At 56.3% G+C, this 118,762-nt stretch overlaps 3 protein-coding genes across 9 annotated transcripts; 1 reads left to right on the forward strand and 2 right to left on the reverse strand.

Annotated features, from left to right (window-relative positions):
* Positions 1-17,924: 17,924 nt before the first annotated feature.
* On the forward strand, positions 17,925-35,829 carry LOC311515666 (uncharacterized protein; the record flags this gene model as incomplete). Of its 3 annotated transcripts, XM_084618899.1 has the most annotated exons (7): positions 18,809-19,004; positions 19,985-20,061; positions 22,477-22,863; positions 28,957-29,080; positions 29,853-29,969; positions 30,464-30,577; positions 31,873-35,823. In XM_084618899.1, 5 exons carry the CDS (start codon positions 22,510-22,512, stop codon positions 33,270-33,272), a joined length of 2,109 nt encoding a protein of 702 aa, XP_084475025.1. In that variant the 3' UTR covers positions 33,273-35,823. The 3 variants fall into 3 exon arrangements, with proteins under 3 accessions (XP_084475023.1, XP_084475025.1, XP_084475024.1); XM_084618897.1 differs by lacking the exons at positions 18,809-19,004; positions 19,985-20,061 and adding an exon at positions 17,925-18,047 and having other exon boundaries at positions 29,856-29,969; positions 31,873-35,824; XM_084618898.1 differs by lacking the exons at positions 18,809-19,004; positions 19,985-20,061 and adding an exon at positions 20,093-22,384 and having other exon boundaries at positions 31,873-35,829.
* Positions 35,830-36,017: 188 nt separating this feature from the next.
* On the reverse strand, positions 36,018-61,207 carry LOC311515667 (zinc finger protein 212-like). 5 transcript variants are annotated; one of them, XM_084618904.1, is made up of 8 exons: positions 61,058-61,207; positions 55,953-56,354; positions 52,977-53,103; positions 49,994-50,107; positions 48,826-48,942; positions 48,155-48,268; positions 46,838-46,951; positions 40,346-46,307 (listed from the first exon to the last, which is right to left on the reverse strand). In XM_084618904.1, the coding sequence occupies exons 1-8, from the start codon at positions 61,079-61,081 to the stop codon at positions 45,757-45,759; spliced, it is 1,563 nt and encodes a 520-aa protein (XP_084475030.1). In that variant the 5' UTR covers positions 61,082-61,207; the 3' UTR covers positions 40,346-45,756. The 5 variants fall into 5 exon arrangements, with proteins under 5 accessions (XP_084475028.1, XP_084475026.1, XP_084475027.1 ...); XM_084618900.1 differs by lacking the exon at positions 46,838-46,951 and having other exon boundaries at positions 38,181-40,489; XM_084618901.1 differs by lacking the exons at positions 46,838-46,951; positions 48,155-48,268 and having other exon boundaries at positions 38,183-40,486.
* A 5,435-nt stretch (positions 61,208-66,642) lies between these two features.
* Positions 66,643-113,738, reverse strand: KRBA1 (KRAB-A domain containing 1). The gene is made up of 20 exons (XM_084621142.1): positions 113,504-113,738; positions 100,441-100,567; positions 95,122-95,241; positions 94,237-94,335; positions 93,310-93,468; positions 92,350-92,508; positions 91,460-91,630; positions 89,949-90,110; positions 89,262-89,423; positions 87,492-87,662; positions 86,769-86,942; positions 86,411-86,572; positions 84,531-84,704; positions 83,413-83,580; positions 82,277-82,453; positions 81,855-82,028; positions 81,333-81,506; positions 71,864-72,040; positions 70,594-70,767; positions 66,643-69,901 (listed from the first exon to the last, which is right to left on the reverse strand). The coding sequence occupies exons 1-20, from the start codon at positions 113,528-113,530 to the stop codon at positions 68,952-68,954; spliced, it is 3,861 nt and encodes a 1,286-aa protein (XP_084477268.1). The 5' UTR covers positions 113,531-113,738; the 3' UTR covers positions 66,643-68,951.
* Positions 113,739-118,762: the final 5,024 nt, after the last annotated feature.

The raw sequence follows: 118,762 nt of genomic DNA on the forward strand, positions 1-118,762 counted from the left end.
GGGGGCAGTGGGGTGGGGCAGGGGAATGAGGAGGATAGAGGTGGGGGTGGGGAGCAGGGTGGGGTGGGGGCAGGGAATGTGGGGGGCAGTGGGGTGGGGCAGGGGAATGAGGAGGATAGAGGTGGGGGTGGGGAGCAGGGTGGGGTGGGGGCAGGGAATGTGGGGGGCAGTGGGGTGGGGCAGGGGAATGAGGAGGATAGAGGTGGGGGTGGGGAGCAGGGTGGGGTGGGGGCAGGTAATGTGGGGGGCAGAGGAATGAGGAGGATAGAGGTGGGGGTGGGGAGCAGGATGGGGAGGGGGCAGGGAATGAGGAGGATAGAGGTGGGGGTGGAGAGCAGGATGGGGTGGGGGCAGGGAATGTGGGGGGTGGGAGTGGGGTGGGGCAGGGGAATGAGGATAGAGGTGGGGGTGGAGAGCAGGATGGGGTGGGGGCAGGGAATGAGGAGGATAGAGGTGGGGATGGGGAGCAGGATGGGGTGGGGGCAGGGAATGGGGGGGTGGGAGTGGGGTGGGGCAGGGGAATGAGGAGGATAGAGGTGGGGGTGGGGAGCAGGGTGGGGTGGGGGCAGGGAATGTGTGGGGCAGTGGGGTGGGGCAGGGGAATGAGGAGGATAGAGGTGGGGGTGGGGAGCAGGGTGGGATGGGGGCAGGGAATGGGGGGGCAGTGGGGTGGGGCAGGGGAATGAGGAGGATAGAGGTGGGGGTGGGGAGCAGGGTGGGGTGGGGGCAGGGAATGTGGGGGGCAGTGGGGTGGGGCAGGGGAATGAGGAGGATAGAGGTGGGGGTGGGGAGCAGGATGGGGTGAGGGCAGGGAATGTGGGGGGCAGTGGGGTGGGGCAGGGGAATGAGGAGGATAGAGGTGGGGGTGGGGAGCAGGATGGGGTGGGGGCAGGGAATGAGGAGGATAGAGGTGGGGATGGGGAGCAGGATGGGGTGGGGGCAGGGAATGGGGGGGTGGGAGTGGGATGGGGCAGGGGAATGAGGAGGATACAGGTGGGGGTGGGGAGCAGGGTGGGGTGGGGGCAGGGAATGTGGGGGGCAGTGGGGTGGGGCAGGGGAATGAGGATAGAGGTGGGGGTGGAGAGCAGGATGGGGTGGGGGCAGGGAATGAGGAGGATAGAGGTGGGGATGGGGAGCAGGGTGGGGTGGGGGCAGGGAATGTGGGGGGCAGTGGGGTGGGGCAGGGGAATGAGGAGGATAGAGGTGGGGGTGGGGAGCGGGGTGGGGTGGGGGCAGGGAATGGGGGGGCAGTGGGGTGGGGGCAGGGGAATGAGGAGGATAGAGTTGGGGGTGGGGTGGGGGCAGGGAATGGGGGGGCAGTGGGGTGGGGGCAGGGGAATGAGGAGGATAGAGGTGGGGGTGGGGAGCAGGGTGGGGTGGGGGCAGGGAATGTGGGGGGCAGAGGGGTGGGGCAGGGGAATGAGGAGGATAGAGGTGGGGGTGGGGAGGAGGGTGGGGTGAGGGCAGGGAATGGGGGGGCAGTGGGGTGGGGCAGGGGAATGAGGAGGGTGGGGGTGGGGAGCAGGGTGGGGTGGGGGCAGGGAATGGGGGGGGCAGTGGGGTGGGGGCAGGGGAATGAGGAGGATAGAGGTGGGGGTGGGGAGCAGGGTGGGATGGGGGCAGGGAATGGGGGGGCAGTGGGGTGGGGCAGGGGAATGAGGAGGATAGAGGTGGGGGTGGGGAGCAGGGTGGGGTGGAGGCAGGGAATGTGGGGGGCAGTGGGGTGGGGCAGGAGAATGAGGAGGATAGAGGTGGGGGTGGGGAGCAGGGTGGGGTGGGGGCAGGGAATGGGGGGGGCAGTGGGGTGGGGCAGGGGAATGAGGAGGATAGAGGTGGGGGTGGGGAGCAGGGTGGGGTGGAGGCAGGGAATGTGGGGGGCAGTGGGGTGGGGCAGGAGAATGAGGAGGATAGAGGTGGGGGTGGGGAGCAGGGTGGGGTGGGGGCAGGGAATGGGGGGGGCAGTGGGGTGGGGGCAGGGGAATGAGGAGGATAGAGGTGGGGGTGGGGAGCAGGGTGGGGTGGGGGCAGGGAATGTGGGGGGCAGTGGGGTGGGGCAGGGGAATGAGGAGGATAGAGGTGGGGGTGGGGAGCAGGGTGGGATGGGGGCAGGGAATGGGGGGGCAGTGGGGTGGGGCAGGGGAATGAGGAGGATAGAGGTGGGGGTGGGGAGCAGGGTGGGGTGGAGGCAGGGAATGTGGGGGGCAGTGGGGTGGGGCAGGGGAATGAGGAGGATAGAGGTGGGGGTGGGGAGCAGGGTGGGGTGGGGGCAGGGAATGTGGGGGGCAGTGGGGTGGGGCAGGGGAATGAGGAGGATAGAGGTGGGGATGGGGAGCAGGATGGGGTGGGGGCAGGGAATGGGGGGGTGGGAGTGGGATGGGGCAGGGGAATGAGGATAGAGGTGGGGATGGGGAGCAGGATGGGGTGGGGGCAGGGAATGAGGAGGATAGAGGTGGGGATGGGGAGCAGGGTGGGGTGGGGGCAGGGAATGGGGGGGTGGGAGTGGGATGGGGCAGGGGAATGAGGAGGATAGAGGTGGGGGTGGGGAGCAGGGTGGGGTGGGGGCAGGGAATGTGGGGTGCAGTGGGGTGGGGCAGGGGAATGAGGAGGATAGAGGTGGGGGTGGGGAGCAGGGTGGGGTGGGGGCAGGGAATGGGGGGTGGGGAGCAGGGTGGGGTGGGGGCAGGGAATGGGGGGTGGGAGTGGGGTGGGGCAGGGGAATGAGGAGGATAGAGGTGGGGATGGGGAGCAGGGTGGGGTGGGGGCAGGGAATGGGGGGGTGGGAGTGGGATGGGGCAGGGGAATGAGGATAGAGGTGGGGATGGGGAGCAGGATGGGGTGGGGGCAGGGAATGTGGGGGGCAGTGGGGTGGGGCAGGGGAATGAGGAGGATAGAGGTGGGGGTGGGGAGCAGGGTGGGGTGAGGGCAGGGAATGTGGGGGGCAGTGGGGTGGGGCAGGGGAATGAGGAGGATAGAGGTGGGGGTGGGGAGCAGGGTGGGGTGGGGGCAGGGAATGGGGGGGTGGGAGTGGGATGGGGCAGGGGAATGAGGATAGAGGTGGGGATGGGGAGCAGGATGGGGTGGGGGCAGGGAATGTGGGGGGCAGTGGGGTGGGGCAGGGGAATGAGGAGGATAGAGGTGGGGGTGGGGAGCAGGGTGGGGTGGGGGCAGGGAATGTGGGGGGCAGTGGGGTGGGGCAGGGGAATGAGGAGGATAGAGGTGGGGGTGGGGAGCAGGGTGGGGTGGGGGCAGGGAATGTGGGGGGCAGTGGGGTGGGGCAGGGGAATGAGGAGGATAGAGGTGGGGGTGGGGAGCAGGATGGGGTGGGGGCAGGGAATGGGGGGGTGGGAGTGGGGTGGGGCAGGGGAATGAGGATAGAGGTGGGGGTGGAGAGCAGGATGGGGTGGGGGCAGGGAATGGGGGGGTGGGAGTGGGATGGGGCAGGGGAATGAGGAGGATAGAGGTGGGGGTGGGGAGCAGGGTGGGGTGGGGGCAGGGAATGTGGGGGGCAGTGGGATGGGGCAGGGGAATGAGGATAGAGGTGGGGGTGGGGAGCAGGGTGGGGTGGGGGCAGGGAATGTGGGGGGCAGTGGGGTGGGGCAGGGGAATGAGGAGGATAGAGGTGGGGGTGGGGAGCAGGGTGGGGTGGGGGCAGGGAATGTGGGGGGCAGTGGGGTGGGGCAGGGGAATGAGGAGGATAGAGGTGGGGGTGGGGAGCAGGGTGGGGTGGGGGCAGGGAATGTGGGGGGCAGTGGGGTGGGGCAGGGGAATGAGGAGGGTGGGGGTGGGGAGCAGGGTGGGATGGGGGCAGGGAATGGGGGGGGCAGTGGGGTGGGGCAGGGGAATGAGGAGGATAGAGGTGGGGGTGGGGAGCAGGGTGGGGTGGAGGCAGGGAATGTGGGGGGCAGTGGGGTGGGGCAGGAGAATGAGGAGGATAGAGGTGGGGGTGGGGAGCAGGGTGGGGTGGGGGCAGGGAATGGGGGGGGCAGTGGGGTGGGGGCAGGGGAATGAGGAGGATAGAGGTGGGGGTGGGGAGCAGGGTGGGGTGGGGGCAGGGAATGTGGGGGGCAGTGGGGTGGGGCAGGGGAATGAGGAGGATAGAGGTGGGGGTGGGGAGCAGGGTGGGATGGGGGCAGGGAATGGGGGGGCAGTGGGGTGGGGCAGGGGAATGAGGAGGATAGAGGTGGGGGTGGGGAGCAGGGTGGGGTGGAGGCAGGGAATGTGGGGGGCAGTGGGGTGGGGCAGGGGAATGAGGAGGATAGAGGTGGGGGTGGGGAGCAGGGTGGGGTGGGGGCAGGGAATGTGGGGGGCAGTGGGGTGGGGCAGGGGAATGAGGAGGATAGAGGTGGGGATGGGGAGCAGGATGGGGTGGGGGCAGGGAATGGGGGGGTGGGAGTGGGATGGGGCAGGGGAATGAGGATAGAGGTGGGGATGGGGAGCAGGATGGGGTGGGGGCAGGGAATGGGGGGGTGGGAGTGGGATGGGGCAGGGGAATGAGGAGGATAGAGGTGGGGGTGGGGAGCAGGGTGGGGTGGGGGCAGGGAATGTGGGGGGCAGTGGGGTGGGGCAGGGGAATGAGGATAGAGGTGGGGGTGGAGAGCAGGATGGGGTGGGGGCAGGGAATGAGGAGGATAGAGGTGGGGATGGGGAGCAGGGTGGGGTGGGGGCAGGGAATGGGGGGGTGGGAGTGGGATGGGGCAGGGGAATGAGGAGGATAGAGGTGGGGGTGGGGAGCAGGGTGGGGTGGGGGCAGGGAATGTGGGGTGCAGTGGGGTGGGGCAGGGGAATGAGGAGGATAGAGGTGGGGGTGGGGAGCAGGGTGGGGTGGGGGCAGGGAATGTGGGGGGCAGTGGGGTGGGGCAGGGGAATGAGGAGGATAGAGGTGGGGGTGGGGAGCAGGGTGGGGTGGGGGCAGGGAATGTGGGGGGCAGTGGGGTGGGGCAGGGGAATGAGGAGGATAGAGGTGGGGGTGGGGAGCAGGGTGGGGTGGGGGCAGGGAATGGGGGGCAGTGGGGTGGGGCAGGGGAATGAGGAGGGTGGGGGTGGGGAGCAGGATGGGGTGGGGGCAGGGAATGGGGGGGCAGTGGGATGGGGCAGGGGAATGAGGAGGATAGAGGTGGGGGTGGGGAGCAGGGTGGGGTGGGGGCAGGGAATGTGGGGGGCAGTGGGGTGGGGCAAGGGAATGAGGAGGATAGAGGTGGGGGTGGGGAGCAGGGTGGGGTGAGGGCACGGAATGTGGGGGGCAGTGGGGTGGGGCAGGGGAATGAGGAGGATAGAGGTGGGGTGGGGAGCAGGGTGGGGTGGGGGCAGGGAATGGGGGGGTGGGAGTGGGATGGGGCAGGGGAATGAGGATAGAGGTGGGGATGGGGAGCAGGATGGGGTGGGGGCAGGGAATGTGGGGGGCAGTGGGGTGGGGCAGGGGAATGAGGAGGATAGAGGTGGGGGTGGGGAGCAGGGTGGGGTGGGGGCAGGGAATGTGGGGGGCAGTGGGGTGGGGCAGGGGAATGAGGAGGATAGAGGTGGGGGTGGGGAGCAGGGTGGGGTGGGGGCAGGGAATGTGGGGGGCAGTGGGGTGGGGCAGGGGAATGAGGAGGATAGAGGTGGGGGTGGGGAGCAGGGTGGGGTGGGGGCAGGGAATGTGGGGGGCAGTGGGGTGGGGCAGGGGAATGAGGAGGATAGAGGTGGGGGTGGGGAGCAGGATGGGGTGAGGGCAGGGAATGTGGGGGGCAGTGGGGTGGGGCAGGGGAATGAGGAGGATAGAGGTGGGGTGGGGAGCAGGGTGGGGTGGGGGCAGGGAATGTGGGGGGCAGTGGGGTGGGGCAGGGGAATGAGGAGGATAGAGGTGGGGGTGGGGAGCAGGGTGGGGTGGGGGCAGGGAATGGGGGGGCAGTGGGATGGGGCAGGGGAATGAGGAGGATAGAGGTGGGGGTGGGGAGCAGGGTGGGGTGGGGGCAGGGAATGTGGGGGGCAGTGGGGTGGGGCAGGGGAATGAGGAGGATAGAGGTGGGGGTGGGGAGCAGGGTGGGGTGGGGGCAGGGAATGTGGGGGGCAGTGGGGTGGGGCAGGGGAATGAGGAGGATAGAGGTGGGGGTGGGGAGCAGGGTGGGGTGGGGGCAGGGAATGTGGGGGGCAGTGGGGTGGGGCAGGGGAATGAGTAGGGTGGGGGTGGGGAGCAGGGTGGGATGGGGGCAGGGAATGGGGGGGGCAGTGGGGTGGGGCAGGGGAATGAGGAGGATAGAGGTGGGGGTGGGGAGCAGGGTGGGGTGAGGGCACGGAATGTGGGGGGCAGTGGGGTGGGGCAGGGGAATGAGGAGGATAGAGGTGGGGTGGGGAGCAGGGTGGGGTGGGGGCAGGGAATGGGGGGGTGGGAGTGGGATGGGGCAGGGGAATGAGGATAGAGGTGGGGATGGGGAGCAGGATGGGGTGGGGGCAGGGAATGTGGGGGGCAGTGGGGTGGGGCAGGGGAATGAGGAGGATAGAGGTGGGGGTGGGGAGCAGGGTGGGGTGAGGGCAGGGAATGTGGGGGGCAGTGGGGTTGGGCAGGGGAATGAGGAGGATAGAGGTGGGGGTGGGGAGCAGGGTGGGGTGGGGGCAGGGAATGTGGGGGGCAGTGGGGTGGGGCAGGGGAATGAGGAGGGTAGAGGTGGGGGTGGGGAGCAGGGTGGGGTGGGGGCAGGGAATGTGGGGGGCAGTGGGGTGGGGCAGGGGAATGAGGAGGATAGAGGTGGGGGTGGGGAGCAGGGTGGGGTGGGGGCAGGGAATGTGGGGGGCAGTGGTGTGGGGCAGGGGAATGAGGAGGATAGAGGTGGGGGTGGGGAGCAGGGTGGGGTGGGGGCAGGGAATGTGGGGGGCAGTGGGGTGGGGCAGGGGAATGAGGAGGATAGAGGTGGGGGTGGGGAGCAGGATGGGGTGAGGGCAGGGAATGTGGGGGGCAGTGGGGTGGGGCAGGGGAATGAGGAGGATAGAGGTGGGGTGGGGAGCAGGGTGGGGTGGGGGCAGGGAATGTGGGGGGCAGTGGGGTGGGGCAGGGGAATGAGGAGGATAGAGGTGGGGGTGGGGAGCAGGGTGGGGTGGGGGCAGGGAATGGGGGGGCAGTGGGATGGGGCAGGGGAATGAGGAGGATAGAGGTGGGGGTGGGGAGCAGGGTGGGGTGGGGGCAGGGAATGTGGGGGGCAGTGGGGTGGGGCAGGGGAATGAGGAGGATAGAGGTGGGGGTGGGGAGCAGGGTGGGGTGAGGGCAGGGAATGTGGGGGGCAGTGGGGTGGGGCAGGGGAATGAGGAGGATAGAGGTGGGGTGGGGAGCAGGGTGGGGTGGGGGCAGGGAATGTGGGGGGCAGTGGGGTGGGGCAGGGGAATGAGGAGGATAGAGGTGGGGGTGGGGAGCAGGGTGGGGTGGGGGCAGGGAATGGGGGGGCAGTGGGATGGGGCAGGGGAATGAGGAGGATAGAGGTGGGGGTGGGGAGCAGGGTGGGGTGGGGGCAGGGAATGTGGGGGGCAGTGGGGTGGGGCAGGGGAATGAGGAGGATAGAGGTGGGGGTGGGGAGCAGGGTGGGGTGGGGGCAGGGAATGTGGGGGGCAGTGGGGTGGGGCAGGGGAATGAGGAGGATAGAGGTGGGGGTGGGGAGCAGGGTGGGGTGGGGGCAGGGAATGTGGGGGGCAGTGGGGTGGGGCAGGGGAATGAGGATAGAGGTGGGGGTGGAGAGCAGGATGGGGTGGGGGCAGGGAATGAGGAGGATAGAGGTGGGGATGGGGAGCAGGGTGGGGTGGGGGCAGGGAATGGGGGGGTGGGAGTGGGATGGGGCAGGGGAATGAGGAGGATAGAGGTGGGGGTGGGGAGCAGGGTGGGGTGGGGGCAGGGAATGTGGGGTGCAGTGGGGTGGGGCAGGGGAATGAGGAGGATAGAGGTGGGGGTGGGGAGCAGGGTGGGGTGGGGGCAGGGAATGTGGGGGGCAGTGGGGTGGGGCAGGGGAATGAGGAGGATAGAGGTGGGGGTGGGGAGCAGGGTGGGGTGGGGGCAGGGAATGTGGGGGGCAGTGGGGTGGGGCAGGGGAATGAGGAGGATAGAGGTGGGGGTGGGGAGCAGGGTGGGGTGGGGGCAGGGAATGGGGGGCAGTGGGGTGGGGCAGGGGAATGAGGAGGGTGGGGGTGGGGAGCAGGATGGGGTGGGGGCAGGGAATGGGGGGGCAGTGGGATGGGGCAGGGGAATGAGGAGGATAGAGGTGGGGGTGGGGAGCAGGGTGGGGTGGGGGCAGGGAATGTGGGGGGCAGTGGGGTGGGGCAAGGGAATGAGGAGGATAGAGGTGGGGGTGGGGAGCAGGGTGGGGTGAGGGCACGGAATGTGGGGGGCAGTGGGGTGGGGCAGGGGAATGAGGAGGATAGAGGTGGGGTGGGGAGCAGGGTGGGGTGGGGGCAGGGAATGGGGGGGTGGGAGTGGGATGGGGCAGGGGAATGAGGATAGAGGTGGGGATGGGGAGCAGGATGGGGTGGGGGCAGGGAATGTGGGGGGCAGTGGGGTGGGGCAGGGGAATGAGGAGGATAGAGGTGGGGGTGGGGAGCAGGGTGGGGTGAGGGCAGGGAATGTGGGGGGCAGTGGGGTGGGGCAGGGGAATGAGGAGGATAGAGGTGGGGGTGGGGAGCAGGGTGGGGTGGGGGCAGGGAATGTGGGGGGCAGTGGGGTGGGGCAGGGGAATGAGGAGGATAGAGGTGGGGGTGGGGAGCAGGGTGGGGTGGGGGCAGGGAATGTGGGGGGCAGTGGGGTGGGGCAGGGGAATGAGGAGGATAGAGGTGGGGGTGGGGAGCAGGGTGGGGTGGGGGCAGGGAATGTGGGGGGCAGTGGTGTGGGGCAGGGGAATGAGGAGGATAGAGGTGGGGGTGGGGAGCAGGGTGGGGTGGGGGCAGGGAATGTGGGGGGCAGTGGGGTGGGGCAGGGGAATGAGGAGGATAGAGGTGGGGGTGGGGAGCAGGATGGGGTGAGGGCAGGGAATGTGGGGGGCAGTGGGGTGGGGCAGGGGAATGAGGAGGATAGAGGTGGGGTGGGGAGCAGGGTGGGGTGGGGGCAGGGAATGTGGGGGGCAGTGGGGTGGGGCAGGGGAATGAGGAGGATAGAGGTGGGGGTGGGGAGCAGGGTGGGGTGGGGGCAGGGAATGGGGGGGCAGTGGGATGGGGCAGGGGAATGAGGAGGATAGAGGTGGGGGTGGGGAGCAGGGTGGGGTGGGGGCAGGGAATGTGGGGGGCAGTGGGGTGGGGCAGGGGAATGAGGAGGATAGAGGTGGGGGTGGGGAGCAGGGTGGGGTGGGGGCAGGGAATGTGGGGGGCAGTGGGGTGGGGCAGGGGAATGAGGAGGATAGAGGTGGGGGTGGGGAGCAGGGTGGGGTGGGGGCAGGGAATGTGGGGGGCAGTGGGGTGGGGCAGGGGAATGAGTAGGGTGGGGGTGGGGAGCAGGGTGGGATGGGGGCAGGGAATGGGGGGGGCAGTGGGGTGGGGCAGGGGAATGAGGAGGATAGAGGTGGGGGTGGGGAGCAGGGTGGGGTGAGGGCACGGAATGTGGGGGGCAGTGGGGTGGGGCAGGGGAATGAGGAGGATAGAGGTGGGGGTGGGGAGCAGGGTGGGGTGGGGGCAGGGAATGGGGGGGCAGTGGGATGGGGCAGGGGAATGAGGAGGATAGAGGTGGGGGTGGGGAGCAGGGTGGGGTGGGGGCAGGGAATGTGGGGGGCAGTGGGGTGGGGCAGGGGAATGAGGAGGATAGAGGTGGGGGTGGGGAGCAGGGTGGGGTGGGGGCAGGGAATGTGGGGGGCAGTGGGGTGGGGCAGGGGAATGAGGAGGATAGAGGTGGGGGTGGGGAGCAGGGTGGGGTGGGGGCAGGGAATGTGGGGGGCAGTGGGGTGGGGCAGGGGAATGAGGAGGATAGAGGTGGGGGTGGGGAGCAGGATGGGGTGGGGGCAGGGAATGGGGGGGTGGGAGTGGGGTGGGGCAGGGGAATGAGGATAGAGGTGGGGGTGGAGAGCAGGATGGGGTGGGGGCAGGGAATGGGGGGGTGGGAGTGGGATGGGGCAGGGGAATGAGGATAGAGGTGGGGGTGGGGAGCAGGGTGGGGTGGGGGCAGGGAATGTGGGGGGCAGTGGGGTGGGGCAGGGGAATGAGGAGGATAGAGGTGGGGGTGGGGAGCAGGGTGGGGTGGGGGCAGGGAATGTGGGGGGCAGTGGGGTGGGGCAGGGGAATGAGGAGGATAGAGGTGGGGGTGGGGAGCAGGGTGGGGTGGGGGCAGGGAATGTGGGGGGCAGTGGGGTGGGGCAGGGGAATGAGGAGGATAGAGGTGGGGGTGGGGAGCAGGATGGGGTGGGGGCAGGGAATGGGGGGGGCAGTGGGGTGGGGCAGGGGAATGAGGAGGATAGAGGTGGGGTGGGGAGCAGGGTGGGGTGGGGGCAGGGAATGTGGGGGGCAGTGGGGTGGGGCAGGGGAATGAGGAGGATAGAGGTGGGGGTGGGGAGCAGGGTGGGGTGGGGGCAGGGAATGGGGGGGCAGTGGGATGGGGCAGGGGAATGAGGAGGATAGAGGTGGGGGTGGGGAGCAGGGTGGGGTGGGGGCAGGGAATGTGGGGGGCAGTGGGGTGGGGCAGGGGAATGAGGAGGATAGAGGTGGGGGTGGGGAGCAGGGTGGGGTGGGGGCAGGGAATGTGGGGGGCAGTGGGGTGGGGCAGGGGAATGAGGAGGATAGAGGTGGGGGTGGGGAGCAGGGTGGGGTGGGGGCAGGGAATGTGGGGGGCAGTGGGGTGGGGCAGGGGAATGAGTAGGGTGGGGGTGGGGAGCAGGGTGGGATGGGGGCAGGGAATGGGGGGGCAGTGGGGTGGGGCAGGGGAATGAGGAGGATAGAGGTGGGGGTGGGGAGCAGGGTGGGGTGAGGGCACGGAATGTGGGGGGCAGTGGGGTGGGGCAGGGGAATGAGGAGGATAGAGGTGGGGTGGGGAGCAGGGTGGGGTGGGGGCAGGGAATGGGGGGGTGGGAGTGGGATGGGGCAGGGGAATGAGGATAGAGGTGGGGATGGGGAGCAGGATGGGGTGGGGGCAGGGAATGTGGGGGGCAGTGGGGTGGGGCAGGGGAATGAGGAGGATAGAGGTGGGGGTGGGGAGCAGGGTGGGGTGGGGGCAGGGAATGTGGGGGGCAGTGGGGTGGGGCAGGGGAATGAGTAGGGTGGGGGTGGGGAGCAGGGTGGGATGGGGGCAGGGAATGGGGGGGGCAGTGGGGTGGGGCAGGGGAATGAGGAGGATAGAGGTGGGGGTGGGGAGCAGGGTGGGGTGAGGGCACGGAATGTGGGGGGCAGTGGGGTGGGGCAGGGGAATGAGGAGGATAGAGGTGGGGTGGGGAGCAGGGTGGGGTGGGGGCAGGGAATGGGGGGGTGGGAGTGGGATGGGGCAGGGGAATGAGGATAGAGGTGGGGATGGGGAGCAGGATGGGGTGGGGGCAGGGAATGTGGGGGGCAGTGGGGTGGGGCAGGGGAATGAGGAGGATAGAGGTGGGGGTGGGGAGCAGGGTGGGGTGAGGGCAGGGAATGTGGGGGGCAGTGGGGTTGGGCAGGGGAATGAGGAGGATAGAGGTGGGGGTGGGGAGCAGGGTGGGGTGGGGGCAGGGAATGTGGGGGGCAGTGGGGTGGGGCAGGGGAATGAGGAGGGTAGAGGTGGGGGTGGGGAGCAGGGTGGGGTGGGGGCAGGGAATGTGGGGGGCAGTGGGGTGGGGCAGGGGAATGAGGAGGATAGAGGTGGGGGTGGGGAGCAGGGTGGGGTGGGGGCAGGGAATGTGGGGGGCAGTGGTGTGGGGCAGGGGAATGAGGAGGATAGAGGTGGGGGTGGGGAGCAGGGTGGGGTGGGGGCAGGGAATGTGGGGGGCAGTGGGGTGGGGCAGGGGAATGAGGAGGATAGAGGTGGGGGTGGGGAGCAGGATGGGGTGAGGGCAGGGAATGTGGGGGGCAGTGGGGTGGGGCAGGGGAATGAGGAGGATAGAGGTGGGGTGGGGAGCAGGGTGGGGTGGGGGCAGGGAATGTGGGGGGCAGTGGGGTGGGGCAGGGGAATGAGGAGGATAGAGGTGGGGGTGGGGAGCAGGGTGGGGTGGGGGCAGGGAATGGGGGGGCAGTGGGATGGGGCAGGGGAATGAGGAGGATAGAGGTGGGGGTGGGGAGCAGGGTGGGGTGGGGGCAGGGAATGTGGGGGGCAGTGGGGTGGGGCAAGGGAATGAGGAGGATAGAGGTGGGGGTGGGGAGCAGGGTGGGGTGAGGGCACGGAATGTGGGGGGCAGTGGGGTGGGGCAGGGGAATGAGGAGGATAGAGGTGGGGTGGGGAGCAGGGTGGGGTGGGGGCAGGGAATGTGGGGGGCAGTGGGGTGGGGCAGGGGAATGAGGAGGATAGAGGTGGGGGTGGGGAGCAGGATGGGGTGAGGGCAGGGAATGTGGGGGGCAGTGGGGTGGGGCAGGGGAATGAGGAGGATAGAGGTGGGGTGGGGAGCAGGGTGGGGTGGGGGCAGGGAATGTGGGGGGCAGTGGGGTGGGGCAGGGGAATGAGGAGGATAGAGGTGGGGGTGGGGAGCAGGATGGGGTGGGGGCAGGGAATGGGGGGGCAGTGGGATGGGGCAGGGGAATGAGGAGGATAGAGGTGGGGGTGGGGAGCAGGGTGGGGTGGGGGCAGGGAATGTGGGGGGCAGTGGGGTGGGGCAAGGGAATGAGGAGGATAGAGGTGGGGGTGGGGAGCAGGGTGGGGTGAGGGCACGGAATGTGGGGGGCAGTGGGGTGGGGCAGGGGAATGAGGAGGATAGAGGTGGGGTGGGGAGCAGGGTGGGGTGGGGGCAGGGAATGGGGGGGTGGGAGTGGGATGGGGCAGGGGAATGAGGATAGAGGTGGGGATGGGGAGCAGGATGGGGTGGGGGCAGGGAATGTGGGGGGCAGTGGGGTGGGGCAGGGGAATGAGGAGGATAGAGGTGGGGGTGGGGAGCAGGGTGGGGTGAGGGCAGGGAATGTGGGGGGCAGTGGGGTGGGGCAGGGGAATGAGGAGGATAGAGGTGGGGGTGGGGAGCAGGGTGGGGTGGGGGCAGGGAATGTGGGGGGCAGTGGGGTGGGGCAGGGGAATGAGGAGGATAGAGGTGGGGGTGGGGAGCAGGGTGGGGTGGGGGCAGGGAATGTGGGGGGCAGTGGGGTGGGGCAGGGGAATGAGGAGGATAGAGGTGGGGGTGGGGAGCAGGGTGGGGTGGGGGCAGGGAATGTGGGGGGCAGTGGTGTGGGGCAGGGGAATGAGGAGGATAGAGGTGGGGGTGGGGAGCAGGGTGGGGTGGGGGCAGGGAATGTGGGGGGCAGTGGGGTGGGGCAGGGGAATGAGGAGGATAGAGGTGGGGGTGGGGAGCAGGATGGGGTGAGGGCAGGGAATGTGGGGGGCAGTGGGGTGGGGCAGGGGAATGAGGAGGATAGAGGTGGGGTGGGGAGCAGGGTGGGGTGGGGGCAGGGAATGTGGGGGGCAGTGGGGTGGGGCAGGGGAATGAGGAGGATAGAGGTGGGGGTGGGGAGCAGGGTGGGGTGGGGGCAGGGAATGGGGGGGCAGTGGGATGGGGCAGGGGAATGAGGAGGATAGAGGTGGGGGTGGGGAGCAGGGTGGGGTGGGGGCAGGGAATGTGGGGGGCAGTGGGGTGGGGCAGGGGAATGAGGAGGATAGAGGTGGGGGTGGGGAGCAGGGTGGGGTGGGGGCAGGGAATGTGGGGGGCAGTGGGGTGGGGCAGGGGAATGAGGAGGATAGAGGTGGGGGTGGGGAGCAGGGTGGGGTGGGGGCAGGGAATGTGGGGGGCAGTGGGGTGGGGCAGGGGAATGAGTAGGGTGGGGGTGGGGGTGGGGAGCAGGGTGGGGTGGGGGCAGGGAATGGGGGGGCAGTGGGATGGGGCAGGGGAATGAGGAGGATAGAGGTGGGGGTGGGGAGCAGGGTGGGGTGGGGGCAGGGAATGTGGGGGGCAGTGGGGTGGGGCAGGGGAATGAGGAGGATAGAGGTGGGGGTGGGGAGCAGGGTGGGGTGAGGGCAGGGAATGTGGGGGGCAGTGGGGTGGGGCAGGGGAATGAGGAGGATAGAGGTGGGGTGGGGAGCAGGGTGGGGTGGGGGCAGGGAATGTGGGGGGCAGTGGGGTGGGGCAGGGGAATGAGGAGGATAGAGGTGGGGGTGGGGAGCAGGATGGGGTGGGGGCAGGGAATGGGGGGGCAGTGGGATGGGGCAGGGGAATGAGGATAGAGGTGGGGGTGGGGAGCAGGGTGGGGTGGGGGCAGGGAATGGGGGGGGCAGTGGGGTGGGGCAGGGGAATGAGGAGGATAGAGGTGGGGGTGGGGAGCAGGGTGGGGTGGGGGCAGGGAATGTGGGGGGCAGTGGGGTGGGGCAGGGGAATGAGGAGGATAGAGGTGGGGGTGGGGAGCAGGGTGGGGTGGGGGCAGGGAATGTGGGGGGCAGTGGGGTGGGGCAGGGGAATGAGGAGGGTGGGGGTGGGGAGCAGGGTGGGATGGGGGCAGGGAATGGGGGGGGCAGTGGGGTGGGGCAGGGGAATGAGGAGGATAGAGGTGGGGGTGGGGAGCAGGGTGGGGTGGGGGCAGGGAATGTGGGGGGCAGTGGGGTGGGGCAGGGGAATGAGGAGGATAGAGGTGGGGGTGGGGAGCAGGGTGGGGTGGGGGCAGGGAATGGGGGGGCAGTGGGGTGGGGCAGGGGAATGAGGAGGGTGGGGGTGGGGAGGAGGGTGGGATGGGGGCAGGGAATGGGGGGGTGGGAGTGGGGTGGGGCAGGGGAATGAGGAGGATAGAGGTGGGGGTGGGGAGCAGGGTGGGGTGGGGGCAGGGAATGTGGGGGGCAGTGGGGTGGGGCAGGGGAATGAGGAGGATAGAGGTGGGGGTGGGGAGCAGGGTGGGGTGGGGGCAGGGAATGTGGGGGGCAGTGGGGTGGGGCAGGGGAATGAGGAGGATAGAGGTGGGGGTGGGGAGCAGGGTGGGGTGGGGGCAGGGAATGTGGGGGGCAGTGGGGTGGGGGCAGGGAATGAGGAGGATAGAGGTGGGGGTGGGGAGCAGGGTGGGGTGGGGGCAGGGAATGTGGGGGGCAGTGGGGTGGGGCAGGGGAATGAGGAGGATAGAGGTGGGGGTGGGGAGCGGGGTGGGGTGGGGGCAGGGAATGGGGGGGCAGTGGGGTGGGGGCAGGGGAATGAGGAGGATAGAGGTGGGGGTGGGGAGCAGGGTGGGGTGGGGGCAGGGAATGGGGGGGGCAGTGGGGTGGGGGCAGGGGAATGAGGAGGATAGAGATGGGGGTGGGGAGCAGGGTCGGGTGGGGGCAGGGAATGTGGGGGGCAGTGGGGTGGGGCAGGGGAATGAGGAGGATAGAGGTGGGGGTGGGGAGCAGGGTGGGGTGAGGGCAGGGAATGGGGGGGCAGTGGGGTGGGGCAGGGGAATGAGGAGGGTGGGGGTGGGGAGCAGGGTGGGGTGGGGGCAGGGAATGGGGGGGGCAGTGGGGTGGGGGCAGGGGAATGAGGAGGATAGAGGTGGGGGTGGGGAGCAGGGTGGGATGGGGGCAGGGAATGGGGGGGCAGTGGGGTGGGGCAGGGGAATGAGGAGGGTGGGGGTGGGGAGCAGGGTGGGATGGGGGCAGGGAATGGGGGGGGCAGTGGGGTGGGGCAGGGGAATGAGGAGGATAGAGGTGGGGGTGGGGAGCAGGGTGGGATGGGGGCAGGGAATGGGGGGGCAGTGGGGTGGGGCAGGGGAATGAGGAGGATAGAGGTGGGGGTGGGGAGCAGGGTGGGGTGGAGGCAGGGAATGTGGGGGGCAGTGGGGTGGGGCAGGAGAATGAGGAGGATAGAGGTGGGGGTGGGGAGCAGGGTGGGGTGGGGGCAGGGAATGGGGGGGCAGTGGGGTGGGGCAGGGGAATGAGGAGGGTGGGGGTGGGGAGCAGGGTGGGATGGGGGCAGGGAATGGGGGGGGCAGTGGGGTGGGGCAGGGGAATGAGGAGGATAGAGGTGGGGGTGGGGAGCAGGGTGGGATGGGGGCAGGGAATGGGGGGGCAGTGGGGTGGGGCAGGGGAATGAGGAGGATAGAGGTGGGGGTGGGGAGCAGGGTGGGGTGGAGGCAGGGAATGTGGGGGGCAGTGGGGTGGGGCAGGGGAATGAGGAGGATAGAGGTGGGGGTGGGGAGCAGGGTGGGGTGGGGGCAGGGAATGTGGGGGGCAGTGGGGTGGGGCAGGGGAATGAGGAGGATAGAGGTGGGGGTGGGGAGCAGGGTGGGGTGGGGGCAGGGAATGTGGGGGGCAGTGGGGTGGGGGCAGGGGAATGAGGAGGATAGAGGTGGGGATGGGGAGCAGGGTGGGGTGGGGGCAGGGAATGGGGGGGCAGTGGGGTGGGGCAGGGGAATGAGGAGGATAGAGGTGGGGGTGGGGAGCAGGGTGGGGTGGGGGCAGGGAATGTGGGGGGCAGTGGGGTGGGGCAGGGGAATGAGGAGTATAGAGGTGGGGGTGGGGAGCAGGGTGGGGTGAGGGCAGGGAATGTGGGGGGCAGTGGGGTGGGGCAGGGGAATGAGGAGGATAGAGGTGGGGGTGGGGAGCAGGGTGGGGTGAGGGCAGGGAATGGGGGGGCAGTGGGGTGGGGCAGGGGAATGAGGAGGGTGGGGGTGGGGAGCAGGGTGGGATGGGGGCAGGGAATGGGGGGGGCAGTGGGGTGGGGCAGGGGAATGAGGAGGATAGAGGTGGGGGTGGGGAGCAGGGTGGGGTGGAGGCAGGGAATGTGGGGGGCAGTGGGGTGGGGCAGGAGAATGAGGAGGATAGAGGTGGGGGTGGGGAGCAGGGTGGGGTGGGGGCAGGGAATGGGGGGGGCAGTGGGGTGGGGGCAGGGGAATGAGGAGGATAGAGGTGGGGGTGGGGAGCAGGGTGGGGTGGGGGCAGGGAATGTGGGGGGCAGTGGGGTGGGGCAAGGGAATGAGGAGGATAGAGGTGGGGGTGGGGAGCAGGGTGGGATGGGGGTAGGGAATGTGGGGGGCAGTGGGGTGGGGCAGGGGAATGAGGAGGATAGAGGTGGGGGTGGGGAGCAGGGTGGGGTGGGGGCAGGGAATGTGGGGGGCAGTGGGGTGGGGCAGGGGAATGAGGAGGATAGAGGTGGGGGTGGGGAGCAGGGTGGGGTGGGGGCAGGGAATGTGGGGGGCAGTGGGGTGGGGCAGGGGAATGAGGAGGATAGAGGTGGGGGTGGGGAGCAGGGTGGGGTGGGGGCAGGGAATGGGGGGGGCAGTGGGGTGGGGGCAGGGGAATGAGGAGGATAGAGGTGGGGGTGGGGAGCAGGGTGGGGTGGGGGCAGGGAATGTGGGGGGCAGTGGGGTGGGGCAAGGGAATGAGGAGGATAGAGGTGGGGGTGGGGAGCAGGGTGGGATGGGGGCAGGGAATGTGGGGGGCAGTGGGGTGGGGCAGGAGAATGAGGAGGATAGAGGTGGGGGTGGGGAGCAGGGTGGGGTGGGGGCAGGGAATGGGGGGGCAGTGGGGTGGGGCAGGGGAATGAGGAGGATAGAGGTGGGGAGCAGGGTGGGATGGGGGCAGGGAATGTGGGGGGCAATGGGGTGGGGCAGGAGAATGAGGAGGATAGAGGTGGGGGTGGGGAGCAGGGTGGGGTGGGGGCAGGGAATGGGGGGGCAGTGGGGTGGGGCAGGGGAATGAGGAGGGTGGGGGTGGGGAGCAGGGTGGGGTGGGGGCAGGGAATGGGGGGGCAGTGGGGTGGGGCAGGGGAATGAGGAGGGTGGGGGTGGGGAGCAGGGTGGGGGCAGGCAATGTGGGAGGGGGGAGAGGAGTGGGGTGGGGGTTTTTGTGGGAGGGGGGCCCAGCTGCCCTGCGCCCCCCCCCAGCCTCGCCGCGCGAACGGGGCTGCTCCCCCCAGGGCCGCCAGGGGGCGCTGCCCGCGCCGGCTCCCGGCATGCACTGCGCGGCGCCCGGCAGCGGGGCCGGCCCGTGGCGAGGCGGCGCCGGGACTCTGCCCAGCCCGCGGCGGGAGCGGGGCCCGGCCGGGGGGGCCATGGCCGAGCGGGCCGCTGCCCAGGTAAGGGCCCGGCGGGGGGGGGCCTCGGGCCCGGCTCGGTAGCGGGGCCGTGACGTGGCTTTGTCTCGGGGGCCGGGCTGCGGCGTCGCTCCAGCCCCCCCCCGGTCCCGCCTCTTCCCGCCTGGATTCATGACTGTCCTCGAGCGCCCCCTCGCGGTGACTAAGGAGTGTGCAGCGCCCGGGCGGGGGCGGGAGTGGGGTGGGGGGAAAGGGGGAGCGGGAGTGGGGTGGGGGGAAAGGGGAGCGGGGGCGGGAGTGGGGTGGGGTGGGGGGAAAGGGGAGTGGGGTGGGGGGAAAGGGGGAGCGGGAGTGGAGTGGGGTGGGAGGAAGGGGGAGCGGGAGTGGAGTGGGGTGGGGGGAAAGGGGGAGCGGGAGTGGAGTGGGGTGGGAGGAAGGGGGAGCGGGAGTGGAGTGGGGTGGGGGGAAGGGGGAGCGGGGGCGGGAGTGGGGTGGGGGAAAGGGGGAGCGGGAGTGGGGTGGGGGGAAAGGGGGAGCGGGAGTGGGGTGGGGGGAAAGGGTAGTGGGAGTGGAGTGGGGTGGGGGGAAAGGGGAGCGGGGGCGGGAGTGGGGTGGGGGGAAAGGGGGAGCGGGGGCGGGAGTGGGGTGGGGGAAAGGGGGAGCGGGAGTGGGGTGGGGGGAAAGGGGAGCGGGGGTGGGGTGGGGGGAAAGGGGGAGCGGGGGTGGGGCCGCTGGATTTCGCCTGCCAAGCGTCCCGGTGTTCGCTGTTGTGGGGGTGGGGGGCGCTTTTCTCTCCTCCTTGATCGGTCTGGTCTGTTTAGGTCCTGGTCCTGGAAAGGCTTTCCGCCTTGCGCAACTTCTGCCGTGGAAGGAGCCCCCTCGCCTTCAGGGAGGCTGCTCGCCCCCCTGGGGGACTGCCTGGGCGGGTGTCGGCTGCACTGGTTCCTCCCAGCGTCAGCTCTTCCCAGCACGGACCGGCTCTCGCTACATCTTTGTACGGTGCGCAGTACACTGCCCGTCTCTCCTCCCTCTGCCCGTTATCTTTGGGCGGGTAATCTCGTCTGCAGACAGGAATCCGCTCTCCTCTCTCTGCTGATGGCGCACAGACCTGTCTCCCTGCTTCAGACCTGTCTCCGTCTGGCCAAACTGAACTCTCAGCCTGTCTCTCGGACATCTCCTTGTGGGTTTCTAGCTGTCTGCTTAAGCTCAACATGGCTAAATCAGAGCTCTTAACCTTTCTCCCTTCCCCTTAGTCTTACCTGCTATCATCTTCCTTGATCGTTGTGGACAGCACCATTGTTCTGCCTGTCCCTCAGGCCTGTAACCTGGGCCTTATCTTTGACTCAGATCAATTTCTACCTCCTCGCATCCAGGCTACGTCTAAATCTTGCTGATTCTTTTTGCATGACATTGCTAAGAGACGGCCTTCCCTGTCCAGCCACACAGCTGAAACGCTCATCCAAGTACTCATCTGCTCCCCTCTCAGGTATTGCAACCTCCTTCCCCTGGCCTTGGCAAATGCAGCCTTGCCCAGCTTGTGTCTGTTCAGAGAGCTGCTGCCCAGATCACTTCTATAGCTTGTTGCTTTGAACATGTCATTCCCCACTTTGAATCCTTCTGCTGGCTCATGAGAACGGCCACACTGGGTCAAACCAAGGGTCCATCTAGCCCAGTATCCTGTCTTCTGACAGTGGCCAAAGCCAGGTGCCCCAGAGGGAATGAACAGAACAGGTAACCATCAAGTGATCCAGCTTCTGGCAAACAGAGGCTAGGGACACCATCCCTGACCATCCTGGCTAATAGCCATTGATGGACCTATCCTCCATGAACTTGTCCAGTTCCATTTTGAACCCTGTTATAGTCTTGGCCTTCACAACATCCTCTGGCAAGGAGTTCCACAGGTTAGCTGTGCATTGTGTGAAAAAATACTTCCTTTTGTTTGTTTTAAATCTGCTGCCTATTCATTCCCTCTTCTCCAGCTCCGCAAACAGAAGCTATTTATCTTCACTTTCAAGGATCTTGACAGCCTAGCCCCATCCTCCCCATCCACTTCAAGGTCAGTGCCAGCCACTGTTGTCCAGTGGTTAGATTTGCAAACCTATCTGCTTTTCCCCCTGCTGCCCCTCATGCTTCGGATAGCTTCTCCCAAACATCCACTAAGCTACCAGGCCTACAAAAAACTTCACCGTGGTTAGGTGATCTTTACTGGTGTGCAGAACCCACGGCCTACCATGCTGACCAGTACTGTCCCATTGTCTCCTTGTACTCCCCCATGTCTCTGCCTGTCTCCATCTGTTGTCTCTTGGCTTATACTTCAGACTGTAAACTCTTTGAGGCATAGCACAACGGGGTCCAGGTCCATAACTGGGGCTCTACGACGCTACAGGAATATTACTAACAATGGGGCCTTGACTGTGGTTGGGACCTCTAGGCAGTTATTGGAATACTGATCCTGGCAGTGAACAAATATGTATGGAATATCCTGAGTAAACTATATGTGGGGGATGATGCATTGGGTTGGGCCGGTAGAAAACAAGCTCCAAGCTTCTGATGAGCTAAATTCTCCTTCAGTGTGTAGGATTTGGGTGTTAAGGACTCAGGTGGTCTACACGAGAGAGATTTTTTTTGTGTGTGTATAAGCCGCTAAGGTATGAATTTAAACCAGCCTAGTTATGTTGCTTGGGAAGGGGTTAATAGACTAGCGTCTTGTGGGCTGTATGACTTTGGTCCAATTTCACTTGCTGGGTTTAGTGTGAGGGTGCTGGCTGGGGTTGGTGGCCTGTGACAGACTAAATGGTTTGGTGGGCACTTCTGACCTTAAACGCTATGATTCTAAACTGAGAAAAGATACTGTTGCACCAGAATGAGTGTGTCCACATGGGGGCGGGGTGGGGGTGTAAGGTGTTATACCAGTATACCTATACCAGTATAACTGGTCAAACTTTCCCGTGTGGACAAGGCCTCATGCCTTTTTTTGCTGCTTACCTCTGAGCTGCATACAAAGATAATCTTTGTCTCACATTTGGCCGTTTTGTGTAAGGGTTATCAGTTTTGAAAAGGCAGCCTAGCTTCTGACCATCACTGATTCTTCATTTTAAAATAGATCCTTTTTGCTGTACGGTTTTGTCTCATTCCTCTAGTGTCTGACACTGTTTTAAAGATGACACCACCTCCATTGCTTGTACGTTATTCCTGTGGCTCTCTCATGAGAGGTCATGTCAGTGACAAAACTTTGTCAGGCATCATTGCCCTTTAGTAGCTTAAGCTATGAATGAAATGAACTAGAACTGCATGCCTGACTTGCAGTAAAGGATCATAGTCTGCAGGAATGAAAGTGACACTTATTCATGTGAGTAACTTTACACGTCTGAATCGTTCCTGCGAATTTGAGGGACCACTCAGTGCATAAGTGTCAAAAGTGTGCATAAATATATTCAGTGAAAAACGCAGAGCTTCTTACTCTGTGGTTCCCAGTACACCAGTCAGTATCTCCTGGTTGGCAGGAAAGCGCTGTAGATTCCTGTATGACCAGAATCCACTGCGTTGTGACTGCCAGTAGGAGAGCTACATTACACTAGCTTCTTCCAAATAAATGAACTTGGCATTTTGAATGGAAAATGATCAAGCCACCAGCATGCAGAGAGTTTGGCCGCCTCCAAAACTGCTTTTAAAACAACTTTTTATTTGTACAGTGTGTACACGCTTGCTTGTATTTCACAAAAACTATTTTTTGCATCTCTCATGCGGCAGCTATAGCAACATGAACTTACCCAACATGGCATCTGCAAACTTCAAGGGGACGTCAACTTAGAATCACTAATAGTGTTACAAGTAACAGCAAAAAAGACTATAACAGAAGGAAATTAGAGGAAAATGATAGGTTCTTTTCTTTGTTTGTTTACACTGGGCATTTGACATCCCTTCATGTAGGCATTTTCACTCTGTCTGGGTCTTTCACACAGCAACAGGGACGAGAAACATTTAACAGAAATTAGGAGTGTGTGATCATCGAAACTAGCAGGCTAATTAAAGGGCCGTTGTAAGAGCTGATGGTAGTCTTAACTCTCACTTTAGAAACTGACTCGATTGCAAGCTGGAGGCAGCCCTTAAACCTCCTCTGTGTGGGTATAAAGTTCTGTCTAGGGTGCGTGACGCTTTGTTGACAAAGTCCGCTTCAGATCTTCACAGCACTAATTTCAGAAGAAAATAGCTGGGTAGCTAATATTCATGTCACATGTCAGCCCAGGGCAGTTGAACCTTTTATGGGCCTCATTTCAAGTTTATAATTCTAATAAAGATGTCAGAAGATGTCATTTCTCGCATCAGGACAGCGGCGCTGTCGGAGTAAAGATTGCACAGTGCGGAGGAGTCTTCAGCATGTGAGCGGCTCTTGTGCGGTTTCTCTGTATCTAACTTTGCCAGATGGAAACCTGGCTCTAGCTCCATTTCCCGTCTCTCTCCTTGCAAACAGGCTCAGGAATGGGATGCAGAGTCACAGCGCCTGATGTCTTCCCAGCCCCCCGGTGTCCCTGAACGAATGTGTGTGCAGACAGCAGAGATTTCGATGTGGACCCTAGTGGCTGCCATCCAAGCTGTGGAGAGAAAGGTGGATTCGTTTGCCACACGGTTGCTGAGTCTGGAGGGGAGAACTGGGACGGCTGAGAAGAAAATATTCGAGTGTGAGAAAACAGAGTTGGAGTTTGGAAACCAGCTGGAGAGTAAGTGGACTGCGCTGGGAACTCTGATCCAGGAGTATGGGCTACTGCAGAGGAGACTGGAGAATATGGAGAACCTGCTGAAGAACAGGAACTTCTGGATCCTGAGGCTTCCTCCTGGTGTTAATGGAGAAGTCCCAAAGGTAATTGTACTCCAGTTAGTACAGGAAGTAAAGGCTGAGCCTGTATTGGGTAACAAAGGGATTTTTCTTGGGCTGTCAAACGGTTAAAAAAAATAATTGCGATTAATCGCACTTTTAAACAATAATAGAATACCACTTATTTAAATATTTTTGGATGTTTTCTACATTTTCAAATATACTGATTTCAGTTACAACACAGAATACAGTGTACACAGTTCTCACTTTATATTATTTTTATTACAAATATTAGCCCTGTAAAAAGAACACGAAAAGAAATAGTATTTTTCAGTTCACCTCATACAAGTACTGTAGTGCAGTCTATTGTGAAAGTGCAACTTACAGATGTAGAATATTTTTTAACATAACTGCACTCAAAAACAAAACAATGTAAAACTTTAGAGCCTACAAGTCCATGCAGTCCTCCTTGTTCAACCAGTAGCTAAACTGGTTTGTTTACATTTATGGGAGATAATCCTGCCTGCTTATTATTTACAGTGTCACCTGAAAGCGAGAACAGACATTTGCATGGCACTTTTATAGCTGGCATTGCAAGGAATTTACGTGCCAGATCTGCTAAATATTCATATACCCCTTCATGCTTCAGCCACCATTCCAGAGGACATGCTTCCATGGTGATGATGCTTGTTAAGAAAACAATGTGTTAATTAAATTTGTGACTGAACTCCTTGGGGGAGAATTGCACGTCTTCTGCTCTGTGGTTTTACCCACATTCTACCATATGTTCTGTGTTATGGCAATCTTAGATGACAGCTCAGCACATGTTGTTTGATTTAAGAACACTTTCACTGCAGATATGGCAAAATGCAAACAAGGTACTTGTCATAAATATAAAGGGAAGGGTAACCACCTTTCTGTATACAGTGCTATAAAATCCCTCCTAGCCAGAGGCAAAATCCTTTCACCTGTAAAGGGTTAAGAAGCTAAGGTAACCTCGCTGGCACCTGACCCAAAATGACCAATGGGGGGACAAGATACTTTCAAATCTGGAGGGGAGGGGAAAGAGTTTTGTCTGTGTGATACCTTTCATGGGAACAGATCAAGGATGCAAGCCCTTCAACTCCTGTAAAGTTAGTAAGTAATCTAGCTAGAAAATGCGTTAGGGTTTCTTTGTTTTGGCTTGTTAATTCGCTGTGCTGGAGGAAATGTGTTCTCCTGTTTTTGTGTCTTTTTGTAACTTATGGTTTTGCCTAGAGGGATTCTCTATGTTTTGAATCTGATTGCCTGTAAGATTATCTTCCATTCTGATCTTACAGAGTTGTTCTCTTATCGTTTTTTTTTTTTTTTTTTTTTTGTTCTTCTAATAAAGTTCTGATTTTTAAGAATCTGATGGGGTTTTTTGGGTCTTAAAAATCCAAGAGGTTTGTGCTCATCTTGTTTGTTCTCAAGCCTCCCCAGGAAAGGGGGTGTAGGGCTTGGGGGGGATATTTTGGGGAAATAGGAACTCCAAGTGGTCCTTTCCCTGTTCTTTGTCTAAAATACTTGGTGGTGGCAGCCTTTTACCTAATCCAAGGGCAAAGACTTTGTACCTTGGGGAAGTTTTAACCTAAGCTGGTAGAAATAAGTTTAGGGGGTCTTTCATGCGGGTCCCCACATCTGTGCCCTAGAGTTCAGAGTGGGGAAGGAACCTTGACATGGTGGCAGAGCGGTGGGATCATTTTGAACCAGAAGCACAGCAGGATTTTAAAAGGTTTTTAAAAAGGTGATTACAGCTGCAGGTTCTGTCTCTTTGCTTGGGGACAGAGCAGCTCCATAACAAAAGGATTTTTCTGTAGGCTGGGAACAGCTATCAGAGGCAAAGGTATCAGGCTACAGCACAGTAAATTTTACAAGCCAAGTTTTTTTTTTCTTTCTAACTCTCGGGTATAGGTAGGTTAAAAACAGAGAGGCTAAGATGACAGAAAGCAATGCCCAACAGAAACTGGAGATAGCCAGACTGGAAGCAGAAGAGGGAGAAAAGGAACACCAGAGACTGGTCGAATTAAAATTACTCAATAAGGAGGCTGCCCACCAGAGAGCTAAGGAGGCAGCGGAGGCTGCCCACCAGAGAGCTATGGAGGCAAAAGCAAAAGAAATAGAGACAAAAGAAAAAGAAATGGAGGAGAGGGAAAGAGAGAGGAAGCATGCACTGGAGATAGAGAAGGCAAGGGCTCAGCAGAATATACCGAATAACCCTAACAATCCTTACCCAACAAATCCACAAATGGGAGCGACTATGTCCACAGTATGATGAATCCAGTGATATTGCTGAATATTTTCTCACCTTTGAGAGACTGCACACTCCATAAAATTCCTGACGCTCCCAAGATGACCACATTGGTCGCAAAATTGACTGGAAGAGCTCTGGACATATTCAATAAGATGCCTATTGATGAGGCTTGTGACTATGATAAATTTAAGGATTTGGTTTTAAAACAATTTCAAGTTACACCTGAAACTTACAGAGTAAAATTTAGAGCCCTTAAGAGAGGGTCTGGACTAAGTAATGTGGTTTATGTAAACCAGATGACAGATCTGTTTGATAAATGGCTCAAAGGACGGGAAGTAACTAGCTGTGGAGGAATGCGGGATTTGATGATACAGGAGCAATTGCTGAATAGGTCCAGGATGATATAAAACAGTGTTTATGGGATAAGAAAATGGACTCAGCAGGAAGTCTCACTTCTTATGCTGATCAATACGAGCGGTCCAAGACCACCAGAGAGGCGGGGCAAACTGGAACAAAACGGGTGGAGGGAGGAGAGAGAAACAACCCTGGTCGCAGTTTGAGCGGATACCAGAAGGGACACTCTCAGACCACACCCTACTACCGGGGGCAACCCAAAGCCCCGACTACCCCCCAAGAAAAACCCCAGACACCTTATCGTCTCACCACACCGTTCTCCAGCAACCCACCTTGCCCCAGTGACCAGTCAGCTGGGCGATGTTTTAAATGTAACGAGTCAGGGCATGTAAAGGCCAACTGCCCCAAGAACCCCAACAGGTTACAGTTCATTGCACCGGGGTCCCACCAAGCGGAGGGAAACTGTGAGTGTGGGCGGGAAGAAGGTTACAGCGTGGAGGGACGCCAGAGCACAAGTGTCGGCTATCCACGCTTCCTTAGTGGACCCCAATTTAATCGACCCAGAGGTCCAAGTGACAATTCAACCCTTCAAGTCAAACTCTTTTGACTTGCCTACAGCCAAGTTGCCGGTCCAGTCTATGATGCTTATCCCATCCCCATGCTGTTGGGGGAAGACTTGGCCAATCATGTGAAGCTAGCCAAGAGGGTGGGAATGGTCACCCGCAGCCAGGCTAAACCAGCCATCCCGCCTAGCTCTGTTCCGGAGACTTCTACCAGGACTTGGTCAGAGGTGATGGAACCGGAAACTACAGAACCCGAACAACCAAAAAAGAAAATCAACCTTCTGCTGGTGGCATCTGACTCCGATGATGAAAATGAACATGAGTCAGTCTGCACTGCTTGGGATCGTTATTGAGCAGAACCCGTCATCGGCATAGAATCATAGAATATCAGGGTTGGAAGGGACCCCAGAAGGTCATCTAGTCCAACCCCCTGCTCAAAGCAGGACCAATTCCCAGTTAAATCATCAATTCCCAGTTAAATCATCAAATGGAAGCATGTCCTCTGGAATGGTGGCTGAAGCATGAAGGGGCATACGAAAGTTTAGCAGATCTGGCTCATAAATACCTTGCAATGCTGGCTACAAAAGTGCCATACAAATGCCTGTTCTCACTTTCAGGTGACATTGTAAATATGAAGCGAGCAGCATTATCTCCCGTAAATGTAAACAAATTGTTTAGTTTTAGCAATTCGCTGAACAAGAAGTAGTACTGAGTGGACTTGTAGGCTGTAAAGTTTTATATTGGTTTGTTTTTGAGTGCAGCTATGTAACAAAATAATTCTACATTTGTAAGTTGCACCTTCATGATAAAGTGATTGCACTACAGTACTTGTATGAGTTGAATTGAAAAATACTATTTCTTTTTTACCGTGCAAATATTTGTAATAAAATAGAAAGTGAGAACTCCACACTTTGTATTCTGAGTTGTAATTGAAATCAATGTATTTGAAAATGTAGAAAAACATCCAAAAATATATATAATAAATTTCAGTTGGTATTCTATTGCTGTTTAACAGTGTGATTGAAACTGATTAATTTTTTTAATCAAGTTAATTTGCCTTGAGTTAACTGCAATTAATTGATAGTCCTAGATTTTTCATATTTCTGATCCAGGGGCACTTTAATTCCCCGTTGCAAAATGGTTTGAATAGAGGTAGTGCATTGATTAGCCCTAGCGTTAGCTAGTCTCATTAGGTCTGGAGGGTTCATTGGATAGTTGCCTAGAACTTGTCCTGTAACATCCATCTGGGGCTCTTACCAGGAGAATCCCCAGTCCCACTGCAGCCCTCTTGTGCTGGCTATTTGGGCGAGTTTATCCTCTCTTGGGAGGAGAGGGGCCTTTGTTCTTGAACATGCTTCGGAAAGGAGAGGAGCTCTTACGCTCAGTCCTGTGCCCGGAGCTGTGCTGGTCCCAGGGAAGGGTAGGTTTCTAAGATCAGCCGTTGGTGGTAGAGTGCTGGTAGCAGTGCTTCAGGTCGTAGTTGTTCCTCCAGGAGACTGTCTTCTCTGCCCACGCTCCTCCCCCAGCCTATGATCCAGTCCCTTTATCCCTCCCAGTGACCCTGCCCTGAGTGCGTCTCGCTCTCGTAGCTTTGAAAGACGTCAATATGGGTACGTCCAGACTCAGTTTCCCTTGTTCCCTGTACTGAGGCCTGTCTGTACAGCCAGAGGCAGACATTTTGTGTTTTTCAGTTTATCTCTGAACTGTGATCCCCTAAAGGGTCTCTAGAAGACTTCCTGCAGATGATGATATACAGAGACTGACTTCTCAAATAAAGATATGTCAAAGGTGCCCTGTGTTGCACTGGTCAGACCTACGGTAGTCCTTCCTCATCCAAAGCAAGGGGAATTATTTTTGAATGAACATTAATAGTGAGTCCCTTTTCCTTACCATCCCTCTGACGCTGATGATGTCGTCTCTGGCTTCTCCTCCATTCATAATTCATTCCTACACCAAGCTAAATAATCCCTCTTCCGCTCCCAGTGTTACTGCTTGGATTGTTGTGATGTATAGCAGCATACCCAGGTTCTCATATTCGTGCCCATTGTGTAATGTCTGAATGCAATGTGCAGATGTTGTAGAAAAAGTGTTTCCAATACGTTTTTAATAACTCAGAACTCAGCACCTTGTTGTGCTGTAAAGCAGCTTTCACTACAAAAGTTTTTTTCTCCTGCTGATAATAGCTCATGTTAATTAATTAGCCTCTTACAGTTTGTATGGCAACTTCCACCTTCTGTGTATGTGTGTGTGTGTCTATATATATCTTCTTACTATATGTTCCATTCTATGCATCCGATGAAGTGGGCTGTAGCCCACAAAAGCTTATGCTCTGATAAATTTGTTCGTCTTTAAGGTGCCACAAATACTTCTGTTCTTTTTGTGGAATGCAACTGGAGACGAATTGGTTACTTTCCACAAAACAAGGCATATTTTTCCATTGCCTTGGAGTAAAGCTGGAGTAACTCAATGGTGTTGCTCTAGATTCACACCAGTGCAACAGATCTGAATCTGGCCCTGTATCTTTCTGACCATAAACTTCAAAATATTGAAGAAAAATGCTTGTTAAAGGGGAAGCAATATTGCTCCATGATTAGTGCAGCCGGAATCTTATCGCGTAATGGTATTAAATGGGACACTTCTGGCTTTTGTTAGTCTCATTGTAACTCAGCTTTCATTCTGTGGCATTGCAATACAAACTGTATTCCTTTGCTTCTCCCCGTCAATGAATACTGTCCCCTTTTGTTTTCATTTGTTGCATCATTTTACCATTGTTCTTTCAAATATAATAAACATTAAATTATAACATAAACAGTGTGTTTAAAAAATGCCCATCTTCTCCATTAAATCTAGTTGCCTTTTTTAGGCACTCCCTATCTATTTCATATATTAGTGACACAAGTGTAAGAGATGTGATTTAAAGCAAGGTGCTAAGTGAATGTTTGGTGTCAGGTGCCGGTGATATTTCATGACAGCGCCGTCTTCTCCCAAGAGGAGTGGGAGAACTTAGAAGACTGGCAGAAGGAGCTGTACAAGAATGTGATGAAGGGGAATTATGAATATATGATCTCACTGGGTAAGGAACGTTTTTCACTTATTTATTAGAAAATGCTTGACTTCTTGGCTGGACTCCTCCAGCTGAGGGCTGTTCTCAAACTCCTGTGAGTTCTGGTGGCTGTGCACACCTGCCTGCATGCATTCAGTTTTGTCATGACAGAAAGCCGATGCATAGCTTGGTGGCGGTGGTCCGTGTTCAGTGTTCTCGAGACGTGAATAGCAGTTGAATTTGCTCATAGGCTCAGCCCTCAAATGTGGAAAACTGTTTGTGTTCTGTGGGCCTGGTTTTGATCTGGCGCTGACTTGAACACTAGTATAACTCCTGTTGGCATCGATGCACTCACCTGCAACTTGCTAATTGGATGCTGTGTGTGGTGTGGTAAATTCTGCTGCATAAAGGGTGTGTCATAGAGAAGAGGTGCAAGTAACTGATGTCCCTACGTAAGGGGATGATGGTGGTGGGGCTAAATGCAGAACTGGAACTCGAGACCTGGATTCTGGTCCCAGCTGTGCCACAGACCCTGTGTGACCTTGGGCATGTCACTTGCCATCTCTTTCCTTCTTCATGGGGTGCTGTGGCAGTCCTCCTCTGGCTTCCAGGTGGCTGAGATGCATCCACTCTTTGTGAAGTGCTTCGACATCCCGCGTAGGAGGTGCTTTGCGGGGATTGCTTTTCACTCAGTCAGGTACAGATTGCCTCCAGGGATAGAAGGGGATTGATTTAAAATAACTTGTAGCAAAGAATTGTGATTTATCTGTTTATTAATTACCACTATGTCCTGTCCCATAAGCAGACTATGCAATTTCCAAACCTGACATCCTGTCCCGAATTGAGCGAGGAGAAGAGCCGTGTGCGAGGGGTCAGCAGGAGTCGGAGGAAAGAGAAACCACTGCAGATCCCAGCACAGGTGAGGGTTGGCTGAAATCGACTGAAAGAGCGGGTGAAGCGAGCAGCTGTAACTTCAACAAGCCTCCATCTGCCATTAGAGCTGCTTGCTTAAAAAACACTCAGTAGTTTTCTTATGCCAGATTTTGTCTCTACCAATCAAAACTATTTCTGGCTCTAGCTCCTCCTCTTTGAGTGTGCGGACTGGTCAGTGCCCTTGACCACTTGGTTTGGTTCCTCTATATCCTCTTTAGCATGTCTGGATTCTAGTCAATGACTGCCTGCTCCGGAGATGGAGGTTTTTGGGGCTTGGGATCATTTTGAAAGGTTTATGGAACAATTTCAAACGGAGTGAGGGCTGTATTAGCAATAAGACTTGGCTTGGATGCATATGTGGCAAGGGTTATTTAAGTCTTTGCTATCCAGTTACACCCGGGAGGCACAAGCTATTTATTTCATGTCGGGCAGTGATTGTTAGAAAATCCTCACTGAGCTCTCTCTCTTTTCAATGAACAGAGTCTGCGATTTCTACCCTCGCAATCTCCGCTCAGATTAAACAAGAGGAAGAGCCAATTGCTGAGGAGGAGCAGGATGCAGACAAAAGAGAAGCCCCTACAGAGCCCATGGCAGGTGTGTGGTAGGCTCAGGTGACTCTGAATCCTGGCAGTCTAGTTTAAAAGCAAGAACGTGAACAAAAGTTTTATACTTCTAAAACTCTTCTTCTGTAGTCCAGGGTGAGCAGCATTATCTTTGTGACAGGCCTCAGTTGCAATAGGAAGAAGGATGCTGCATACCCCACAGGGCAGTTTATCCCTTTGAACATTCGGATGGGACATGTTAGCAGGACTTCTTTGGGGGCGTGAGTGAGACCACCTGTAGGACTTTGATGTGCTGATAATCTCCTGGGATGCTCAGATGCTGTCCCGGAGGTGAGCATTGTAGAAATCCATGGATAGATTGACTGGAAGGGATCAGGGACAAGAAATGTTCTCCCTTAGGTTCTCTTGCCTGGTGACTCTCTGCTCCAAGTGGCACTGAGGTACTGAACCAAATTCTTCTCTCAGGTACATGCCCGTGTGATCAATGGGAGCTGTGTGGGCGCATTCGAGTGCAGAACTTGGCCTATTGTGGAGTTCCTGTTTCGTTTCTCCCTTTAGAGAGAAATCTCTCAGTAATGATTGCAGATAGAATCAGTCTTTACCTTACTTGCCTGTGTGGCAGGGAGGGTTTGTATCCAAAGACATACCAACATCCTTTGCATCTCGAACTATGGGTCTGTCTCTTGGTAGACCCATCCCTGTAGTATCTGAGTCCTGCAGGATCTTCGTTATTATTGTTGTTAATTATTTGTATTAATGTGGCACCTAAGTGCCTGGATTGGGACCCCCCTGTGCTAGGCGATGTACAGACATAGAACAAAAAGACGGTCCCTGCCCCGAGGGACTTACAATCTAAGTGTAAGACGAGACAACACGTGGGTACAGACAGATGGGGGAGGACAGGAAAACAAGGGGCAATATTGGTCCGTATGACAGGCCGTGCAGCCTAAGTGTCAGAGGTTGCGTGGTGTCATGGCGAAGGAGAGTTTTGCAGAGGAATTTGAAGATGGATGATGAGGAAGTTTTGGGGAAGTTTATGGAGAGCACCTCCCAAGCTTTGTCTTTATCCTCCCCATGCCGCTGGGAGGTAGGGCAGGATTGCTGTTCTCCACTAGCAGATAGGAAGTGAGGTGGAGAGAGGCTGTGTTCTGCCCTAGGCCTGTGGTAGAGAAGGACCCTAGTGCTGTAACCAGAGGCCCAGCCTTCCCCTCAGTTGGTCTCTGATGCATGGCCAGAGAGTTGATTTCCCCCACTGCTTTATGCAGCATAGTTTCATTTCTCCCAGTCTGTCCTGTGACTTACCTTTGCCTTCCCTCCTGGTTCCAGCTGAAGGCTGGAAGAACAACAAGCAGCAAGATTCACAGCAGCTGAAGCCTCATTGGACCTCGGCCCAAAGGCCGGAAGAGAATATTTACCATAGTGCCGAGCACAGCCTGCCCTGCGAGGGTCAGTACGGCTCCAATGGGCCAAACGTGACCCTGGCAGTACATATGCCAGAGAAACCCACCCAGCACGAGAGAGACTTCAGCCCCTTGAAAGCCAGCACCGTGTCCCCGGGGTCCCCCGCGACGGAGCGGCCCTATCTCTGCCCCGAGTGCGGGAAGTGCTTCAGCCGCAGGGAGCACTTCATGAAGCACCAGCGCACCCACACGGGCGAGCGCGCCTACGTGTGCCCCGAGTGCGGCAAGGGCTTCACGCAGCAGTCCAACCTCACCACCCACTGCCGCACCCACACGGGCGAGCGCGCCTACGTGTGCCCCGAGTGCGGCAAGGGCTTCACGCAGCAGTCCAACCTCGCCACCCACTGCCGCACCCACACCGGCGAGCGCGCCTACGTGTGCCCCGAGTGCGGCAAGGGCTTCACGCAGCAGTCCAACCTCACCACCCACCGCCGCACCCACACGGGCGAGCGCGCCTACGTGTGCCCCGAGTGCGGCAAGGGCTTCATCCACCAGTCCACGCTCACCACCCACCTCCGCACCCACACGGGCGAGAAGCCCTACAAGTGCAGCGTGTGCGCCAAGTGCTTCAGCCGCCTCTCCACCCTGCTGGAGCACCAGCGCACCCACACCGGCGAGAAGCCCTACAAGTGCCTGGAGTGCGAGAAGCACTTCAGCCGCCTCTCCACGCTGGTGGAGCACCGGCGCACGCACACCGGCGAGAAGCCCTACAAGTGCGCCCAGTGCGAGAAGAGCTTCACCCGCCTCACCAACCTGACCGTGCACCAGAGCACCCACGCCGGCGAGCGCGCCTACAAGTGCGCCCAGTGCGGCAAGAGCTTCGCCCAGAAGCCCTACTTCCTCAAGCACCTGCGCAACCACACCAAGGAGAAGCTCTACAAGTGCCTGGAGTGCGGCAAGAGCTTCGTCTGCCACTCCTGGCTGGTGCGCCACCAGATGATCCACACGGGCGAGCGGCCCTACCCGTGCGGCGAGTGCGGGAAGAGCTTTGTCCAGAAGGAGCACCTCTTGAAGCACCAGCGCATCCACACGGGCGAGCGGCCCTTTCAGTGCTCTGCCTGCGCCAAGAGCTTCCGCTGCCAGCAGTCCCTGAGACTGCACCAGTGCGCGCAGGCCGGCCAGCAGGGCGGCACGCCGGCTGCGCCGGGGGCAGAGTTCAAGAGCCCGCTGCTGTACCCGAAAATGGAAAATACAGGGGAGCAGGGGGGTGAGCCCTGCTTTGGGAGCTGCAATGGGAGAGCCACTCCATGTGAAACGCTGCGGTGAATCGCACGCCCTCTCTGCATGCCGGATGGGAGGGGAGCGCTGGACGCGAGGGATGGTGACGTAAGACTGTATTGAATGTGAGCTACAAGCAGCTGTTACGTGCCGGGCCCGGGGTAGAGACTCCACAACGGACTGAACGATGCGTTGGAAGCGTCTAAGCGGCCACAGCTGTTTTGTTTGTACGAACAGTCTCCTGACTGCTGACACCGCCAGCGGGAACGTCGCCAGCAGGCTCTGCTCTGCGGGGATGGTGCAGGGCAGGCCTACGAGCCGCTGTCGCAGAATGCTGCTGTAACGTGAACGACTTCCTACGTGACTGCAGAAGTGGCACACAGGCTGTTGGGAGTGAGCATCAGCACGTCGGCAGGTGTGCTGGGTTAACAGTACTTTGTCCCCCAGGTCCTCCAGTGCTACAGACCAATGCGGTCTGCTTGCCGGCGCTGGGCGGCTTCCTGCAGTCAGTACGGCTGGGGACTCGGAGGTGCGGCGAGGCTGAGATGGGCCTGCAAGCCAGAGGCAGAACCAGGTCTACAATACAGGCCGCCTATGCTCTTACCTCTCTGCTTCACCACCTTCAGCCCTCATGAAAGGGAAGCTGAGCTCCACCCTCGCGGGTGAGAGCAGGAATGCAGCATCTGGCTCGCTTGCCCGTCCGTGGAAGCGATTGGTAAACTTGAAGCAGTGATTTCTGTTCTATTTGTGACTGTTCTATTTGTGACACTCCTGCTTCCCACTGCAACTCGTGGTGGGGGTGTACCCTCAAATACCCTGGAGCAGCAGCAAAAAATAAAGTTAAGCTGGGGTGCAGGGTGGTCAAAGTGTGTCAGTAAGGTGTGATGACTCTGTCCCAGGTCCTGGAGCTGCCGCAGGAAGGCAGACTCTAGGAGTATTTCACTTTAAAGGTCAGACCACATAATTCAGCTGTTAAAAGGGCTGTGGAGGAATTGGGGCCAAGCTCAATTCCGATGAACATTGCCCGACCTAGGAGTAGCATGGGTGCTTGTGAGAACTCTCCAGAGCAGGCATTGCCTCCGTCACAGCAGCGCTAGTTACTGTGCAGCGTAAGGTTGGTGCTTCGGCCCTCCTCTGCTAATCACACTGCGGATCTGCTCTGGCTAGGAGCTATTTACCTTCCCAGTAGCCGCCTGCAGGCCTCCCTCAAATGAGACCTGCAGCTACAAGCTTCTGACGCTTTCAGGCCTGTCTACACAGCTGGGTTTTTGTTTGTTTGGGGGGGCCCTTGGCTCCCTGAAGAGATGACAGGTAACAGTTACCTGCAGAGCAGCTGGGATCATACCCATGTTTGCAGGTCTACCGCTGGGCCTGTCTGGGGTTGTATTGGTGCATTCTGGGCTGCTCTTCTGTAGTGCGTCAGCAGGAGCTGGAGTGCCCAAAGCACCGGATGGTAGGAGCTGTTTGGAAAGGGATAGATAAGGCAGAAAATATCAAAATGACCTGATATAAATCTATGGTGCGCCCACACCTTGAATACAGCGTGCAGTCCTGGTCACTGCATCTCAGAAAAGATGTATAGGAATGGGAAAAGATACAGAGAAGGGCAACAAAACTGCTGAGGGGTCTGGAAGGGCTTCCATATGAGGAGAGAGTAATAAGACTGGGACTTTACAGCTTGGAAAAGAGACGACTAAGGAGGGATATGACAGAGGTCTATAAAATTGTGAGTGGTGTGGAGAAAGTAAATACGGAAATGTTATTTACTTCTTCCCATAACAGAAGAACGAGGGGTCACGCAATGAAATTAATAGGCAGCAGGTTTAAAGCAAAAAAAATGAAGTTCTACTTCACACAACGCACAGTCAACCTGTGGAACTCTTTGCCAGAGGATGTTGTGAAGACCAAGACTGTAACGGGGTTCAAACAAGAACTAGACAGGTTCAGGGAGGGTAAGTCCATCAATTAGCCAGGATGGGCAGGGATGCAACCCTATGCTCTGTAGCCTCTGACAGTCAGACGACGGGATGGATCACTCCAAATTGCCCTGTTCTGTTAATTCCCTTTTGGCCACTGTCAGAAGACTGGATACTGGCCTAGATGGACCATCGGTCTGACTCAGTGTAGCTGTTCTGTTCACAGGGACTAGTGAACTCTGGCATATCCTTTTCCTTCAAGCCTGCTCATTGTAGAAGAGCCCAAACCAAACCCCGGGCATCACGAGGGGGTTCCCTATCTATGCTGCATAGGCAACAGTGTACTAACTTGGCTCTTGCACCACAGCTGTGTGCTTGCCTGGGTCTCCAGGGAAGGAGAAACACGGTTAGCTGCCTGTTGCTGGGTGTTCCCCTTGGGGGCTAACACAGGCCACGTCCTACTGGATCACAAGCTAAACAGCAGTCAACAGTGTCACTGTTGCAAACATCATTCTGGGAAATACAGGGCCATCGACCTGATGGGATGTTCTAGCTCAGGGGTTCTCAAACTGGGGGTCGGGACCCCTCAGGGCATCGGGAGGTAATTACTTGGGGGGACGTGAGCTGTCAGCCTCCACCACAAACCCTGCTTTGCCTTCAGCATTTATAATGGTGTTAAATATATGAAAAAGTGTTTTTAATTTATAAGGGGGGGTCGCACTCAGAGGCTTGCTATGTGAAAGGGGTCACCAGTACAAAAGTTTGAGAATCACTGTTCTGGCTTCACCCCCCAACAATTAAAAGGCAAGAGATATCTCACCCTGCTTTGAGCTTCACTTACTCCAAACTGGCTCTGCTTAAAAATTCCTCTGCTTGAAGACAGGAGGAGGGCAGGGACCTGCTTCCCTCTGCCCCATGCAGGTAGTGTAGACCACCAGAAGCTGGTACAGAAACACCATCCTGAATGCTGTTAGTTTCAGTAACAGAAGCCCCCTTTTGTCAGTCCAGCTGCATCTATGCTGGGTTTTGGCAGCAGAGCTAGGCTGGGCAGAGGGGTGTCGTTCACAGCTGTTCTGATACGTTTTAAGTGTAGATGGATTCCTTCGGCACCAGCACTCTGATGAATTAATCCAGGGTGGAAAGAACGTCTTAACGCTTCCCCCTTTCCCACTTACTGATGATCGAACCGCTGTGGGAGGAGATCTGCATTCCCCATCTGACACTCAGGCCTAGAATCACCCTGACGCTCCAATGGCTGGTGGCGGCTGGACACATTGGCAACTAGGGGCAGTGGTGGCTGGGGAGGGGGCAGTGTGCCCCAGGCAATACTCTCAGGGGAGGGGGAAGGTATAAACATGGCATGGTACATCAGCCCCCCGGGGCACACAGATGCACATTGCAGGCCTGCACCCCTAGGGTTAAATGGAGCCCATATGATATAAAATCATGAATGGTGTGGAGAAAGTGAATGAAGAAGTGTTTTATCCATTCACATAACACAAGCACCCAGGGTCACTCGATGAAATGAATTTGCAGCAGGTTTAAAACAAACATAAGGAAGTATTTCTTCACACTATACACAGTTAACCTGTGGAACTCATTGCCAGGGGGTGTTGTGAAAGCTAAAAGTATAATGGTTCAAAGAATAATTAGATAAGTTAATGGAAGATAGGTCCATGACTGGCTATTAGCCAGTGTGGTCAGGGATGCAACTCTGGGTGTCCCTAAACCTCTGACTGCCAGAAGCTGGGACTGGACGACAGGGGCTGGGTCCCTCAATTGTTGCCCTGTTCTGGTCATTCCCTGTGAAGCACCTGGCATTGGCCACTGTCAGAGACAGGCTATTGGGCTAGATGGGCCATTGATCTGCCCCAGTATGGTCATTCTTATGAGCAGCTCCCTGGTGCAACCCCCTCCATCTTCTGGAGGGCAGGAGGACATGGCTTTCTCTCTAGAAAACTCTTGTCTGCGGAGCCTTTGCCCTGAACAGGCGCCACACTCACTCGCTCGCTGATCTCTCTTTGGCCTGGGCCTGGGTTTCTCGGGGCAGCCCCACCTCTTCCTGGACAGCAAGGCTAGCAGCACCTCCTTGCTTGGAACCATCTGGCCCTAACACGCCCTCTGCCTCCCCGGGGGCGTTGCCCTAAGCGGCTCCTCCCCCTAAGAAGTCTTTTTAGCCGGCTTTGGTCCAGCTGAGACGCTCACTCAATGGAAGGTCCCACATTTACCCACAGAGCAGGTGTGGCAAAGCCTCCCCCACCCTGCCCAGTGCAGGCGTGACCCCCCTCCCCAAAGGGCACCGAGTCTGGCCTCTGCTGCAAGGTGTGAGGGCAGCTTTGGGAGGTGGCCCGTGGAGCCAGCTGGAGGTCACCCCTCACCCACAGCTGCCAGGGACGGCAAACAGCGTTGGACAAAAAAGTCCCATGGCCATGGCACAATTGCTCACCCACCTCCTGTCGTTTGTTTCCTCACTGGGGGGTCACCTGTTCGTTCGTGCTGGCAGAAGAGGCTGGCCTGGCAGCCCTTGCTGTGCCTACAGTAGGCTTTCCCCCCAAACGGGCTCGCTGTTGAAGCGACTCGCCAAGAGCCTTAGTGTAGACCAGGCTCTGGGCACGCGGCACTCAGGCCTCATGTGGCGCACCCTGCTCAGCGCAAGGCTAGCCAACCTGCTGGGGTCAATGGCTAGGGCAAGGCTACCCGCACGCACCCACCCTGGGGGCCGAAACCTCCTGTGGCTGAGGCCAGAGGACCCAAAATTCTTCATTTAGCTGGCCACCCGTCAAGTGACGTCACAAGGCACCCAGAACATAAGGGTCTGTGTGCCATGACAGACAGCACAAGCTAGCAGGTCCCCAAGCCTATTTCTCCTTTCCCCCATGTGTGCTGTACCCCTCTAGTTTCTGGCGCTCCAGATAGCGACCAGAATTGGCTAGATCCGTGAGGACTCACCCAGGCCTGGGTGAAAGGCCCCAAGGGGAGGTTTGTATTTATTGCAGGACTTCTGCAAGCAAGTTAGGAGAGCTTAGACTTTTTTCTGCACTCCCCCCCCCCCCCATTCCCTCACCTGTCAGCCTTCGCTGCTCCTGCTGTCTCTCCACCCTGTGTGCCTGGAAAGTCCTCCCTGTTACGAGTATGCTAGGTACCTCCTAGTCTGCCCTCAAACCCATTGCAAGCCCCTTTCTTTTCCCAAGGTGCATCCCTGCTAGCCACTCAGGGCAGGGCTTACATTCTTTTGTTTGCACACCAGACAAAAGCATGAAGTTGCCATGTGCATTTTTCTGCCTTCCCATTTCCTCCCACCCCTTCAAGGAGCTGCCTCCAACGCTTCTGCTCTCCTTTCTCCCACGTGCCCTTGTCCGCCCCATTCCATCTCTCCCCCCGTGGCTCAGCAAACACACTCTTTTGCCAGTAGAAGCTGTGCCTGCCATCAGCAGGGTTTGCTGGTCCAGCCCTACCGCAACAGCACTGTCAGCAAGCCCTTCCCCGTGTAGACAAGGCCTACAGCAGGAACATCCCCCTCCACTGACAGGGACTTTTACCAACCCCACCCAGAGCAGGACACGGGCTGGGAGGTGGCTCAGGGAAACCAGCGCCTGGCTCCATGTCCATGTGAACAACATGACGTAGGTGGGGCTGGAAGACACTGTCAGACCCCCCCCCCCATACCCCATGCCCCTCTGAGCTAGTTTGATTGTCCCAGCCCCATAACTAGACTTTCCAGCCTCCCCAATCCCTAACCCACTGATAGTCTTTCATGTACATTAAAAAAATAACTGGTCTCAAAACACATCAACCTTCAGGTAATGGTCTTTAATGTAGCATCTGCTATTTACCATTACATGTTAGTTACCAGGGTCAAGTCCCACTTCAGTTAAAGACGCTTTCCGAAAGCAGCGTGGCCTGGAGGAGTGAGTGCGCGACTGGGTGCTGCTCATGGCTCTGTCACTGATTCACTGCATGGTCTTTGCCAAGTCACTTTCCCTGCCTGTGAAGTAGGTAGGTCAGTCCTGACCCCCCGTCTTACAGGGGCGCTGGGAGGATTCATGAAGGACTGGCCCGTGCTTTGGACCAGTCTGGCACTCTGTAAACGCCAGCTGCTATTATAGAGCGTATGGGCCTGTCATGTAATGTGTTGCTGTATTTCTGGGGAGGGAACAGCCTGTAAATTGCCTCCTCCACACTGCCAGCCCACTGGGCTGCTGCCTGTTTTCAGTCTTTCCCCTGAGGGGGCTGTCTCCGTCCCCTGCCTGTGGCGGGGTGAAGCCCTGGAGGGAGAGTGGCTCTTCTGATGGTTGTTCAGCGACTGCCTGTGCCGGAAGCTTTTGTTGCACTTGGTGCATTGGAAGGGCCTCTCCTGGGTGTGTATTCGCTGGTGCTGCTCCAGGGTTGTCTTCTGGGTGAAGCTCTCCATGCATTCGATGCAGGGGTAGAGTCTCTCCCCTGCAGGGTTTGCCGGGGGAGCCGGGAAGCCATCCCCCCACCTCCCCCATTGCTGCGGTCTCGGCCCCCCGTGGACGCGCTGGTGCTTCTGGAGATGGTGTTTCTGGATGAAGCTCTTGCCGCACTGGGCGCAGGGGTAGGGCCGCTCACCCGTGTGGATCCGGTAGTGCTTGTTGAGGTTGGACTTCTCGTTGAAGGTCTTCTCGCAGGCCGGGCACGGAAAGGGCCGCTCCCCCGTGTGCAGCCGCGTGTGATCCGCAAGGTGCCGCTTCTGCAGGAAGCTCTTTGGGCACGCGGGGCACCTGTACCGGCGTTCCCCGCCATGCAGCCGCTGGTGCTGCGTGAGCGCCGGGTGGCAGCCGAAGTTCTTCCCGCAGGCGGGACAAATGAAGGGCCCGTTGCCCTCCCCCACGTGGGATCGCTGGTGTGCTAGAAGGCTCCTCTTCAGCCGAAAGCTTTGCCGACACTCGGCACAGACGTTAGCCCCCTGTCCGGCATGAGGCAGCTGGTGCTTCCGGAGGCTGGGCTGGAGGCAAGAGCTTTCCCTGCATTCAGCGCAGTTACAGGGTTTTCCTCCTGTCAGGATTCTCTGGGGCAGGGGAGGGAGCTGCTCGATTCTGACGCCTGGCCCATGGCCTGCAGGTGTAAATGGGCCTTGGTCTGCATGGGCTTCCTCCAGCGCTGCTCCTGGCTTGCATTCACCCAGATTGCTCCCGTGTGCGGTGGGCTCTTCCAGGCCCTCTCCAGCTCCCTGCTGCCCTTCTGAGCTGCACAGACTCTCTGCTGGCTGGCCTTGGCTCTGGAAAGCCTCGTCGTCTGCTCTTCCCAGTAATTTCGTCGTCAGCTCCAGGATTTCAGGCTTTTCCTCAACTTGCTGCTCCTCAGCTTTGATAACAATCCTGCCGGCTGCTGAAAGAAAGAGAGAATCCAGAGATTTATTCAGTTCATGCAACGGAGTCAGTACAGTAGCCTTGAGTCAGGAACGGAAACTCAGCTGGGATGCTCCTGGGAAGGGATCATGAGATTTGACCTAGTTTGGGGTTTTGAAACCATGGAGGGCATGGGGACGTGTAAGAGCGATCAAGGCTGCAAGAAAACTGCAGCCTCCCCTGTGTCAGGGCTGTTCTGCAGTTTTTTTATTCTTTTTTAGCACTAGAAATCCAGGAGCATCAACCATTGGGAAGGCAGCCTGCCTTCCCCACCCTGAACAAAGCTCTTCAGCTTAGCCGAGGCTTTACAAAGCCCTGCTTTGCCAAACAGCAGAGCAAAGAGGTTCACCACTCAGTGATGGCCCTATCCTGCAAGGTGCTATGGGGGCCCAAGGACCTTCCATGCAAAGCACAGCACTTCCCAGGCCTGGGCTCGTGCTGCCCCACACCACCCAGTGAACCAAGTGTCATCAGACACCGAGCTAGCACGACCTACAATGCAGAGATGATGGAGAGTCATGTATTCTAGTCTCAGTGCAGATGAAAACGTGTGTTCGGGATAGATAGGGCAGACCGCCTTCCTGATTTTCTTTTCGGGTGCGGCTGAGGGGCATAGTTAAGGTTGTTTGCCCATCTTAACTGAGTTTCCATAGAGGAAACCCAAGTGTTTGGGGTAAATGTAACTAACTCAAGCTCCTGGATTTCTGGTTTGTGTTTTATAAATGTCCCTGAAAGAACATGGCCAGAGTCCAGGGGCGCAGCTATGGCGCTGCAGGGAGGCCTTTCCCCCAGCGACAGAAGAGGTTTTCCCATCACTCTACTGAAGCCACCTCCCCACGAGGCCGTAGCTACGTCGAGCAGAATTCTTCCGTTGACTTAGCCGTGTCTACATCTACCTAACTTTTTAGTGCGGCCCAGGCCCCAGTGCAAAGCACTTTGAGACACCTGCCGCAACTCCCCCACACCGGGGTGCGCAGGGATTTCGCTCCCCTTTGCCTGAGCCACGACACGTGGCTCCCCCACACGCTCCATCTGGGCCAGCGGAGCAGGACTGGAAATGGCATTGCCCGGGCAGAGGAGGGAGGGGCAGGCAGCTCGGTCACTGTTCACGGAGTAGCTGCTACCAAGCAAATGAAATGGCTTTAAACCCGCCCCCTTCGTCACTGGAGGGACAGGCGCTGGCTGCTCGCACACCAACGGCTCTAGGAGGAATCGCACTGCATGGAGACTGCACCACCGCTCCCACCGCAGTCAGGCACCCGGTGGTGATACCAGAGCCCTGTCCAAGGGAATGTTCCTGCTGGTCCCCCAGCAACGCTCACCCTGGGGGAGCCGCATTGCAAAGAGCAGGATGCAGCTTTCCAGTGCATGTGTCCTGAGCCTGCAAACCCTGACTCACAGGTGACTTCCTACTGAGCCAGGGACCTGCAGTTCACACTGACAGGATGTGGCCCGTTGACTTCAAGGGGAACACTCATGGAAGTAATACATGGGCAAGGGTTTGCAGGACTGGGCCCACAGTCATCGCAACTAAATGGGCAGCTCCTGCAAGTGCCTGAACACCATCAGCTCTCGCTGGCTTCACTGCGTTAGCTGCATGCCTGGAACATGGGGTGTTTTCCGGCCGTGCAGGCAGGTGAACTACCCCTGGTATCCCCAGCTAGGGAGTGCGGAAGATTGCACAGCTTCCGGTCTCCTTCTCAGTGGCAGGGGGCTGGGAGGTGACTTGCTGCCACCAAGGCGCCTCAGTGCGCTGGTGAACGGTGCCAGAGCAACAGTCTTGGAGCCTACAGTCCGCGCTTTGTCCACAAAGCAGGCACAGTACGACACCCGTGCCAACTTCCCTCGCCTCGCAAGGGGGAATGGCGTTGTCTCCATGGCCTGTCTAGTCCGTGGCCGATTAGAATGGGCCATCTGTCCACCACTGCAGGAGACGGGTCGTAGGGACAGGCATGCAATGGAAAGAACTAAAGAGAGCTTAGTTTGGTTAAGAAAACAATGTCTGCTTTATGGTTTGGGGCTAGTAAGGGAAAGGCCCCCATCAGCAAATAAAAGATGTCATGAGAATATTAAGAAGTACTTGCAGTGTGGGCAGGGTGTATGGGTCAAAAAGTAACTAATAAAATAAAGAGCTGCCGTGACAAGACAAACTGTTTAAAAAGCAACAAGCCCAAACCCTCCTGCTGTTCTGCGGGCAGCAGGAAGGAGGGGAAGAGACCCGGGGAAAGGCCTGGGGAAGAAAGGAGGGGGTAGGTTGTATGCTTTGTTTGGTGAAGGGGATAAAGGGAGTTATGAATGTGAGGGTGTCACGGATCCACAGGTCTGGGGTTCTAGAGCAGTCCCTGGGAGGACCCCTTGAGTCAGCCCCCCCTCGGGGTCTCACTCTCTCACTAAGGTAAGCCCCTCAGCTTCCCCGCCTCATGGGACCACACCTCAGAGCCTTCAGCCCCCCTGCTTCCACCGTGAGCTCCCCTCAGCGAGTCCGCCTGGCTTGGATACATGGGGAAGCCCTACACAGCCTAAGGGAGCAATGCACCCCCGCCTCGTTTAAACTGGAGCAATGCAGCCAGCGCTGTAAAAGCAGAGGGGTTTTATTAGATGTCTGGACCACAGTGTAGGAAGTTCGGAGTTCTCAAAGCCGTACAGCACCGTCTGCCTGTCAGTCCTGAGCCCTCTCTGGCCCCCAGTCCAGCAGTGTCCTGCTACCAGCAGCCCAAGGACCCCTCCTCCATCCTTTGCTCTTCTTCTTGGGCAAACGGTGTCACCTGGCCTCCCCCGCAGGCCTTTTGTTCCCCTGCTGGTCACAATCTGCTGGCTTCCTGCAGAGGGTGGGCCTGGTTGTTAGTTGCTAGTTACCAAATCACCGGGCCATTGTCTGGGTCCAAGCCCCAGACAGCCAGGCATCAGTCCCACCGGGATCTCTGGGTCTTCTACAAGGGTCACCTTTCCCCACCACCTAGTTACCCATGCACCACAGAAGGGAAACTGAAGCACACACACTATTCAGACAAAATATTATGAAAAATTCCCACTTTGTCACAAAGGACTCATTGTCAGCCCCTACCTAATCAGACTGTGCATGCCAGGATCTGAGAGTTTTCCCTGGGTCTGGCCTGTTTGTAAATATATTGACCACATGCTTGTGAATACTTTGTCACTGTATTGGGTGTAGTGACCGCTTATCCTTGAGGCTGTTAGGCATATTGAGAACAATTGTATAAAATACCTTTTGGCCTGAATAAAGGGATTTATGGTTAAATTAGTGTTTGGTGGTCTCTCATATTAATTTCAAATACTGTTAATAATTCCAAGAGCAAGATCATCCCCGGACAGTACCTGGCTCCTATCTCCCCTTCCGCTCCATGGCTCCTTGTGGAACCCTTCCCCATCTGGAGCCAAGCCTGCAAACTGCTCCACTACCAAGCCACGGTCCAGCTGGCCCCTTCCCTTCTCCTCTCATCAATGTGGCCGGCCGCTGTACCAACAAGGAGTCCCTCGGTGCTCTCCATTCTCCTGCCACTACAGGACACAGCCTGCCCTCCATGACTGCAACTCAGGGCCTGTCCCCCCACAGCCTTGCACCCTCTGCTCTCATTTCCACTGGCCCAGGGGGAGAGGCTGCAGCAAGCTGATCCGGAAGCGTTCTGCACGCACTTTGCACGGGGGAAAAGACTGCAGAGGGTGCAGGGCAGTGGAGAACTACACCCGCTGGGTTCTCCCAGCGCCGAGAGTTAAATTCCTGAGCTGTTTCTGAGCCGGTAACAGCTGTGATATTTCTACCGTCAAACCAGAACGGCTGAGCGACCAGTCCTGTTCTGCTTTGGAACAGAGGGGCCCAGGTTTGATTCCCTGCTGCAGGCCCGGGGCCCGTCCCTGAGGAGGAGCTCGTCCTGCTGTGACTCTTGGCAGGTAACCGGGAGATGCTCATACCGGGAGCTTTTCCCACACTCGGTGCACGCACGCGGTTCCTCTCCACTGTGCGTGATCTTGTGCCTCAATGACTTCGGAGCAGCCAAGTGGCTGGGAGCAGGGAGGACTGGTCACAAGGGATGGCGCTTTACTCCTGTGACCTGGTCCCAGGTCAGTACCGACCAAGTTACCATCAGACATCGTTTGATGACCTGCCCGAGCCCGTTGGTCAGACTGTCCAGTTACCAACAGGCAGAGCGTGCGAGCCAGACCCCACTGGAGTCTCCGCAGTTAGGAACGGCCCATCCACCCCAGAACGGCAGGGCCTGGTGGGGACGCTCGCGTGGTCACTACACGTGCCAGGCCTGCTCTGGGGATGGAGACTGTCACTGTCCAGCCGTGCTTAACCTGGCATCTTCCACAAGCACCAAATCCCCTGCCTGGGGGATAGTCAGAGGTGTGGAGGGCTCACGGCGTTCAGGGCAAAGTGGGGAGAGCTGGGGCACTGGGCGCTTTGGCTGAGCCCCCAGTACAGGGCTGGGTGGGCCATGGTGGCACGGGAGTCGGTGCACAAGCTGAGAGCTCCCCCATGCCCGGAGATTCTCAGCTGGCCCAACCTGGCTGCTTTCCGGCCCCTTTGTGCTGCCCGAACACAGGGGTGCGCAAAGGGACCCGAATGCACCAGCCCAGCTGGCTCGTGGTGTATGACCAAGGATGTTCCCACAGCGAGCGACGCTCCTGCCTGGATTCTCAGTGTCCCTGTTTAACCTTCCCCGTGCTCAGGAGCAGTGCGGCTGCTCCTCCCAGCGGTGCTGGACCTCTTAGTGCTCCGACCCGACACGTTCCCCACCACGGAGCTGTGGGAAGCCCTGTCCCCGCACAGATGGTTTCTCTGCAGGGCTCGGGTGGGCAGCCACAGCCCAGCTGGCCCAAACCCTCCCCAGGGACTCTATTCCTGGAGGGTCTCTGCCTCGCCTGGCACGGGTGGGATGTAACACGTGTCACGTGGGCACAGTTGGGGGTTGGGTTGCCAAGCCCAGCTCAGGGGCCGGTGCAGCCCGAGAGGCCCTGGCTCCCCGCTGCCAGCCCCGCGGTGGCCTCGGCAGGCTCGTGCAGGAGACGAGTCCTCTGGTGCTGTGCCAGGCTGTCCTGGCGGGCAAAGCCCCGTCCACACTGAGTGCCCTTGGAGGGACCCACTGGTGCTTGGCCAGGAGGCACAGGTGGGCGAAGCTCCTCCCGCACTGGGGGGGCAGCCCCCCATGGCGGGCGCCCACTGGTGCTGCGTGTGCCCCTCGGCGACAAAGCCCTGGCCACAGGCAGCGCAACGGACTTGTGCTCTCAGAGGTGGGTCTGCTGGTGAGCCAGGAGCGTGTCCCGCCGGCCGAAGGCCTTGCCGCAGGCGGGGCAGGAGAAGGGCTGCTCGGCTGGGTGCGGCCCGGGGGGGAAGAGCAGGGGCCGCTTCTTGCGGAAGCGCTTCCGGCACTCGGCGCAGGTGAAGGGCAGCTTGCCCGGGGGCATGTGCTGGTCCTGGAGGCAGCGTTGAACCCGGCCGACGCTCTCACCGCACTCCCTGCACTTGGCGGGCTTCTCCGCCAGCTGGCTCCTCTTGGGGCTCAGCAGCGACTGCTTCTGCCCCAAGCACTTCCCACGCTCAGGCCACGGGCCGGGCCGCTCGCCCCCCACGGCTCTCTGCTGGCCCCCGGCCGCTCTGAGCTCCCCAATGCCCCTCTTGCCCTGAGCCGACCTCCCTAGGACGCTTCTCTGCCGAGCCGCAGGGCCCTCCCCGGGGCTCTGGACCCTGGTCCCTTTGGACGCCCCAGGGGGGCCTGGGCCCTCGCCCCCCTCCTCGGCACGAGGCTCCTCTGCAAGTTGGAGCGGGATCTCGTCACCTGCCGGGGCAGAAGAAAGCAGCCGTTATTCACGTCACCTGCCGGAGAGGGAGGGAATTCTGCGACTCAGGGGCTCCAGCTTTGGAGTCAAGTCCCAGGAAGTTGGCCGTGGGGAGCGAGCGGGGACACTCATCAAGGTGCTGGTTTACCGGACCTGGCTCCGCCTCGCTTCGGGGTCGATAAATCCTTTGTTCCCCCTAGAGAAGGGCAGAGGGGAAGTTTTCCCTGTCTCCCTGAGGTGCTGGGGTTGGCCCTGGGCCTTGAGATCACCAGCGATGAGGCTGCTTTGAGCGACTCTGGGCTTGCACAGCAGCCTTACGTGGCCTGCTGGGAATTCCCCAGGTGGAGTGACGCTGGAATGGCCAGGCCTACGCCACCCCCCTCCCTCCGGCAGAGGGGCCGTGCTGGAGGGGATGGGAGGGGCCTGATGATCCCGGCAGCCCGTTTGCAGTCGCAATGCGCTGGAAGTTGGATCTGACCAGCTCCTGTCGGCACTCACTGGTTCCGAGCGGTTTCTCTCCAACACGCACCTGCGCTGGGCTCTGCAGGGAGCCCCCTTTGCTCCAAAGCCGGCTGAGTCCCCACACACGGCTCTGGCTCCGGTTTAACCCAGGGGGAAAGGCCAGGTGCTGGAGCAGGAGATTCTGTTCACAGGGAAGAGCAGGCTGGGAATTAGCAGACGGGTTCTAACCATCAGGGGACAGACCTCCCGGAGGGGGCTCCCGACAGAAGCGGAGGCAAGAAAAAGGGGTTTGAAGGTGGAGCTTGTAGGTTTCTGAACGAGTCGGGTTAGTCTATTCAGGGATAGATGCACTTGACTACAGAGAATCTGGTTTTGCAGGCTCCGTACAGGGCAGGCACTTCCCAGCTGTGGGAAGGCGTGACAGGAGGGTTGAAGCAGCCGTGCCTGCACCAGGGTACGCTCTGCGGGAAATATTAAACCGGAACCGGAGCTGATGAAGTCAGAAGGAAAATTCCTTGGCCAACTGCTCCAGCATTTTTTAGCCAAAGCCAGAGAAAGGACAACTCCACACTGCCTAATCCCTGGCCGTTAGAGAAGACAATGGCAGGTGATCGGACATCACTCTTTTGTGAAAGGGTATAAAGGGGTGAGCTTCGTTCATTAGCGTGTCTGCCTGTCCTCATGGGAGCCAGCCAGCGTGGGTTTGAGCACCCCTGGGTTGACTCCTTTTTGTGCGTATCCTTGATCAACGTCTGTACAGGCTTATCAAGGTTCATCACTGTTTGGATGTAGCAACTCCTGACTAGTGGGGCTTTTAGGCATGTTTGGAGCAACCGTACAAATTCCGCTTGGATTTAATACTAATTTAGCCATAAATGCTTGTATCTGGTGCCACCCTGAAAAAACAGGGCTATAAACAAACTTCCAGCAACGAGTTCCATGCTGGGGTGGCCGGCGATAGCAGGGACTGGACTCCAGGTCCCAGGGGTCCCTTCCACTCCTGTGGGATTACGTTCCAGTTTGGTTTCTACTCCCACTTAAACCCTGAGTTAGGGGTTTAAAGCCAGCACTGGCTCTTTGCTGGAGGAGAGAAGACACCTCTTTTTAATGGATACAAAAGGCGTTTGTGAGGATCAAGAGGCAGCAGAAAACGAGGGGCTAAGACCATTGGTCAGACTGTCCAAAGAGGGAAAGGAGGAGAGGCTCAGCGATGGGACTGGGTGGTGGCAGGGCCAGGAGGGGGTGCGAGCGGCTGGCTTGCAGCCTGTAAACTAACAACATGTCAGAAGTTGAGAGCAGATGAGCAGAAACTGTAAAACGGTCCAGCTGGATTCCCCGCTCGTCCCCTCACGCCCTGTGCCCAGTGGTCTTGGCTGCTACTCACCAGGGCTGGGGCCTGCAGGGGTTCTTCTTTCTCCAGAGATCGGCCGATCCTGCGCACATGGCTCCTCTTCTCGTTTAACCCAGGACACGGCATCGGGGGGGACAATCTGAAACTCTGTTCAGGGCAAAGAGGATTACACCGCGTTCCCCCGCTCTCGGCCAGATCCGAACACCGAGCTCAGGCCCGACCACCTTTGCTTTGGACCCCTCCTCCGCCCAAAGACAAGTTTGGGCGGCTCCAAAGGAGGGGATTTGCTGAATGGCCAGCACACTAAGGGACACCCCCGCCCCGCTGGGTTTAACGAACGCAGAGCACGGACACTAACAGCCAGACGGGTCAGGCTCCCATGCTGGAGGCAAGGGAGTGAGACAGCATCCTGTGCACGCAGGGCAGGTCCCGTCCCAGCTCCTGAGCAGAGGGGCTGCTCTTTGCCAGCACCCGCAGGGCACTGCCAGCCCCACACGGGGCGAGGCGGAGGCAGGCTGTGTGCTATTGAAAGGCAGGGGGACAAGCCAGCAGAAGTCGGGTACAGCAATGCAGACGTCAGTGACAGTCTGCCCAGAGGGTGAGGAAACGGCTGCTGGTCCCTGGAGATGGCTGGGCGCAGAGAAAAGAGCTCCGGGGTGATTACTGCGTTCAGCAGCTCTGAGATGGTGAAATCCATTACTCACCTGAGCAGGGGCTTCCACTGATTTCATTTTCCCCAGAGTCCCCTTGGCCCCCACAGCCCGGATCCTCCTCCTCCTGGTTAATCCACAATGAAATGTCTGATGCAGAACCGGGGGGTTCTATTCACAGGAAAGAGAAAGGCTCAGATTTCAAAGGAGCCTAGGGGAGTTGGGCACCCAGTTCCCATGCACTGTAGGTGGGAGCCCGAAGTCGCTAGGCTGTTTACCAAATCCCAGCCAAGGGTATTAAGGGTACGTCGACTTTCGAGCTGGACGTGTAGCCGTGGCGGTGGGAGGGGCTGGCTGCCCCAAGTACGTCCGTAATGGCTCAGATGAGATCGTACGCGGGGCAGCTAGTCCCTCCCGCAGTGCACCCCCACGGCTACACGTCTGTTGTTTGAGCAGAACTCCCGCGGGTCCAGCTCCTTGGCTGGCACTTCCCCCTTCCAGCCTGAACGCAGACACACGCTGCGTGTTTCTCCTCCCCGCTGAGAGCTGGGCCAAGGAGCTTCAAACCCATCTCTGCCAGCATCGGTTTTCAGAGGGGGCTGCTCTGAACAGACACTAGTGCAGCTCCGGTGGGAGGGGAAATGGAGGGCTGCAGATGGGGTCGATGCCAGAATGGTCAGGAAGGGGGCAGGGGGCCGAGGTGGGATGAGGGGAGGGCTGCAGATGGCACTTGCTAGGGACAAGGACAACAGAAATCCACCTATGGGGAAGAGCTGCACGTTCTGAGAGCTTGCTAGAATTTCAGCTTCCCTTCGTTCTAGTGGTTCCCCCGGGGGCTGGACGAGCCTGTCCCGTCTCAGAGCCCGTTCAGGACACGGGACGTTCTGCAGCACGCAGGCTGCCAGGGTTAAATTGTGTAACTGCCCCTGGGTTGTTCCGGGCTTTGGGTTCTCAAAGGAGCCCTTTTCCCACTTGCTCCTTCCAGAGAGGTCTTCTCTCTTCTCTCCTGTCCCTGGCACAAGTGTCAGAAAAGTGCCCATTGAAACAGAGGGAATGAAAGAGCTCGTGAAGCTTTCACTGGACCGAGCCATTTGACTTCACTCCTTGTGCACGTTCGCCAGGCAGTCACACCTCCAGCTATGGCAGTCAGTGGAACGGGACCCCGGGGAACCCAGCTGAAGCGAGAGACCTCAGGGCTCATTTCTGAGCTGTTTCAGGGTACCTGGGCTGGGGTCTGCAGGGATCTCGCTCTCCTCTGAACGACCCTGATCCCCGACACACGGCTCCTCCCCTCGTTCAATCCGGGATAGAAGGTCAGGTTTGGAGATGGCGTAGTCTGCAGATGGAGAGAGACGCTCCAGGGTTTGATTCACACAGTAGGATACTCATTCCAGATCATTATCAATGCTCTGAAATACCCAACCCCCGAGTGCTGGGGGTGACAGGTGATGTGAAGAGAAGCTGCACCGGGCAGGGTGCTGTTCCTCCGATGGGTGGGACTCTCTGATTCCTCCTAAGGGAAGGGGCTGCCATGGGCACAGGAAGTATTAATCCACGTGCCTATTAAGCACCAAGAAGCCGTGCAGGGAGCCACCTGCAGAGGGGCAGACGGGTTAATTTGGACACTATTTATTCTACAATACAACGGCGCCAGGGAGCCTGGGGATGCCGGGGCTGTTCTCTGACACACAAAGTACAGTTATGTCCTGACATTTCAGGTGCAGGATCTTAGCCAAGGAAAACTTGGGGAGAGCTGGGCAGTGCATTTGGGGTATCGAATTTGCTGTCCACTGTCAACCCCCAGGATTATTTCTTTCCTTCCTACTAATTACATGATGTGTATTAGGGATGCAAATATTGGTTAAAAAGGTGAACTGGTTAAACGATTACAGTTATTTTGTTTATCTGGTTAACCAAGGTAGCTGGGTGGGCCTGGCATGGCGGGGCCTGGGGCCAGTCCGGCCGGGGTCCGGCGTGGCTGGGGCCAGGGGTCTGGCCAGCCAGCTAGGCATGGTGCAGCCAGGACCGTTCCTGCCCCTGCCGTCCCGACACGACGCGCGGCCGCTGCGGTTAACAGTTAACTGGTAAGCCTGGTTAACTGGTAAGCTTACCGGTTAACCTTTTACATCCCTAATGTGTATCAGGCTTTTCCCCTCTTCAGCTGCTTTCCGGATGCTCCGGCTTCCTGTCCGCTAGGAACCGTTAAGACTTGCGATTCCGCACTGGTGGGGCTGACTGTGGAGGCTGCAGAACTAAGAGGAACGAACCCATTTCGCTGGAGGATCCAGAAAGGGAATGGGGCCCAACCCCTGAACACGTGAACTCAGCCCGACTCTGCAGCAGCAGCCAGGGGGCAGAGGCGGCAGGAGACGGCTCAGAGGCCTGGGACAAGGGCGGCGAAGGTCGGGGCTACGGCAGCAGGGCTCGTGGGAGCCACGGCGCTGGCCAGTCTGAACTCAGCACTGCTGGTCTCAGCGCTACCCCAGGCGTGTTCCAGCCGGCTAATGAACCCGGCTCCCGTGCCTGGCGGCCCTGGCCACGCTCGCTGCCGTGCACTGGTCCTTGAGCAGGGGTCTCTCTCAGCTGGACTTGCTGGGCAGAGCTCACAGTGAGAAACAGGCGTCTCAGTCTTCGGGGCACTGAGGCCGCGTGGCCCCCCTTGTGGAAGAGTGGGACCCCTGGGGGTCTGGCACACTGAGCGGGTCCTTCCAGGGGCCGGTTAAAGGCCGGGGTATAGCACAGATCTTGTGGACCTGTGACACCATTTGCATCTGTTGCAATGCAGCTGGCAACTCAGAACCCACTGGGCAAAGGGGAGTGGACCTGCACATACCCGCAGTGAATTTGGTGCAGTATCTGGAGTTGGAACTGGCTGGTCCATACAATTAGTGACAGGCCACAGAATCTCTCTCCTAGGTGAAAAGAAACGGAGGACTTGTGGCACCTTCGAGACTAACCAGTTTATTTGAGCATGAGCTTTCGTGAGCTACAGCTCACTTCATGTAGCTCACAAAAGCTCATGCTCAAATAAATTGGTTAGTCTCTAAGGTGCCACAAGTCCTCCTTTTCTTTTTGCGAATACAGACTAACACGGCTGCTACTCTGAAACCTCTCCTAGGTGACTGGCTCAAATCCAGCTCAGGTCAGTGGGGAACACAAGCCATTGCCCTCTGGCGGCTGGTTGGGAAGTACCTGTGTGATGCGACTCGGGGTCTCCATGCGGCCCAGTCGCAGAACCCACCTTCTCAGTCAGAACGAGTAACTGGCCGCTCAAGCCGAGAGATCCCAGGAGTGAGGAACACGGGCGGAGCGGCGAGGCCTCCAGTGCTTCCAGCTACAGCAGGGCACCTTTCGGCAGCACGGTGTTCACTTGGGTCAGCAAACGTTTCCCTGAGGCTGACACAACCGCTGCGGTCAGCACGGGGGTTAGAGACGAACGCAACAGAGTCAACACAGCCCTTCTCTGGAGAGCATTGCCGGGGGGATTCGTCTACACCTAACACGCTGGAGCTGCAGCTGCGTCCCTCAGTACCACGACGGGAGGGGTTCTCCCATCACCGCACTTACTCCAACTCTCCGAGGGGGGGTAGCTACGTGGAGGGAAGAATTCTTCCATCCTCCTAGTGTCGTCTACACCAGGGGACAGGCCAGCGTAGCTTTGGCTCTCCGGGGTATGGATTTTTCACACCCCTAAAAGACATATTTCAGAGTAGCAGCCGTGTTAGTCTGTATTCGCAAAAAGAAAGAGACATAGTTATGCCAATGCACGTTTTAAGTGTAGACCAGCTCTGTGTCAGGCCTGGTCTACACTAGAAAACTAGGTCAGGTTAACTACATCGGTCAGGGTGTGAAATCCCCCCCCCCCCGAGCGCTGTAGTGAAGCCGACCTAAGCCCACATGTAGACAGCTCTAGGTCTTCTGTCGACCCAGTGACCACCCCTCAGGGAGGCGGATTACCTACGCTGGCAGGAGAATTCCTCCCGTCAGCACAGGTAGTGTCTACACAGAAGTGGTACAATGGCACAGCTGTGCTGCTGAAGTGTTTTAAGGGTAGACGAGCCCTTAATCCAAGACCCGCACTACAAGGGTTTTACCTACCGATCCACCCGGAACAAAAGGAATTGGAGAGTAAACTTGAGCTGGAGCCAACTCTACCTTCAGCGATCTCACGGCTTCTCGTAATCGAGCGAAGAAAAAAGAATTACCCAGGGAGATCAGGGCCTCATAATTCCCTTTCATCACGTTCTTGTAAAGCTCCTTCTGCCATTCCTCTAAGCTCCCCCATTCCTGCTCGTTGAAATAGACGGAGACGTCGTCGAATGTCACCGGCACCTGGAATCACAAGCGTTGCACACTCAGTACCTCCTGGGTCAATCCCACCTGTCGTATGAATCAGGAGAGATGGGGAGGAGCAATGTCGCCTGACTGTTATTGGGAAAATGACTAGAAATGGGTTTCATGTAAAAACACCCCAGACATCACAGCTAGAGCTGCAGGAGACTATGCTGCCCCACCCCTGCACCAGCAGAGCTGGAAAGGAAAATCTGAATTTGGTCAGGTGGAGGGGTAGGACAGAGACTGCTTCCCCCTCGCCATCCATGCAACACGTGGATCCCGTCCTCCAACTGCCAGGCTGCACAGCTCAAATGGAGCAGGCTGCTAGGGGACTCCACATTACCCACATACCCCTTGCACAGGGATTTCCCCACTCCTGGGCTGTGCAGGGCTCTGGGAAGACGCCATCGTGGAGGCAGCTGCCTCTCATGCTTTGTGTGTGGAAGTGGGCAGGGACATGGAGAAGGTCCTCTCTGCATGCTGATCCAAGGGAACATGCTGGCTGTAAGATTAAATAGATATGGAAAGGGTTAAATGAGCTTGGCTAAAGAAAATGTGTTTTGTAGTTTAAGTAAAATAAAGGGGCTTTTGTGGCCATGAACAGGCTTTGGAAAGAATAGGTTTAAAAGTTAGAAAGAACATGGCATGTAGGCAAGACCAATTCTGGGGAGGATGCTGAGCTTAGAAGGTGGCTAATGAGATGAAAAAGGAGATTTTTGGAAGAGGGGCCTCTGAATGATAAGCAATGCTTACACACTGGTTCTAACACAAAAAGAGAAGGTTGTTTTGTCATGTGATAAAAGAGCAGTAACCTTTAACGTCCCAGCACTATCTGACAACAAGGGCCTGCGGAAGAAGAGAAAAGGCCAGTGCAGGTAGCTTTAAGATCCATACATTTAAGACAATTAGAACGACAGAGGCCCCACTGCCATATCTTGCGGAAAGGTGCCCCATACTGGTACTTAGCTAAAGATAGAAATTGGTGATGACATCACTTGTCTGTTAGAGTATAAAGGGGTGAGCTCTTCAGGGGTTCGTTACCACTGCCTGCCTGCCTGCCTGGGGCTGGGTATTTTTTGTGAATATTCTGGTCAACTGCTTCTGAATGTGTGTCACTGGATCCGGGTAGCAACTGCTTATAGCTTAGCATTTTAGACACGGGTGGAGCAACTGCATAAATACCATTTGGCCTTTGGCTTGAATAAAGGAATTTATGGTTAAATTACTATCTGGTGGTATATCCTCCAGAAATAATGCAATCAAGCAATTTCCGGCACCGGCCCCAGCGATTAACTGAGCCAGGAGGTCCCTGTGGAGTGATTCTGTTCAGGTTTTGCCTACAGAATTTGTTCTCAGAGGCTGCAAATATGGAGCAACATTTGAACCTAAGCAAAGTACCTACATGGCCCCTGTCACCACTGTATCTCCACACTTCACAGTCGGATGTGTGTAGCCTCACAATAGGCCTGTGAGGCAGGCCAGTGCTGTTATGCCCGTTGTACAGATGGGGAACTGAGGCACACACCGGCTAAGTGACTTGCCCCAGGACACATAAGAAGCCTGGGACTGAGCCCAGGTCTCCTGAGTCCCAGCTCAGTGCCCGATGCCCTAGGCCGTCCTTCCTCCCCTGCAGACGTTTGAACCCTGTACTCTGATACGGAGCCTGAGCGCTGATGGCTGTGTGCTGACACCACGGAGTTGCAGCGGGGAGGGAATGGGCCCAGCGCAGCCACGGTGTTCCTAACCAGTGTGATTTTAGGCACCGTCACACAGGTTGGCAGCCAGATCACATCACTCCCTTCGTCCAAACCATTTTAGGCCAGTGAATAAGGAACAGCCAACACAGCGTCAGAGCAGCATGTCAACACAATTCGCCTGGGCGCTGTTGTAGCACGTTTCTGTAACTTGGTTAGAACATACTCTGGGGTCCTTCCAGAAGAGAGACGAGCAATCACGCTCCAGCGCGCAGCCCTGACTGGGGAAATCTTGCTGCGGGGATGGAATGTCAACGGGAAAAGAAATCTTTCAATAGACTGACCTGGGAAAGAGGCCACGAGTTTCAAAAGTGGATGTCAAAAGTTAAGCTCTTACATTCATCCTGTTATCCAAGAGGTGGCTGGGATATGGGTCACACATCTTTGAAACTGGGTGTGAACACATCTTTCAACTAGCATAACTATCAGGATAAATAAATCACAGCTGCCCCCAAGCCCCAACCTAAGACAAAAGGGATTGTGAACCCACCCAGGAGTTTTGGACCGAGTGGGGGGAGAAGTCTGTTTGGGTCAGGGCGTGCGTGTGTGCGAGGGGAGAGAGAACACGCAGAGATGAAGAGAGAGACCGAGGGAGAAAGCAAACCGAGCCACAGCCTGGTGTCTGACCCTGGAGAAAGCCAGAGAGTTCCTTTGGGTCTGGTGCTGCTACAGAGGCTGGAGGCTGTTGGCTAAGACACTGCTCCTTCTGCCTCCTGCGCTCAGAGACCATTTGTGCCTTCCTCGCAAATAAACAAGACTGCGTCCAAGAAAACCCCAGCCTGACAGACTCCATCATCAATACCTACCTTCCAGCGGGAACATCCCCAGGGCCCTGCACTTTGACTAGCCACGCAGGTCACAAAGGGACAATATTTAGGCAATGAATAAATACCCCAATTTTCCAGAGTGCTGAGCACACGGCAACACCCGTGGACTCCAATGGGAGCGGCGGGATGCTCAGCACTTGGGAGAATCAGGCCACTTATTCATTGCCTAAATATGAAGGTAGGAACCCAGTTTTAGGCCCCGACTCTTGAAAATCTCTGCACATGATTTAGTTCTGCCCCTCGGCACCAGCTGGGGTATCGTTACCTTGGGGACCTCCCCCTTAGTGCCTTGGGGGAGCCTCAGGATCCAGAAGTTCCTGTTCTTCAGCAGGTTCTCCATGTTCTCCAGCCTCCTCTGCAGCCGTCCATACCCCTGGATCAGAGTTCCTACCGCAGCCCACTTACTCTCCAGCTGGCTTTCAAATTGCATCACCGTTTTCTCACAATCGACTAATTTCTTCTCAGCTGTTCCCATTCTCCTCTCCAGAGTCAGCAACCGCGTGGCATGGGAATCCACAGTCCTGTCCACAGCTTGGATTGCAGCAACTGCAGGCCACATGGAAAGCTTTGCCGGCTGCAGCTGGCTCTCCCTCTCGGAAGTCTGTCTGGGGTCAGAGCGGGACTGTAAAGGCATTGGGCGCCTTGACTCCGGGTCCCATTCTGGAGCCTGTTTGCAAGGACAGAAACGTAAGTGGAGCTGGGGGACTCGTCATTCCACAAACGAAACTCCACTTAAAAGGGACTGAGGCTGAGCAAGTGCGAGATGCCCCAGAGAGCCAGCCCTGAAAAGCCAGGAAAGGCCAACGGCCCCCTCTGAATCTGCACTTCCGCTAAGCGCCCAGCCCTGCGTCAGCGGACAGAATTCCCTCGTGGAGACGCACAGCACGTTCCTCCCCCAGTACAACGCAAAACCCTTCCCCGCCACCTCCACCGATACTGCGACATGTACACGCAGGACCAGCAGGGAGGGGGTGTCCTGTCTCTACGGGGGACGCACAAGGTTGCCGTTAAGGACGTGCTAGGAATGGGGTGCACAAAGAGCATTTCCGGGTCACTGGCGGGAGCAAGTTCCTTGGCACAATGCCGAGTCTCTCACTGTCTGTGGAAAGCTGCAGTGTGGGGTACAGTGAAGGGGAGCCTCAAACACTGTCATTTCCTTGCTTCTTTTAATTTCCCTTGGGGGAGAGGGTCACACCTACCCAGCCAGACCCTGTTAGACAAAGGTTTGGTTTGTGGAATTTCCACAGGGTTTAATACATGAAGCGTAGGCGGCTTTTTGATGCGGTGGCTTGGAAAGGCAGAGCTGTCCTTCCCCCCATTTCTCGATGAACATGTGGGGATATGGAGGGAGTGGGGATGTTGTGACCCCAGGGCACCTGGGTACATATGGGCCACAGAGATCCCCTGGGTCTGCATCTGCCTACTCATCTGCCAAGAAACATCATGTAAGGTCTCTAACAAAAGCCAGCGCCAGAAGGGTCGCCATAACTATTGCAAGATGTATTTACGGAAAATAGGTGAAGAGTTCTGTTTTATACTAAAAACTCTGCTCTCTAGGGCGGTGAGTTAAGGCAAGTCACTGACAGGTGATCCACAAACTCCTGTCAAGTGGGGGGAAGAGACATTTATCTCACTCTGGCCGGTCACATGCAAGTTAAGTACTGTATGACTCACAATGGACGGCCATTTACAGTCTGAGCAAAATGCTAGTCACTAGGTTGTAGAGGTTGCTGGACAAAACAAGAACAGCCGGGGTTCTCCTGTTTACAGTAAGACAATGAACTCTTGAGACTAGATCTGGGTGCAGATAAACCTCCAGTTCTCCTTCTGTCTATGTGAACAAACCACTAGCGGGTTTGATCTTATGGGAAGGGGTCTCAGCCAAACCGGTTCAAAAGGCTGGGGAAAGGACGAGGAGGGTGGGGGGAGTCAGCTACTCGCAGGAGCCAGGGCCAGGCTTTGGGAGTCCTGTTTAGGAGCTAGGGAGCGTGTTCTGATTTTGTCTCATATGTAACCGTGTGTTTCCAACATTCTTTCTGCCCCTTGCTTGAATCTCGGTTCTCTGATTATAAACTTCTCCTCCTTGTCGCTCTACGTCTACCGGAGCTGCGTGACGCAGAGCGGGGACCCTGAGCGGGCGTGTTCTGCTCCTTTGGGAGCAGCGAATCCAAGAGCTCTGCGCTCAGCGGCTCAGGGCTGGGTGCTCCAGCAGGACGCTCCGAGGACTCGGCGGTTGGTGAGCGCCTATCGCTAACCTGTGCGGAGAGAGCGAGGCCTGTGGGGGCCTGGAGGGCAGTGCTCGGGCTGCCAGAGGCTGGTGGGTTCAGGGAGCTGATCCACAGCAAGCCCAGCTAAGGGCAGGTGCTCGCAAAGTGGCTCCCAACCCTGGGTACCCTGGGAAGCGTCACACATGTTTACAATGGGAGAGAAGGAGGCAGGAGGGTGAATGGAGCTGGGGGATCTAACTGGGTGGATGGGGAAGCCTAGGCCCCCTGACGGGGGTGGGGGAGGGTGGCAATTGCCCAGGTGGGCCGCAGGGCTCCTGGGCGCGCACGGGCTGGTACCGGTGGCAGCGAAGGCAGCTGGGCAGGCATGTGGAAGCCCTGGCCGTGCCCACTGACTGTTCTGCCCTGGGGCCCGGAATTGCTGTGGGCAGGCCTGGGGGAGCCTGACCGATCTGGCTGTTCTCTCCTTAACTCCAGCACAACTGGGCCGAATGCCAGGGGATCTGAAGCGGGGAGACCAGCCTGTCGAGTGCTGCGCCTGCTCCTTGGCCCTGGTGGCTGCGGGTTTGGCTGCCCCTGACTGCAGCTCCCTGGCTGGGGTTCTGCTGCCACCGCTCCGACCGTACAGCTCCTAGGGCCCGGGCTGCTGATCCCTGGGCACCGCCCCGAGCCCTTGTGCCAGGGAGAGACGGCCAGAGCAGCGCTTCCCAACCTCTTTGGCCCAGGACCCATTGGTAAAAGCTGATGTCCTGTCGCAGCCCAGTAAATAGGCCCGGGGGAGGGGTGCTGAGAACTGCCCCCGAAAGGGGGCTCAGGGCCTGTGGGTGGGTGCGCAGAGCCCACCGCACACTCACCCTGCAGCAGCAGCTGCAGTCCTGCAGGGCCGGCTGGGCTCAGCTCCCAGGGTCGCAGTGCCCTGCGAAAGGGGGCCAAATCTGTGCAAGTGGCCTTGTGACCTGGCGCATGGGTTGCCGCACCACTCACTCAGCTTCGGCTTGGCCGGCCCCCCATTGTCATGACGGAGGGGCAGCTGGGCCAAACCCGAGCGGCACTGTGCCCTGGATACCGCAGTGCCCAGAGCGGGGAGTCAAGCCCAGCCTGGCCCAGGAGACTGGACCTGCCCTGGGGCCCTTTCAGACATTCTGGCAGCTCCAACCTTGGCCCACGACCCACAGACTGAGAAACCCTGGGCTAGAGCATTGTCCGCTATCGCTGCAGCTCTGGCTTGTTTGGGGGGCTGCGCTCTAGGCCACTTCCCCCCGCTGGTCTCAGCTGTAGAGGACTTTCAGCCCCCAGCCCTGCATCCACTCACCAGTGCTGGCGGGGAGCTGGGTCCCCTGGAGGCGGAGAGACAGTAATGCTGCGAAGCCGGTGGAAAGCTGCGCCCCAGTTCCAGCTGCCTCTCCTGACTGAAACGGGCACCGCCAAGATTTCTACGCCTAAGCATAAGAACGGCCACCGTGGGTCAGACCAATGGTCCATGTAGCCCAGCACCCTGTCTTCCGACAGCAGCCATAGCAGATGCTTCCGAGGGAATGAACAGAACATGGCCATTATCAAACGATCGATTCCTAATCTCCAGTCCCAGCTTCTGGCAGTGGGAGGTTTAGGGACACCCGGAGCATGGGGTTGTGTCCTTGGCCATCCTGGCTAACAGCCATTGATGGACCTGTCCTCCATGAATTTACCTAATTCTTGTTTGTGGATACAGACTAACACGGCTGCTACTCTGAAATCTAATTCTTATGCGAACCCTGTTATACTTTTTGCCTTCAAAACATTCCCTGGCAACAAGTTCCCCAGGTTGACTGTGTGTTGTGTGAAGAAATACTTCCTTAGGTTTGTTTTAAACCTGCTGCCTGTTAATTTCATCAGGTGACCCCTGGCTCTTGTATTATGAGAAGGAGTAAATAACACTCCCCTATTCGCTTTCTCCACACCGGTCCTGATTTTATAGACCTCTGTCATATCCCCCCTTATCTAAACTGGACAGCCCTAGTCTTCTTAATCTCCCCTCAAACAGAAGCTGTTCCATATCCCTGATCATTTTTGTTGCCCTTCTCTGTTATCTTCTCCCATTCTAATGCATCTTATTGCTGCGGCCTGAAATCCAGCCCCACCCACACAGCCCCACAGACAGGCACGGGGCTGTGTGGGGCAGGCACAGCTAATACCCCTGACACAAAGAGCTTACAGCTAAAGGCTGGATCCTGGGAAGAGCTGAGCACCTTCTGGGAGAAGTGGAGGTTGTTCTGTGTTTCTCAGGAGATGCTCAGCATACCACCAGGTCTAGCATTAAGACATAGCACGATGAAAAGTGGTAACAGGTATTTGGAGTGGGGGTGAACAGGGAGGGGCAGGCAGGGAAGGGAAGACAAAGCAGATAACACTAACTGAAAACACTATCTGTGTGTATTGTGGTAATGGCTAAGAGCCCCCCTCAGGGCCCAGGACCCCTCTGTGCCAGGTGCCCTACAAACACCGAACAACGTGCTGTGGTTTGGGCATTGACCTTTCTCTGTGTGATGGTCGCTCTAGGACTGGGGCCCGAAGAAGCAGAGTCTACACCTTGCTCCCTAGCTCAGAAACGAGCAGGTTCACACCCCGGGCATTGCTCTCTGCCCTGCTGCCATTGCATGCACCCCCTTGCTGACAGCCTCCGGCAGCCGGGACGGACACCCAGGGCGCAGGCTGCTCACCGGGCCTGTGTGTGGGGTGCCTGAACGGAGAGACCTTGCCCTGCTCTCCAGAGGTGCCGGACGCTGGCCCCACGCCCAGGGGGGCACAGGGGGTCAGCGAAGGCCTCTGGCAATGCTGGGCTAGGGAACAGGGCGCTTCCCCTCCCCCCGCCCCAAAGGACAATGAGACCCCAAAGCGCCAGGCCGGAGGGGCCGGTTTCCAACCCCTGCCCCGGGCAGCAGGACCCAGCCCCCGGGGGGTTCAGAGCTCGGAGACCGGACCGTGGCCAGGATCAGTTTCACTCCGCTCCCCGTTCACACGCCCGGGAACAGGAGAAACGGGCCGGGACCGCCCCGCCCGCGGGCAGCCCTGGCCGGGCGGGGGGAGCCCGGACCCGCCCCGGGGCCCCCCAGCCCGGCCGGGCAGCACCGCGCTCCCGGGGCCCCCCCGCCCGCCGGGCCCTTACCTGGGCAGCGGCCCGCTCGGCCATGGCCCCCCCGGGCGGGGCTGCTCCCGCTGCGGGCTGGGCAGAGTCCCGGCGCCGCCTCGCCACGGGCCGGCCCCGCTGCCGGGCGGAGCGGAGCGAGCGCGGCCCGCAGGGAGGGAGGGAGCCGCGGCCGGGGCCGGGAGCGGCGGGGCGGGGCCGGCGGGGAGCTGGGCGGAGCTGTCCAGCGGGGCCGCGGCTGAGCCCGGGGCCCGCCCGCGGGAAGGAGCCGGGTCACTGCCCGGCTCGGAGGCTCGGGCCCCGGCCGCTGTGGGAGACCCGCTCCCGGGCCGGCTGGCCCGCGGCTCCGGCCTCTGCTCCCGGCTGGGACGGGGGTGAAGGGAGGCCGCTGCGGGGCCGGACGCTGGGGCGGGGCCCGGGGGATCAGGGGCAGGAGCCGGGGCTGAGGACAGGGCAGGGGAAGCCCCGGGCGCGGGAGGGGCAAAGGGCTCCCGCCCAGCTGAAAGGACGCCCTGAGCGGCTCAAGGAGTCCTGCGTCAGGGGCGAGTTTCACGTGGCCCGTCCACACAGCAAAGGGTCGCACACGGGGCCGGCGGTGACTCGAGCCCTTGGCCGGCGGAGACGTCTGCGCGAAGTCTCGAAGCCATTCCCAGCTTTGCCCTGTCAGCGGCTCTGCTTCCCTGGCTCGCACTCTGTCTTGTAACCCTTCCCACGTGTACTCCTGTGCCTTTGTACTGATTACTTTGGCCAGATCCTGCTGATCAGTTTGGACCGGCTCTTCCAGACTCGTTTCACGTACGATCTAAGCGTTCGCAATGGCTTTCGTGGCCCCACAGCTGATCCCTGCAGCAACCTCCGGCCCCTAGGACTGCACAGCTGGTGCTGAGAGCAAAGGTCTCTAGAGGAGGATTTGATGGGGTGAGGGATTCTCGTCTCCCACCCCTCTGCCATGTCACCACCTCCGTCCTATAGCTGGCTTGGAGCAGGGAGAGACCCCATCAAGGATTCGCTCTGTAAGAGTCACACCAGCTGCCGGGGCCAGCTGTGTCCCTGGCTCTGTCTGCACTGAGCCGGGTCGATGGGCTTGAGTTAGTGGGGTTTCTGCGGGCGGGTTACCGCGAGTAGTCCTGTCCCGCAGGGGTGGGCATGGCTCCCTGCTCTGAGTGGGCATTGTCACCTGGTGCAGCGCCACTCCCTCAAATTTGGCTCAGCCACCCTCCCCCTCCACATGACAGAGGACGGCAGGGCCAAACTTGCATGGCACTGGAGCACAGGATGGCTTCTGGGGGTGCAGCTGAATCCCTGAGCCACTGCTAACGCTGCCCCCGGCCGTCCCGTTTTCCCCTCCAGATGCAGCAGCCCTGTGCCAGGAGACTGCACCTCCCTCTCCGTGGCTTAGATTGCAGCCTCTGCTCTCCACCTGCCCAGCTGCTCAGGCACAGGCCTTCACGTGGGTCCCGTGGTATGTAAGAAGGTGGCACAATCCCAGGCTGAGAGTGGCCTGGCTGGGCCTGGCCTGGCTGTTACCCCATGGCTGCCTCCCCCATGCCCACTCTGCCTGATAGGTGGGGTGGGGGGGTTCTGCTCATTCACTGTTTCAAAGGGAAGTTCCTGCTGGCTGTAGCTCCAAGCGCTGGGAAAGCAGGAACCGGACCCAAAACATCAGGAGACTTTACACAGTAATAAATTGGGGCTATATGGAATTTGCCTTCTGGTTTGTGCACTTTTCACCCCCAAGCCTTGCGTGCGAGATCACGACCTGTCCTAACCACGGTGTGGTGTAGCTGTGCACTGCTAGGCAGGCAGACCACATGGTCAGAGTGGGCCATTCCAGCTTCACGTCTACGAATCTATGAAAACAGAACAAAAGACCCCCCAAATAATATAATATTGAGGCTAGAATTGCTCCAAGCTCCTCCTCCTCTGAGGGGCAGGCGGACTCCCCTGATAATCTGTAGTGTCCGGCCCTCCCTGCCCCGCAGCCTCAAGGAAAACAAGGCGAGGAAACCAGCCAGGCACAGCGCTCGTGAAGGGGCCCAAGGGGGTGCTTGGGAAAGGTTAATGCCATCATTCTCCGGTGCAGTCACAGATGTGACAGGCCGGGGGAAGCCTCAGGCTCCAAGAGTTGGCGCGGACTCAGCTGATGAGGCTGCAGGCTGACTGGGGAAGGGCCCAGGCTGGATTTTGGACAGGATCCGGCCTATTTTCAGTGTGCTAAAGGTGTGAGCAGGGGAATTAAGCACTGTTCAAACACCCAGCTATGCCTGGGCACCAGAGGCTTCAGCATCCGGTAAAGTGAGCTGTAGCTCACGAAAGCTTATGCTCAGATAAATTAGTTAGTCTCTAAGGTGCCACAAGTCCTCCTGTTCTTTCAGCACTGAGGAAACTCCAGCTGGGCCAGATGCAGCAGCAGGTCTCCTCAGCAAGACAGCTCTGGCGCCCCTCACACCTGCCCTCTGCTCTCGACACCAGCTGCCCAGGGGATTTCAAACCAGGGTCCGTCTCGGGCCTTCTCTTCCCGGTGCCACAGGGCCTGGGCCCAGGGTTTGTGAAAGAGCCGAATGCACCGGGACAAAGATGGTGGGCGACAGGCCAGGCTCCTCTGGCTCGGCGGAACGCTCTGTAATAAGGCCAGAGCTTGGCGATGCGGGAGACACAACTTTCTCAGGGGCAGAAATGGGCCGAGATTGCGGCATGAACATCCCGCCTTCTGCTCCAAGCGCAAGGTGCGTTTCTTGGCTATCGCCGTTCTAACAACACACGCATCTGTAGACACCGAACCCCCTCGCAAAACCAAACACGGCTCTGCACATGCTTCTCCCTCTGGGAGATTGAAAAGAGCAAATACAGGACGGATGTTAGTCTCATTGCTTTTAATGCACGACTGGAAGGCACAGATACCACAGTGAAGAAAGTGGCTAGATGTAGACTAGAAGAGAGGGCAGATCAGGACTCATGGGCCTGGCTAGTGCCTTTTAGCCATGAAGAGCCTGTAAGCCACCACAGACTATATAAAGGATCATTCACACACCAAGTAACTGCAGCCACCTCTGGGTGGGATGCAGCAGCTGTTTAGCACGGCACACGGGTATGTTTGTAGGCTAGGAAGTGAAGACTGGCACAGCCAACTGAAACTGCAGGGGAGTTCAGGGAGGCAGAGCGACTTACCAGAGTCAGGCCCCGGGGGTTAACCCCCGGACTCTTGGGATCTTTAATGAGTGGAGCAGTTCAGGTCCTCGCATTTATGTGTTCCTGGTGCACTAGGTGCCTACATGCACCACCAGGCAGAGGAGGGGGGAAGAATACAGAGCGTGTTTTGTGAAGGCCTTTGCGTTGGAGGAAACCCTGCAGGGAGCAGGGAGCAGGGAGACTCCCCGTTGCCCAGCCCTGCCGGTCACAGGAGAGACACGCCTGGAGCTGTGCCCCCCAGTCCAACCGCTGCAGTCTGCAGAAAACCCCACTCAAGGGAGCCTTGGTTTCGAAAGGCCACGAGAGGGCAGCCACACCTGTCACGCAGGCTCATTTTAGTCCTAATTCACCAACTGCTACATTCATGGGCACTTCACAGAGCGAGGGGAGGGCGCATTTCCCCTTCTCTGGCCAGCGTGTCCAAGAAGCGTTCCTCCAGCTTTAACGCTCATGCGGCCGGCGCTCGGACCCGGGGCGGTGCCAGGACACGGCACTCGGTGAGGGGGATGGTCCAAGAACTCAGCCACTGGAGCAGACCAGGCCTCATTCTCCACCCTGAGCCAGGGTCTCAGACCTGCGCCAGCTGCTGATCGCCACGGACACGGGACAGCTCCCCCGGGGGAAGAGAGCGTGTGAGAGGGCGGGGGAGCGATGGGGCGTGAGTGCACGGCCAGCGTGGGGGCGTGCGCGGTACTTTGTGGGAGCCAAGAAGCTGCCTGGCTCAGGGGACGGCGGGAAATGTCAGGGGCGCCGTCAGCTCTTATTACCTTCACGTGCCCTGGAGGGGAGAGGCGCGTGAAACGGGTTTACTTCTGCTCGACAGGGGCTGGGGTGCCCGCAGCTGCTGTTGGGTGCAGTTGGGGCCGTGCTCTTGCTAGGTGCTGGCACGGACCCGCAGTGCTCCCATGTTTCACCTCGGTGGGCAGCAAACCCCCACCAGGCCCGAGCTGCAGATGCCCTACCGGCAGGGGCTGCCTGCACAGAGCAGAGGAGTTGGTGGGGCAGCCCCCCTACCCCGAGGGTGGAGGCCACTTGCTCTCTGGGTTCCCAGGGGATGGACAGGAGCGGAGTTTCCTCCCCTGCAGCAGCCCCACTGCCTGCCCTTCAGCACCCTCTCCCTCCCGGCCCTCTAGAGCCCCATGGACCCCATCCCCAGACAACTTTGTGCCTGCAGGCCCATGCCCTATGCCTGCACTGTCTCCTCCCCCGAGTGGGCCGAGGTGACACTAGGAATGGCAGGAGGTGGGCCAAGCATCCCATGGAGGATTGGGGTTCATGGGTGAGGAGAGGCAGGTGACGTGGAACTGGCTTAGACCTGGAGTCCCCCTCCCCATACTTTGTCCCAGCTCCAGACCCAGCCACCGTGCCCCCGACAGGTTCCCCAGCCCCTGGAAATTCCCAGTGCTTTAACACCACAGTTCCTGGCCAGTATCCTAAGTCTTAAACCGGGGCAGGGCTGAGGGGAGAGAGACCCCCAGGGATGGCACCCTGGGCAGACCTGTCCCCATGGCAACACTGGCTCCGGTGTGCCGCACACAGAGGGCACTGGGCTGGGCCCTTTCCAGCCGTGCTCCTTCACGCTGGTTTTTGGGTCTTAATTTATATTACACATGGTCTGGCCCTGTGTGTCACCCACAGACACTCCCAGCAAGTCACCAACTACCTCCCTCCCCATCATTGGGTTGCTACAGCCCCTTAACTGTGTGTGTGTGAGATTATGTCTCCCTCTCGTGGCTGCTCCAGGGAGGATAGGGGCCGGCTCACACCTAACGGAGCACTTCCTGTAGCTCAAGCAGTAAGGGCCGCATGTTGGGAGGGGAAGGTCCTGGGTTCTATCCCCGCTGTATCTCTGAGGCCAGGGCTTCGTTATACAGCTGCCGACTGCTGGGTACGACCAGCCTCACACGCTGGTGCCTTGAGTGGAAAGTGAATGCAAGTTGCTGCTGCAGACAGAACATGGGGGGATGGGACCATTCACACCCTGCGCTTAAGAAGCCACTTCCCATGTAGATTTATTCAAATGAATGGAATTCTGGGCGGTGATTCGAGCAAATCGGATTGGCTAGTGCATGGGGCATTGATTCTCTAGCACTTCGCACTGCCTCACCCAGATGGAAATCCGGAGGCTGGTGGGGTTTGCTCCAGGTTTATAACACTCAGGACCCCAGCCCAGGCCATAATCCCTCATGGCTGCTCACAAATCCCCAGCAAATGCCCCGCGCTCTCTCCGGGGGCCGAAGGGGGGTTTCATACAGGAGATGCCTGAATTTCTCGGCTACAAGGGGAACTCCCCAGTCTGCAGGCCGTGGAGTGGCTCGGATTTACCCAGACAGCAGGTTCTGGCCCACGGCCCGCCTGATTTACACCCGTAACACAGGTGCAGGGAATTCAAACAAACACCAGGCAAGGGGGCCAAGCAGGTTACAAATCAGTGTTTTAATACAGTCCAACTGTGCCGTGAGCACAGAAACACAGGGAAATCAGGAGAGCCACGTGCCGCCCACGCTGGCAGCAGGAAAGGATCTCACAAACACCATGCTGTCAACAGAAGGGAACCTGTGCCACGAAGCGCCTGATTCCAGCACAGCTCCACCCCGATGGCGGAGTCACTCCCGATTCCGGCACGGCTCCACCCCCGACGGCGGAGTCACTCCCGATTTCGCGGGTAAGAGCTCAGAATCAGGCCCCCAGTGCCCTGTGGCTACTGAGTAGGGCCTCCAAGTTAGAGCAAACCTGAGAGCGACAGGGGAGCCAGCAGGGTCAGAACTCTCCTGCTTTGCACCCCAGAAAAGCAGGCCCCAGTGCAATGCACTGGCGGAGCTGGGGGTGGGGGAAAACTCAAGCAGCAGGTGTGGGTACCGGAAGGTGACTCCCCTGTAACCAGAGGTCTTTGAGCTGCCCAGTGGGAATAGGCAGAGGGCGTCTTGAAGACAAAGAAATTCCAGCTGCAGTAAATTTTGGCTGAGACATGGGGCCAGCTTAGGGAACTTGATGAATACGTATCCAGGGAGGCACCTGTCACTTCCATTCAGCAAACAGGACGATTCATTGGACTAATTCACTCTTAAAATGCTGGGATTGTCCAGCCACCACTCACGGGGCTGCCTGGCCCGATACATGGCACATTCTCTACCGTAGTCCTGCCTAGCTCCAGTTCGCATTCAGCCTCACTGCTCACCCTGTGCTTTACACGCAGGATGGTGCTGCACAGACAGGACAGCCTAGGAATACGTGTGATAAAGAACCTGTCTGATGGAGATCGGCACTTGGACACTGAAGTGATCGGGGCCTACTGAGATGAGATTGGTGTGAGTTAGGTAACGGGACCTACTTACGGGCGCAGGAGCCTTTCACTGCAGGTCTCCAGGTCAAATCCAGCTCCGATCGCGCACTGATGGCTGCTGGGAGAGTTGGCGGGTGCAGCTGGGTACGAAGTGGGTGGGTGTAATTATCACACAGCCCCCATGCAGGGCTTGATCCTGCAGCGCTGAGCGCTCTGACCTCAATCCAGGAAAGCACCTATTTCAGAGGGGTTACTCAGGGGCTTAAAGGTAAGCACAAGCTAATATGCTTCGCTACAGCAGGGCTGGAGCGCTCAGCACCTGGCAGGATCGAGCCTTCGGTCCCTTTGTTTGTAGTCTCGGCTGGGGTAGGGAGGAAGGAGAATGAACTTCCCTCTGGGCTCAGAGATGGTCCCTCCAAGGCAGGGCTCACGCACGTGGAGGTGGCGGGAGCTGTTCCGGGCTCACGCACGTGGGGGGCGGGACCTGTTCCGGGCTCACGCACGTGGGGGGTGGGACCTGTTCGGGTGCAGAGGGCTCCAAATCTGGCAGCTTCTCCTTGTGCCCCAAAACCAGAAACTCTCCAGAGTGCCGGGAGCTGCCTGGGGAGTTGCAGAGGAGAGTTTGGGCAGCAAAACAGAGGGCTGAGGCAATGGGGAATAAGCGTAAGTCTGTGGGTGGTGGATCCAGCCAGTGGAAGCCGATATACAACGGGGGAAAGGACCAGCCCAGCAAGCCCATGACAGCCTTTAACCTCAGCGCCTCCTGGGCATGGGCAGTGCCGACGGGGACTGGAGCACGTGGCGGTGCCCATACTCTGACAATGTCCCTGTGAGTGATGCCTCCCACCAGGAAGGTTTCTGCCCTGGCCGGGTCCCTGAAGGCTCTTCCCTGTGAAACTGCTGCCGAGACCTAGCAGCGAGCGCGACTCCCCCAGGGTCGGGGGGCGGCTGGAAGCTGGACGGAAAAGACACCAGCTTGCGCAGTGCCGACGGACAGGGAAAAAAAGGGGAAATGTCAAATTTCTCCCCAGCCGGCCAGGAGCAATTGTCAGGGGGAGCAAAGCAAACCCGAGTGCCTGACCCTACCCCGGACCCCTGCCCAGAGCCCCCCCCGCAGACTGCCTAGCCCCCGAAGGGCTCCCTGAGCAGCTCGCTAACACGCGGCTCTGATGCTATCTCACTTGTTACAATACAGGGGCTCCCCGCAGGGCCGGCCCCAATAACGGCCGAGTCTATTGCTCTACAGTTCCCGGAGCCCCCCGCCTGCGAGCTGAGCAGAGCAGGTGCACACCGTGGCGGGGAAAACACGGACACGGTGGAATCACACAGCCAGGTGCTGAGACCTAGCGACGGTCAGGGAAACAAAGAGCTGGAGGCGGGAGAGGTCCAGTCCGGACCCAGGGGGTGCTGTGATCTCCAGGGCAGGGAGATGGACCCTGTGACTCAAAGGGGGGTGAGCGGAGCCAGCGGCTCCAAGTCCCCCCTCTCTGTCACTGCCCTTTGGTGACTCTGCTCCCGTTTGCCTGCAGCGGGCGCGCGGCCCGGGGGGCTGGGCAGTGGCTCCCAGTGTCCTCGTGCCCGGCTGTGGCAGCAGCCGGCGGGCTGAGCACCCAAGCGGAGCTCCGCTGCCCGCCACAGCCTCCTGACGGCCGCGTACCGCGCCCCGCTCCCCCGGCGCAGCTTGGGGCTGACGTCCGGGAAGAGGGCGACCCGGGTGCTGCCGCAGGTCAGGGGCTCCGCGTGTTTCCTGACCGCCCGCATGATGGCCAGCTTGTCGGAGAAGCGCAGCAGACGGAAGACCAGCGCCCGGGGCCGGGTGGCAGGGTCCCAGCGCGCCCCCCCGGGCACGCGGCGCGCGCTCTCGATCTCCAGGGGCGGCCAGTCCGCCGGCAGGTTGAGCACCGTGGGCAGGGTCCTCTGCAGGAAGGCGACGGGGTCTCCCCCTTCCGCCCCCTCCGGCAGGCCCGCCAGCCGCAGGCTGTTGCGGCGGGCGTGGCTCTCCAGTACGTGGCAACGGCTCTCCAGCCGCCGGACGGTCTCACTCAGGCGCTTGTTGCCTTGCTGGAGGGCAGCCAGCTCGAGGGCCCAGCCCCTTGAGTCCCGCTCCAGCTGGGCCACGCGGCTCTGCATGCTCGACACATCCCTGCACATGGCCGCGAAATCCTGGGAGACCCGGTCCAGCTTCTCCGAGAGGACGGCCTCGACCGTGCTCCTCTCCACCCCGAGGTCCAGGGGCGTCCCGCTCTCCCAGCCGCAGCACTCCCACGGAGGTGGCGCTGCGTGGGAGCATTGTCTCTTCGGAAATTCCTCCCATGTGGCATCTGCCTTTTGTCCACCGTCCTCACCATCAGTACAGGAGCTGGTGCTGGGTGGTCGGGCAGCATCTGTCCTGGCTACGGTCCAGAGGACAAACATATCAGACCCGGCAACACCAAGCAAGGGTCAGCACCATTTCTAGAGCGCTCTTCTAGAGACAATTTCCTAGCACTATATTAGGCAGGAATCCCCACACCCACCACTGCACTGCAGCCTCCTCTGGAGTGAAAGGTGGCAGCTGATTGTCTTCCAGCAATGCTAACCAACAGCTGAGGACAGGGAGCTAAGGGCGGGATATCCAGTTATGCTGTGGGAGGGAGTGAAGTAAAACCGAGTGTAATTACCCAACTGGCACTGGACCAGGTCCCAGGCTAACACCCCTACTCCTGCACAAAGTGCCATGGGATTTTTAACGCCCACCAATAGGCACCTGGGTTTTACAGCTGATGTGAAAGGTGGGGCTGGGGCATTGGCTCAGGAGGGACTCAGTGGGCAGATCGCCACCAGTTCGTTCACAAACACCGTTTCCCGCTGTACTCACGTCTTCCTTGGAGGTCTCCCATCCAGTGACTTGGCTTGGCTTACGAGAGCCAATGAGACCCCAGCCCCAGGAGGGAAGAACCGGATCAGACTCCTAAATGCAGGCCTGGTTCCAGCACCCACCAGCCCCGCTGCAGTCAGTGGGAGCTGTGGGTTCTCAGCACCTTTGAAAACAGACTGGGGGGCCTAACGAGGAACCTACTTGGAAGGCCCAAGGCGATCAAGGTACCTTCAGTGTGTGGTCTCTTAATCCCTGTCCTGGGTCTTCTAGCGTGCCTGTGGCCCGGGGCATCGCGGGCAGGCGAGGTACTGCTCGGCGTGCTGGAACAACTGGGCCCGTTTCCATGGGTTCCTTGTGGGCAGGTTGCGGAGCCATAGCGAGGGGCGTCCACTGGCATCCCTTCTGATTGTACCAACACAAACAAAGCCTGCATCAGATCAAGCCAGGTCCCACCCTCCGCCAAGTGCTACAGACCCACTGCAGCCTTATCCCTACAGGAAACCATTCATCTATTGGCACATCTCGGGCCCTCGTTACTGGAGTGTCTGGAGCGGGAACAGACCCAGGGAACAGCCCTGCACAGCTCGGGAGACGGAGATCTAGTGGGTCTTCTCCAGCTCCAGTTTCTCTAAGTCTCTGAGCACAGGAGCGTAGCAAGCTAAGGACAGCAGGACGGAGGAGCGGTGACCCTCTCTATGGGCCATTAGTCCCATCGGAAGCTCGGCTCCCAGCCCAGAAATGCAGGTAGCCCACTGTACTCCAGGAGGATGGGGCACTGGCAGGAATCGTCAGTCTTAAACCTTGGGATCCTCACCGCCCCAGCTCCCATTGTGCCTGTGGACTGTGGAGCTGACGACAGAGTTTCTCTTCCGCTTCCCACAACACAAAGGCAGTTCTGACGGGAGGAAACGTCTCTTGGCTGCTCAGATGGCCGGTTTTCCCCTAGTGGAAATGCTCGCTCCTAGGGGGAATCTCACTGCAGGGGAAATGGCATTATCTGGCCAAAGGGGCTTAGATTGTTGGCTCTCTGGACAGGGACCCTCTTCGCTCTGTGTCTGTCCAGCGCCTGGCACAACAGGGGCCTGGTCTTTGACGGGGGTCCCAGGCCCTAGAGTAATACAGATCATTAATAATAATAATCGATAATAATGCCACATTTGTCAGTTCCCAGGAACACCCTCCCAAAGGTCCGGTTTTCCTCAGTACGTGAAGATTTCCAGCATGAAATCCAAGAGGCTAAGCGGGGCAACGCTGGGTAGAGCTATCAGTGCTAGGCAGGCCGGGGACCTGTCAATGGAGCGCTCCTGTCCGTCAGTCTCTCATCGCATCGCAAGGCTGGGAGCATGAGACTCTCTGTACCACGCAGTCCCACAGCCAGAACCTCGGGGGGCATGAATCAGCAAAGCTTCACCGACTTCACTGATTGACCCCAGCCGACAGATTGGCCCGTGCAGTGCAGATCACATGCACCGCGTCCCAGGCCCGCTGGCTGGCTCACCTTCTCTGTGCAGCCTGCAAAGCCCTGGCTGTGGGCTCCTCTCCCCCCTGGCCCCACGTGGGCTGCTGCTGGAGGACATGGCGAGGGGGGTGCTCGCACAACTGCGTTGGCTCTCAGGCACTGCACTCCAGCAAGTCTCCAGCCCTGGGAGATGGGCAGTCTCGGCCGTACTGTCTGCTTTAAACCAAGAAATCCATGTCAGCTACAGGACAGACCCCGCTACGCCATAGCCATGGAAACTGACCGGGGCTTCCCTGATCCCCACTCGGGATGGAATCCTCAACCCGCTTGTACACTTGCTGGTACACACCCTGACTTTACGGGGGCAGGAAACCCGTAGGCACATTCATAGCCCACGCACCCCGAGGGCCAGGGCCAGAGCGGAGCCAGTGGGGCCGCACCCCAGCCTCCCCCCGAGGCCACATGCCCCCCAGCCCTCCCATCATGTAACTGTGTGCTCCCCCGCCTCCTCCCAGTGGGGCTGCACATCCTCTGGCCTCCTCCCTCACTAGTCCCCTTGTCTCATGGACAGGGCCATCCGTAGGATTTATGGGGCCCTCCGCAGTGTTATTAAACTGGTGCCCCTCTGCCCGACAGCAGCCCGGGCTCACAGCCCAGTGGCAAGGGGATGAAGCAGCAAAGGATAGCAAGACGCCCGGCCCGCCTCAGGGTGGTGGAGAGTCACAGTTCCCTGCAGAGACCCCTGTGCCCCCTCCCTCATGCAGACTGGACATGCAGAAAGTACCTAATTAAAAGCACTAAACTTGGGAATAAGAAGTGTCTGTCACGGGTTTTTTGATATGCCCTGAAGTTTGTCAGAGGTGTATTTATTCTGCGGAAAAGGACCTAGGGGTGACAGTGGACGAGAAGCTGGATATGAGTCAGCAGTGTGCCCTTGTTGCCAAGAAGGCCAATGGCATTTTGGGATGTATAAGTAGGGGCATAGCGAGCAGATCGAGGGACGTGATCGTTCCCCTCTATTAGACATTGGTGAGGCCTCATCTGGAGTACTGTGTCCAGTTTTGGGCCCCACACTACAAGAAGGATGTGGATAAATTGGAGAGAGTCCAGCGAAGGGCAACAACAATGATTAGGGGACTGGAACACATGAGTTATGAGGAGAGGCTGAGGGAGCTGGGATTGTTTAGCCTGCAGAAGAGAAGAATGAGGGGGGATTTGATAGCTGCTTTCAACTACCTGAGAGGTGGTTCCAAAGAGGATGGCTCTAGACTGTTCTCAATGGTAGCAGATGACAGAACGAGGAGTAATGCTCTCAAGCTGCAGTGGGGGAGGTTTAGATTGGATATTAGGAAAAACTTTTTCACTAGGAGGGTGGTGAAACACTGGAATGCGTTACCTAGGGAGGTGGTAGAATCTCCTTCCTTAGAGGTTTTTAAGGTCAGGCTTGACAAAGCCCTGGCTGGGATGATTTAACTGGGAATTGGTCCTGCTTCGAGCAGGGGGTTGGACTAGATGACCTTCTGGGGTCCCTTCCAACCCTGATATTCTATGATTCTATGATTCTATGATTTGCAAAAGCTTTGTAGGAAGGGTGAGTCAGCTGTCCTGCTGAACACAACATTAAATATTATGGGATAGATGATGCAGCTCTTCTTTGTTTTACATTTTCTTAATCAGTATTTCTAAGCTGGTTTTATATTTAATAATCTTATTAAGATGATGTTGAAGTAAAAAGAAAACGGTACAGAGTTGAAGCATAGAAGTTTCTGGTTATCAGGGAATAAGGTACAGATTATCAAGGGGTGCGAAGTTCGGTTTAGGATCGGGTGGTGTAAGGAATACATAATCTGCAGTCTCCCCAATTGGGGGTAGAAGGTTAACGGGTCAGAGTACAGACATTGAGATATGGGGGTATGTTGTTCATATGATGGCTCTGTTCAGGTGTGGAGTATAATGAGTGGATACGATGATGAGGATATTTTAAATGTACTCTTAAGCCTTCAGAAAGGAATCATTCCAGAGTACTACAGATTTCACTCACTGAAACAAAGACATTATTTTAAATTCATCAGTCACAGAGGTTTAGTGTGCTCATAACAATGTTCACTGCTTTTAGAAAAAGGGACACTAATTTACTTTGTGTGATCTCCATAACAATAGACGTGCTTATGAAATTTCACCAACTTTAAAAATATGTTTCCAAAGATTTTAGGCATAACAAAGGATTTTATATCTTACTAGGTACTGATTTTGCTGGAGAGTTCTCTTAAAACTAGTTCATCAGACAGTCAGAAGTAAAGAACTCAGGGAACTGATGGGCAGGATCCCCTGGGAGAATAACATGACGGGGAAAGGAGTCCAGGAGAGCTGGCTTTATTTTAAAGAATCCTTATTGAGGTTACAGGGACAAACCATCCCGATGTGTAGAAAGAATAGTAAATATGGCAGGCGACCAGCTTGGCTTAACAGTGAAATCCTTGCTGATCTTAAACACAAAAAAGAAGCTTACTAGAAGTGGAAGATTGGACAAATACCAGGGATGAGTATAAAAATATTGCTCGGGCATGCAGGAGTGAAATCAGGAAGGCCAAATCACACCTGGAGTTGCAGCTAGCAAGAGATGTTAAGAGTAACAAGAAGGGTTTCTTCAGGTATGTTAGCAACAAGAAGAAAGTCAAGGAAAGTGTGGGCCCCTTACTGAATGAGGGAAGCAACCTAGTGACAGAGGATGTGGAAAAAGCTAATGTACTCAATACTTTTCTTGCCTCTGTCTTCAGGAACAAGGTCAGCTCCCAGACTACTGCACTGGGCAGCACAGCATGGGGAGGAGGTGACCAGCCCGCTGTGGAGAAAGAAGTGGGCTATTCAGGACTATTTAGAAAAGCTGGACGAGCACAAGCCCATGGGGCCGGATGCGCTGCATCTGAGAGTGCTAAAGGAGTTGGCGGATGTGATTGCAGAGCCATTGGCCATCATCTTTGAAAACTCATGGTGATCCGGGGAAATCCCGGACGACTGGAAAAAGGCTAACATAGTGCCCATCTTTAAAAAAGGGAAGGAGGCGGCTCCAGTCAGCCTCACCTGAGTCCCTGGAAAAATCATGGAGCAGGTCCTCAAGGAATCAATTCTGAAGCACTTAGAGGAGAGGAAAGTGATCAGGAACAGTTAGCATGGATTCACCAAGGGCAAGTCATGCCTGACTAATCTAATTGCCTTCCACGATGAGATAACTGGCTCTGTGGATGAGGGGAAAGCAGTGGACGTGTTGTTCCTTGACTTTAGCAAAGCTTTTGACACTGTCTCCCATAGTATTCTTGTCAGCAAGTTAAAGAAGTACGGGCTGGATGAATGCACTATAAGGTGGGTAGAAAGTTGGCTAGATTGTCGAGCTCAATGGGTAGTGATCAATGGCTCCATGTCTAGTTGGCAGCTGGTATCAAGCGGAGTGCCCCAAGGGTCGGTCCTCGGGCCGGTTTTGTTCAATATCTTCATAAATGATCTGGAGGATGGTGTGGATTGCACCCTCAGCAAGTTTGCAGACGACACTAAACTGGGAGGAGAGGTAGATATGTTGGAGGGCAGGGATAGGATACAGAGGGACCTAGACAAATTGGAGGATTGGGCCAAAAGAAATCTGATGAGGTTCAACAAGGACAAGTGCAGAGTCCTGCACTTAGGACAGAAGAATCCCATGCACCGCTACAGACTAGGGACCGAATGGCTAGGCAGCAGTTCTGCAGAAAAGGACCTAGGGGTTACAGTGGACGAGAAGCTGGATATGAGTCAGCAGTGTGCCCTTGTTGCCAAGAAGGCCAATGGCATTTTGGGATGTATAAGTAGGGGCATTGCCAGCAGATCGAGGGACGTGATCGTTCCCCTCTATTCAACATTGGTGAGGCCTCATCTGGAGTACTGTGTCCAGTTTGGGGCCCCACACTACAAGAAGGATGTGAAAAAATTGGAAAGAGTCCGGCGGAGGGCAACAAAAATAATTAGGGGTCTGGAACACATGACTTATAAGGAGAGGCTGTGGGAACTGGGATTGTTTAGTCTGCGGAAGAGAAGAATGAGAGGGGATTTGATAGCTGCTTTCAACTACCTGAAAGGGGGTTCCAAAGAGGATGGATCTAGACTGTTCTCAGTGGTAGGAGATGACAGAACAAGGAGTAATGGTCTCAAGTTGCAGTGGGGGAGATTTAGGTTGGATATTAGGAAAAACTTTTTCACTAGGAAGGTGGTGAAACACTGGAATGGGTTACCTGGGGAGGTGGTGGAATCTCCTTCCTTAGAAGTTTTTAAGGTCAGGCTTGACAAAGCCCTGGCTGGGATGATTTAATTGGGGATTGGGCCTGCTTTGAGCAGGGGGTTGGACTAGATGACCTCCTGAGGTCCCTTCCAACCCTGATATTCTATGATTCTATGAAAGAAAAGGAAACTCTTTGTCCAGCTATCTGGAAGGAAAGGGGTATTGTCATTTAAAGGCTCTCTTCAAGGAGAAAGGGACGGACAGAAAGGACAGGAAGACTTTGGAAACAAGTGTTTTTTACTATAGTAATTAAAATTAAAATAATGCATGCGATGAAGTGGGCTGTAGCTCATGAAAGCTTATGCTCAAATAAATTTGTTAGTCTCTAAGGTGCCACAAGTACTCCTTTTCTTTTTGCGAATATAGACTAACACGGCTGCTACTCTGAAACCTAAAATTAAAATGTGTATGTTAGAGAAGGGTGGTCTTTTGAAGGATTTATTTAAAAAATGATATGTCTGAAGATCCAAGCATTTAAGGCTAAAGATGATTGTGCATCTAAAAATCTATGCAAGGATATTTTAGAGATGTGATTTTATAATCTTCACCAACTCACTAATGAAATATTTTTAAAGCAAATTTTAAATTAAGGTCCTGTAGACTAACACGTTGTGAGTAAATATTACAGCAATGCACAATTGTTTTTGTCAGTAAATTCAGAAACTGACAGTCTATACCTGGGAGTTGGCAAATGCCTGTTAAATGGCTTCATTCCCCCTTGAATGGCTCTTTAACAGTTTCAATGTTGTGCTAATAGGTCTGGCAGGCTGGAGGCTTTTTCACTTTTAACTACTAGATCCCCTCCCGAGGAAGACTCACCAGGCTGCAGCAGCCAGCTGTGGGAGCCTGCCGGAAAGGTCAGAATAGGAATAGGAAAGCTGGGGCGGGGGGTGGACACTAAGACCCAGGGGTGCCCCAAATTTTCAGGTACCCTATGCAGCTGCATATTTTGCATATGCCTAAGGATGGCCCTGCTCATGGGAACACTTTCCTCTCCCTTTGCCCCAGTAGAGAGGTACAATCAAAGCCCTTGGAGGAATGGTCGAGGGGGGGCCGTGTCTAGAATCTGCTGTGGTGGCAGATGTGGTTTTCTCCCCCCTCCACCTCAGCAGAGCAATACATCTGACATTTGTGCAGGGGGCTGGAGGAAGCAACCTCTCGCCCTGTCTGGTCCAACAAATCTAGGCGTCTCTCTGCAGAGCCTACAAGCCTTGTGCCCAGCCTGCAGACTGAGCCCTAATCCAGACACCCACACGTGTGCATTCGAGCACCCGCAGAACCTTGATTTCAGGGAAGGAAACCAGCCCCCGGCAAGCCACGTGCCCTGGGCTTATTCTCAGGCTTCTCAGACCCCCTGGACCAGCCCGGCCTTGCAGTGCGGCTGCCTAAGGTGTTAAAGCCATAAACTCCATTGCTCACCTTCCCCAGACAGCTTCCTCCCCCTGCTCTCTGCTCTCCTCAGCGTCCTGTCTCCCTGCCCAGTGTGGGCAGGCGGCGAGGAAGGCGTTGGTCTGTTGGCAGTGATCTCTTTCAAACAGTTGAGCTTGGGGAGGGGCGAGCTCCCTACCGTGACTTCTGCCGCCCCAGAAATAGCCAAGGCTGCTGCCCGCTCCTGGCCAGTCTCCATGGGGCCAGCTCCCACCGCACCTGAACAACATCAAGCCTGAGCCGGGTTGTGTCCCAGCCCCACGTCCATGGCTTACGCTCTGCCCGTGCTGTTCTGCACTCGACAAGCTCCTGGAGGACGGGTCCATCCATGGCTATAGGCCAGGCTGGGCAGGGAGGGTGTCCCGAGCCTCTGTTGGCCAGAAGCTGGGAATGGGCGACAGGGGACGGATCACTTGGTGATTCCCTGTGCTGTTCATTCCCTCTGAGGCACCTGGCATTGGCCGCTGTCAGAAGACAGGATCCTGGGCTAGATGGACCCTTGGGCTGACCCAGTGTGGCTGCTCTTATGTACTGTTCCACTGTCCCGGGAGAGGCGGGAAGCATGGTCGTTGCCATGCAGAAGCACGCTCGTTATAATCTAAGTGGCGAGCGGTGCTTTCTCCTGAGAGTGCAGCGGGCAGTTACACAGAGGCGGAGTTAACCTGGCTCTGGGGGCTACACGCTGGTACCTTCCTCGCCCTTTCCTTGGGGGTTTAGATTCCCTGGTTACCCCAGAACGAATGGTACCAGCATGCAGATGACACCCCAGTCTCGGGGCTGAGGACCTGCCTCTCCTGCTGCCTTCAGTGCAAGATGCAGACGCTCAGCCCCAACTCAGGCTGGTCTGCACTAGACTTTTGTACCTTGAACTGGTACCTAAACGGGACCTTGGGTTACCCTATGACTCCTTCGGGGATCTCCCAGCACTTGTCCCCCTTCTCCGTGGCCCCATAACTCCTGTCCTGCTGGCGTGCTGGGGTGACAGGTTGTTCACAGGACTCTCCTTCCGAGAGCTCTCCGGGTCACCGACTGCCGTTCCCTCTGCTTTAAGGAAACTGAAAAGCCTCTCAAGGTCCTTTGCTCTAAAGCCGGGTCAGCTGCTCATGGTCTCTGTGACCATACCTGGCTCTCAGACCCGTGGCAGCAGCTTGGATTCTCCTGCCTGGTTCAGCTTTGGCAGACCCATTCCTATGCTCGCCGGAGACGGGAGACCAGTCGGCGAGCCCCATGGAGGGCAACAGCGGAAAGAGACGCCCCTGCCATGGAGGCCCCAAGCTGTGCGAGGAGAAGAGCCTTGCACAACGGGCTGCGAGGTAGAGGGCCACCGGGGAGGAGGTTCCCAGGGGCTGAGAGCTACTTCCCAAGCGGCAGGGTTTGTGAGCAGTGCTGATCACTGAATGCTTCCCATTCTGCGGGTGCAGCTCCGAGTGAAGCCAATGGGAACTGAGTCCTCCATGTTAGGGGCAGGTGTACTGGGAAGTCCTTCTGCGGAAAAGGACCTAGGGGTGACAGTGGACGAGAAGCTGGATATGAGTCAGCAGTGTGCCCTTGTTGCCAAGAAGGCCAATGGCATTTTGGGATGTATAAGTAGGGGCATAGCGAGCAGATCGAGGGACGTGATCGTTCCCCTCTATTCGACATTGGTGAGGCCTCATCTGGAGTACTGTGTCCAGTTTTGGGCCCCACACTTCAAGAAGGATGTGGATAAATTGGAGAGAGTCCAGCGAAGGGCAACAAAAATGATTAGGGGACTGGAACACATGAGTTATGAGGAGAGGCTGAGGGAACTGGGATTGTTTAGCCTGCAGAAGAGAAGAATGAGGGGGAATTTGATAGCTGCTTTCAACTACCTGAAAGGGGGTTCCAAAGAGGATGGCTCTAGACTGTTCTCAATGGTAGCAGATGACAGAACGAGGAATAATGGTCTCAAGTTGCAGTGGGGGAGGTTTAGATTGGATATTAGGAAAAACTTTTTCACTAGGAAGGTGGTGAAACACTGGAATGCGTTACCTAGGGAGGTGGTAGAATCTCCTTCCTTAGAGGTTTTTAAGGTCAGGCTTGACAAAGCCCTGGCTGGGATGATTTAACTGGAAATTGGTCCTGCTTTGAGCAGGGGGTTGGACTAGATGACCTTCTGGGGTCCCTTCCAACCTTGATATTCTATGATTCTATGAAGGGGAAGGGCAGCAGGGAGCCATTCTGAGTGTGTACTCCCAGTCTGAACTGAGCAGCCTCCTGGAGAGACACCCGGTTATTCCCCTAGAACTAAGTGAAGCGCTCCTGAGCCCTGTCTATACTATGGCTGTCCTTGTTGCTCCCAAAAGTTGGAAGTGAATCCTGCATCACGTGTGAGAGTCAGAGGCAGGACAAGTAGAGGCTGGGTGGTCCCATGATTAGGGCATTCGACTAGGACTGTGAAGACCTGGGTTCATGCCCCGGCTCAGCCACAGACTCTGTGTGACCAGTTGCTCTCCCTAACATAGGGATCCTACCCCTGCCCTGCCCACAGTGGTGCAGGAGGGTAAATGCAGTCATAGACTGGGAGGCATGGTGCTGGGGGCCAGAGAGTGAGCCAGGAACAAGCCCGGTTCAAGGGAATACAATTTAAAGTCCCACTGTTCACCTTCAGCCTAAAATCTCGAAATCCCAGCCTCTGGTCTGCTGCATCCTGCGTCTCCCGCTGTGCTGCGGGGCGACGAGCGGCTGGCGTGACTGGGTCTGGTTCCAGGCAGAGGCTTCAGACAGCTCTCTGGGCCGTGGACATGGGTGCTGACTGTAGCTACAATAAACACAGACAGAGGCAGAGTCAGACTCTTGCCAGGTGCCGTTCGTTCCAGACACCGCGGCGTTGCAGAGAGTGCCATGGGGTCGCGAGCACGAGCCTGTTCCGAGACGGGCCTCAGGGAATGGCCTCTCCGGGGCAGGGCCCCACGGATTCGCCTGGTCTCGGAAGCATGGCGAAGCGCGTATTCCTAAGAGGTGATTTGCTGCCGGCTGGTTTCAGCTCCCGTCTGTCCTGGAGGTTCCTCACCACCCCTCTAGCGACCACAGCCATGTGACCGTTGCATGGAAACCCGGACATCAAGTAACAGCCCAGGGCTGTCTTGGATCTGCCAGATGCCTGCAGTACGATCGTCCGTTCGAGCCAGGTGGTTCGCGTAGGGACCGTTGTTCTGGCCCAGCCGGACTCGTACCCGAACGACCTCCCCCTGTTCACCTCCGAGCCCCACCCGACGACGTTCAGATTGCTAACCCAGGCCACCGCCACGGCTGGGCACCTTGGACTGACTTTCCGCCTGTGATCTCCAAACCCCGCCTCAGGGCTCCGCTGCTCTACCCCGCGTGGGGCTGTCACTGGCAGGTCTGCTGGAGCGACGGAGCCTTTCACCGCTAGGCCCGTCAGACAGCGCTGCAGGCCATGGGGGGGGAGCGCTCTGCGGTGACTTCGGCAAAGTGTCCGATTCCTTCCGCCTCCAACGGAGGCTCCATCGCTTCGTTCTTCCCCCAATTCACGCTTCTGCCCAGTGCCTCGGTTTACCCTGACTCTGGGGGGCAGACACAGGGAGAAGGAAAACTCCACCATCCCCCTCCATGTGTCCTATTCACTGATTGTCCCGTCCGCACTCCGGAGCGTCCCCTTCCGTACAGGACCGCGGGTGAGGCCTGGCTCTGGGGCCTCTCACACCAGACAAACAAGGGGCCTTGGCAGAAAGCAGGGCAGTAGGAAAGGGCACAGCCCCTCCTTTCACACTGTGAACCTGACCCTCCTCTTACCTGCACCATGCCAGTCCCAGTGCCCCATCTCTGGCCTCCTCTGCGCTGTGTCTCCTCGCCGGCTGCCCACCACAGCAGCTGTGGTGGGGGAGCTGGGGGTCCGGGGCCTGGGCACCGAGATCTCCTGCAGGCACTTCTCCAGGCCTCGGAGAGGGGAATTCTCGGGGCTCCTTTCTGTTTAGACAACACAGGATCAGCACAGAGCTTGGGCCACAGAGCAGCTGCTGTCAGCGGTCCCCCACGCTCACCAGGGCCTCAGCCCACGGTCCCCCCAACCACCATCGCTCCTCAGCCCACTGGTCCCCTCACCCCACAGTTCTCCCCACTCACCGTTGCTCCTCAGCCCAGGGTTACTGCCCACCATCACCCCCCAATGCCCCCAGATAACCTGCTAGTGCAGATCACCCCGTCACCAGCACAGCTGCTGTAAGAGCTGGCTGCTTTGTGTGAGGCCGGGGAGAGCTCATGGAGAGAACGGCATGGCCTGACAGTCCACGAGATGCCACGAAGCCCCTGGCTCACCTTCATTGCCCCACCTCCACGTCCCCGGCCCAGCGCCCCACGGGCCCCTCTCCCCGTCGGCACTGCTGCTGGGAGAGTAGCTAGACAGGGTGCTGGCATAGCGCGGCCGGCCTGCGGGTATTTCCTTCAAGCCGTTCATCAGTCCATAGAGGGGGGAGCTCTCCGCACTTGCTGCTGGTTTAATAATACAAACGCCCAACGTCAGGGCCGGGTGGGACGTGTCATGGGCACCCGGGGGATTTCAGTTCCCAGTGGTCCAAAACATTTTTAGATTTAAAAAGAGTGGGATGAAGGTAAATTTAAAAGGATCAAATCTTAATCCCTGCTTCTCGCTCTTCTCCGTCCCGTTCTTTCCCAGAAGCCCACTGAGGAGTCACACGCAGTCCCACCCATTTCAGTCCTTTCTCAGCTCCTTGTCTCACCTGCCGCGCATGCTCTCCAGGGCCTCAGCACCGGTCTCCTCTGCTCCACCTCTCCCAGGGCTTTGCTGGGGCCGAAGTAACTAGTTTCACTGGAGCATCTGGGCCTGGTCACGGGTATGTCCTTCAGACAGTTCTCCAGGCCCTGGAGCGGTGGCGTGACCTCTGAGACGGCCCCTGCTTTAACGAGAGGTACGCCATCTCTGTCAGCAGGAGGCTGGGAGTTACAGCCCTGCTCCCATCCGCCTTGGACACTTGTGAAGCCAACTGGCTCTGCTCCCAGCTCCCAGCCCCTGCCAGGCACGCTGAAAAGCCAAGCCTTTCGGGCCCTCCAGCGGGAGTGCAGTGTGTGACCGTAGGGAGCCCCAAAAGGAGACCCCAGCACAGCCGGGGCCACGGCAAGGAGCCGCGGTGATGGGCTTCCCAGCGAGCCACGTCTCACTGTACCTCAGGGTCTGGGGGACATCAGGGAGTGGGAATCAGCACTGTGCAAATCTGTGGAAAAGCTGCCAGAAAAGTGTGAAAGGAACCACGTGTTGCACGCGTGCCGAGGGCCAGATCCCCAGCTCCTGTAAATCAGCACAAAGCCACAGGAGTCTGCTGATGTGAGCCAGCTGAGTATCTGGCCTGAGGGGTCCTAAGAACTAAACCGAAGGCAGCAAGAGGCAAGAAGAGCAGATCGTAAAATCTGGGAGAAAAGCAAAAAGTATTCCAGAGAAGGAGAGATCAGAGGGGTCCAAACCCTGCTCCAGAGGAGAGATCAGAGGGGTCTAAACCCTCCTTGAGCACCTGGGCGGCACTAAATAGGCAGCCGCCTGGCTGACAGGGAATTTAGGAACAGACTCATTCAAGGGTATTAGGTATTCACTGGTGGCTGACACACAGCGCTGTCGATATGCCCATAACGTATCAATTCCCCCCAAAGTCGGGCTAAGCTCCACTTCCAGTGGGTCTGGGACTATCCCACAAGGAGCTGCTTCCCCGTCTGAAAATCCTGCCCTAAAAAGGGAAATGCTTCCATGGAATTCCAGGGCTAGTAAAACAGACCGAAAAGCGACACAGACAGATGTTACCTTCAGATCCATGCCATGGTGAGTTCTGCAAAGCTGAACCAGGGACACTGTGAACTTTCTATTTACCTTCTGTTTTCACTGGCCACCCTGCTGTCTCCAGTCTGCCACGTGGATCCAGTGAGCTGCTCATAGAGGAGTGGCTGACTGGGGTACTGGATTGACTACGGCTAGGTACAGGAATGTCCTTCAGGCAGTTCTCCAGGCCTCGCAGCGGTGAATTCTCTGTACTGACGTCTGTTTAAACAACACCAAGCCTGCGTCTGTGCATGGCCTGCAGCTCTGGGATGGGTTCCCTCCATCTCTGAATGAGCCTGCGTCCAGTGGATTCACCTCCCCTCTCATACTGCGATTGTCGAGGCAGAGGCTCTGAATGTCTCTGGCTCTGAATTCTAGGTGTTTCACAGGGACTTTGAGATAGTCAGCTGGGTTCATCCCTGGAGGAACTCCACTCAAGTCAGAGTTACACCAGGGATGAATAGGAGCCTTTGTTGTGAGGAGATCAAATCTGTCTGGATTCACTTCTATTGCTGCAGGAAGAGCAGCAAGCTGGCAGAAGCGGGTTTACCTGCAGCTAGTTCTTGGAAAAGCTTCCCCAATCCATAGAGGGGAGAATCCTCTCTAGACACCCCTGGCTTCCAGCCCACATTGTGTTTGTTTTTATGGGTTAAAAAACCACACACGCACCCCCGTTGTGTTTATAACAGGTTACACATCATCCCCACCCCTGCATAAGGCAAAGCGTGCACCCCAGAACCACACGCCACTCAGAGCCCAGGTCTGATTCTGCTCTCTTTGGCACAGGGAGAAGCCAGAAGCCAAAACAGACGTACGCGAGATCAGAATCTGCACGCCAGGAACGCAAACTCTTCCCCCTGTTATTTCTACCTGTGTGATGCACAGTGAAAGTTAGCAGCAGCTCAGGGGCCGCAGGTCTGGTGGAATTCACCCCGGAGCCCACAGGGTTGAAGTGGCGCCCAGGCCGTGTGCTGGGACCCTGCCGAGGGGTGACTTCTGCTCAGTGCGTGGAATGGAGATGGAAGTGAGCCAGGCTATCACTGCACAGGAGTATGGTTAGCACTGGAATAGGATTGCCATGGGGTGTTATTGTGGCCCCGGCTGACCCTCCCTGCCACCTGATCCTTATGGTGGTGACACTGGGTTATGGTGTAAACACTTCATCTGACCTTCTCCAAGTGATCTCCTGTTCCTGGCCCCTGGCCTCCTCTGTCCCATGTCCCTCTGCGTGGGGCTGGTCAAGGCGATGTTGGCTGGCATGTGGGGGTAGTGGTGTTTATTTACCGGGATGTCCCTCAGGCAGTTCTCCAGACCTTGGAGTGGCGAGGTCTCCGTGCTGATGTCTGTTTAAAGAAAAGATCCAAAGCCAATATCAGCTGGAGCTACATATCGCTGAGCTCTGTAAAACCCACTGGGCCTTAGACCGGCTCTCGGCCTGGGCAGACACTTGTCCCACTTCCTGCTTTCGAAGAGAAACGTACGCCCTTCCGAAGGTAGGGACTAGCTGTCGGGGCGGTGCAGAGTGGGCTGAGCGCAGGGATAACATTAACAGCCCGTGTTATACAGGAGGTCGGGCTAGATGATCTAATGGTCCCCACAGTGTCTCATTCACTCCTTTCCTGAACACATGAAGCTTGTTACCAATTCTCTGGGATGGAAAGGGACCTCAACAGTGCCAAGGGTCTGGCCCACATACTCTTGATGTGCACCAGTGTAAACGAGACCCAAAGTGACTTGACCCAGGACACAGACAGCCTGTGCCAGGAACAGAACCCAGCTCTCCTGTGTTCCACCCCAGTGCCTTACCCACCATGCCATCCTTCCTCTCCAGGACCCCAAACCAACTCAAAGCCTTAGAGAAACCAGAGCCAAGGAATGCAACAATGCTGGCATAGCCAAGCGAATCAGAGAGGGCATGCACAGAGCCGGGGGGAACCAGGTGGCTGAAAGAAGAGGAACCAGACCCCTCTGGAGCTGTAGCAAAGGAATGAAGAAGGGAAAGGAGGAGCGACCTGATCGCACAGACACCAGAGAGACCTGAAAGCTGTGCAAGACACTCAGGCAAAGACAGGAGAGACGAGGAGGTAAAACAAACCTCACAGCCGCACGGAAGGAACAGAGTGCTGATCGCAGCAAGACCAAGGAGAGAAAAGGAGGTCAAACTCTACAGTACGGTTCCCTGTATAAATAGCTTATAAAAGGGCTAATAAACGATTGACACACATGTTAATCAATTGTTACAGAGCCCAACAAATTGCTTCTGACTATGGCTTATAACTGAGCTTGGAAGGGTTAGATTTTTGTCAAAAACGTGCATTTCACCGTACACACACAGACCGACAAAAAATATTTCCATCAATAGTCATCAAAATGTATATATACTTCGTCCTGCCATGAGGGCCGGGGACTGGACTAGATGACCTCTCGAGGTCCCTTCCAGTCCCACAAGTCTATGGCCAAAGTAGGGAAAATACAGCTTGCGGACGTAAAATTTAATGTAAGGATAGTTAATGGGTATATTTTGACACACAGTGTTGACAGATTGTCTTTTAATGGCTATAAAGCTTTACATTTTTGAAGCTCATGGTCTATTGTCAGTAAGTAGTTATTGTCTGACCTCCCTAGTGACAGACACCCCCACCCAGCTCATAGTTTTGCGCAACTGTGAAACATTTAAATGGCTAAAAATAGGAAAAAAATGCTTAAAATCAATATCAATATTATCTGTCAAAAATATAAAACCCCCTGAATTCTACCACGCCTGCTTATAACCATCTGTAGCCTCTGCTGGTGATGTGCCCATCGGCACCTGTCTCCTGCTTGTCACGTCCATTCATCATTTATGAACCCTTTGGAACCATTTAGAAATGGAATCGTAACGTAAGAGTGACCGAAGAGGCTGTTTAAGTGCCGTGCTAAGGTCGGAGATGGGTAAGGCAGAGACCGCTCAGTGACAGGGGTTTGCAGGTGGGCAGCTGGGACCCTCCAGTGAGCCGGGCAGCTGTCGACAGGACCCACGGTGTGATAGCTCGTGTATTCTTGGGCTCACCCTCTCCGCACCAGCTCTGCACCATCCCCGTGGCAGGTCTCTTTGGTGACACATCTGCTCCGGCGTTGCGGGCCAGCACTCGGGAAGCCCAGGATGTACGGACAGGTGTTTCCTGCAGGCAGTTCGCCAGGTCGTGGAGGGGGCTGGTCCCTGGCGTCACCTCTGCTTGAGAAACATGGAGACACACGCTCCAGCTCAGGGTCAGCAGCCAAAGGACCGACTTGCTCCTGAGCCGCAGATAGCAACAGTGGACTCTGACTCATCCCACCCCTTTCTAGGGTCCAGTCCTGGTCCCATATAGTCTGTGGCAGATTCCCAGGGACTTCAATTGGGACCGCTGGTTGGAGCACTGTCCTACCTCCTGGGGACGAGTTCCAGAGCCCGGCCTCCGTTCCCCTCGGCTCCGTCTCCCGCTCGGTGCCGCTGGCCGAGGCCCTGCAGGTCGGCGGGCTGGGATGCTGGGGGGAGGGTGCGGCTGTGTCTGTCACACAACTCAGCAGGCCACGCAGGGGGGAATCCTCTGTCGCTGCTTCTGTTTTAACGATAGGAACGATGCCCAGAATAACAGCCCAGTGGCTGTGGCTGGAAGAGGCGTCCTGGCCCTTCCGCGCATGATAAACCCACCAGCCCGTTCCCCAGCTCCCAGAACTAGACGCCCTCCGATCAGACCCTGGGGATTGGGCCAGCGGCTAATTCAACTCGAAATGGACGTGAACAGCAATCAACTGCACTCCGAGACCCCTCCTCTCTGCCCCTTGCACCCCCGTGGGATGGGCGGCACAGAAAGGGCTGGGGATGGAAGCAGGTTGGTCCTGGTAAAGACCCGCTGATTTCTGCATGTTCCCTAGTATAGTCCCTCCTCTGCAGAGCAGGCGGACCAATGCATGGAGCAAGGCCCCTGTGTACGCAATGCGTCTGGCACCACTGGTCCCCAAATCATAGAGATTTTAGGGACCTGAACCTGCTCCCCTGCCCACTGTCCGATTTCCGGGAGGAGCTGACCCTTCCTGCCCAGCCACAGCACGTTTGTCTCCGAGGTGTATCCAGCGGGGGCGCCCCCGCTACGCACTACGGCTCTCACCTTCGGCAGACAGGCTCCCAGCTTCTCGCCCAGGCCTCTCCCCCAGGGCTCTCTGTGCGCCGCGGCTGGAGGAACGGCTAGCGGGTGGCTGGGAGCAACGGGGGCTGGTCACGGCTATGTCCTTCAGGCAGTTCTCCAGGCCGCGCAGCGGGGAGTCCTCCAGGGCCACCTCTGCTTTAACGGACAATGGAGAGGGCACGGCCTGCAGGTGCAGGACAGGTGGTGTCTGCCCCCAGCACAGTCACCCCGCCGTACCACTCACTGGCCAGCCCCCCGGGCTCCCGCAGGGAGATCCCCCAAACGGGCAGAGTCACAGGGGGCTGTGCAGGCCCCACCAGCCTCCTGGTCTCGACCTGAGATGCACTTTGAGAGTCCTTTGCTTTATGAGCCTGTTCTGGGGAGAGAATTTGGCTTCTGAGGCTAGCAGCCAGCCGGAGTGACTAGCCAAGGCTCTGGTACACAGGCCAGTGCTGTGGGCGCTTGCTGGGAATACACGCAGAGCTGTTACAGACGGGGTTCATTCCCACTGGCAGAGCTAAACTGCGATAGACGCTTTCAACCAGTGTGTACTGGGGTGTGCGCCTCTGTGGCTTACCCTCATTTCAGATGCACTGGTGCAAGCCCTGTTTTACACCGGCGCTGCCCAGTGACACTGGTGCAATTATATCAGTGCAAACCCCCTTGCACGGGGAACGCCGAGGTCTGTGCCAGAGCGTGACTGCGGTGTGGCGACTGCTCCCCATGACGTGCCCTGGCGGCCGCCTAGTCTGCCAAGGTCTGGCTGGGTTCTCAGCAGGGAACCAGGCCTTCCTGCTCGCTGGCTGTTCCTCCGCTCCCTCGCTGCGCACCTCGTCCCCACCGCAGCCTGAGCCCGTTCCCCGGCCCTGGAGACCCGCTCGAGGAGCGATCAGCTCCTGACGCTCCGCAAGCCTTTTCAGCAACGACGAGCCCGGGGGTGAGCGGCGGGTTGTTGCCTCTTAAACCCGCGGGGCCTCAGGTTTGCTGCGAACGTCTCCCCCCGCAGTGTGGGAGCGAACCCCCCCCACCTTCCCAAGGACCGTGCCAGGGCCCCGGGGCCAGCCCCCTCTGCTCTGCCCCCCGGTGGGCACTGCTGGTGGGGGAGCTGCAGGCTGGCCGGGGCCGGGCGGGACGACAGGGGCCGGCCACATCTCTCCAGCAGCTCAGCAGGCCCTGGGCAGGGGAGCTCCCCGCAGCTCCGTCCGTTTTAACAGCTCCTGTGAGCAAGTCAGAACTTCAGCCTCTGGGCAGCTGCTTCCCAGCGGCTCCCTTCGCTATGGGGCACGATAGAGACTCGCTGCCCCACGCCTCCGACCTCCGCAGACAGCAGCCATGTGACTCTCTGCCTCGTCCCCCTTCGGGGCCGATACCTTGGTACCGCACCTTGTTAAAGCATTTCCCCTCAGACAGGCCCCTGGAGCAGGGGCTGACCCCGTACTTGTCTATGTGGCCGGGGATTCCTTACATCAGTCATCAGCAGTGTGGCCTGAGGGACGGACTGGCTCTACTTTCTGGGTATAAATACGACAACCAGGAGGCCTGGACGGGGGCGGGCCGCTGGAAGTGATGGATGGCGGACAGGCGAGACAGACCCCAGGATCACTGAGCCATCCACCACCCGGTCATCATGGCAGAGTCTCGACAGTGGGAGGGAAGGCAGGCAGGGGCAGAGCAGCATATGGCCCGCGCCCCCTTCGGTGCCATCTCACACAAGGCACGTACACGGGATGGGGTGTGACTTCGATGGCTCACCTTCGCCAAACAGGATCCTACCGCTGGCCTCTCCTTCTGCCCTGCTAGTGTGGGAGCGGCTGGACAGCCCGGGAGGAGGGCTGGCTTTGCTCACAGGCCTGGCTGATGGGCAGCTCTCCAAGCCGGGGTCCTGTGGATCCTCCGCGGTTACTTCTGTTTCCACTGTATGCAGAACAGCAAAGTCCGGGTCAGCACTTGTGGGGCTGGTTCAGTCCATCCACAAACCTCCTAAAGCCAGCTGAGAGGGGCAGCTGTACTCTGGCAGACTGAGAACAAACTGGGCAGGGGGCCCCGGGCTTTTACCCCCACCTCTGTCACTAATTCACTTGAGCAAGACACGTCCCCGCACTTACCTCACCTGGGAGAGAGATAATGACCCTTCCCACCCCCACAAAGCCCGCCAAGACCTGCCCATGCGATTGCTTCTCTGTGCAAGCGCTCAGCATTATTGCTCCCCGGATGTGGGCACTGGATTTTTCGAGCCAGCTCCCCTACAAATATGTGCAAGACAACATGGGAACCAGGCACCACGGCTAGACACACTCTGAGGTCCAGTCACCCCGCTCCTGCGTCTCTCACCAACTGCCCCGCCTGTACAGCGAGCATCACGCGAGGGGCAGCCAAGCACCGGCTGCAAAGAACTGTTCCCGATTCCAAAAGGGGAGCTATAATTTTACACACACTCACCTTCTACAGACGAGCTCCCATCCTCGCTCTCCAGCCTCCTCTGCCTTGGGTCTCCTCGCGTGCGGCCCTTGGCCGATTGGCAGGGCGAGGGGTGGGGATGATGGGGCTTGTGAACAATTATTTCCTTCAGACAGTTCAGCAGGCCTTGGAGGGGGCTATTCTCTGCCGTCGCCGCGGCGTGAATAATAAAATAAACACACGATTAACTCAACCCCTCGCCCTGCGGGAAGAAGGTTCCACCTGACTCTGAATCACATGACCTGAGCCCTTTAAACACCAGCCTCTGAGTGCCACCCCCGGGAGAGTGGGTGGGGCTGGTTCCCCATCGCTGGGAGAGCCTCCTGCCCAGATCTAGGGCAGGGGGGGTCTCAACCTTTCTCTTGCGGAGGCCCCCTCAACATGCTATAAAAACTCCAGGGCCCAGCAGGGGGTGCGAGGGGGAACTCAGGGCTCCGGGCCGGGGGGGACCCTTAGGCATAGGCACAGTTTTGCTTCTATTTGGGGTGGGGGTCAAAGTCTGGTAGGGTTCGAGCCAGCTCCGCACTTTGGGGGCCAGAGAGGGAGTGCCACCTTCACCCACTGACTCACTCAGAGGCCACGGCGTCGGGGGAGGGGGGCGGGTGTGGCTTCAGCCCCGCGCTGCTCCCAGCTTCAGAACCGAGCTTGGGTTTCAGCCACGGGGCCGTGTGGCCCCCCTGAAAGGGCTCGCGGACCCACAGGGGGCTGCGGCCCCTGATTGAGAACCGCTGATCTAGGATGCAGAGGGTCAATACTGGGAACAACCAGCGGATCGCCGGCGAAGCCCTGATCAGCCAGAGCAGAAGGCAGAGGTGGGGGCTCAGAGCCAGCAATCAGGAGCTGGTGCACATTTGTAGATAACATACGGGTGGGAGGGGTTAGTACGGTACCCCCAGGGTTGTAGGAAACGGGACTCTGGGCTGATCAGTGGTTTATGGAATTTAACCCTGAGAACCCAAGAGTTTATATTTCTAGGGGTCTTTACGGAGATTCTCCCCAGACAGCCTGACTGGTCACTGTGTTTCCTCTCTTTTGTGTCAGTGTGCCCTGGATGAGTTGGTCCTGATCGGGGAGGAAATAAGGGCTTCTCTGGACCTATTTCATTTGGTTTAACAATCAATGGTGTTCATATGGGGTTATGCAGTCCTGTCCTCTGATCCCCAGACGTCCCTCCGGTTTCTCTCCAAATCTCTCAGAATTTCAGACCCCTCTGTCAGCTCGCAAGCCCCAGCAATGGAGTGACCAGGTCCTGAGAACACACTGAGGTTTTAGGTCAAATCCATCCCAGAGCCCTAGAGTGTTCGGCTAACGGCACATCACCCTGCTGCCAAAACTCCACCCTACACGAATCCTATAACCGTATACATTTGCAAACCACATCCTCCTTCTGAGGAGAAGGGGCCAATCCACTGACACTGAGGTCAACAGGTGTCTTTCCATGGACTCTACCAGGAGACATGTCAGGCCCTATCCTATGCCTGACTGAACCATACCTTCATAAGAACATCTCCAAAGCCCCAGCTCCAGCCTCCTGTCTTCCACACCCCCTTGTGCGCTGCTGGTAGACGACCTGCTGGTTGGGGTGCTTGGATAACTGGGCCTCTTTACAGGGCAGCCCGTCAGCCCCTGGATGGGGGAACTCTCTGTCGTGACTTCTGTTTTAACTACAGAAACAAACTCAATTTCAGTCCAAGTCCTGCAGCCGAATGGCTCGGCTCCTTCTCTCCTGAACACAGTCAACACAGCCGACTGGATCAGCGGCTTGACCGTAGACAGGCCACACGCTTCTTTCAAATGCCAAGCGTCCACCCAGAAACTAGGTTCATTTTGATTTTAGAATGCCTGAAACCAAGGGAGGGAAGATCCACAATCACACAAATAACATGGCGTCAGCGCTTCTTCCCCTTCTGAGACATCTCTCCAGTTACCAGTGCGAAGAAGGGGATGCAGCGTAGGAAGGATGGAGCATGGCCATATGAAGGTTAACACGGCAACACGGATTTTGGTTCATGCATGTACCTCTCCTCTGCGTAGCAAGAATACTGACCAATGCAGTGACACCCCTGTAGGATGGACACACAGACATGCGAATAACGAATGGCTCTTATTCAGCTGGCACCCAAATACTCTGGGCTTAACTGGGCCCCAAATTCGGGCTGTGTAGTTTTGTACCCTGGGGGCCTGTGCTATTAAGTTACACTGTGTAAATCAGGAGTCACTCCACTGAAGTTACATCAATGTAAAACTAGTGTCAGTCAATCAGCTCCTAGCTCATTCTCTGATTATACCACACACAGCCAGAAGCAGAGTATTTGATCTCTCCGCTCTGCCTAGCAAGATACTGTTCCTTTGTGCATTAAGGTATTAAGACATTTTAACTCACCCGTAGCACATAAGCTCTTCATCTCCACCCCCACTCTCTTGTGTTCCACGTCTCCTTGTGCGCTGGGGTTCTGCATGTTGGGGTGACGGGGTCTGTTGATGGGAATTTCCTTCAGGCAGTTCAGCAGACCTTGGAGGGGGCTGTTCTCTGGAGAAACTTCTGTGTTAATAGTCAGAAAAGAAACAGATCAGCGGGAGACGTGGAGCCATGGCAGTGTGGTGCAGTTGGTCTCTGAGCCCTGTCAAATCTACAGGAACTTACACTGACCCCCAGCACTTCTCTTTTCTCTCTTCGCACTCCTGCCAGCAAGGCTGGGCTGCACATACAGATCCATCACACCCCGGAGCAGGTCATCTCTACAAAAGTGCCTGTGGAATGAGGCATTCAGATCTGGCGCCCCAGGGCCTGAAGGGCATGGACGAATTGGAAAGGAAACCCAGGTGAGCTGAGGAAGGGGTGATTTAGGGGGAAAGACGCAGCCTCAGGATGTCAAGTTTGGCTAAGCCATGAGGAAGAGACACCGGGGGCGTGACACCAGGGGATGGGAAGGTATGAACCAGCAGGAATGGGAGATGCTCAGCATGACCCAAAGGGGTGTGAGGACAGGTCACCAAATTGAACGGAGGAAAGGAAAGTTTAGGCTGGATCTCAGGAACCCATGAGATCTATCAGATTGTGGAGTCAAGTCGCAAAGGAAGGGGGAGAAGCCTTGTCGCTCTAGCCATTTAATTTCATTCAGATTTGTTCCCAACGGATGAGCTAGATGGGACCCAGCAGATCGTGTCCATCCCATATCCATATCATTCTAAGACCCCCCCGCCCCGACCCTTCCGCATCCCCTCACACACCCGGGACAGCTGTGTCACACTCCTACTGCACTATTCTGGGACGTGTCGGCCTGCCAAGGCAGTTTTGGTGCCTGCCATGTCACTAGCATAGTCTGACTCCTCTGTGACTCACCTTCTGCATACAGCCTCCCAAGCTGAGCCCCTTCTGTGCTGCTGGTGGACTCGCAGCTGCTCGGTGTGTCGGCATGACTGGGTCTATTGGCAGATACTTCCACCAAACAGTTCTCCAGGCCAAGGGCAGGTGGATTCTCTGGAGTTATTTCTGGTTTAACTAGACAGACAAAGCCAGCATCAGCTCAGGGCCTGTTGCTGAGGGGCGGGTTCATTTTAACCCTATAAAACCACCTGGATCTTTGACAGTGGATATTTAGACCTAGTGTTAAAGAGAAACCTCTCCACTGTCATTGGATGGGCATCTGTGAACCACTAATCGAGAGGATGGATGGTCTTGTGGGCAAAAGGCTCTGGCCTCAGGCTCAGGAGATCTGTACCTATCAACTCCTCTATGTTACTGACCCACGGATGCCTCCTCTGCTCTGCCAGCGAGGCCAGTCTTTACCATCCTTTAGTCCAGTTTTCCCTCATGCAATTTCCTGCTTTCCCCCCTGCCATCCCTGGTGCACAAAAGGATCTCAGGTAGGTATACACAAAGCCACTACGTTCTCTGCTTTCAACTTGCACCTTAAAACCAAGCTCAGGGTTCATAAATAAAACAGAACCACGGACTTTCTCCCTGCGGTTGTGCTATCCCCAGTGTACGGTACCCACTTACCAGCACAACCGCAGGGAGAAAGTCCGTGGCTTCTGTTTTATTTATGAACCCTGAGCTTGGTTTTAAGGTGCAAGTTGAAAGCAGAGAACGTCAGTGGCCTTTGAGATACCTACCTGAGATCCTTTCTGTGCACCAGGGCTAGGCAGGCGGCGGAAAGCAGGAAATCTGCATGAGGGAAAACTGGACTAAAGGATGGTAAAGGACTGGCCTCGCTGGAGAGCAGAGGAGGCATCCCTTCTTTTCCACCTCGGGCAGGGAATCTCTTACCTTCCTCATCTCCTGTGGGGCACCCGTCCTCTTCTGTTTGCCCTGAGTCCCAGAATCCACCCACATCTGGGTCATCCCCTGGAAAGGCCAGTTCTTCACCTAGAAAGACGTGGGTGCATGGAATAGTGGATGTCACCGTGGGCACAATTTTATCTGTTTGGGGGTGGTCTCCATCCACATGGTTCCTATTACCCTTATGAAATGCCTCAGGCTGCAGAACCAGCAGCCTCCCATCACTTCACCGCAGGGAGGTCTGTTGGCTGCTGGTGTGGGATTCGCACCAGGAGACCATCTTTACTCAGTGGTGGTAGGAGAAAGCTGACCACGGAGGGTCCTGTTCTGTCCCCGGAGGAGGGGGCTGTGCTTGCAGATTCTGGGCTGACAGCTCCCAGTGTAAGTCAGCAGCTGTCTTGGGCTGTGGCATGGATCAGACTCCCCCTAACACCATGAGCTTCTCCCTCCCCCAATCTGCCATCTATGCTGGGGCTTGCAAAGGGCCAGGTTGCCTGCACCGGGGGAATTCTCCCCTGACCCCTTGGGCTGTATCACCGGCCCCTAGGCACCGCCAGAGAGGTGCATAGGGGCCAAAGTGGCAGGTGGGGGCAGAGTCAGTTCCTAGTAGCTCTATTGGACCCCATGGGGCTCCCTCTGTGGACAGTGGAAAGGGGCCCCAGGAAGGTGGGAGAGAGGAGAAGACAGACACCCTGGGTCTAGACGATATCTTCTGGGGGGCTGGGCCTGCTGTCAGGTCTCAGCCAGCCCAGCGACGGGTGTGCAGTAGATCCCTTGACACACCAGCCAGTCAGAGGCATCTGCAGTCTACCCACTGCCAGGGCTGGCATGGCGGGCAGTGGCTTAGCGTTGGTTACTGAAGGGCTCACTCACCCTCTGAGCTGCCGCCTTTGCTGGCGAGCTCTCGCTCTCCGGAGATGCTGCGGATCTGGCTGCCAGCAGCCTCCCGCTCCGCAGTCAGGGCCAGAAGAGCCAGCGTGGGAACTGGCTGACCTGGTCAGGGAAAACAAGACTCAGCACAATGACTCTCGCTCTGGCGAGCTACCCCAGGCCAGCCAGAGGCCGGGCGACCAGTAGCCAGTCCGAGCAGGGCCAGGAGCCACCCAGGAGCTCAAAGCCACCCCAGCTGGGGACCGGGGCTGTCCCGGGGGCAGAGAAACAATGAAGCTGCTGAGTAAGACGGGGCCAATGCTTCTTTGCACCTCGCCGGCCATCCATGGAACTCATAGCGACTTCCGCCTAGTCTCCCCAGTTCTTGTCTGTCCACCACGGCCAGCAGAGTCATTCAGCTCGGGCCAGAATCCAGCCCGGTCTGGGCGCTGTCCGGGAACCTGGCTACAGCTCAGCTGAGCCCCGGACAGGGCCGTTAACACATGACCTGGGTGGAAGCTGACAAACAGGGCGACCTGCACGCCAGGCAGGATGGTGCAAAGCAGGGGCAGGAGATGGTGCAAACCTCGGTGTGTACTGCTGCCCGGGGTGGGGACATGTTTCATAGGATCACAGAACCACAGGATTCGAAGGAACCGCGAGGCTCATCCCGTCTAACCCCTGCCAAGATGCAGGATTTGTTGTGTCTAAACCATCCCAGAGGGACGGCTCTCCAGCCTCCTCTTGAAAACCTCCAGGGAAGGAGCTTCCACAACCTCCCCAGGTGTCTGTTCCTTTGTCCTACCGTTCTTACACTGAGGCAGTTCTTCCTGAGATTTCATCTGTCTGCTCTGCTGTAGGTTGACCCCATGGCCTCTTGTCCTGCCCTCTGTGGCCAGAGAGAACAACTTTTCTCCATCTTTTTTATGGTAGAGTTTCAAGTATCTGAAGACCACTATCATGTCCCCCCTTAATCTCCTCTTTTCCAAACTAAAGATACCCAGTCCCTTCAGCCTTTGCCCATATGGCTTGTGTTCCCTCCCTCTGATCGTCTTTGTTGCTCGCCTCTGGATCCTTTCCAGTTTCACTCTGACTTATCTATGTTCTACATCCTGCCACTTCAAATGTCAGAATCCCCCCGGCCAGGGAAGAGACAGCCCCCCCAGAGATGGAGATGGTTCGGTGCAGAGGGTGGCGGGAAGTGGGGTGAGACGGCTCTTTCCCGCAGTCAGAGACTTTGTATTTGCTCAATGGCTCATTTGCCTTAGCTGAAATTAAAACCTCCCAATGGAAGTCAGAGCCAGAGGGGTTCCCCGTGAAACTCGTGAGCGCACCACAACTTCCCGGTTCGGGATTTAGTTACAGGGTCACAGTACAGGCTTGGTTTGGTGTAACGTTCGTTAGTGTCTTCAGCAAACCTGAGGCAACTCATGGGTTTGTTTCGCAATAGGTTTGGGCTGAGCTTTGCTTTGAAACGCCAGCCCAGCTCAGGACAGAGGAGGGACCTCCACATGGATCAGAGAGGAAATGAAGGAACTGGATTCTCCTCTCATTCTGGCTTCCAAGGGTTCCCACCATGTGAGCGGGAGGAGAGTCGTCCCCAACCTTCCCATGAGCCACTGCCAATGGAAGCTGCCTGTGGTTTGCGTGGCGAGGCCTTGTGGACACTGGCATTTTTCTTCACGTTCCCCACCCCTGGTACCACCTGTGCAGCTCCACCAGCGGGAGCGAGGTGCAGACCAGCTGCCAGAGTATTCACCACGGTGCTGTCTAGACAGGGTCAGATAACACAGCGGTCAAAGCATCAGTGTCCAGTTTACATTAGTGCTCCCTTGCGGCTACCACCGGTGGAAACGAAGGGATGCTAGTGCCAGGGGAGGATTTGGAGATGAATGCTCGTGTAGTGTGTGTGTGTGTGTGTGTGTGTACATGTGTGTAACTCTCAGCCACACCCATCAGGTCTTACACCAGCTGCAGCTGAAACAGTTCCAGCTCTGTGCGTTTCGCTCAGCCAGTGTGAACGAGGCAAAACCGTGCCGGAATCAGACTTCTAAAGAAAAGTGTCCAGCGGTTCCGTCTATACCAGTGGTTCTCAACCAGGGGGACGCGTACCCCTGGGGGTACGTGGCGGTCTTCCGGGGGTGCATCAGCTCAGCTAGAGATTTGTCTAGTTTTACAACAGGCTACAGAAAAAGCACCAGCAAAGTCAGGTCAAACTGAAATTTCCTGCAGACAGTGACTGGTTTATACTGCTCTGGATGCTAGACACTGAAATGTCAGTACGCTGTTTATATTGCAATGGATTTATTTGATAATCGTATGGTGACAATGAGAATGTCAGCAACGTTTCCGTAAGAGCATGGCTGTGACACTTCTGTATTTTTATGTCTGATTTTGTGAGCAAGTGGTTTTTAAGTGAGGTGAAATGCGGGGTACGCCAGACAAATCAGACTCCTGCAAGGAGTACAGTCGTCTGGAAAGGTTGAGAGCCACTGCCCTACCCTACAGAACCAAACCCCACCCCAGCTACGGCCAAAGTATGTTATAACATAGCTCATTCCTGCCCGGGAATGGGCAGAAAAGAAACCGGGGAGGAATGCGTTAGAGAACCAGGGGGTAGCCACAAGGGTTAATACAGATTCCTTTGACATGCTTACGTGTGACCCAGACAAGTCACTTCGTCGCTCCGGGCACGTCTACACAGCAGCTGGGAGGGGTAACTCCCCCCTCAGCGCGATGTACGCACACCAGCTGGGCTAGTATGCTAAAAATAGCCCCGTGGCTGCAGCAGCCTGGGTGGTGGCTTTGGCTAGCTGCTCTGCCTGACAGCCTGGGCACATACCCGGCCATGGCCGCACTGCTAGTTCGAGCCGAGCCAGCGGCGTCTGTCTATTCGAGCTGGGACACAAGCCCTGAGCTGCGGTGTAGCCTTGAGCCTCATCTGTACAATGGAAATAATAACACAGGGGTGCTGCGAAAGTTAACGAGTTAAAGAACGTGAGGTGCTCCTTTACTGCAGCGGTGGGGGGCCTTCTTGTATCACAGATAGAGCCTGTATCTCCCACACAAGCAAGAACGAACACTCCTGTAACTAAGGTGGTTAAACACGGCTAGTGTTGTGGTGAATGATGCTTGGGAATCATTTAAGAATACCTTACTAGACGCCCCAAAAGCCTCAATCCCACAACCGAGGAAGAAGGTTGTGCTGGTTAAAAACCAAACCTAATTTAGAGGGGAAGCAAAGGCAGCTATAAAAATAAAAAAATAATATGTAACAAATAGAAGAAATGGGAAGTTGATAGTAATGAATATAAAACAGAAGTTAGGAACTTTAGAAAGTTTATAAGGGAAGCAAAAGAACACAAGGAGAAATCTATTGAAAGCAGAGTTAAGGACAATAAGAAGTTTATGAAATATATTAGGAACTAAAACAATCCATTACTAGATGGAAATGGCAGAATTATCAACAATAATGCCAAAAAGGCAGAAGTGTTCAGTAAATATTTCTGTTTTGTATCTGGGGAAAAACAGATGATGCCGTCTCATCATATGGTGATGATAACACTCTTTCCATTCTACTAGTGTCTGTGGAGAATGTTAATCAGAAGCTACTAAAGTTAGACATTTTAAAATCAGCAGGTCCAGAGAACTTGCATCCAAGAGTTTTAAAAGAGCTGGCTGAGGGACTCAATGGCTACTAATGGTGATTTTCAACAAGAGGTGGAGCACTGGGGAAGTTCCAGAAAACTGGAAGAAAGCTAATGTTGTGCCAGTTTTTAAAAATGGTAAACAGAATGACCTGGGTAATTATAGGCCTGTCAGCCTGTCATGGATCCCTGGCAAGATGACGAAGCACCTGATATGGGACTTGATTAAAAATGAACTAAAAGAGGGTAATGTAATTAAAGCAAGTCAATGGGTTCATGGAAAACAGATCCTATTAAACTAACTTGGTATCTTTTTTTGATGAGATTACAAGTTTGGCTGATACAGGTAATAGTATGAATGTTATATACTGAGATTTCTGTAAGGTGTTCGACATGGTACCACACAACATTTTTATTAAAAACCTAGAATGATATAAAATTAGCATGGCAGGTGTTAAATTAATTAAAAACTGGCTAACTGATAGGTCTCAAAATGTAACTGTAAATGGGGAATCATCACTGAGCAAGTCTGTTTGCAGTGGGGTCCCGCAGGAAGCAGTTGTAGGCCCTACACTATTTAACATTTTTATCAAAGACCTGGAAGAAAATGCAAAATCGTCACTGATAAGGTCTGCAGACGGCACACACATCGGGGGAGCCGTAAATAATGAAGACAGGTCACTGATTCAGAGAGATCTGAATGGTTTGGTAAACTGGGCACAGGCTAACAATGTGCTGTTTAATATGGTGAGATGTAAATGTATTCTTCTAGGATCAGAGAATGTAGGCCATACTTAAGTCCCGGGAAGCAGCGACTCTGAAAAAGAGGTGGGGGTCGTGGTGGATAATCCGCCGAACAGGAGCATCTGATGGGACGCTGTGGCTGAAAGAGGGAATGAGATCTGTGATGCAGAAACAAAGGAATCTCAAGTAGGAGCAGAGAGGTTATTTTACCATCTCTATTTGGCCCTGGTGCGATCGGGGCTGGAATCCTGTGTCCAGTTCTGGTGCCCACAATTCAAGGAGACTATTGATAAACTGGAGAGGGGTCACAGAGGAGCCTGAGAATGATGAAAGGATTAGAAAACTGGGCTTAGAGTGACAGACACGATGAGCTCAATCTACTTAACTTAACAAAGAGAAGGTTAAGGGGTGACTTGATTACAACCTATAGGTACCTACATGGGGAACCAATATTTGATAATGGGCTCTTCAATCTAGCAGAGAAAGGTCTAACACAATGCAATAGCTGGAAGCTGAAGACTGGGCAAATTCAGACTGGAAATAAGGTGTAAATTTTTGACAGGGAGAGTAATTAACTACTGGAACAATTTACCAAGAGTCGGGGTGGATTCTCCATTACTGGCAATTTTCAAATCAAGAGGTTTTTCTAAAAGATCTGCTACAGGGCTTATTTTGGGGGAAGTCCTGTGGCCTGACAAGAGATCAGTGTTCCCTTCTGGGCTTGGAATCCATGAATCTATGAGTGTAGACAGGGACAGTTTGGCCCTACCTATGCAGACCACTGAAAACCAGTGTAGCTGGAGAGAAGTTTAAATACAGTTCCTGCACTTGGTTTAATGTCGGCAGAGCCGGAAAGACACACATTTGTAACTGCAATGCCAGGTAATGGCCCACAGCCCTCCATGCAGACATAAAACATGCTGCTCCTTACCTAGCGAGATCAGCAACTGGTAATTCTCCTCCATCACTTCTTTATGAAGCTCCTTCTGCCATCCCTCCAGGATCTCCCACTCCTCTGCTGAGAACCTGACAGCAACGTCTTCAAATGTCACTGGCACCTGAAGACAAACAAATGGCTGAGTCGATTCTGGGCCTGGGGTAGAGTACGGGAGTCCTATAAATAAGTACGGCTCACCATTTCTGGTCCATGCCCCTGAGCCTTATTAACTTTGCTCCCTCTGTGATTTTGATGGGGAAACACACTCCCTACTAAATATCTCTCAGACAAGTCATTAACACGCCCATTACACCTAGAACATTAACTAGAGCAAGCAGGTGCAAGTGGTTTCATATGGTAGCTCACCTCTCAAGCCAGAGCTCTTCTTCAGGACACCTCCCCTTCCGGCCTAACCCCTCCCCATCCTCACACCAATTGTTTGCCTGAAGCTGAGGAGGAGAGGCTGGATGAGACTGAGGCAGGATGAAGACAAACTCCCCCTGTCATAACACCCTGGGGTGCTGGAACAATTTGCACAGTGGGGGTGCTCAGGGCCATTGAACCAAGCTGCAAACCCTGGACATGATGGAAACCACTTCAAGCGAGGGGGTGCGGCAGCCCCCCCCTGCACCCGTAGTTCCAGCACCTGTGGTAACGCCCCCTCCAAACACTCCCCAGGCCCCTCAGGAGCACGCCCACTCCGAGCCACCAGCCCCTCTCTGCCCTGAGAACAGGAGAAGCCCCGAGGGGAAGCACTTCCCCAGCTGTCGGCAGGCAGTGCCATGTCCAGCCTGCTGCAGCATGTGGACACAGCCCCAGGAGCGGGGTGGGGTGGAACAGGGCCAGGCCCATTTAAAGGGGAAGGCACTTGAAAGAACTACCCGCTGCCCGGCACCTAGCCTGCATAACCTGTATGAGCAGCAAGGCAAGGAGAGCAGTGACGAGCCAGAACGGCTCATGGGATCCAGAGAGTTGTGTGAAAAAATATTTCTAAGCATTAACAATTCTTTCACCTTCTTATACAGTTCTGGGCATGTTCACGGACATTAGCTAACTCACTTCAGTACAGGGGAACCCCCTGAGACTGGAGGTGCCTGGGAGCAGCCCTCACTGGAGATGCCAAGGTCAGGGCTGGCTGCAAAAGGGAGAGCAGATACTCGCAAGACAGGTGGGTAACACTGAAGTCAAACCTCCCAACCAGTCACAAACTGCGCTTCTGATCCCCCACACTGGTTATCACGAAGCAAAAAAGGAATCACACAGTCCCCTTATTGCCCTCTGTCTCTGGCTCCCAATCAACATCTAGGTCCAGTACACTGAGAAGTTATTTTAAACTCTGCTCACATATACAAAATGTTCTTCTGACCCCAAAGGGCCAGCCACATTGCCAGGTCAGTCTAGGTTTGGATCTTACCCTCCAGAGGTAAGAAGCAGGACTGAAGACAAGCTGGAGGAGCTGCAGTTGCCTTTTATAGTCTTTTGCCATGTGGCCTTTGTTCCAAACACAAGCTGCCCAGCACATGGCTTGAAAGCCTCAGAGTTCTGTCCATAGGCCTGTCCCTGCAGGCCTTGCTGAGTCATAAGATGTACCTGCCTTCTCTCAATGGGCCAATTGTCTGGGGGTGACACCCAGAAGCATACAACAAGTCTGAAATACAGACCTATCTATAACACATAATACAAAAGGTGATACAAACATATAAACAAATCATGATATTTTTGCAGATGCCTCACATGGCATATCTGGCATAACTCATTGCAATTTTATAATCCTGGTAGTCACAATAACCTAAAGTATCCCCCAGATTCCATACAGCGTCACACCCCCTGAAACATATTCGTTAGCAGATTAACGTTTCCTGTGCCTGCTCAGACAGAGACAGCAGTGAAAAGATGGTGGGGGTGGGGACGGACACAAATTTGTTAAAAGGATAAACACCCAGTTAAACCAACATGACAAAATGACAAATCATGTCAAACCAACCTGATAGCCTTCTTTGACAAGCCTTGTGGATTGGGTATATTTTGACTTTAGTAAGGCTTTTAAATGGCACTTAAAATTTAAAAGGTCCTTGAACAGTTTTTAGACCAAGAGCTGGGGGAAAGCCAACAGGTGTGGAGGAACACATGGTTCAGACAGAGACATCCCTTAGGGAAGGATCTACTAATGGAGACTCTCTATGTCCTAGTAAGGAGGAGAGGATGGAAGATGATAAAATACAGGTAGGATCTGATGAGAAACAGTCAAATGAAAAAGAGTCCCATTTAATTACATCATGTAATGGCAGACAGTTAAAAAGTGACAAGTTTTTAAAGTGCTTATATGCCAATGCTAGAAGTCTAAATAATAAGATGGCCGAACTAGAGAGCCTCATATTAAATGAGGATATTGATATAACAGGCATCACAGAAACTTGGTGGAATGAGCATAGTCAATGGGACACAGTAACATCAAAGTACAAAATATATCGGAAGGACAGAACAGGTCGTGCGGGTGGGAGTGGCATTATATGTGAAAGAAAGCGTAGAATCAAATGAAGTAAAAATCTTAAATGAACCAAAGTGTACCACAGAATCTTTGTGGATAGTAATTCCATGTTTGACTAATAAGAATATAGCAGTAGGGATCTATTACTGACCACCTGACCAGGATGGTGAGAGTGACTGAAATGCTCAGAGAGATTACAGAGGCTATTAACATGAAAAAAATCAGTAATAATGGGGGATTTCAATTATCCCCATATTGACTGGGTACATGTCACCTCAGGGCCAGATGCAGAGATAAAGTGTCTTGACACCTTAAACGACTGCTTCTTGGAGCGGCTAGTCCTGAAACCCACAAGAGAAGAGGCAATTCTTGATTTAGTCCTAAGTGGAGCACAGGAGCTGGTCCAAGAGGTGAATAGAGCTGGACCTCTTGGTAATAGTGGCCATAATATAATTAAATTTAACATCCCTGTGGTGGGGAAAACACCACAGCGGCCCAAAACTGTAGCTTTTAATTTCAGAAAGGGGAAGTACACAAAAACGAGGTTAGTGAAACAGAATTTAAAAGGTACAGTGCCACAAGTGAAATCCCTGCAAGCTGCATGGAAACCTTTTAAAGACATCGTAATAGAGGCTCAATTTAAATGTATACCCCAAATTAAAAATCATAGTAAGAGAACCAAAAAAGAGCCACTGTGGCTAAACAACAAAGTAAGAGAAGCAGTGAGAGGCAAAAAAGGCATCCTTTAAAAAGTGGAATCCTAGAGAGGAAATCCTAGAGAGGAAAATAGAAAGAAACATAAACTCTGGCAAACGAGGTATAAAAATATAATTAGGAAAGCCAAAAAAGAATTTGAAGAACAGCTAGCCAAACACTCAAAATTAATAGCAAAAAATTTTTAAAGTACATCAGAAGCAGGAAGCCTGCTAAACCACCAGTGGGGCCACTGGCCAATCGAGATGCTAAAGGAGCACTCAAGGACGATAAGGCTATTGCGGAGAAACTAAATGAATTATTTGCATCGGTCTTCATGGCTGAGGATGTGAGGGAGATTCCCAAACCTGAGCCATTCTCTTTAGGTGACACTTCTGAGGAACTGTCCCAGATTGAGGTGTCATCAGAGGAGGTTCTGGAACAAATTGATAAACTCAACAATAATAAGTCACCAGGACCAGATGGGATTCACCCCAGTGTACTGAAGGAACTCAAATGTGAAATTCCAGGACTATTAACTGTCGCCTGTAAACGATCACTTTTAAATCAGCTTCTGGACCAAATGACTGGAGGATAGCTAATGTGACATCAATTTTTTAAAAAGGCTCCAGACGTGACCGCAGCAATTACAGGCCGGTAAGCCTGACTTCAGTACCAGGCAAACTGGTTGAGACTATAGTAAAGAACAAAATTGTCAGACACGTAGATGAACAGAATTTGTTGGGGAAGAGTCAACATGGTTTTTCTAAAGGGAAATCATGCCTCACCAGTCTACTAGAATTCTTTGAGGGGGTCAACAAGCATGTGGACAAGAGGGATCCAGTGGATATAGTGTATTTAGATTTTCAGAAAGCCTTTGACAAGGTCCCTCACCAAAGGCTCTTACGCAAAGTAAGCAGTCATGGGATAAGAGGCAAGGTCCTCTCACGGATTGGTAACTGGTTAAAAGATAGGAAAAAAGGGTAGGAATAAATGGGTCAGTTTTCAGAATGGAGAGAGGTAAATAGTGGTGTCCCCCAGGGGTCTGTACTGGTCCCAGTCCTGTTCAACATATTCATAAATGATCTGGGAAAAGGGGTAAACAGTGAGATGGCAAAATTTGCAAACTACAAAACTACTCAAGACAGTTAAGTCCCAGGCAGACTGCAAAGAGCTACAAAAGGATCTCACAAAACTGGGTGACTGGGCAACCAAATGACAGAAGAAATTCAATGTTGATAAATGCAAAGTAATGCACATTGGAAAACATAATCCCAACTCTACATATAAAATGATGGGGTCTAAATTAGCTGTTACCACTCAAGAGAGAAATCTTGGAGTCATTGTGGATAGTTCTCTGAAAACACCCACTCAATGTGCAGCGGGAGTCAAAAAAGCGAACAGACTGTTGGGAATCATTAAGAAAGGGATAATAAGGGAGAGATAATAAGACAGAAAATATCATATTGCCTCTATATAAATCCATGGTAGGCCCACATCTGGAATACTGTGTGCAGATGTGGTTGCCCCATCTCAAAAAAGATATATTGGAATTGGAAAATGTTCAGAAAAGGGCAACAAAAATGATGAAGGGCAAGGAACGGCTGCCATATGAGGAGAGATTAATAAGACTGGGACTTTTCAGCTTGGAAAATTGACAACTAAGGGGGGATATGATAGAGGTCTATACAATCATGACTGGTGTGGAGAAAGTAGATAAGGAAGCGTTATATACTGCTTCTCATAACACAAGAACTAGGGGTCACCAAACGAAATTAACAGGCAGCAGGTTTAAAACAAACAAAAGGAAGTATTTTTTCACACAATCCACAGTCAACCTGTGGAACTCGTTGCAAGAGGATATTGTGAAGGCCAGGATTATAACAGGTTTCAAAAAAGAACTAGATAAGTTCATGGAGGATAGGTCCATCAATGGCTATTAGCCAGGCTGGGCAGGGATGGTGTCCCGAGCCTCTGTTTGTCAGAAGCTGGGAATGGGCGACAGGGGATGGATCACTTGATGATTCCCTGTTCTGTTCATTCCCTCTGGGGAACCTGGTATTGGCCACTGTTGGAAGATGGGCTAGATGGCTGTTCTTATGTTTTGATATTGTCTCGCATGACCTTCATAAACAAACTAGGGAAATGCAACCTAGATGGAGCTACTATAATGTGGGTGCAAAACTGGTTGGAAAACGTTCCCAGCGAATAGTTATCAGTGGTTCACAGTCATGCTGGAAGGGCATAATGAGTGGGGTCCCACAGGGATCAGTTCTGGGTCGAGTTCTGTTCAATATCTTCATCAGTGATTTAGATCATGGCATAGAGAGTACACTTATAAAGTTTGCGGACGATACCAAGCTGGGAGGGGTTGCACGTGCTTGGAGGACAGGATTAAAATTCAAAATGATCTGGACTAACTGGAGAAATGCTCTGAAGTAAATAGGATGAAATTCAATAAGGACAAATGCAAAGTACTCTACTTAGAAAGGAACAAGCAGTTGCACACATACACAATGGGAACTGACGGCCTAGGAAGGAGTACCGAGGGAAGGGATCTGGGGGTCATAGTGGATCACAAGCTAAAGATGAGTCAACAGTGTAACACTGTTGCAAAAAAAGCAAACCTCATTCTGGGCTGTATTAGCAGGAGTGTTACAAGCAAAACGCAAGGGAAGACCTCCGATGAGGAGAAAGAGAACAACTGCACAAAGTGTGCATTGTTCAGATGTTTACAGAAACGTCTGTTGTATCACTATTTTGTTAAGAGAACTATTCTGGTTTCCTTGGAATAACACGGCTGGAATACAAATGAGTAATTGAGAAGTTTAATTTTAGTGTACATTTGAGTGAAGAAAAAAACCTGTTAATAACTGTGTATCTAAAGATAAGTTTGAATGCTTGTTCCTGGAAAAAAAAGCTGAAGTGTAAAGGAAGCTATTCTTGTTTATGTCCCGTGTTACAATAATCAAGTTTTAAAATTCTGGAAAATAACTCTCTTTATTTGTGTCCACATTTAAAATAGAGATAGCAAAATGATAGCAAATTGTGACAGGAGTGACCTAATCCGTCACAACCAGCTACCCTTGGACCAGAGGATGGGAAAGGTGAGCGGTAGCAAAGCGTGACAGGAGCACACCATGGATCACAATTTGCTATTCCCGGACCAGGTGACAGGGCAACAAAAAGGAACATCCTTACCCGTCAGTAACTGGTACTGGTAGCAAAATCTGTCGGAAGCAGCTTTTGACATTACACCCCCCACAACACTTCGATAGCAGCGTGAAGACCCCAGCCAGGTCATGTGGATCTGAACTCACTGACAGCAGAGCACATTGAAAAATCTCCGTTCAAAGAATGAGCTGAGTGCTGCTCAAAGCCCCTGGTGTCTCCTTGCCAAGGGAAACAGGAGCCTTTGCTCGTGCTCAGAGAGTGTCCTATGGGATCCTGGGGTGAAAGGTGCAATGTAAGTGGTGTGGAGCATGGTGATGGTATTAACAGGAGTGGGGCTGTTAAAAGAGGCACCCCCCCCCATATCTCACACCTTTCCACTCCCGCGATCGCTGCTGCATCAGAGCCGTATGCCAGCTCGAAGGGACCCGAGTCTGATCCTGTCCGCACTGATGTTACACCAGAGGAACTCCACTGATTTCGGTGTCCACACCAGAGTGAGCGAGATCAGAATCAGGCTCAAGATATGGAATCCAGGGCAAAACGGTCCCGCAAAAGAGGAGGAAAGTGGTATAGTATTTCCCCTTCCCTCAGATCCCACCCCCTTCCTCTCATGGACTTCATCGGGGGGCACAGCCCCCAGCACAGGCCTGGGCCCTTACATGGCATGTTATAAAACCACAGTCTGGGGGTAGATAGCAATACAAGAGTCTGAGATGGGGTGAATATCCCCCATGGAGGGCAGGGGCTGGGATCTGCCAGGCCTAGAGCACCCTGGGAATCAGACATTTGTAAAACAGAGTTTGCTTTTCAGAGATGCCCGACCCTGTTGGAGTGCCAGGCTGGAATCTGGCAGCAGAGAGAACAAAGGGAGGTGAGCGAATGGGTCAGTGCCCCGGGGAACGGAGACAGACTCAGTGACTGGGCCAGTTACCTTTGGATAGCTTCTGACATCTCCACCACCACCTGACTGAGCACAGATAATGGCTGCTGTCCCGCTGCACTGGGGTGATTCAAGCCGGCAGGTTGTGGAATGCTGGCTTGATTAGCAAACGAGATCGGTTATTGACAGAAATAATGACGGCACGAACCCACGCGGCATGGGTCTGGATGGCACTGGCCTCTCTTTCAGGACGGCTCCCAGGAAGTCTCGGGTCTTGCGTTCCGTTACCATTCCTGATGGATTTTGAAAGCTGTCACTCCTGGCTTGTAGTCAGAGCTAAGCTGCGATTCCTGTACTGCGTGCTCTGACAAGGCCTGGGGCCAAACCGCTCAGGCCCCGCAGTGCTGGGGAAGCCCCTCTTTGCCTGAGATTTTAGCTGGGGGGATCAGAGATGGGTATGCCTCCTGGTTAGCTCCTGGAAGCCAGCACTTAACTGGAACATGATTTCCTTGCTGCCCTGTTACTCAGCCAGGTTCGTTTTAAGTCAGCACAAATCAATCAGAGGAAACTTCTCCCAGAGAACTGCCTCTAGGCAATGTCAGGCCAATGACTCCTCTCTTCTCTGCCTTGCGGGACGGTTCAGTCCCGCATTTTAAACCCAAGTTTGCCTCGGTCTCACGCTGATCTCGCTTCCCCTAGAGAAGTTACTGACGTCAGACACTGACATTGAAAGGAGGATGTCATTCATGTTCAAGAATTCACTTCCCCCTCTTTGAAGGCTACGGTTTTGTGCCCTTTGTTCTGAAACTGGGCCCACTCTGTCCCATGCCTGGGCCCCTGCAGGACAAGAACTGCACTGGCCGCTCAAGGCTACCCAGAGATCCCTGGGGCAGGAGCCCTGCTAAAGGGCAGCAGTGTTTGACCTCTGGAAACCCCGTGTCAAGATCAGGACGGAATGGTACAAGCGAATGTGACAGGCCTCCATGCCCCGTTAGCAGAACAAGAGGGTGGGGATAGGGGGTGTGCGGGGTGAAGGTAGGTGTGGGGAGAGGGGGTGTGTGGGGAGGAGGAGAGGGTGCGTGGGAGGGGGAAGGGGAATGTGTGAGTGTTTTAAATAACTGGGGACCCACTTGTGATCTGAAAACAAGTTCTCAAAACCCCCCAAATTAGACACTTCTACCCCAGGCTCAGCCCTGAAGCCTCTGCCCTTTGCTGGAACCAAACTGTTTGCTCAAATATTCCAGAAGGGTTTGCTGTCAGCTCTTCCACTGATGGGACCTGGACCATACGCACTGGGGTACAAAGGCTGTTCTGCTCGTATTTCCATCCCGAGGCAGAGGAGGAAACACGGCCAGTCTCATGAGAAAGCTTCTTCTCATGCTACTTGGGAGAGATGCATGTGTAGGAAAACCATCCAGACTGTTGGGTGCTGATCCAAGCTGGCCGCAAACCCCACTACCCAGGTGGGTACTGTCAGGAACAATCCCTTCCACAAGGAAGCTGCCACCACAGTCAAACTCCGCAGCACATTTCAAACAAAACATTTCAATGCTAGAGATGGGTCCAAGCCACCAAGTTCTGATCCAGAGCTGGAGTCTCCCAGCCTTTGGTCAACAGGGCGATTTGGTTTTGCAGACAGAAAGCCTGCAAGGCATGTGTCTCCCATGTCAGGTGATGAGCACTCCCAATACAGTACATGGACCATGTACGTTGCCCCCAGCAGACCCTGACAAGGCCAATGTTCCCAGAAGCGGCTAGCGATTTTGGGTGTTCAACCTGAGAGGTCTTAAAAGGAGCCTGATTTCCAGGAAGTGCTGAGCACCTGCCCTCAGAAAATTAGGGCCCTTCGAGATTTCTCACCCTGGGCACTGAGAAACTTGGGCATCCAACATCACCGATACCCACAGTTCCTACAGTTACCAGCAGGGCGCTGAGTGTCCCCCTAGAGCGGCAGGGAGCCGTTTGTAGGGCAGGAATCCACATTGTGCTCTGCAGCCTGTGTTGTCCTTTCCTTGCCCGGGTGCAGTAGCAATAATTATCCTTTGCCTCGACTGCGAATGGTTTCTGACCCAGGCGTGCTCGCACGTACGTGCCCCGTCAGACGCCGGATCGAAGGAATCCCTGGTGCTGCTCTCCCCCCCGCTGCCTGCTGACATTTCACTCTTCCGTTAAGGCTCCTTCAGGGATTACATGACGCTGACATGACATAATTAAGTCCGACACTGTGATATTTTCAAAAGAAGTAACTTTGTCAAACCTTTAATGCTATGTGCTCCTTGGCTCGGCTTCCTGTGGAATGTGTGATAATCGTTCATGGTTCTTTAACACCCTGGCTGTTCGGGTTCCATCAATCATGCAGAGATTAGCCAAGGACATTTGCATGTTAGGGCACAGGAAGAGAAAACCACCTGGCCCTTTCATCTAAGGATCTCAAAGCATGGTAGAAGGATGGATCAATTACACTTCACAACCCTCTGCCCCGAGGAAGGAGGCAATTCTCATTATAAACCATCACCACAGGGTGAAAGACACCCAGTGCTGGGGCCAGCACAAAGGCCTATGCACCCCTTAGACTCTCAAAACATGATTCAAGCAGGACTTCAGGCCACGTCCACACTAGGCAGAGCGTTGTCTTTTGAACTTGTGTTAACTAGCACACATTAAAATCCTAGTGTAGGCAAGGCAAGGGATCATGTTAATATGTTAGCTGGTCAAGATAAACCCTTAGTGCAGAGTCTATGGGGAAGAACAAACATTTGTGATCTGGAACAAATATGAAGGGAGTGTCCCAACTAGCCTGTACGAAGGTGTTTAATCACCTCGAGTTAACTGGCAATCAACTAGCTCAAGGCAAAAGACTCTAGCAAAGACGAGCCCCTAACTTACAGCAGCCTCCCTGGTGCTACCCCCATGGACTGCACCTCAGCCCCCAATCCCCACAGCAGAGAGCACTACCTGGGAGTGCCCTGCCAGCCCCCTACCCCCGCTGACACACCTCCCTATGCTGGGCCCTGTATCTATTTTGCACAGGGGCAAACGAATACACAAGGCGGTGGGGCGGGGAGGGAATAATCAGGCCCACATGCGTTTATGTCAACGTGCCGACTCCCTGCTCTGCACACACTTCCCTGCGTGTGCGTGTCCGGGCTGTGGGGGTGTCTCACTCTGTTTCAGGGACAGCCACGGGTGAGTCACAACACGTTTTAATGCAATGCTGGATTCCCCTTTGACCTTCCCCTTTTGCCCATTGGCCTCATGTCCTCCCCGGGGCTGGGGAGCCTCCGAAGAAACACTTCACCCCGCAGTATCTCATGAAACACAACCTGCCGGGCCCTATTATGGTGCTTTGATGCCCCAGCCTTGCTGACGTGACACTGACAACAAGCTGCCGGGCAGAAGGCTCGAGTTTGACGGCAGGGCTGCTCTTCCCAAAGACCAGTGGACATCACGTCACCGAACAGGGCAACTGCACTGACCCGGCTCAGGACGCCCTCTGCTGGGCTGGGAGCCCACTCTGCCGCTGGTCAGCGAGGGCCAGATTCGGATTCCCTCGCTCAGGCCGAACGGTGCCTGATTTCACCGAGGCTGGCGAGCTCACACCCCTTCCCGAGTCCCACAGCACCATGCAGCAGCTGTTTGCTGACCTCGTTGAGAGAGGCCGGGGGCTGCCGGGACTCGGAGGCCAAAGTGGCCTCTGCACTCTGGGCTGGGCAGAGGCGGGGTGGGGTGCGTGTGTGGGGATGATGGCCCTGCCGCTGTCCATATTGTATTCCGCACAGGGACAAACTGGGGGCTTCTCTCTCCATGGGCTGGCACCAGCCCTCAATTCTCCCAACTGTGTGACTCCATTTCAGGGACACCGACCAGCCCGTACATGAACAAACATCGTGGGCTCCTCCTATAATATCTGCTCTGGTGAGATCTGCTCCAGGGCCCCTTCCCTGCTGGCATCCATGCCCTGACTGATACCACCTGCGATCTAGCACGTCCACCACTGCATCCCAGCTGGGCAGGGCATGGAACGGCGGTGGTCGCATTTCTTCAGGTGCTGGACGTGGGCCCCCTCCCCCTGCCAGAGACTCCCCCATGGCTGAACCCCTCCTCAAGTCTAAAAAGCCTCTGAACACACTAGCTTTGTTTGCAGTTTCATTCTCTGCTGCCCCTGACTAGGATCCTTCCCTGAACCACCTTTTTTATAAAAATGGTCCCACGTCATTGGGCTCTTGACCTGCTGTTTGCTGCTGTTTTTAGCTGCGTTGTGTTCAGTCATCCAGCAATAAAAGGCTTGAAAGAGAACTAAGAAAAAGTTGTCCCCAGGAAATTAATATTGTGTAACGTGGTTGTAAAGTGTGTTTCATTTCTCCCGCTAGTGGCTAGACTATATTGAGGATAACAGCTTACTACTGCTACCAACTATTGAAGCTCCTGCTCCTTTAGTTCACCACAGTGAGGATTACTGTAATTCTTGTTTGTATTTAGGGTAGTGCCTAGAGGCGCCGACCGAGATCATTGCGGTAGGTGCTGTACAAACACACAGTGAAAGCCAGGCCCTGCCCTGCCCTGAAGATCTCACAATCTAATCAGACAAGACAGTCAAAGGGTGGGAGCAGAAACAGAGATGAAGAGACTTGCCCAAGGTCAATCATGCAGCAGGTTAGTGATACAGTAGAACAGAACCAGGGTCCTTTGAATAGCAGCCAGGGCCCTACGCACTAGACTACATTACCTCCCCTGACTGAGCCCCATGGCACTGTGGGGTTTTGCTTTTGCGACTGAAAGAAAGAGCAAGAATCTCAGCATATTTTCTCCCTTTTTTACGACCCCTTTTCAGGAGATGTGGAGGGTCTCTCGCCAAGCCCCGGGCACAGCACAAAGCTCCATACAAAGATTCACGCTCCTGCCCGAACTGAACAAAGCCGCGCTGGCTGGTTTGAGGGCTCGTGGAAAAGCAAGAACTTTGGGAATGCACTTGGAGTTCTTTGTGACAGGCAAAGCACTCCCCAAATGGCAGCCGTGGGGAAGGCTGCCCCGTGAGAGGCGTTTTCGCTGTGGGAAGGCAGGCGGTCTGCCCGGTGAGAAGTCAGGCTAGCCATCCATCTGCCTAACGGACAGCATTTCCCTGCACAAACCTGAGACTGCTGATTGCAGGCTGGTGAAAACAGCAACATTTCCGCGCCAGACAAGCTCCCGGGATATGTGGGTCCCAAGCACGGAGTGACCCTGGGTCATGTCACACAGCACTTTCCGGCAGGCACACGGCTGGGTGAGGGCAGCCCAAGGAGGAGCTAACTCTGGGCTGTGCCAGGGAGCACCACACAGGTCCCCAGGGTGCTCTCCAGTGAGAGGCCACCGCTGGCAAGTGCCAAGTAACTCTGATCGGCGTCACCCACTGGGCATTTTCTGAACCCCAGGCGGGGGGTGGGGGGGAGCAAATCTACACGGGTTGTTCTGTGGAAACCCCCCTTTTAGGGGTCCCGGTGCCACCCAGCACAGTTCCCAGCACTGGGACGCGCAACCCCCTCTTTTTAACCCCCCCCGCCCCCCTACCCCGGGAAGTGCCCGGGTCTCCTGGCCCTTCAAACCTCCCTGCTCCCCACTCGGGACCTGGGCGCAGCCTGGTCGGGAACAAGGCAGCTAACCGGACCCCGTTTATCACTCCAGGGACCCGCGCCCCAAGTTCTGACCCACACGCCCCAGGGCCAGCCGGGGGCCTCTTCTGGAGGCCGGGGGCTGCCCCCAAAGCCGGCGGGTGCCCGATTCCTGCCCGCCAAACCCAGCCCAGCCCCGGCCAGCCCCGCTCCCACCCGCGCCCCACTCCTCACCTGGGCAGCGGCGACCCCGCCGGACATCTCGCCGCCCGCCTCCCCCGGAGCCCGGGCGGCCGGGGCTGCCGCTGCTCGGCTGGGCTGGGGCGGGGAGGCTCGGTCCCTGCCGGAGCGGCTCTTCCCCCGGGCGCGGGGGGCAGCCAGGGCAGACGGGCGGAGCCAGGGGCGTGGGGCGCCCACGCAGGAAGGGGGAAGCTCCGCGGGCAGAGCAGGTCCCTTGTCGTCGCCTCCCTCCGTGCGCGGCAGCAAAGCATCACTGGGAACGGTCCTGCCCCCTTCCCGGCCAGCCTTTCCGGGGGGGACTACACCTCCCAGCAGCCTCCCCGCGCCCGGTGGGGGGCTCCGGCTCCGCCCGCGGCCGGCTGGGGGAGTCCCCTGCGAGCCGCGCCTCCCCGTCCGCAGCGCCGGGCCGGGCACAGCGCGACCGGCTGCAGCCTTGGGTCTAGCGGGGGACTGGTCCTGCGCTGAGCAGGGGGTTGGACTGGATCCCTCCCGGGGTCCCTTCCAGCCCTGATCTTCCCTGAGTCTGTGGTTCCAGGAGAGGAAACCAATCCACTCACTGCCCCTGGGCTCAGATGCCCGGGGGGTGCGCGGCTCCGGCTCCCCCCGGCTCGGGCCGCAGGGGTCCGGGTCTCTTCCGCAGCAGTCGGTGGCGTCGCTGACAGTGAGGCCGGACTAGGGCCGGCCACTTGCTGTCGCTCTCTGGGGCTGCTTTTTCAAACCAAGAGGGTGTGTGGCTCTAAAGGATCTGCCTCCGGGGATGTGCCAGGCCTGTGTGATGCAGGAGGTCGGACTAGATGATCGGGTGGGTCCCTTCTGGCCTTGGGATCTGTACATTTTCTGCTCGGGTAGTCTGGGAGCTGTCTCGCACACCTCCAGCCTGGCGGGGACGTGCCATCTCTCATGCAGACCTATTGATTCCTTTCCTCCCCCAGGCACTGAGGCGAGTGGCTCTGCTGGGCCTGTCAATAAACATTATAAGGAATCAAGCAGCCACGGTGGGTCCAGAGACACCCACTCGCTACAGCAGCTGAGGGGGGTCCGTGTGCACATCCCCCCCAGGGGATAGCCCACTGCTCATGGACACCTCTGTAAACACCACTGGGTGAGCCAGAAGGAAGGAGGCAGGGCGTGAAAAACACTTTTAGCCCATAAAATCACACCTAAAACGTAAAAAGGGTGATTAAAATATTATGCATGATCATGTACACCCAGAAAGGGATAATCACATCCCAAGCAGTCATTACACATGAGTCACCAAGGCATCAGCATCACCAAGGTCACCCAAACTGCTGTGAACACACCAGACCATAGACTCATAGATCAACTGCACGGTGTAGGGAGGAAGGAGGAAAAGGGAAACAAGTGGGGTTGGGGGCTGGAAAGAGGAGACTGCAACTCATCAAGTCTACAGCATGTGGAAACGTTTCCAAGGGAACAGATTTCTGTCGGAAAACGCAGCTTTGACAAAAATCAAAGCATTCATAGAATATCAGAGGGGGGACCAGGGCAGGCTGGAGCCGGGTCACACGCTGCTGCCAGTGCCAGGCCCCCCACTAAACCCCCCAGGCTGCCCAGGACCCCGTGTTCCCCTGAAGCACGGGGCCCCCCAAAGTATGAGGCCCAGGGTGGTTGCCCCAGTCCATCCTATGGATGGGATGGCTCTGCTTGGATCCGTTCTAGACACCACCAAAAATTATACAAACCTGGCGCCCATGGGTGCACTGACTGTTACCTGCGAGCCTTGCAGAGTCTGGAGGAGTTTGCTGGTGATGCTGACATACACAGTCTAATCTCCAGCAAAGCTCACTCCTGCTGAGGCAGAGGGGTGACGTGGTGGCTTGCAGCTCTGGGTGTCATGAGCACCACATCCACTCACTGTTTCCGTCCTTGCATGCAGGCGTGGGAACGGGACGTGGAATCGCGGCGTCTGGCGCCTTTACAGCCCCCCCCCCAAACAAACACCTGAAAGAGAAATTCCTCATCACGCTGCAGAGAGCTGGGTCCGAGGCCACAAATGCTTCACTCCTGCTGGTAGAACAAAGGCTGGCATGGAAAGCCACGTGCACCCCTTGGGGTCTTCCCCAGTGTCTGTCTTTACATGGGGCAGGGCTGGAACCCAGAGCCCCATGCAATGGTCACATGACAGCCCTGGTGCTCATGGGGCAGGAACAGGCAGGGTGTACCCCACACAGAGTATCAAACCTGAGACGTGAGAGACTTGGGATATGGTTACCCTGCAATCAGGAGGTGTGATTACAGCAGGTGTAGACAGACCCCGGCTAGCTTTGAGCTAGGTAGCTCTGTAACAGCAGCGAAGGGATGCCACTTAAGTATGTATCGGGGTCCTGGGTGGGTGGAGGTAGCTTATGCAGCCACCTTATGCACGCCGCAACTTCGCTTCTACTGTTATGCTGATCTAGCTAGATCAAAGCTAGCTCGATATGTCTACAAATGCTGCAATCACACCTCCTGATTGCAGTGCAGACATGCCCTGGCATAAGGCTCTGATTCTCCAGGCAAGGGAAATGCGGTAGATCGGACTTAAGTAAAGTATTTGACAATGTAGCACATGGAAAATGATTCGTGAAGTTGGAGATTGGTACAAGGATTGTAAGGCGGAAAAGGAACTGTTCAGAGAGGAGACCATGAGTTGTGTTGAAAGGGGAGCTATTGGGCTGAAGGGAGGTTACTAGCGGAGTTCCTCAAAGATGGGGCTTGGGCCCTGTGACGCGGTGCCCCTGGCCTGTGCAGCTCCCTTCAGGAGCCCCTGGGGCCCTACTACACCCCGCCCCAGGAAGCAGCAAAGTGACTGGACAGGAGCAGCAAAGGTGGGTCCCCCAGGCCTGCCTGAGCAGCCAAGAGGCTCAGATCAAAGGCACCGCAGGCCCTGGCAGGTCTGGCTGGGAGCAGAGGAATGAACATGGGTGGAGCCGGACAATCAGACCGAAGGTATGGCTGGCTGAATGTACATAGCCGGGATTGCAGAGGGAGAAGGACCTGAGGACGCTGGCCCTGAGGTAGGGCTGGAGATAAAAGAGCCCCATAGGAAGAGGCCCAAAGAGACAGCAGCAGAGGATTGAAGTTGAGCAGTAGGGCTGCTGTGTGCTGGGGGGAACCTGGAGCAGTGGGCGAGCCTGGGTTCCCTACTGGTCACGGGTAAAGTGGTGTAAACCGCAAGAAGAGGACAAGGCTTAGTTGGGAGGCTCCAAACCCAGCTATGCCCCTTGTACTCTCTGCAGTCACAGGAGAGATGCCCACCCATTCATCACAGAGAGTCCCTGCTCAGTGCTTTGGAGGGAAAGGGTCTCACACCAGGGATCCTTAGTTATCTAGTTATCGCAGGTCTTAAAACTAGCACCGTGCTCCCAGCCTGGTTTTCCTCAGCTCCCACCGTTCCAATAGTACGCAAATCGCTTTTGTGCCTCCAGAGCGGCTGCATGTTTTGGCTATTTAACTAAGACATTCTACTTCCCAAGTGTGCCTCGGGTGTTTGAGTTAAATATGGGTTAACGAAAATAAACATCAACGCATTTTAAATAACCACTCCCCCTCACTGATATCATAACCCTACCACTCCTCCAGTTACCCACAGGGTCCCTCAAGAAAAAACGGGTCACTTTCATGCCTTCTCTAGCAGAAAGAAATAGGAAAAGGCCCAAACCCACAGTGCTTCCCTTTGCAGCAGCTGAGACTAGCTGGAGCCCAGCCATGCTCTGGCTGTGCCTGAAGTTCCCCACCCCGCCCCTGATGTGCCTAGATTACACACCATTATGCCTGCTCTTTGCCGCCCAGGGAATCCCCTATGCCAGGATACTCCCCCATGGCTGGATCCACCCACTTTATCACCCTTTTATGCTGCCAGAGCAGCATAAATGGGCAGTAGGACCAGAGAGGCTTGGGGCCCGTGTGTGACCTGCCCAGCTCTAGGGACAGTTGAGATGTTCCTGTGTCTGAGGGCAGGCAGCTCCTGTTGGCCTGCGTGACCCAGCATCCTTATCCGCAGCTTAGGTGAGTCAGAGTGAAACTCAGCCTGGAAGGGGTGTTAGCAGCAGTGAGGAGAGGGAGATGTGGGGAGGAGGGAGGCTGGTTGGTTCATGGGAGAGACAGAGCAGGGCTGGGTGCAGGTGAATATGGAGAGCAGGGAGGGAGAGAGGTGGGGCGGGGGGCCTGGGGGAGTGCAGGGAATGAGGGCGGGGAGAGATGGGTAGGAGAATGGATTGTGGGGAGCAGGAGGGGGATTAAAGAGCGCCTAGGAAGAGGGGTCAAATCAGGGGAAGAAACAGGTGATGGTCCCTTTCCAAGCCCACAAGGTACATCCCGCCGTATGAATCAGCAGAATGAGACCCTGCTCCCAGAGAGGTGTTGCTGCTGAGCTCCCCTGGCTCCTTGGGCTGAGCTTCCCGAGCTGGGCCTGGAATGTGCCCTGGGGCTATGTTAGGCTCCTTGGGCTCAGCTCCTGGAGGTTGGGAGGGAGGAGAAATGGCACCTCCCAAAGGCCACCACCTGTGACGGGTAAATTGCAGAGCTCTGTGACCCGCCCGCTCGGGCTGCTGCTGTTTACATTGTGAGCACTGGGCATCTGAGGCTCTGAGCTAACCCCTCGCTGAGATGAATGGGGCAATTCACATCCCTCGAAGTAATTGTTCCAAACTCTCTGCAGACTCAGGTTTTCTACAGAAGACCAACTGAAGGGAATGACTAAAAAATAGTAGGTTTCAGAGTAGCAGCCGTGTTAGTCTGTATTCGCAAAAAGAAAAGGAGGACTTGTGGCACCTTAGAGACTAACCAATTTATTAGAGCATAAGCTTTCGTGAGCTACAGCTCACTTCATCAGATGCATATCATGGAAACTGCAGCAGCTGCAGTTTCCATGATATGCATCTGATGAAGTGAGCTGTAGCTCACGAAAGCTTATGCTCTAATAAATTGGTTAGTCTCTAAGGTGCCACAAGTCCTCCTTTTCTTTTTTTAAAAAATAGTAATAATAAAAACAGAGAACCAGGAGAACAAGACAGCAGCTGTCTTCGCCACTGAAACCGTGTGCTAACTCCAGCTAAAATCCTGGTGAAGACAAGGCAGTTCTGGGTTTCCCTACCAGTTAGCAGGTTGAGTTAAACAGTATGGGGAAGCATAGGGTTCCCCTGGACCTGTTAACTCAGGAAAACTCCAGTTTGCTTTGCTTTCATTATAATTTATCTCCAGTTAGTTAACTTGAGTTAAGGACACACCATTTCTCGGCAGTGAAGACAGGGC

Source organism: Lepidochelys olivacea, assembly GCF_965140295.1.
Source record: "Lepidochelys olivacea isolate rLepOli2 genome assembly, chromosome: 2".
Lineage (NCBI taxonomy): Eukaryota > Metazoa > Chordata > Testudines > Cheloniidae > Lepidochelys > Lepidochelys olivacea.

Coding starts and splice junctions, on each gene's coding strand:
- LOC311515667 (XM_084618900.1), bottom strand. CDS start 61,081: ATGGCCGAGCGGGCCGCTGCCCAG. Junction 53,104..55,952: donor CTAAGGGGGAGGTCCCCAAG/GTAACGATACCC, acceptor TTGTGATTCCAG/GTGCCGGTGACATTCGACGA. Junction 48,269..48,825: donor CAGTGGAAGCCCCTGCTCAG/GTGAGTAATGGA, acceptor TGCCCTGAACAG/AGTTTCAGATTGTCCCCCCC.
- KRBA1 (XM_084621142.1), bottom strand. CDS start 113,530: ATGTCCGGCGGGGTCGCCGCTGCCCAG. Junction 92,509..93,309: donor TGGGAGGCTGTATGCAGAAG/GTGAGTCACAGA, acceptor CTATTAACACAG/AAGTTTCTCCAGAGAACAGC. Junction 69,902..70,593: donor TAAGAGACCACACACTGAAG/GTACCTTGATCG, acceptor TCTGGACCGTAG/CCAGGACAGATGCTGCCCGA.